General features: G+C 49.2%; 1 protein-coding gene across 3 annotated transcripts; it reads left to right on the top strand.

Annotated features, from left to right (window-relative positions):
- Positions 1 to 1,782: 1,782 nt before the first annotated feature.
- DAG1 (dystroglycan 1) lies at positions 1,783 to 117,507 on the top strand. 3 transcript variants are annotated; one of them, XM_084634284.1, is made up of 3 exons: positions 1,783 to 1,888; positions 85,077 to 85,468; positions 112,577 to 117,507. In XM_084634284.1, exons 2-3 carry the CDS (start codon positions 85,187 to 85,189, stop codon positions 114,983 to 114,985), a joined length of 2,691 nt encoding a protein of 896 aa, XP_084490410.1. In that variant the 5' UTR covers positions 1,783 to 1,888; positions 85,077 to 85,186; the 3' UTR covers positions 114,986 to 117,507. The 3 variants fall into 3 exon arrangements, with proteins under 3 accessions (XP_084490410.1, XP_084490409.1, XP_084490411.1); XM_084634283.1 differs by having other exon boundaries at positions 1,884 to 2,016; XM_084634285.1 differs by lacking the exon at positions 1,783 to 1,888 and adding an exon at positions 1,897 to 2,053.
- The last annotated feature ends 26,154 nt before the right edge of the window (positions 117,508 to 143,661 follow it).

Below are 143,661 nucleotides of genomic sequence, written 5' to 3' on the forward strand. Positions count from 1 at the left end.
GACACCTAGCCAGCCAGTTAGCTCTTTGATGGACACCCAGCCAGCCAGTTAGCTGTAAAATCCCTCTTGGTTAGCTTTTCTTTACTTGCTTTACCTGTAAAGGATTAAGAAGTCCCTCAGGTAAAGAAAAAGGAAAAAAGTGGACACCTGACCAAAAGAGCCAATGGGAAGTCTAGAACTTTTTAAAATGGGGAAAGAAACTTTGCCTTTGTCTGTTGTTCTCTGGGCTGGAGGGAGAGAGCAGTCATGCTATAAGCAGCTTTAAGCCAGATATGGTCATAAATAATCAGATCATACCTAGAACTACTTATCTGAACTCCAAATGTGTAAGTAGATCAGAATGTTTAGCTAGATGTGATCAGGTTTATTTCTGTTTATTTTTTAAGGCTTGTGGATCTTCTCTGTGCTAATTCCTGATGCTTTTGTTTGCTTGTAACCTTTAAGCTGAACCCCCCAAAAAAGCTGTTTTGGATGCTTAATTTTTGTAATTGTTTCTTTTAAGATCTAGGGGTGAAAGGGCTTGAAGGTACTCCATAAGGAGGAATTCCCAAGTGCTCCTTCCTGGGCTCAAAGGGTTTTTTTTTGCATTTGGGTGGTGGCAGGGTTTACAAAGCCAAGGTCAGAGAAAAGCTGTAATCTTGGGAGTTTAATACAAACCTGGAGTGGCACATATACATTTTTAAAATCTTCGTAGGCCCCTATCTTCTGCACTCGGAGTGACAGAGTGGAGATTCAGCCTTAACATCTGCAGTGAGCCCATCACCCCACACATTGTGGGGGGCGGTCTAGCCCTTTCCCCAAACTGACCCTATCACCCCACACAGTGTAGGGGGTCTGGCCTCCACTGCACTGACCTCATCACCCCACACATCAAAAGGTAGTCTGACCCCTCTACCACACTGTCCTCACACATCGCATGGGTATCTGGCCCCTCCTGTGTATGGTCCCCATCTCCCCAGACATCACAGCTGGGTCTTGCCCCTCCCCCGCAATGACCCAATCACCCCACACATTGCAGGGGAGTCTAGCCCTCCCCCATAATGATCCTGTCACCCTACACATTGTGGGGGTTCTGGCCCTTCCCCAACAATGACCCCTTCACCCCACACATTGCAAGGGGGTCTGGCCACTCCCCCAAACTGCCCCCATTACTGCAAACATCCCAGGGGGGTCTAGCCCTCCCCCTCAATGACCCCATCACCCCACGCATCGTGGGGGAGTCTGGGCACTCCCCCAAACTGACTCCCTCACCCTATAACTCTTGGGGACATCTGGCCCCTCCCCTACACTGACCCCATCACCCCGCACATGGCAGGGGGGTCTGGCCCCTCCCCCCGCACTGAACCTATCTCCCCACAAAGCGCAGGGGGGTCTGGCCCCTCCCTGGCGTTCTCATCTCCCCACACATCATAGTGGGGTCTTGTCCCTTCCCCACACTGACCTCATCACCCAACACTTTGCGGGGGGATCTGGCCCTGCCCCCATAACGACCCTTTCACGCCACACATCATAGGGGGGTCTCGCCTATCCACTGAACTGACCCGATCACCCCACATATCGCAGACGAAGGGGTTAGCGTGCTCAGTGGCTTTTCCGTCTGGGGGTAGTGCGGGTGGACGGGTTTGGTATGTTCCGAGGGACTGGCGGACCTCGGAACGGCGGAGTTAGGGAGGCGCTGGTGGGCGTCTCCCCCCGCTCGGGTAGAGCGATGGGTGGGGCCGGGGGCGGGTTCCCGCGCGTTGGGCGGGGCCGCGGGCGTACCCTCGTCTGTGGGGCTGGGCGGTTGGGCGCCGGGTTGGCAGACGCGACTGAGTTGCGCCGCGCTGTGATTGGATGTGGCGTGCTCGTGTCGCCGGTTGCTAGGTTCCGTGCGCCGCCCCTCCCCTAGGTACGTGCCCGCGCGGGGTCGCGCTCGCTCGGTGCTCAGCGCTCGGTTGGTGCCGGTGGTGGCCGGTCCCCGGTAGGGAGCGGCCTTTTCCGGGTCCGGCCGGGGCTGTCTCAGCGGCTGCCGCTCTGGTGAGGGCTCTGCGCGGGCCGGGCCTGGGGAGAGGAGGTAGCTCCGGAATTTGTGGCGGGGCCCGCAGCTGCTGTGCGGGGCCGGGCCCGATGGGTTCAGGGGGCGGCTGGGGCTGTGCTCGCCCTGTCCCGTGGGGTGTGGCCGGGGTCCGTGGGGAGCTGGCTGGGGCTGTGCTCGTCCCGGGGGTGGGGGTTGCTCTTCCCCATTTCGGCTCTGGGCTGGAGTTGGGCCCTGTGCGCGCCTAGGGGATAGTGCTCTCTGCCTCCTTCGGCAGTGGCGTGTTGTCGTTAGTGCTGTGCCTTGTAGCGGGGGGATTAGCAATGCTGCGAGGGCAGTCACCTGAACGGGAGGGCTCAGGATTGGGGAGGGGGGGTTCTATCCCTCTTCCCTGGCCACTAGCAGATATTCCTGCACATCCTGTCTAGCCTAAGGCAGGATTAGGGTCTTAAGTGTTTCCTACATTCCCATCCCCTCCCATTTTATGCCCTTGTGTCTTAGGGTGCAGCCCACCTTGAGTTACCCTGCACATGCCCTCTTTTAGAGTCCAGGCATAAAACTCACCCCTTTCTACTTAGCTTGAAGTGCCTCGGGCTGCATTTGGCTTGAGGGACTGGGCTCTGAGGTCACCTCTGTATTTGGATACCCTGGCGATGGGCGTGGTAGACATACTTGGTGGTCTTATTTGGTATTGAGCTGGAAATCCCATCTTCCAGCTCTTGTGACAAAAGTTATCATGCTCTTGTGTGCAGTGGTTACCCCCTTGTCCTTCTAGTTGTGTGTTATAGTTAGGATTGGAAGGATTCGTTTTTTATTGGTATATGTCCGCAAACATCAATTTCACCATGCATGCCAAAATATTTTCCTCAATAATAGGTGAAATTTGCCTATCGGCAAAACAAGAAAAATGCTGCCTGAGAACTTATTAGAGTTTGATTTATGGATATTTGCTTTGTGTTTTGACATGTGATGTTGACAATTTGTGTTTTAACTGTTATAAAACTTTTAACTTTTTGAATCTCAGCATCTCCTGTCATTAAACAATTATTGTCTATCCTGCCATAATTTCCTGAAACTGTTAAAATTTAAATGAATAAAAATTGAAGAAAATCTTAAAAATAAACCTATTAATTATCAAAATTATAAAAAATAAGAATTGAATTTTGCCAAGGCTGATTGTAGCGTGGCAGGACCCTACAGTCTGTGCACAGTCCGTCATGCTTGCTGTTCTCTGGTTCGGTTGTGAATGTGGCAAGGTTTCTCTATAAGGACAATAGCTATAACTCTTCCCATCATGTTTGTAGAATCATATTGTCCTGTTCACACTAACAAATGCTGTTAGAATCTGTTTGCTCCTGATTATGGTAGAGCTGTGCTAGTGCAACGAGGCGAGTAGGGGTGGTTGGCTCCTAACCTAACAGTTTTCTCAAGGGTTGACATCTTCATTTCTGTCTGGGGACACCTTGTCCAATGCCATGTTCTGGTTAGTGGTGTTACACTTGTGCACCAGTGCCCACTGGTGCCTAGCTGAGAGCTACTGAGAGGAGAATCTTCCCACCCCTACTCTGTCCCTTGTTACAAGGCTTCTCTTGATGTTTATAAACTGAGGGAGGGAGGGAGGAAGTCCTGGCCCCTCCAGTCCCAAAGTAGCTCTTGTCCTCTTCCTGGTTATTCTTCATGGAAGATTTTGTTGCATGAACCTGTCCAAAATTGGTTTGTAAGAAGTTTTTTACTTGTCAGTTGCTGAGCCACAGATTGTATTAATAATAAGTCAGTGTAGGGCAGGGGTCTCAAAGTCCTGGCCAGCAGGCCATCTGCAGCCCAAGAACCTCCCCAATGTGACCGGCCAGGCTCCAGCAATTTTGGGGCTAGGTCTCTCTCTTGGCCCCACCTGCTGCCCGAGGGCCCCCCAGCGTCCCCTGGGCAATTTAAAATGGCTCGGGGCCCTGCTCACCACCAGCAGTGCAGTGGAGCTGAGCAGCTTTCTGTGCGCTTGCTCCACGGGGCTGCCAGCCCCTCCCTGTGGCCCTGGGGCTGTGCCTCCATGCAGGGCTGTGCCTCCATGCGCTGCACCCACCCCAAGCATCCCTGCGGCCAATGGGAAGCTGTGCAGGCGGTGCCTGGGGGCAGCAGTGTGTGGAGACCCCCCGGCCTGCCCTGCCTTGGAGCCCCAGGTAAGCACTGCACCCCCACCCCTTCCTCACATACCCCCTCCCCACCCTCCAAACGCCCTCCCAGAGCCTGCATCCCCTCCCCACCCCCCAAACTCCCTCCCAGAGCCTGCAACCCCACCCCCTTCTCCTGCACCCACACCCCGTCCCCCAGCCCAGAGGTAGCACCCAAACTCCATCCCAGAGCCTGCACTCCAGACCCCCTCCTCCACCCAAACTCCCTCTCAGAGCCTTAGGCAGATGGGGGGCAGAGTTGGAGGGTTTGGGTTCTGGGCGGCATGAGTGACATTATTGGCCCACTGGGAGGATTTGAGGACTGGCCCTGGCCCCTAGTGTAAACTGAGTTTGAGACCCCTGCTGTAGGGTGTGCGGTGGCAGCAAGAGATGTTCTTGGGGACTTGAAAGCATTTGTCTTTCAGACCTATGTCTTACAGTACAACTGAGGCCAGCACCAATAGACATCCTTTCATGGCTTATTGCTCTTCTAGCCATTCTAATGGATGACCTGGCTTTCGCTGTGGAGATGTACAGATGAAGGTGCTAAAGTGTGTGTTCCTTTTGAATGCAGGGTTTGGTAGTGGCAGAGAGTTTCTTCCTTTTGATATAATTGGATACAGCTTCTTTAATTTTATTAAAGACCTAACTTACACACATACCTGTGCCTTCCATTGCATCTTTTACCTCTTGTGCCTAGTCTTTTCTTGGACTTCTGCATAGTGGCAGTACCCCTGGGGATCAGTTGGGAGAACTGAGTCTGCGTTCTTGACTCTCGTCTCCTGAGTTTGGTGCAGTACTGTAGGGACTTGGTGTGGGAGTGGAGTTGTTGCACTGAATGGTGCTATGGCATGTATGAGTCTCCCCTTCTGTCAAACTTCTAGGGTTCATTGACTTGAAAATATCACTGGAGGTGAACTTCTGCCTTCTTGGTTTCCTCAAGCTCCTTTGATCAACTTGCACTGCCCATGCTGCTCTAGTGGAGTCCCAGTTCCAAAATACTTGCTGGCCTTATACAAACTTCCCATTATAACTACTGAGCATGTTGAGCACATATCTAGTATATTTTTCAGTGTGTGGTTTCTTACTCCTAGCTACTTTGACAAGCATATTGATCTCAAGCCTTGATCCGGCCCTTAATATGGAAGGTAATTGGGAGTGTCTCTGTTCCCTTATAACACGGGCAGATTTTCCAAGATATGTGGTGGCAATGTGTATCTATGTATCTGAATTCTGAAGATATTTCCTGTTTAGATTCTTGGAGTGATAGGCACCGACTTTTGGTTATCCCTGGGGGTGCTCCATCCCTGCTCTGCCCCTTCCACAAAAGTCCCACGCTCACTCCGTCTCTCCCATCCCTGCTCCACCCCCTCCTTGAGGCCCCAGCCTGCCTACTGCTTTCCACCCTTCCCCAAACCCCTCCCCGAGCCACTGATCAGCTACTCCAAGAAAGAATCTGATCTGGATCGTTTTGGGGTGAATCCTAATACTAGTGATTTCTAGAAAGTAAATAAAGTGCAAGTTTCATGATGTTTTGTTCTTAAGTGGACCATGAGGTGGGGATTTAGTCACTGAATCTATAGAGTATTCCAGTTTGCATGTTCATTGCAGGTGATGGCATCACAGATCATGTTCGCCAAGAAAACCTTCAGCACTCCACAGGGGTCTCCTCGTAGATCAGTCCAGAGATATGTTTATGGCTTTGCAGCGAGCTGAATAGCTAGCTTTGTTAGCCTAGCACCTTCTGATGGTGCTTAGTGCCACCCTTCCTGAGTCACTTACTGCTTTTGCCAGGTCCAGACATCCTAGTACTACTTGCAGACTGTATGTGCTTCTGGATTCTTTGCCTCAAACTTTAAAATACACTTCCATTCTGAAAATGACTCAACAGAAGTTATTGTTCTGTGTTTGAGGTAAAAAGGATTCACTGAACAAGAAAAGGTTTTTGTTTTTTTTCCCCAACCGTGCCAAGTGCCAACCCTGCAAACTCTTTCCTGCCCCCCTCATCCCAAGGCTCTGAGAATTAAGCCAGGTTCTTTCCATGTTGTGCATGGCCAGTAGTCAAGGCTCTGCAGGCTGTATTAGACACTTTGTCTTCATTGGGTTGGCACAGATGTAACTGATTGGATCTTAGGCCTGGCCTGTGCGGGGGTTCGAACTAAGATACTTTGACTTCAGCTACGCTGTTCACGTAGCTGAAGTCAAAGTATCTTCGTTCGACTTACCTGGCCATCCTCAATGGCGGCGAGTCGACCATGGCTGCTCCCCCGTCGACTCTGCTTACTCCTCCTGCTGAGGTATCTAGACGAGACATGATAAATCAATCCCCAATAGATCAATCACTACCTGCCGATCCAGTGGGTAGTGAAGACGTACCCGTAGTAAACAATTCTGTTGCACAAGAAGGAGTAGATTCCAGTGCTCTCCTTAGGTGTGCTGGCTAATCAGGAGTAAAGGGCAATAAAGCTAATCCCTAGTCAGCAAAGTCTAAATCTGTAGCCCCTAAAGCTAAGCTCTAGTCCCTTCAAATCAGCAGACCTGACTCTGGTGGTGTACGTGCATGGGGCAGTTGTAGAGTAGGGAGGTGCTATTTCTTTGTAGGTTTCAGAGTAACAGCCGTGTTAGTCTGTATTCGCAAAAAGAAAAGGAGTACTTGTGGCACCTTAGAGACTAACCAATTTATTTGAGCATGAGCTTTCGTGAGCTACAGCTCACTTCATCGGATGCATGCCGTGGAAACTGTAGCAGACTTTATATATACACAGAGAACATGAAAAAATACCTCCTCCCACCCCACTGTCCAGCTGGTAATAGCTTATCTAAAGTGATCACCAGGTGGGTCATTTCCAGCACAAATCCAGGTTTTCTGACCCTCCACCCCCCCACACACAGATTCACTCTCCTGCTGGTGATAGCCCATCCAAAGTGACAACTCTTTACATAATGTGCATGATAATAAAGTTGGGCCATTTCCTGCTCAAATCCAGGTTCTCTCACCCCCCTCCCAAAAACCATTCTTTGTAGTTGCTTTTCAGAATAGCATTGCTCTTTAGGAATTGGCTGAAGGCAGATAGCAGAATTCTTTGCAAATGGTTAGGATTACCCTGAGCTTTGCTGCCAATGGCCTCTTGCTGGTGGTCCAGGGAGGAAGAATGTAGAGGAAGCCTGTGTTGCTACTGGGAAGAGGTGTGTCGTCTGGACAGTAGTGTGCTCCCTAGATGCTGGCTGAACAGCGTCCTTGGCTTGTAGCCCTGAGAACTGGTGTTCACAGACATTTCCTCTCCTTAAAGCATGACAAAACCCCCTTTTCTAAATACCAAGCACTTACCTAGTTCACCTCAACCCTTCCTGGCAGGAGGTCCTGCTTCTCAGGTGCCCCCTGTGTAATATGGCCTCCAGTGCCTTTTGCCTCAGGCATGCTGCTGCTGCTCTTGTTTATATTTTTAGTTTATATATTGTGCTGTTTTTAAAAAGCTTTAGTTTGATGAATTCCATCCCACCTCCAGGGTCCTCAGTTTAATAGTCTCTAATTGACTGTGAAAAGAAAAGGAGTACTTGTGGCACCTTAGAAACTAACAAATTTATTTGAGCATAAGCTTTCGTGAGCTATAGCTCGCTTCATCGGATGCATCTGATGAAGCGAGCTGTAGCTCACGAAAGCTTATGCTCAAATAAATTTGTTAGTCTCTAAGGTGCCACAAGTACTCCTTTTCTTTTTGCGAATACAGACTAACACGGCTGCTACTCTGAAACCTGTCATTATAATTGACTGTTGGTTTCTTTGCAAAGTGTCTTCTGCTGCTTCTACTCCAAGCATCCTAAACCACTTATTCATTCTTTCTGATACTTGTCATTGCACTCTCCTATCCTAAATATAGGGTAGTGTGCCAGTCCAAAAAAGAAAAAAAAGAATGATAGAAAGATGAAGTGTTTGGAACTCCACTACTTAGAGAGATAATCAGCAAAGCCTAACTTACTGGGTTTTGAATCTTACTTTCTCCTTGGTGCAGGTGCCCTTAGATTCCTGTGAGTGTCTGAACTACTCTTGCATTAGAGGAAAAATTTTTAGCGGGAGCATGTCAGTTTGAAAAATGCACATCTCTCCAATAATCAGTATATAAATGTAATAAATTCTTGGTAACAGCACTGGACTCACTCTTGAGCTGGAAAAACATGTGCCAGTGGGCTGATACATCAGCATTTCTGCTCTACATTTTGTGGTATAGATTTTGTATGGAATTTTTTAAATGTTAGCACTTATTTGGCGCAAGAAATGGCCTGTTTTCATTGCAGATAAAACCCATTACTAGTTGTCCTACCGTGGAGAACAAATGATCCCTGTCCTCTTTATAACAGCCTTAACATACACCTCTACCCCAATATAATGCGGTCCGATATAACACAAATTCAGCTATAACGCTGTAAATAATTTGTTCTAGTATCTTTCCAAATACCGAAGTTAGGCTGACTGGTTTATAGTTCCCCTTTTTAATGACAGGCACTATGTTTTCCCTTTTTCAGTACTCTGAGACATCACCTGTCGTCCATGAGTTCTTGAAGATAATTTGTAACAATTCCAATATTGCTTCAGCTAGTTCCTTAAGCACCCTAGAATGAATTCAATTAGGCCCTGTTGACTTGAATACAGTTAACTTATCTAAATGTTCTTTAACCTGTTGTTTCGGGTTGGCTTCATTCCCTCTTGTTGCTATTAGTTGTGTTAAGTATCAGGTCACCATTAACCTTTTTATTGAAGACTGAAGCAAGATAAGCATTGAACACCTCAGCCTTCTTGATGTCCTCAGTTATTCGCTCTCCTTCCCTGCTAAGCAGAGGACCTACACTTTCCTTCATCTTTCTCTTGCTCCTGATGTGTTTAAAGAACCTCTTATTGCCCTTTACGTTCCTTTCTAGGTGCATCCGTTGAAGTGAGCTGTAGCCCACGAAAGCTTATGCTCAAATAAATTTGTTAGTCTCTAAGGTGCCACAAGTACTCCTTTTCTTTTTGCGAATACAGACTAACACGGTTGCTACTCTGAAACTTATTTTGTGCCTTAGCTTTTCTGATTTTGTCCCTACATGCTAGTACTATTCTTTTGTACTCATCCGTAGATTTTATCCATGTTTTCACTTTTTCTAGGATTCCTTTTTCATTTTCAGGTCATTAAAGAGTTCCTGATGGAGCCCTATTGCCCTCTATCCTTCCTTTGCATTAGGATAGTTTGATGTTCTGCCTTTAACAATGTCTCTTTGAGAAACTGCCAGCTCCCCTGAACAACTTTATCCCTTAGATTTTCTTCCAATGGGACTTTACTTACCAGTTCTCTGGGTTTGTAAATCTGCTTTTTTTGAAGTACATTTTCCTTATTCTACAACTTTCACTTCTTTAGAATCATGAAAGATCTATCATTCATGATTACTTCATCCAAATTATCTTACACCTTCAGAGTCACAACCCATTCCTCCGGAATCACATCTAAAATGGCTGTACCCCTGGTTATTTCCCCCATTTTCTGATACAAAAAGTTGTTCCCCGTACATTAAGAACTTATTGGAAGCTTTGTGTTTTGCCATATTACTTTTTCAACAGATGTCTGGCTAGTGAGCCTCCATATACTACCAGGTCTTGTGTTTTGGTTATTTGTGTTGTTCTGGAAATGCCTCATCCACCTCCCCTTCCTGATTTGGTTGTTTATAGTAGACCTATCATGACATCATCTCTGTTCTCTCTCCTCCCACCCTCCCCCCCCAATATATCTTTACCCAGGGACTGTCAACTCTCTGCCTCTCATCTCCTTCTGGACCTCAGAACAAGTGTGTATATATACTTGAGATATAGTGTAATACCCCCTCCCTTTTTACCCTGCTTGTCCTTAATGAGCAAGTTACGCTTCTCTATACCAATATTCCAGTGATGAGATTTATCCCACCAAGTCTGTGTTGCCAGTTGAGTTGTAATTTAGCTTATGTATTTATATTTCCTGTTTTTATGTACAGACAGCTAATATTCTGAGCAGACAGCCCCACTGATTTCCTTCTTGTTGCTACCATGACCTGATTGTAATATTCCATGTGTCTCCCCCTCTTCCCAACATGTAAGCCCCCTGTTAAAGTTGTGGTTTTGTGCTTACCTGTGGGCTTCTGTCACATGCCCCCTTTGAACCTAGTTTAAAGCCCTCCTAACTAGGTTGGTGAGTTGGTGTGCAAAGATGCTCTTTTCTTTCTTAGTCAGGTGGACCCTGTGATGTTGCACTCTACATGCTTTATAAAAATATGCTTGGAATGTGAATATAATGTAACTGGGATACGATTTATGCAAAAGGTCTCTTGTAAGGGTCAGGTGGGGCATGGGGGGGGCGGAGGGCTCTCTGACCACTGCCAGTGCCTGCAAGCCCCGCCCCCACAGCTCTGATTGGGCAGGAGGGAGCCGGTGCAGCATGCGGAGACCCCCCTCTGCCCCTGTGTCTAGGGGCTGCCCACACTACTGGCTCCTGCCGGTGGGCGGGCGCGTGTGCGCCGCCATGCCAGCCCCAGGACTTCGGCGGTGATGGTGAGCAGTCCATCCTCCATATTGGGACAAAGGGTGTCCCGACCAATGTGCGGTCAGGACACAGGACAAATGGGTTAAAATTGGGACTGTCCTGATGATAATGGGAGATCTGGTCACCCTAGCCATTAATGGTGGCTTGGAATCTTGATGGCTCCCATTAACTAGGACAATTGGTTGTGAATGGCTGTTTACTCGCAAACCTTCCTGGGTATGTGCAGGCCAACCCTGAAAGAATGGAGAATGAGGTCTTACAGTGACATGTGATCATGTCCATCTTAAACCTGGAATCCATCTTAAACCTGGTGCTTTTCCAGTTAGAAGAAAGGGCGGGGACCCAGAGAGACACAAGATTCCTGCCTTATACCAAAGATATAAAAGGGGGTGGAACAGAACAAAGGGGGTCCCAGTCATATGAAATCCCCTGCTTTTCACCTAAGATGTTTGCTGGAATGAACAAGAACTGTACCAGGGGAAAGGATTGGGCCCAGACTAAGAAGGAGTCTAGTCTGTGAAAGAAGCTTATTGGAACATCTGCGGGTGAGATTTACCTATATTCAGTTTCTTCATGTATTAGGCTTAGACTTGTGTGTTTTGTTTTATTTTGCTTGGTAACTTACTTTGTTCTGTCTGTTGTTACTTGAAACCACTTAAATCCTACCTTTTATACTTACTAATAAACAAAAGTGATTTTATTAAACCCAGAGTAAGTGATAAATACCTGGGGGAGCAAACAGCTGTGCATATCTCTGCGTTATAGAGGGTGGTCAATTTATGAGTTTATTCTGCATAAGTCTTATACTGAGTAAAACGGATTTATTTGGGGTTCGTATCCCATTGGGAACTGGGTGTCTGGGTGCTGGAAATAGGTGACTTGCTGAGCAGTTTTTGGTTAAAGTCTGCGGCTCTGGGGGCATTGACCAGACTTAGGTCTGTGTTGAAGCAGACTAGCATGTCTGGCTCAACCAGGCAGGGTTCTGGAGTCCCAAGCTGGCAGTGAAAAATGGGCTCAGAGGTAATTCCAGCATGTCAGGTGGCAGTCCCAAGGGGGTCTCTGACCAAACCCGTCACAGACCCGATCTCATCCTAGCAGTTGTCCTTCCCAGAACAGCATCCCATGGTTGAGAAAGCCGAAACCCTCCCATTGTGCCACTATCTGCTCAGCCATGTATTTGTCTCCAGAATGCAGGTGTCTCTGCCTGGGCCCTTACTCTCAGCCAGAAAGATGGACAAAAACACAACCTGTGCCCCCCTTCACCCTGGCTTCCAGAGCCCTGTGGTCACTGCTGATCTGCTCAGGGTCGTACCTGGCAGTATCATTAGTGCCCTGGGGATAAGCAGCATGGGGTAGACTTTCCTGCTCTCCCTTTGGCCACAGGAGCAATAGTCTTATGAGGAGTTCCTAGATTAACAGAATGAACTCCTGTAAGGGTGAGTCTACACAGGAAAATGCAGGCCTGTCATTCTCCTGCGGTGGTGTTTCATCTGTGTATTAATGGTGGGGATGCTGGTGTAAACAGGGCTCAGGCATTTTTGACGCTAACAAAAGCTAGCATGAAGCAGTGTTAGGCAGCAGGATGGTAAAAATACTTGCACCCTGGTCTACACTACAACTTGTATTCTGTTACTAAACTGTGCTTCATTTTAGACAAGTGGTGAATCTGACATTTCAGAGTACACCTTTACCCCAATATAATGCTATCGCATATAACACGAATTCAGATATAATGCGGTAAAGCAAAAATGGTTTTCTGTCTCGTCTACAACATTGGTTCTCAAACTGGGGGTTGTGAGCCCTGACCCCAGCACATGTCTGCAAGTTGCGAGTCCCCACCCCTGCACCAGATGTGAGCCCCGATCGTGACGCGTGGCTGCGAGCCCCGACCCCTGTGTGGAGCTGCGGGGCTACGAGCCCTGACCCAGGCGCCCGGCTGTGAGTTCCAACCCTGACCTCCTGCGCCGGGCTGCGAGCCCCGGCCCTGGCAGGGACGTGTGGCTGCAAGCCCCGGCCCCAGGCTTGATGTGAATGACAACATCAGATGCACCCTTTCTAAAACAACACCAAGTATAAAACTTCTTATGTCAAATACCATATTAATAACGGAAATGCTTGAGGCCAAAGCAAGTTCGATATAACGCGGTTTCACCTATAACGCGGTAAGATTTTTTTTTTGGCTCCCGAGGACCGCGTTATATCGGGGTAGAGGTGTATGTTGTGGAATCTGTTCAGATGTCAGAGCTTTAAACTTTGTCTAATTCCTAAAGCTTTCCACACTATCTGATTTGTACTATACAGGCTGCTTTGGTCTTATACTTTGATGCCAAATAGTAGTCCCTTGTTGAGTTCTTGAAACTCTGAATGACAGTGTGGAAGAACACAAATATGTGGGTAATCAGATTGCCATAGCATATCCAAGGCCGTGGGATGCTGAGAAGGTAAGTTCTGCTTATGCTATTTGCTCAGTGTGGAGAGCTTTGTGTATTACACATGATTCATAAATTTGATAATCATCCCTTAGACTGGGGAAAATGACAATGATTCCTAAAAGCTTGGATTCTAGGATGTTTTGTTTCTGTGGAAAAGGATAAGTTTCCAGCAGGCTACTAGAGTGTTAGGAGCATTAACATACAACTGCTCCTCTGCCTAGGCTAGTCTTATGACAGTAACTCTATCCTAATGCTATTCTGTAGCTCTCAATCTTTTCCTTGTGGGTTTGTGCTTTGGCTCAGATGAACTCGAGTTATGCTTTTCTGGGACATAATTCTAAACTGCTGATAGAAAATTCAGTAATATTGATTTAAAGTATAAAGAATCCCAGAATAAACCCTGAATGTTTGACCTCTAAGCCTTCAAATTAGTGATGGAAGAAAAGCTTTTTTTGTGGGAATGTGTTGCTGTCTCTCTCATGTAGCTAATGTTGTTTTTCGCTGTAGTTAAACCTGTGAGTTTCTTGCATAATTATAACTGACTCCTGATTTGCTAGCACACAAACAGTTTCAATACTCTTCCTTTCTCAAGGAATTTGAAGACTCAGTCTCTGTTTCCTCTGTGTGTCTTACTCATGGTCGCTTCAGTCAATCGGAGGCACAGTCAAGAGTCCAAACCTAATACCTTGTGCACAGTAGGAAATTTTAGAGAAATTTCAAATGATGCTACACCAGTTCAACTGCTGCACTAGGAGTTGCAGTGTAGACAAGCTTCCTACAGCTGGAGATGTTTTTACCATCATATCAGTTAAACCTGGTGAGGAGCAGGTTTAATTAACACATCATGTGTTAAAAACACTAGAAGATGCTAGACACTTCGCTATGTTAGGTAACACAAGTGCAGCTGATCTGCTGGTAGTGCTGGTGGAAACTTTTCTAAAATTCTCTACGCTAGACCTGGTAGTCTGGGAAGAAGTCCCGGCCAACTTTGTAGGTATCATCACACAAGTGGGTCTTAAGAAGAGTTCACTTTCCTCTGAGGCATTCAAAGTTAGTCAGTAGCCATGTACTGTATTATACTAAGGTCTTGTGTATTCAGTGGCCATGTAATCAACCCCTTGCTACAGGATTGTGCTCCAGAATCTAAGCTTTCTGTCTTGAAAACAAATAATTTTATATAGCTCCTGTGGTTATGAATAAAGCCTTCAATACAAACTGAGTGTGACTGATACAGTGCTATCCACAGGAGTCAGCAAACAGCCAAAAAAGAGCTAATGCGATCCTGAGATGCATAAAAACAGTAGGAGTAGAGAGGTTATTTTACCTCTCTATTTTACCTCTGATGTGACCACTGCTGGAATAGTGTGTCCAGAATTCAAGAAAGATGTTGATAAATTGAAGAGGGTTCAGAAAAGAGTCATGAGTATGATTAAAGGATTAGAAAACATGCTTTATAATGATAGACTCAAGGAGCTCAATCTATATATTTTAACAAAGAGAAGGTTAAGGGGGGATTTGGTTACAGTCCAGAAGTATAAATGTGGTGAACAAATATTTAATAATGGGCTCTTCAGTCTAGCAGAGAAAGGTATACATGGAAGTTGAAACCAGACAAATTCAGACAGGACAATAAGGTGTAAATTTTTGAGAGAGTAATTAACTATTGGAACAATTTGCCTAGAGTCATGGTGGATTCGCCATCAGAGATAACTTTTAAATCAAGATTGGATGTTTTTTCTAAAAGATCTGCTCGTGGAATTATTTTGGGGAAGTGTCTCGGAGTCATAGGGTCCGGTCTAAGCTTCAGCCTGTAACCAGTAACCCGTCTCTTGGGAGTGACCGCTTAATGTGCGAGGCCCTCAAAACCCACACAGTTCTGAAGGGGCAGGCCCATGGCCTTCAAGATTGGGCCTTTGGCACCAGCGAATGCTGTCTCACTCCATGGTTCCCTGCTGCGAATCCAGCCAGGCCATAGTCCTGAAGGATGCTTTTACTGTAGCCCTTCAAGGCACAATGCTCTCAGTATTTGCAATGACACAGGCAGCCTTTTGAGAAAAAGTGAACCATTTATTAGTCACCTTGCTAAAGAATCTTATAGTCCCTGAATGTATCTGATGAAGTGAGCTGTAGCTCACGAAAGCTTATACTCAAATAAATTGGTTAGTCTCTAAGGTGCCACTAGTACTCCTTTTCTTTTTGCTTATAGTCCCTAGCTTAGCAAAGTGAGGCAGAAGTTAAGCCATAGTCCATGTTGGCCATGCCAGTGCCATGGTGATCCAGCCAAGCTGTAATGGACTCCATCTCTTGCTCTCTTCTCAGTTCCCCTTTGTCTTTCAGTTGTGGGCTCCTGAGTCCCTCCCCTCCAGTCACCTGACAACTTGTTCCCAAGCCTGCTTCACAAGGCCAGCCTGAGCGTTTCCTGCTGCCAGATGTCGATTGTTTAGTTGGTGAGGTGACTTTGTCTTGCGGGACCCTCTGTTGATTTGAACCAGTTCTTTAATTATTCTATTCATTCCACCCAGATGACACACACCCCTGTCCAGGGGTGACAAATGGGTGTCCATTCAGGCTTGACAAAGCCCTGGCTGGGATGATTTAATTGGGGATCGGTCCTGCTTTGAGCAGGGGGTTGGACTAGATGAGCTCCTGAGGTCCCTTCCAACCCTGATATTCTATGATTCTATGATTCAGGGGCAGTGTGCCCACTTTTGCACCCACTGGATAACAAAGCAGTGTACAGGAGGAAACTTCAGGTATGCCTAGAATTTGTACAAATATTACAGAAAATTTCCACTTTGTCACAGGAAGTTTTTTGGCTATACAGGAGGTCCGACTACATCAGGGGACAGGACAATAAGGTGTAAATTTTTAACTTTAAGAGTAATTAACTTTTGGAACAAAACTTTTGGTGGCCTCAGAGTGCAGCCACCAACTCTTGCTGGTGCCTGCTCTGACACATTTTGCTAAAATACTTAATTAACTTTAGGGAAAAACAAATAAATATGCACATGTGCAAATCATTTATTTATTTACACAGGTTGGGTTTTTTGCAGGCTCAATAATAAAAATAATGTACTGTTGTATTTTGGTATCCTGGCCCCCGCCACCTCCCCTGGCCCCGTACCCGTTGCCTCTCGGCCCTGCTGCTTCTCCTCATTGCCCTGAGGTCCCTTCCATGGCCACGCACCTCACTCCTTGCTTCTTGACCATGGCGCCCGATAAGGCCAGCCCTGCTGAAGCCAGGGGATGTGTGGGCAGGGGGAGCTGAAGCCTGGAGCCCTGAAGCTGGGGCGAAGGCTAAAGCCCTCCCTTGGAGAACCTGGGTGCCGCAGGAAGCTGCTACTGCTTTGCCCCCTCCCCATCTCTGCCTAGAAGGCTGTCGTGGCTGCAGGGAAACCCGCTGATGGCCGCATTTGAGAAACACTGGACTAGATGATCACAAGGCCTTGGAATCTATGAAGAACTGGCTGAAAACACACTGCTCTGAAAATCCCATTGTGAGTGGACATATGAACTTTGTGCATGAGAGAATCAGAATTTCCAGTCTGCCCCACCAGTTTTGCAGAATACCTTGCCACAATATATGCTTCATGGTACAATTTCTTTACAGCCAGTACCACTGCTGCAGTTAGGTGCACTTCAAAGCTAATCTAGGCTACCTAAATCTGCTGCTTTATATGCCAGCAAACTTGCACTATTGTTTGTTTAACTTAATCTGTAGTGTGATGCTTAGTGGATTATTTTGTAATGCTCGGATGAGTACTAAATACTGCGCACGATACATGCATGCCCCTGCCTGCCCTGGAGAGCTCTCACACAAAGGATGGATTTGACAGATAGCTGAGGAATAACATTAGGAATGGGGGTGGGGGAAAGGACCCAGGCTGTAGTAATATGAGGGGTTATTTCTTTTAGGGAAGTGTACTTCTAGGTTGGTGCAGGGTTTTGTCTGTGTGCACACTAATTTCTTGTAGGTGGGGCTGTAGGAGTTAAATTTTAAAAGTGATTTGGATGAAGAGAGGGTGGAAAGACTTTTCTCTTACTGTCTAAAACAGTGGTTCTTAACCAGCAGTCTAGGGGGCCTCCAAGCAGGGCCAGCATTAGACTCCCTGGGGCCCAGGGCAGAAAGCCGAAGCCCCACCTGTCAGGGCTGAAGCCCAGGTCCCTAAGCCCTGCCACCCAGGGCTGAGGCGAAGCCTGAGCAATGTAGCTTCTTGGGGTCCCCAGTGGCATGGGGCCTCAGGCAGTTGCCCTGCTTGCTACCTCCTACCGCTGGTCCTGGCTTTTATATGCAGAAAACCAGTTATTGTGGCTTAGGTGGACTGTGGAGTTTTTATAGCATGTTGGGGGGCTAGAGGGGGGAGAGTTTGGGGGCTCAGAAAGAAAAAGGTTGAGAACCTCTGGTGTAAAAGACATTTGTCTGGCAAACAGAGCAGTACACAAGGTTACACATCTGCTGAAGGTTCCAGGAAAATATGTATTGTGATAAGTAGTATATGCTGTGGTTAATATAGACTGTAGCATTGTGCTGCATAACATATGGGGGCAGAATTAAGGTTGCACAGGTGACACTAACTGGTAATTCCTAGTTCTCAGGTGCTGAATATGTAACTTTAGCATTATCTTAATGTAGTTTTTATGCAGTCTCTTGTGTTTTGTGGGAGGGCTCCAGGTGTATAGACCCTGCTATTGTCAACGACTTCTTTCAGAAGGTTCGTGCTTTGATAGTGTATCATTGGGTAAAAGTTGTCTTGAATAGCAGGGTCTAGACTAGAGGTAGTCAATTATTTTTTATCAGGTTCCAAATTTCTTGGTCAAGGTATAGTTAAGGTCCAGACTCCAAAGAAACATTTTCCATGCTGCAACATCAATAACAATAATGATTGTGATAATTAAATACAGTTCTTCTTTGAGTGATTGCTCATGTATATTCCACAGAACGTGTGCGTGCTCGCCATGTGCACCGGTGCCAGAAGTTTTTCCCTTAGCAGTATCCGTACAGGGGAGCACCGCTGCAACCCCTGGAGTGACGCCTCTATATCGCGCTATAAGGGGAGCTGCACACTCCCCCCACCCTCAGTTCCTTCTTGCTGCCAGTGAAGGTAGTCGGAACTTTTGCTCCAACTCTGCTGCAGCTTTTTCCAGTGTTCTTAGTAGTACCTCTAGTTAGTGTTAGCAGTTAGTAGTTTTTAGTTGTTAGTGGGCTCAGGGTATGCCCCTAGCTTCAAGTTGTGTGACTCCTGTCACTCTTCCATGCCAAGGAGTGATCCGCATGCTGAGTGTCTCCGCTGCGTGGGCGAAACTCACGGGAGTGAACGCTGCAAGATCTGCAGGTCATTCAAGCTGCAGACTAAGAAGGAGAGGGACATCAGGCTTCGCACTCTCCTTATGGAATCGGCGCTGGCCCCAATTCTGGCACACTGAGCAGATTCAACACCCAGCACCGCGTCTTCTGTGCGCAGTGAAGTCCCCTCCTCCAGCTGGCACTGCTCCCTCTCCAAGAAGCAGGGGAAGAGCTCCCCTGTCCTTCTCTTGGTGCCTCTGTGAGGCGGAGAGGCTGGTCCTGCGTTGGGCAGCCCTCGATCCCTCCTGCTCCCACCCCCCCCCCACCCTCCGGGCCCGAAGCCTCTGACTCGTGATGAGCGGAGCAGTCTGGCACTGTCCGTGCGTGCGTCTCTGGCAGTCAGGATGCCATCAACGCCAGAGGCTCTCCAGGCCGCGCGAGACATTTTGAGTTTGCTGGTACCCGGGGCGCCACCGATGACAGGCCCTCGGTCCCACGGCAAGCCGCCTCTGGGTGCTCACCAGACCTCCCCGGTGCGGCGCAGCTCCCACTCCGAGGACCGCTCCTTGCCTCATTCGACGCGCAGTGGCTGGTCATCTCACAGCCCTCACCCACCCTCCATGCCAGTCAGGCTAACAGGTTCACCACCCGGGCAGGAGTCTCGAGGTCCCTCCGTGCCACGCAGTAGCGGACGCAGTCACTGTGACAGGTGCCGTAGACGCTCCTCCTCGAGGCACAGATACTGCAGCTGGTCCCGACAGCATCGACGTAGATGCTCCCGTTCCAGTTCCCACTCTGCCAGACGTCGCACACGGGACTCGCCAGTGAATTACGAGGAACTGGAGTGAGTACTGGAGCAGCACTTCCGATGGGTACCATTCCTCGACATCAAGGTCCCGGTCCCGTGGAAGATGGCACCGCAGGCACCATCGCTCCTGCCGCTCCTATGAGGCCGTGCGTTCGACGGTGACCTCAGCCTCAGCACCCAGCTGCCCATCACTGGGTCGCGGGGCTCAGCCGGACCAGCCGGCACCGCCAGGGCCCCAACTTGGTCGGGGCAGTGGTGCCAATGGGCACCGTGGCCACAGATGCCCGCCCAGACGGGAACCCCTTCAGTAGCCGAGGCGTCCCAGGCCCCATTGGCCTCTCCATCTTGGCTGAGGGACAAGTCTACAAGTCATGAGTCAGCAGCCCCTCGCCCGGACTCCGACCTGGGGGGTCGATTCCTCGGTACCACCAGAGGCCCACGGCTCCGGGCCGGCCCTCTGTCTGGCACCAGATGATGCCATAGCGGCACTGCCGCCCGTTATCCCACAGGAGGATTTCATGGCACATCAAGACCTTTTAAAGCGGGTGGTGTCCAACCTCCAGCTGCAAGCCGAGGAGCTGGAGGGCCCGTCTGACACACTCTTTAATGTGCTGTCGTCCTCGGCACCGGGCCGTCTGGCCCTACCTGTCCACCAGGGAGTAGCCAACACTTCCAGCACCTTGTGGCAAACTCCCTCTTCCTTAGCCCCTATTTCCAAGAAGGCTGAGAGGAAGTACTTTGTGCCGGCTAAGGACCACAAGTACCTCTATTCTCATCCGACACCTAACTCTCTTGTGGTGGAATCGGTAAACCACGGGGAACGACAGGGCCAGCCCACGCCCACCCCCAAAAACAAAGACTCCAGGAGACTGGACTCCTTTGGTAGAAAGGTTTATTCCTCGGCAAGTTTCCAGCTCAGGCTGGCCAATCACCAGGCCCTACTGAGCCAATATAACTGTAACTTATGGGGGTCTCTTCCAAAGTTTGAACCACTCCCCCCGGAGCAGGAAAGGAAGGACTTCAAGGCTCTGGTGGAAGAAGGGGTAGCGGCGGCCAAAGCAACCCTCCAAGCAGCATCCAATACAGCCGGTACGGCAGCTCGTTTGATGGCTTCTGCCGTATCCATGCGCAGAGCATTGTGGCTCCTCCTGTCCGGGCTGTCGGCAGAGGCCCAGTCCGTCATGCAGGACCTGCCGTTTGACGGAAAAGCATTGTCTGCAGATCAGACGGATGTCCGCCTGCAGGGAATGAAGGATTCCTGTTCCACTCTGCAAACCTTGGGACTCTGTGTGCCTTCGGCTAAGGACGAGGTCAAGACGCAAACATTGGCTCAACCTGCGCGGAGCAGATATCAGCTGCCGTATAAGAGGCTGAGAGACCAGAAGCGTCTGTCTCAGTGTCAGTCCCGCTCTGCCCCACAGCCCGGGCCCTTCAAGGGCAAGAAGCAGGGAAAGAGGCAGTTTTGACTATCTGCAGGGGGGTACCAGGGCAGTTGCCGGGGAGATCCCCCTATTAATAAAGTTGGTGTTCTGCAACTCCTTGTCCGCTTTCCACATAGCGTGGTCCCATATAACATTGGACCAATGGGTCCTCAACACCATCTCCAGGGGCTACACGTTGCAGTTTGTCTGACCCCCGTCCCCCGCCAATGGGCTCGGGGGACCCGGAACATGCCCAGCTCCTAGGGCAGGAGGTGGAACAACTAATGCACCTCGGGACGGTGGAAAGAGTAACGGTAGAATTCCAGGGAAAGGGGTTTTACTCCCGGTATTTCCTGATCCCCAAGGCAAAAGGGGGTCTCAGGCCCATCCTGGATTTGCGGGATCTCAACCGCTTCCTGGTCCGTTCCAAGTTCTGCATAGTGTCCCGGGCCTCTATTATCCCCTCCCTGGACCTTCAGGATGCATATTTTCACATTTACATTTTCAAGGGGCACAGGTGCTTCCTCCGCTTCCTAGTGGGGTTAGATCACTACCAGTTTACGGTCCTTCCGTTTGGCCTATCCACAGCTCCCAGGGTTTTCACAAAGTGCATGTCCGTGGTGGCAGCCTACCTCAGATGGCAAGGGGTACAAATCTTCCCATACCTGGATGATTGGCTTCTCAAGGGCAACTCTCGGGCCCAGGTAAGGGACCGTGTGGAGCTGCTCAGGTCCACATGCGCGGATCTCGGCCTAGTGGTGAACGAGACCAAATCAACATTAGTTCTGGTACAGCACATAGAGTTCATCGGAGCGCCGCTGGACTCCTCCAGGGCTGCAGCATCTCTCTTGCTGGGCAGGTTCGAGGCCCTACGAGACCTCATCGCCTCGGTCACGTGGTTCCCGGTGACAATGGCGAGAGTGTGCCTTCGGATCCTGGGACATATGGCGGCATGCACGTATGTGGTCCACCATGCAGGCTACGTATGAGGCCCCTCCAGCTCTGGCTAGCCTCCCAGTTCTGCCAGGCTTGGGACGGGCTAGACAAGGTTCTGACAATCCGGTCCCCAATACTTACGTCCCTGCACTCGTGGTTTTACTCGAACAATATGCTGCAAGGGTTTCCTTTCGGGAGGTGACCCCGTCATTAGACCTGGTGTCCGATGCGTTGGACTTGGGCTGGGGAGCTCACACAGGGAGCATGCAAACCCAAAGGAGTTGGTTGGCCTTGGAATTGTCCCTCAACATAAATGTGAAGGAACTCAAGGCGATTTGTTTGGCGTGCATAGCTTTCAGCATGCACCTTTGCGGCAAGGTGGTCAGGGTCCTTACGGACAGCACCGCAGCGATGTACTACATCAACAGACAAGGCGGGACTCGTTCCTCAGCCCTCCGTCTGGAAGACGTGAGCTTATGGGAGTTCTGTATAGCCCACGATATCTCCCTGCGAGCTTTTCACCTGCCTGGCATCCGCAATTCGCGAGCCAATCACCTCAGCAGGATTTTCTCCCCCCAATACGAGTGGTCGCTCCACTCGGAGGTCGCTCACCTGCTCTTCTGAGAGTGGGGAGTTCCCCAGGTCTACTTCTTTGCAACCTGCCAGAACCGGTGTTGCCCCAAGTTCTGCTCCAGAGGAGGAGTGGGGAGTGGGGCGATCTCGGACGCCTTCCTCCTACAGTGGTCAGGCCAGCTGTTCTACGCCTTCCCACCATTTCTTCTCATTGGCAAAGTCCTGCAAAAGGTAAAAAAGGACAGGACGTGTGTCATCCTCATAGCCCCAGCGTGGGCCTGCCAGCACTGGTACGGGACCCTCCTACACCTCCTAGCAGCCCCACTCCGAGGAAGTTGCTGTTTCGCCCGGACCTCCTCTCATAAGACTGAGGCCGTCTCCTCCATCCCAATCTATCCGTGCTCCACCTGACAGCATGGCTGCTCAGTGGCTAGGCGAAGAGGAGAGAAGGTGCTCGGAGGAAGTCAGGCGGGTCCTCATAGAAAGCAGGAAGCTGTCCACATGCCAGGCATACCTGGCGAAGTGGTCCAGATTTTCCACATGGGCAGGAGAGCGGGGAGCCTCCACATTGTCCGCATCGCTCCAGCTTATCCTTGAGTACCTCCTGTCCCTTAGGACCCAAGGGCTGGCACCCACCTCTGTCAGGGTACACTTGGCGGCCATATCGGCTTTCCACCTGTCTGTGCAAGGCCACTCTCTCTTTTCCCACTCTTTTCTCATTTTCTGAGAGGCCTAGACCGTTCATTCCTGTATGCTAGTTTCCCCATACCGCAATGGGACCTAAACCTGGTGGTGTCCCGTCTCACAGGGTCCCCCTTTGAACCCCTGGCCACGTGTTCCTGGTCTTACCTCTCATGGAAAGTAGCATTCCTTGTAGCAATCACGTCGGCCCGACGTGTTTCAGAGCTCAGGGCCTTGACCTTGGAACCCCCATATACAGTCTTCCACAGGGATAAAGTCCAGCTTTGCTCACATTCTGCATTCCTCCCGAAGGTGGTCTCCACCTTCGATATGGAGCAGGACGTTTTTCTTCCAGTGCTGTCCTAAGCCCCATTCCTCCAACGAGGAACGCCGCCTTCATGTGCTCGACGTGCTTGGGCGCTGGCTTTTTATCTAGATTGGACCAAGCCCTTCCGGAAATCCTTGCAACTGTTCGTTGCCTCGGCCGAGCGTATGAAAGGGTAACCCATTTCCACCCAGCGCCTTTCTTGCTGGATCACCTCATGCATACGCACATGCTACGATCTGGCAGGGGTTCCCCCGCCACCAATTGTCCGGGCGCACTCTACGAGGGCTCGGGCCTTGTCAGCAGCTTATGTAGCCCATGTCCCTATCCAAGACATATGTAGGGCTGCCACTTGGTCCTCAGTCCACACATTTATGTCGCATTATGCGATCGTCACCCAAACTAGAGATGATGCCGGGTCGGCCAGGTACTGCGTCCTGGGAACTCATAAACTCCTACCCACCTCCAACAGTTACCTGTTCCGTAACTGGAGTTCTTTGAGATGTTGCTCAGGTGTAATCCACATTCCCTGCTCCTTCCCCTCTGTTGGAGTTGTCCGGCAAGAAGGAACCGAGGGTGGGGGGGAGTGCGCAGCTACCCTTATAGTTTGATATAGAGGCGCCACTCCAAGGGTCGCAGCGGTGCTCCCCTGTACGGGTACTGCTAAGGGAAAAACTTCCGGCACTGGTACAAGTGGCAAGCACATACACCTACTGTGGAATGCACCTGAGCAAAGCATCTTGAAGAACGCCAGTTATGGAACAGGTAACTGTCATTTTTTGTGGTCCATTCAAAAGTGTGTGGTGGTCCGGATTTGGCCATGGTCCACCTATTGACTACTTCTGCTCTTGACTTTAGAGATCAAATCTAATCTTTCCAAAGAAATAATTGCAACTAGAAATAAATATGAATCCTTTCCAGAAGTGCATGCTGCGAGGGGATGCAACCCCATCCTCTGGGTATTCTTAAATATCTGACTGCCAGAAGCTGGATCTGTACAACAGGAGATGGTTCACTTAATAATTGTCCTGTTCTGTTCATTCCCTCTTAAGCATCTGGCACTGGCCTCTGTCAGAACACACAATACTGGGCTAGATGGAGCATTGGTCTGATCCATTATGATCATTCTTATGTTCTTAAAAACCTTATACAGCACTCTCTTGAAGCTGTGCTTTCTTTCATGGAAAATACCCCTTACACCCATTGGATGTGGGAAGGAATCCATCACTCCAGTATAATGTAACTTTACCCATGTTTAGCTGTGGGTCCAAGCTGTCTATTGTGGTAGTAGATGGGGTTGGTACGACTCTTTACTTTGGTATATAGAAATGAGCTCCTTGTGGTTTTGTTGGTTAATTTAGCATTTGGGAGGGTTTGATAAAGAATAACCTAGGTCCTAGATGGGAAGGAGCTCCTCCATATTGAATGTGATCCAAAAGTAGAACTTCAAAGGAAGATTGCATTGGTACCTAAACTGACTTCTCAGTTTGCAGTTGCATTGGCCAAAATATTCAAAAACCATGGAAAGGAGGGCTCGTAAGACCAGATTTAGGTGTATAACCACGGTATTTTAAACAGTGCTTAAGTTAGGAGCACAATTCTCATTCAGGTCAATGGGATTTGTGCTACTAAATCACTTAAGCCATTTCCACATACACCCAACATCTTCAAGGCGGTTGCCAATTGGAATGGCTTCAAGAACTAAACTCGTGGACAGGGCAGCTGGGTTCATGCTGAAGAAAAGCAGAGTCTTCTTTTTGGTGCTGAAAAGATGGTTCTGCTCTGCAATCCTAACTGATGCGATATCGGAGGAAAGGGGAGATGTGTTATCTTCTCTGTCTCCAGGCAAGTCATTCCCAGGTTGAGAAAGTGGCTGCAAAGGTTCCATCCACAGTGTAGCTTGAAGGCTTGAACTTGATGCTAACAAGCTTGTTTGGCCCTCAGTAGGCACTTCATTTCTGCCTTTTGAGCTGACCCCAAACACACTGAGAGGCTTATGAGCATATCATTAGCAACTTTTAAATTAATGAAACAGGCACAAAAGATGGCTGAATCCCAACTTGGGGAGTGGGAGGAGGGGTCCCAGGGTCCCACGACAAAGGCATTGCTCTGAGGAGCCATGACTAAATGGAGGTGAAGAGAATTTGCTTTCTAAAGAGATGGGGGTGAGGGTCAGGGTCAGATCAAAGTATTTACACCCAGGCTAATGTCTATCTGGTTTGGCTTTGAAGCAATATGCAAATAGAGCTGGTTTGCAAAAACTTTCAAAGGCGAACAATTGTCCCATTTACAGTACTCCCCTCCCCCACCCCCTTACTGGAAAGGAATTAGCTTGTTCCCGTGGATAGGAATGTTGTTCTCTTTGGTAGACTGGAACTTTCTGGAGGACCTGCAGTGAGCTCACACACTTGAATTCTTTGGGAGTGGCTAGCTGAAGTTCCTGTGATTGCTGCTGTTTTAGAGCAGAAACATAACTGGAGCAAAACATATTTCCAGGTCAGCTTGTTGGTGCTATCTGCCACCTATATTCTGAAAGGAAATTTGAGTCTTGCTATGTAGTGGTCTTTGGACAGTGTGGTGTTTCCTGAGCAATTAGTGTTTAGCACGCTGTCCTCTGTTCACTCATTCCATGTGGCTGTACTATACAGCAGGGATTCTGAAACAATTCCATAATGTGGCCCACATCTTTGTAGAAAAAGGGTCTTAAAAGCTGCTTCCTACCCTCTATTCACATTCACACATCATTGTGGCAACTATATGCTTACATGGAAAAGCAACAAAGTATTTAATATATTTAGCTGTCCTTAAAGCTGTTTAGCATCTAGAAATAAAGAGAAGCCAACGCCAATTGACTAGCCGCTTCTACACAGTCTGCTCGCAGGTGATTGAGTGGACTGCTTGTGGTCACCAGATCTGGGAACTTCTGCTGTAAAGGAATCACTTTATACGCTGCCAGCATGCAGCCATTTCTGTGAGGCAAGTGCATTACCAGTGCATGCCACTTAGATGCTGGCTTAGGGTAGGAATGGAAGATGGGAATTACACCCCACTGAAACTGCAAGTGCTCCTTATATATGCAACATGTACCATCATTACTCAAGGCAGAATTTAGCTGGGTCACTGGGACTGTTACTCCTCATGTTCGTGGAATGTCATGGGGTTTTGGTCAAGTATTCAGAGACTTGGCTTGCTGTTTTGTGGGAAAGATGACAGCCCCGCCAGAAGTCTGTAGTAGCAGTGTTTCGTTAGCGACCCCTGCAGGGGTCGGTTGGATCAAAGGCATCTTGTTACTATTATTGCTTGTTTGGAATGCCTTAGTTTTCTTGGACAGACTCCCATCCAACTATTGTGTAGTCCTGATCCTGCTTAGCTTGAGATGTAACAAGATCACTGCCCCTGAGGTGCTACAGTTGCTTGCTTTTATACTGATGCGAGCTTCTTTTTGACATATAAAGAAAAGGAGTATCTGTGGCACCTTAGAGACTAACTAATTTATTTGACCATAAGCTTTCGAGAGCTACAGCTCACTTCATCGGATGCATTCAGTGGAAAATACAGTGAGGAGATTTATATACACACAGAACATGAAAAAATGGGTGTTTATCATGCACACTGTAAGGAGAGTGATCACTTAAGATGAGCTATTGCCAGTAGGAGAGTGGGGGGGGGGAGAAAACCTTTTGTAGTGATAATCAAGGTGGGCCATTTCCAGCAGTTAACAAGAACATCTGAGGAACGGGGAGGGAGGGAAGGAATAAACAAGGGGAAATAGTTTTACTTTGTGTAATGACTCAACCACTCCCAGTCTCTATTCAAGCCTAAGTTAATTGTATCCAGTTTGCAAATTAATTCCAATTCAGCAGTCTCTCGTTGGAGTCTGTTTTTGAAGTCTTTTTGTTGAAGAATTGCCACTTTTAGGTCAGAAATCGAGTGACAAGAGAGATTGAAGTGTTCTCCGACTGGTTTATGAATGTTATAATTCTTGACATCTGATTTGTGTCCATTTATTCTTTTACGTAGAGACTGTCCAGTTTGACCAATGTACATGGCAGAGGGGCATTGCTGGCACATGCTGGCATATATCACATTGGTAGATGTGCAGGTGAATGAGCCTCTGATAGTGTGGCTGATGTGATTAGGCCCTATGATGGTGTCTCCTGAATAGATATGTGGACACAGTTGTCAACGGGCTTCGTTGCAAGGATAGGTTCCTGGGTTAGTGGTTCTGTTGTGTGGTTGCTGGAGAGTATTTGCTTCAGGTTGGGGGGCTGTCTGTAGGCAAGGACTGGCCTGTCTCCCAAGGTTTGTGAGAGCGATGGGTCGTCCTTCAGGATAGGTTGTAGATCCTTGATGATGCGTTGGAGAGGTTTTAGTTGGGGGCTGAAGGTGACGGCTAGTGGCGTTCTGTTGTTTTCTTTGTTGGGCCTGTCCTGGAGTAGGCGACTTCTGGGTATTCTTCTGGCTCTGTCAGTCTGTTTCTTCACTTCAGCAGGTGGGTATTGTAGTTGTAAGAATGCTTGATAGAGATCTTGTAGGTGTTTGTCTCTGTCTCAGGGGTTAGAGCAAATGCGGTTGTATCGTGAAGCAGGTCCTCAAGGAATCCATTTTGAAGCACTTGGAGGAGATGAAGGTGATCAGGAACAGTCAACATGGATTCACCAAGGGCAAGTCATGCCTGACCAGCCTGATTGCCTTTTATGAGGAGATAACTGGCTTTGTGGCTATGGAGAAAGTGGTGGACGTGACATACCTTGACTTTAGCAAAGCTTTTGATATGGTCTTCCACAGTATTCTTGCCAGCAAGTTAAAGAAGTATGGATTGGATTAATGGACTGTAAGGTGGATGGAAAGCTGGCTAGATCATCGGGCTCAATGGGTAGTGATCAACGGCTTGATGTCTAGTTGGCAGCCGGTATCAAGTGAAGTTTTGTTTGGGACTGACTGGCTAAGCGGCAGTTCTTCAGAAAAGGACCTGGGGATTACAGTGGATGAGAATGTTGACTCATATTCAGTGGACTGAATATGAGGTCAACAGTGTGCCCTTGTCAAGAAGGCTAAGGGCATATTGGGCTGCATTAGTGGAAGCATTGCCAGAAGATCGAGGGAAGTGATTATTCCCCTCTATTCAGCACTGGTGAGGCCACATCTGGAGTATTGCATCCAGTTTTGGGGGCCCCACTACAGAAGGGATGTCGACAAATTGGAGAGAGTTCAGCGGAGGGCAACGAAAAGGATTAGGGGGGTGGTACACATGATTTATGAGGAGAGGCTGAGGGAACTGGGCTTATTTAGTCTGTAGAAGAGAAGAGTGAGGGGGGATTTGATAGCACCGTTCAACTACCTGAAGGGGGTTTCCAAAGAGGATGGAGCTAGGCTGTTCTCAGTGGTGGCAGATGACGGAGCAAGAAGCAATGGTCTCAAGTTGCAGAGCGGGAGGTCTCGGTTGGATATTAGGAAACACTATTCCACTAGGAGGGTGGTGAAGTACTGGAATGGGTTACCTAGGGATGTGGAGGAATCTCCATGCTTAGGTTTTTAAGGCCCAGCTCGACAAAGCCCTGGCTTGGATGATTTAGTTGGTGTTGGTCCTGGTTTGAGCCAAAGCTATAAAAGGGGGTGGGACAGAAAAAACGGGGCTGCCAGTCATGAGAAATCACCTAGTTACCACCTGAGCTAGAACTAACAAGGACTGTATGGGGAAAGGATTGGACCCAGACTAGAAAAGGAGTCTGGTCTGTGAAAGAAGCTTATTGGAACATCTCTGAGGGTGAGATTTACCTGTATTCAGTCTCTTAATGTATTAGGCTTAGACTTGCATGTTTTTGCTTTATTTATGCTTGGTGACTTACTTTGTTCTCTCTGTCACTTGAAACCACTTAAATCGGACTTTTTATACTTAATAGAATCACTTTTGTTTATTAACAAACCCAGAGTAAGTGATTAATACCTGGGGAAGCAGAAAGCTGTGCATATCTCTCTATCAGTGTTATAGAGGGCGGACAATGTATGAGTTTACCCTGTATAAGCTTTATACAGAGTAAAACAGATTTATTTGGGGTTTGGATCCCACTGGGAGCGGGGTGTCTGGGTGCTGGAGAAAGGAGTACTTGCTGAGCTGTTTTCAGTTAAGGCTGCAACTTGGAGGCACGGTTCAGATCCTGGGTCTATGTTGCAGCAGGCTAGCATATCTGGCTCAACAAGACAGGGCTCTGGAGTCCCAAGCTGGCAAAGAAAATGGGCTCAGAGGTAGTTTCAGCACATCGGGTGACAGTCCCAAGTGGGGGTCTCTGTGACCGAACCCGTCACAGTAGTGGATTCTCCATACTTAGAGGTTTTTAAGGCCCAGCTTGACAAAGCCCTGGCTGGGATGATTTAGTTGAGGTTGGTCCTGGTTTGAGCAGGGGGTTGGACTAGATGATCTCCTGAGGTATCTTCCAGCCCTAATCTTCTATGATGCAGCCCCATGCTCTAGGTGGCCCTAAGTCTGTTTGCCAGAAGCTGGGAATGGGCGACAGGGATTGGATCACTCGATGATCCCCAACCCTAATCTTCTATGATTCTATGCGGTCCCACTACAATGCTGTGGCAAAAAGGACTAATGGAATTGTAGGATGTATAAACAGGAGAAGGTAGTAGGAGCAAGGAGAGGTGATTTTACTCTGCATATGGCATTGTGTGCAACCAATGCTGGAATTCTGTGTACTGTTCTGGTGTTCACAAAGGATGTTGAAAACTATAAAGGTAGTGAGTAAGCCTGATATGTCTGGGCTATGAGCTGGGATCTAGCTTGGGCTTGGGAAGTTAACGGCTTTCCTGATATGCTGCTGCATTTCTCACCTAAATCAGAATCCCCCAAAGTTACTCTTCTTGCTTTAATTTTAGCCTAGATTTCTGAAGCTGAACTTTAGAGCTGGAATGTGGGAGTTAGAGGAAAGCCACCTTTGTAGCTGGACAGATGCACTGCGGAGACTACCATGGAGTCAGTGTACTCCATGAGAAACATGCCTCTGCATGGGTACGTTAAAATCTTGTTAAAGCATCGTTTGGTCCCTCAACTCTGATACTATAAGTGTTTAGGAGAATGTCAGATTGAAGAGAGTGTTTCTTGTCACTGTCAGGAGTTCCTTCTCGGCACGTAACAAATGGGCTAGGAATCTCTAATGGGAGGGATAACTTTGACCTGCGGGTTTTCGTTTGTGGTTCTGAGTGGCAAGGTCCATATTGAAAAGGAGTACTTGTGGCACCTTAGAGACTAACCAATTTATTTGAGCATGAGCTTTCGTGAGCTACAGCTCACTTCATCAGATGCATGCCGTGGAAACTGCAGCAGGCTTTATATATACACAGAGAATATGAAAAAATACCTCCTCCCACCCCATTGTCCAGCTGGTAATAGCTTATCTAAAGTGATCATCAGGTGGGCAATTTCCAGCACAAATCCAGGTTTTCTCACCCTCCACCCCCCCACACACAAATTCACTCTCCTGCTGGTGATAGCCCATCCAAAGTGACAACTCTTTACACAATGTGCATGATAATAAAGTTGGGCCATTTCCTGCACAAATCCAGGTTCTCTCACCCCCCTCCCAAAAACCACACACACAAACTCACTATCCTGCTGGTAATAGCTCATCCAAAGTGACCATTCTCCCTACAATGTGCATAATTAAGGTGGGCCATTTCCAGCACAAATCCAGGTTTTCTCCCATCCCCCCACCCCCATACACACACAAACTCACTCTCCTGCTGGTAATAGCTCATCCAAACTGACCACTCTCCAAGTTTAAATCCCAAGTTAAACCAGAACATCTGGGGGGGGGGGGGTAGGAAAAAACAAGAGGAAATAGGCTACCTTGCATAATGACTTAGCCACTCCCAGTCTCTATTTAAGCCTAAATTAATAGTATCCAATTTGCAAATGAATTCCAATTCAGCAGTTTCTCGCTGGAGTCTGAATTTGAAGTTTTTTTGTTTTAAGATAGCGACCTTCATGTCTGTGATTGCGTGACCAGAGAGATTGAAGTGTTCTCCGACTGGTTTATGAATGTTATAATTCTTGACATCTGATTTGTGTCCATTTATTCTTTTACGTAGAGACTGACCAGTTTGACCAATGTACATGGCAGAGGGGCATTGCTGGCACATGATGGCATATATCACATTGGTGGATGTGCAGGTATACGAGCCTCTGATAGTGTGGCTGATGTTATTAGGCCCTGTGATGGTGTCCCCTGAATAGATATGTGGGCACAATTGGCAACGGGCTTTGTTGCAAGGATAAGTTCCTGGGTTAGTGGTTCTGTTGTGTGGTATGTGGTTGTTGGTGAGTATTTGCTTCAGGTTGCGGGGCTGTCTGTAGGCAAGGACTGGCCTGTCTCCCAAGATTTGTGAGAGTGTTGGGTCATCCTTTAGGATAGGTTGTAGATCCTTAATAATGCGTTGGAGGGGTTTTAGTTGGGGGCTGAAGGTGACGGCTAGTGGCGTTCTGTTATTTTCTTTGTTAGGCCTGTCCTGGAGTAGGTAACTTCTGGGAACTCTTCTGGCTCTATCAATCTGTTTCTTTACTTCTGCAGGTGAGTATTGTAGTTGTAAGAAAGCTTGACAGAGATCTTGTAGGTGTTTGTCTCTGTCTGAGGGGTTGGAGCAAATGCGGTTGTATTGCAGAGCTTGGCTGTAGACGATGGATCGTGTGGTGTGGTCAGGGTGAAAGCTGGAGGCATGCAGGTAGGAATAGCGGTCAGTAGGTTTCCGGTATAGGGTGGTGTTTATGTGACCATCGTTTATTAGCACTGTAGTGTCCAGGAAGTGGATCTCTTGTGTGGACTGGACCAGGCTGAGGTTGGTGGTGGGATGGAAATTGTTGAAATCATGGTGGAATTCCTCAAGGGCTTCTTTTCCATGGGTCCAGATGATGAAGATGTCATCAATATAGCGCAAGTAGAGTAGCGGCTTTAGGGGACGAGAGCTGAGGAAGCGTTGTTCTAAATCAGCCATAAAAATGTTGGCATACTGTGGGGCCATGCGGGTACCCATAGCAGTGCCGCTGATCTGAAGGTATACATTGTCCCCAAATGTGAAGTAGTTATGGGTAAGGACAAAGTCACAAAGTTCAGCCACCAGGTTAGCCGTGACATTATCGGCGATAGTGTTCCTGACGGCTTGTAGTCCATCTTTGTGTGGAATGTTGGTGTAGAGGGCTTCTACATCCATAGTGGCCAGGATGGTGTTATCAGGAAGATCACCGATGGATTGAAGTTTCCTTAGGAAGTCAGTGGTGTCTCGAAGGTAGCTGGGAGTGCTGGTAGCGTAGGGCCTGAGGAGGGAGTCTACATAGCCAGACAATCCTGCTGTCAGGGTGCCAATGCCTGAGATGATGGGACGTTCAGGATTTCCAGGTTTATGGATCTTGGGTAGTAGATAGAATATCCCAGGTCAGGGTTCCAGGGGTGTGTCTGTGCGGATTTGATCTTGTGCTTTTTCAGGAAGTTTCTTGAGCAAATGCTGTAGTTGCTTTTGGTAACTCTCAGTGGGATCATAGGGTAATGGCTTGTAGAAACTTGTGTTGGAGAGCTGCCGAGCAGCCTCTTGTTCATATTCCGACCTATTCATGATGACAACAGCACCTCCGTTGTCAGCCTTTTTGATTATGATGTCAGAGTTGTTTCTGAGGCTGTGGATGGCATTGTGTTCTGCACGGCTGAGGTTATGGGGCAAGTGATGCTGCTTTTCCACAATTTCAGCCCGTGCACGTCGGCGGAAGCACTCTATGTAGAAGTCCAGTCTGCTGTTCCGACCTTCAGGAGGAGTCCACCTAGAATCCCTCTTTCTGTAGTGTTGGTAGGGAGGTCTCTGTGGATTAGTATGTTGTTCAGAGGTATTTTGGAAATATTCCTTGAGTCGGAGACGTCGAAAACCAGTCGGAGAACACTTCAATCTCTCTGGTCACGCAATCACAGACATGAAGGTCGCTATCTTAAAACAAAAAAACTTCAAATCCAGACTCCAGCGAGAAACTGCTGAATTGGAATTCATTTGCAAATTGGATACTATTAATTTAGGCTTAAATAGAGACTGGGAGTGGCTAAGTCATTATGCAAGGTAGCCTATTTCCTCTTGTTTTTTCCTACCCCCCCCCCCCCCCCAGATGTTCTGGTTTAATTTGGGATTTAAACTTGGAGAGTGGTCAGTTTGGATGAGCTATTACCAGCAGGAGAGTGAGTTTGTGTGTGTGGTTTTTGGGAGGGGGGTGAGGGGGTGAGAGAACCTGGATTTGTGCAGGAAATGGTCCAACTTTATTATCATGCACATTGTGTAAAGGGTTGTCACTTTGGATGGGCTATCACCAGCAGGAGAGTGAATTTGTGTGTGGGGGGGTGGAGGGTGAGAAAACCTGGATTTGTGCTGGAAATTGCCCACCTGATGATCACTTTAGATAAGCTATTACCAGCTGGACAATGGGGTGGGAGGAGGTATTTCTTCATATTCTCTGTGTATATATAAAGTCTGCTGCAGTTTCCATGGCATGCATCTGATGAAGTGAGCTGTAGCTCACGAAAGCTCATGCTCAAATAAATTGGTTAGTCTCTAAGGTGCCACAAGTACTCCTTTTCTTTTTGCGAATACAGACTAACACGGCTGTTACTCTGAAAGGTCCATATTGTATGCTGGGCTGTGCTGGGGTGGCTGTTCGTTGGCATTTTAGCCAAGGGATGTTTTTAATGCACCCTAAGTAAATGCCGGCAGTTTTCAGGCTTATTGGAGACTCTTCTCTTGTCCTTTTGCAGAGTGTGTACATAAATAGGTTAGCATTTGCTTAGGGTCAGGCTGATCTATGTTTGAAAGCTATGTTGTGATTAAATTTATGGCAAGATTCTTGTGTAGTGGTGTCTTGCTTTCTTTACTCCAGAAGCCTGTTTTGACTGATTCAGAATCCAGAGGCGGCAGATGCTACCTTTGGACCCCAAAAGATTTAATTAGATGGGACTTCAGAAGAAGGGATTCTTGTTTGGTGTGACTCTCTCAATCAAAAAACTTATTTCAAAACTAATTGCCATCTGTGTAGGAAGAAAACTGCCAAGTTTGCTTTGTTTTCCCATGAGTTTGTTGTGACTGCAACATTATTTAGCACTAGTTTTATCAGTAAACACCCTTTGAGATGAGTGTTTTACTTCTGAAAACTATCCAGCCAAGCAAGAACTTCAGACTTATTTCTAACTTTACTTAAACAGAAACTGCCTTGCTTCTAATATAAGGTAGGGTGGATAAAATCAATAAAATCTGACCTCTCATTTAAATTAGATTTTTTATTTAAATTAAATACAGGGTGTTTTTAAAATAAACTTGCTTAAAATTAAATTTGAAATTAAGCAACCTATGTTAAGGCCTCAACTTACTATAATCTATTGCAAACATTTAAATTAAATTAAAAAATAACATGCTTCCAAGTTTAAAAGAGTCAAGCCACTTAACTGGTGGAAGTCACTAGCTAATCCTGGAATCTGAGTTTTAAGTGCTAAACCAATTTTTAACCGTGCTCCTGCAGGTGCAAAGACACAATTTTCTTCATTTCAGTTCATTCAACTAGTTTAGTTCAGTGACTAGCTTGTTCACAGTCAAGAAAAAGCAATTTGGAGTTGAAAAAGGAGGAGTGCTTGTTTTTCCTCTTTCAATCCTTGAATAAAATCCTTCATGTGAGAGGATGAGATCTCATCTAAAATCTTGAAGGATGCACATGGTGACCAGAAAGAATCAAAAAAAGAAAAAGGAGTACTTGTGGCACCTTAGAGACTAACAAATTTGTTTGAGCTTGTTAGTCTATAAGGTGCCACAAGTACTCCGTTTCTTTTTGCGAATACAGACTAACACGGCTGCTACTCTGAAACCAGAAAGAATCAGTTCACTAACTACAATAATACTTCCTCTGTTTAATAAATCAGGTAGTTTTGAATGCAAAACATATTTTGATAGTTTTTTAAATGTATCCAACACACTTAAGGTAGTTTTATTTACTTAAAAAAAAAAAAAAAAAAGCTGATTTGTGCACTTACAATTGAATTTGAATTTCCATCCAAATAGTTTGACACAAATCAAGTAAAAAATTAATCTCAGTAAATAAGAAATGCATCATTCACCATTTTCTGACAATACAAAATGTAAAAAATAAGAATCTGCATAGATGTAAGTTAAGCTATATAAATGTGCATAGATGTAGTGTACTCTCCTGGTTAGCAAAAAGAAGCATCAAATTTAGTGTAAAATGCTATATTTAGTTGCAAATCAATATGTTTTAATGATTATCAACCAAGGAGAACCACCCTTTATTTAGGAAAAGAACTAAAGTACAAATGCAAAACATGATTAAAATTAGTGATTTAAATCAGAGTTTCCTGCTTGCTTATTTAAGTCATGATTAAAATTGATCTGAATTGCTTTGATGTAAATCAAAGCGCCCTGGTTTAATGGGGCAGTACAGTGCCTGTCCATTTGCCCAGAGGGGGAAAACTGAGCCTAAAAGCCCAGCATTCTGACTTTGTTTATGTCTATATAGCTCACAGAAGCAAGCTTCCCAGCCTGGGTCAACAGACTGGCTCTAAAGCCTGGGCGTGGGGTAGACTTCAGATCCCAAGCTCCAGCCCCAAATGCAACTTCAAAGTGATGTCTACACAACTAATTTTAAAGCACTAGCATGAGCCCTGCTAGCTCAGGTGTGCCAGCTCAGGCTGGGAGGCTCGCTTCTGTGTAGGCTGCGTAGACATACCCTTGAGGCAGGCTTGGGAGTTCCTAGAAATTCTCCAGCCAAAACGCACCATCTGTTTCTGCTGTGGTTTAAGGTTTAGGTATTTTTATAGCTAACCTATGAAGATTTTGTCTGCAAAGTGGAGGTCCTGGGAAGGGAGGAAAACCAAACTATTTTTACTGTCACAAATATGGCCTGCCATGTTTATTTTAGTCTCTGGAGTCACTCAGGCCAATGTGAGGTTTTTATATTCTCCTACTGTTACAACAATATGCTAAATATATATTATAAAAACACTGGGAATCAGAAGAAAATATTTGCCACTTATGGAAGCTGAGGTACTGTGTCCTGTTGTAGCGAAGAGCCCGGGAAGGAGACTGCAGGAGGGTTCAGTAATTAAATGATACTTTTGCATTCTTCTGTGTTGTGTGTAGCACTCTCATGTCCCTGGCTCATTAAGGGCCCCTCTGCTAGGCAGCTGGCCTTGATGTCAGTTATGCTCTGTATATGTGCATTTCCATGGCGCACTCCTCCCTGCAGAGAAGGGACTGCAGTGATAGACACTGCAGTAGGACTTAAAAATCCATTTGCTAGTGACAAGTAAGTAAACTTTCCCTAGTGCATAGAGAAAGGGTGGAGCTTGGCTATCACTTCTGCAGAATTTAAACTTTCACTTTTAAAGTTCCTAGTTCTGATTGCAAAGAAAAGTGTCCAAATGTGATCTGATGTAGTGCTGTCTCCGAGTCTCCACACATTTCAGTGTCTCTGCTGCAGCTCAGAGCTTTGCCAGACAGCAGGAGAGTTAATCTATTTAATTGCTGCTATTGAGAACCCTGCAGGCAACGTGAAACTGACTATCAGGTCAATTTTACCCTGCTGCTTGGCTAAGTTGGGAGGACTCAGAAACAGATCTCCTAGGTATTGCCTTTGGACATCACTGGTTAGGGATTTTCCTTCATGTGTTTTGGCCTGGCAAGTGGTATCTTGTAAATTTAAGGATTATACTGCCTCTCTCAAATGCTCTCCAAATTTCCTTTTAACACTTGGATCCTGGCAACTACAGGTCTGCTCTTAGTATTGCAGTAGTGCCAAGGGATCCATAAGATCAGGACTTCACTGTGCAGATATGGAACAAAGATGGTCCCTGCCCCATGGAGCTTACAATCGAAACTGCATTGTTGCAAGATGAACCATCAACCCAACTAACATGCAGAACACTTGTGCAGAACACACATGTGCAGAACACTTCTTCATGAAAGAACCGAGATGTGAGCAGACTGAGGCTATGTCTACACTACAGCCTATGTTGGCAAACTTTAGGGGTGTGAATAGTCTCCTGCCGACAGCTTCTGCCACTTGTGGAGGTGGGTTGTTTATGCTTATGGGGGAACTGTAATGATGCTGCCGTTGGTGGGACACAACTGAGGGTATCAATTCAGGACAAATTGCTCAGGGCAGTCACGGCCCAAGGCTGGGTGTCCATTATTATTAAGGCATGCCAAACCAGCCAAACAGAGGACTTTGGTTTTACCCCACTGGCTAACCACAAGTCACACAAGCAATTCCCTTAGATAGTCCAGTTTCCCAGTATCATCACCAGTGCCACTCATTATGGGGATGATCATTTATGAAAACGGATACCCCAGTAAAAGAAAAAAGAGTTCTCCTGATCCCAAAGGTCTGAGCCCCAGACCCAGCTCAAATGATAACTTAGATCTTACCCAAAATACACGCTTATAGACCATTCTTATTAACTAAACTAAAATTTATTAAAGTAAAGAGAGAGAGAGTTGGTTGAAAGATCAATATACATACAGATTTGAGTTCAATTTCTTGAGGTCCAGTTACATAGTAGAGATGGTGAGTTTGTAGTTGCCAAAAGTTTTTAGAAATAGTCCATAGGTTATAGTCCAATGTTCATATTCAGGGTGACTCCAGTCAGTGACTGGGGATCTCAATTCTTATGGCTTAGGGTTTCCCCTTCTTGAAACCCAAAGCAGATCTGAGATGAAGAAGGATGGTGTCCCAGGATCTTTATACATTTCCAGCAGCCTCTTGGCCTGAGAAAGCAATAGGTATAACTTTCCATCTCCCAAACATCATGGCAATTAGCACAGGGTAATTTATCCATTAAACAGGTCAGATACAGGTTACCGCAACCTTCAAAGAGAAACATAGACAATAATACTATTTCACTCAAGTGTCTTCCTAAATGTTAGTACTCATTTTTTGATCTTTGAATCAAAGTCATAGTAATAGACAAGACTTGTTTACTTACATCACAAGACCTGAACAAACAGCTACCCTTCTATCTCTAACAATGCAGGCTTGCATTTCAAAGCTCTATTCATTCACATAGCTTCTTAAAAGGTATTTAAAGTTCGGCCATGGGTCATGTCAGACTGTGAGTTAATTAACTCTTTCATCATCTGGACCCATAGAAAAGAAGCCCTTGAGGAATTCCACCATGATTTCAACAATTTCCAGCCCACCATCAACCTCAGCCTAGACCAATCCACACAAGCGGTCCATTTCCTGGACACTACTGTGCTAATAAGCGATGGTCACATAAACACCACCCTATACTGGAAACCTACTGACCACTATACTTACCTACATGCCTCCAGCTTCCATCCAGGACATGCCACACGATCCATTGTCTACAGCCAAGCTCTAAGATACAACTGCATTTGCTCCAACCCTTCAGAGAGAGACAAACACCTACAAGATCTCTATCCAGCATTCTTAAAACTACAATACCCACCTGCTGAAGTGAAAAAACAGATTGACAGAGCCAGAAGAGTATCCAGAATTCACTTATTACAGGACAGGCCCAACAAAGAAAATAATAGAACGCCACTAGCTGTCACCTTCAGCCCCCAACTAAAACCTCTCCAGCGCATCATCAAAGATCTACAACCTATCCTGAAAAATGATCCCTCACTCTCACAGATCTTGGGAGACAGACCAGTCCTCGCTTACAGACAGCCCCCCAACCTGAAGCAAATACTCTCCAGCAACCACACACCACACCACAAAAACAGTAACCCAGGAACCTATCCTTGCAGTAAAGCCCTCTGTCCACATATTTATTCATAGGACCTAATCACATTAGCCACGCCGTCGGGGGCTCATTCACCTGCACATCTACCAATGTGATATATGCCTTCATGTGCCAGCAATGCCCCTCTGCCATGTACATTGGCCAAACCAGACAGTCTCTACACAAAAGAATAAATGGACACAAATCTGACATCAGGAATCATAACATTCAAAAGCCGGTAGGAGAAGACTTCAGCCTCTCTGGCCACTCAGTAAAAGACTTAAGGGTGGCAATTCTGCAACAGAAAACCTTCAAAAACAGACTCCAAGGAGAAACTGCTGAGGTTGAATTAATATGCAAACTAGATACCTTTAACTTGGGGATGAATAGAGATGGGTCATTACACATATTGAATCTATTTCCCCATGTTAAGTATCCTCACACCTTCTTGTCAACTGTCTAAATGGGCCATCTTGATTATCACTACAAAAGTTTTTTTTTTCTCCTGCTGATAATAGCTCATCTTAATTAATTAGCATCTTACAGTTTGTATGGCAACTTCCACCTTCTCTGTGTGTGTGTGTATATATCTATATCTTCTTACTATATGTTCCATTCAGTGCATCCGATGAAGTGGGTTGTAGCCCACGAAAGTTTATGCTCTAATAAATTTGTTAGCCTCTAAGGTGCCACAAGTACTCTTGGGTTTTTTTGCAGATACAGACTAACGCAGCTGCTACTCTGAAACTTAACTCCTTCTGGCTCTGTGTCACCTTTTAATGAGATTATATTACACTCAGAACCTCACAGGAGAGCTCTCACCTGTCAGCATAGAGCATCTTCACCAGATGTGCTGCAGCAGCACTGCTGTGTTGGTACAGTTGCACTGCTCCAGCGCTGTATGTATAGACATAGTGTGCACCTAGATTTTTATTCTTGTGCCTTTAATACTAGCCTAGAGCTTGAAGAGTAGAGACTTTGTGGTAACGATTGCAGGACTGGAAGTCTTTCAGCTTGGTTAATCTGTATGCAGAAGTCTGGCCTCCAGAAATGTGTAAGGCTACCAGGCTCCAAGTGTTTGTTCCTTAACAGATTAGATTAATATTTATGGTTGGCTCCAAATTAATCTGCTGTGTGTTTTGGATTAAGAAGGTCTGGTCTTAATTGTAAATATTATTGCTTATGTAGTGTGAAGTGCCTATAGGAGCACACATTCCTAAAGTTAAACTGCATTCAGCTGTATGTCTACTTTGCAATAACATAGCAGCATGCATGTAGTGAAGAGCAGAACTTGTTCCGAGCACTGTATTCCCAATGTGATGGGAATGGGATGGGAAACTGACCACCAGTTTGGATATGTTGTCTGCTCGCAAGTTTACCCGTTCTCGTAACCTTGCATTGCACTGAGCGTTTAAGCCTGTCCACTGCTTTCAGGGATTCTTTGAAGCCTGTCCTTATTCAGCCTACTAGGCAAGTGTCATTTCTTGGGGGCAGGTGAGAGTTGTCATGGAACAGTGGAAGTTTGGTGTCAGCATGAATTGAAGCAGGGCTGGATTAAGATAATCTGCGATGCTAGACATGCTCCCATATAGTGGTGCTGTAGCTTTGACCCCTGCCACACCCTCTCTTTAGGGTGGTGGTAGCAAGGGTCACCAGCACAAACTTCTGCTCCCTCTTCCTCCTCCTCCTCCTCTCCCCCCCCCCCCGCCCTCATAGCTCCCTGTCTTCAGGCAGATGGGGGTCCAGGCCAGGATTTGGAAAGCTTCAACTTTCCCCCCACACATCCCAGCAGACAACCTTCACTGCCCCAAATAGAGGGGTGCTCTCTGCTGGGGTGGATGGTGGTTAGCCCCTCATGGCTGCAGCAGTGGTGAGTTGGGGACAGGACAAACTGGCCTGAATGGAGACAAACTGAGGCTTCATATTTTATTCTTGTCCACCCAAAGAGCTGCAGCAGGGCAACACCCTCTTCCAGGCCAGCACCCAATTGCAGATGTGGAGTGGCAGATCTCCAGGAGGTAGGGGAAGGATGTCCTGTTGCTTGGCTCTGGAACAGACTAATGCATCTCCCTATGGGCTCTAGGCTGTATGTGATGTGAGGCACTTGATTTACCCCTCCAGCGTCAGGTGCAGCTGCTGCTCTCGGTCTCCCCCTGCTGTAGAGTAATGTAAGCCTCTGTCCAAAGTCCTCCCTTTCTGGGTAAAACAAGTCTCAAAAGCAAACTGCTCCAGTAAAACGGTCCTTCCCCCAGCTCCTCACTCTCTGGGCTGCAGCCTTCAGGAGTTCACCTCCTGTGGTGTAGGGTGGTAAGCATAGTTCCTGTGGGAGAGCCCATGCCCTCCCTCTACCACAGCCTCCAGCCCGAAGGCCCGAACAGGGAAGTGGGCAGCCACTTCAGCCTCAGATGTTTGCCTGCTCTTCCCTCAGACCTACTTCTTGTGCTTGTCTCTTGGGCACAGGAGGTCTGCCAGTGGTGGCTAAACCCCGGACCCTCCCAGGTTCCTTCCCTGGCTCATTCCAATCCCTGGAGATTCTGGCCAGCAGGCTGTTGCTCCCTCCCAGTGTCTCATCCTGCGCAGCAAAAGGAAGCACTACTTGCTTCCCCACCAAGGATTGTTTGCAGCCCACAGCTGCCAGTCCCTGCATAACAGCAGTCCCCCAAATGCCTGTCCTGCAAGAGCCAAGACCCAGTAACAAGTGGTGGGCCTGGGCCTGCCCTTAGAGACAGCACGTCCTGCTTTAGGGACTCCAGAAACTGGGGCAGAAACCCAGTTTATGGTGGTCTGGAAGCAGCTGGAATTGATGCCTGTGCAGTCATGGCAGAATAAACAGGCTTCCAGGGGGCCTCAGTGAGTAGGTCTGTGGCTCTCCTGAAGCCATTGGATGCTCTGCTTTGTGAAGAGTGACTGTTCAGACATTTGGATTATATTGGGGCTATTGAGAGGCAAAATGTCAACTAGCTTGCTATGGACTGAGAATGACTTGGGTTGCCTGGTGAGGCTGGTAGCACTGAAGTATTTAATCCTAAAGGGCCTCACCTTTTCTTTCAGCAGCATAGTTCCCTAAATGCAAGTGCTGAGAGCTCTTGAGGCAGTTCCTAGTCCAATGGTCCCAGGGCACAGGGAGACCTTTCCTGACCTTCAGGAGCACTGAGACAACACTCCATTTTATGCATAGTTAATTTATAGAAAGTTCCTGATTAAATTTCCTCCAGTAGCCCCAAAACCACAGTCTCACATCAGCCAGCTAATCAAATTCTGCTAACTGACTAATGAGTCTGTCTCCTCCTCACCCCCCACCCCCCCCAGTAAAGTCATCTCCCTAATGAACTTATCGATTATGCAAGAGAAGTGTAGTCGAGGGCTGACTGGGAAAGCTGTCCTGTGAACAAGTTGTATCTCTAGTATTGAGATTAATATCTGATTCTAGGGTTTTGTGTGAATGAACTGGGAGCCTGCTTGTTAAGCCTGCTGCTGTGATTGGACTGCTTCTTCCAGACTTGAAAATGAATCCAAGGCTGGGAATTAGTAAGATGGGCTATGCACCCTTTGTGCCTGACTTCTGCAGCTTGTACAACTGGGTGTACAAGGTTGCACGTAGACCCATTCACTGGCATCATCTTCCTCTAGGATCTTCTGCTTGCTCATATTCCAGGTAGGGAGAAACATGTATCTGCATGGCCGAAACACAACAGCTAGCCCACTTCAGGTAATGCCTTTGTTAGGTCATGTCTACGTTGCTGCAGTCGATGCAGCTGGGGGTCGATTTAGCGGGTCTTCACTAGACCCGCTAAATCAACCACAGAGCGTTCTCCAGTACTCCACCAGAATGAGAGGCATAAGGTAAGTCAATGGGAGCATGTCTCTCGTTGACTCAGCGTAGTGTACTCTGCAGCAAGTTGACCTAAATGATGTCGACTCCAGCTACATTACGCACATAGTTCGAGTAGTACAACTTAGGTCAATTTACCCTGGTACTATTGACAAGGCCTTAATGTCACTTTACAAGAAAGCAAGTATCAAAAGTATCTGGGTGTAAGGGAGCAATTGTCTTTAAAGGGCACCAACTTGAAATCTAGTTAATCTTTTTTTAATGGTCAAAAATAGTTAAATGTTCTCCCCGTGTTTCTGAACACTCAATACCAGTTTGAGGTTTTATAGTTTTCCTTGCCCTGGCTGCTGTGTGAAAGACCTACACAAAGGGGAAAAGACTGCAGACTATCTCCAGAGTTAACAAACTGAAAAAAGAGAGCTGTTTCTCTGCTCTCTTTTAGTCACAGGAAACTTGGGTGCTATTTGTCAAAATGTTTTAGGCAGGAGTGTGCTGTTTAAGGTCTCCACCCTTCAGAGCTGGATGGAGAATAACAAAGCAGATACCAATATTGAGATGCTGTGAATTTCTGACTTTTCTTGTCAAGAATCTAAACTGCAGCTCCAAAGCTGCTACAGACTCAGGTTCATCTAGCTGCTAGGGTGCCTCTGGAAGGTGGGATGGGGAGAGAACTTGTAAGCTGGCCTGCTGGAGTGGGCTGCTCTGCAGCTGGCCTTCTTGCTTTCCCAGCTGTTGGGCAAATTGGCCCCTTCATGCTGAGATGCCTTCGCACCCTCCTTGGGAGGGGCGTGATTTTTCACGCTTATCTCCTTTTGTTCAAGGGTGTGGTTGAACAGTGCAGAAATTAACTTCAGACTAGCAGCTGGAGAGTGGAGAGACTGTCTGCAGGGATTTTTAAATAGGTATGTAGGGAAAAGAATGATCAAAAGGGGGGGAATGACATTTAAACTCTCATTGTAACTTCTTGGCAGGGACATGAGAGCCACACAAAAGGCAGCTGTTCAAGAGCCTACCAGGCCCCCTGGAATAAATCCACTTCAGCAGCTCTTCCAGCCTGATGGAAAGGAAGTTTGTTTGGCACACTTGTGACCTGGAATTGCTTAATTTTTTGTAAGCTGGGCCTGCTCCTTCCCCTTAAATCTCTTCTGCATCAGTTGATAAGCAGTTTCTCTTTTCTGTCAGGGAAAATGCTGCAGAAAGAAATGCCAGGAATGCAGACAGCAGGTGGGGACTGACAGATGTGCTTATCAATCATGACAGACTTGGTCACAGAGTGGTTTATTTATTTAAACAGCTACTGTTTGCCTCTGGCACAGTCTATACGGGGCCTCTCAGTCCTTTTTTAGCATATACTGGGGTTCAAGAATGAAAGGCCCTGTATTGCTGTGCCTCCCATCTGAGGGTGAGCTTCCAGGCTTCACCTACTAAAGGAGACTAAGTGAAATGGAGGATTTGGTGAGTGTACTTCTGCCTTGGCTCAGCCTGTGTCCAGCAAACCTCTCACACCATACCTGTCACATCTTAATAGCATGTTTATTTGAAAGCAAATAACGCGGTAGATGTTGGTGGAAGCAGGTTATGGGAAAGATTTGCCTTCCAGAGCAGCAGTGTAGGAGGAAAGAAAAATTTTGTTGTGAAGCAAATTACAGTTCAGTGAACTAAGCTCACTGGACTATCTTTGTCAGTTAAAACACTTTCACAGTGGTTAGCAATCCCAAGTACATTTTTTCTACAAGGTGCCCTGTTTTTCAGTGATAGAATCATAGAATATCAGGTAATTAAATTACATCCAAAGTTCCCATCCGGGGGCAGCCCAGCACAGTCGCTTGCACCCCAGTGATTATTTGCCAATTCTTGGGGCTTCCACCACAGGAGGAGTCAATCATTACACTAGGAGAGTCTCTAGGTGCTTCCACTTGCCTTTTCAGGGGGAGGAGGTGAGAGGGGGGGATTTCCAGACGATGTGGAAAAAGCTAATGTACTCAATGCTTTTTTTGCCTCTGTCTTCACTAACAAGGTCAGCTCCCAGACTGCTGCGCTGGGCATCACAAAATGGGGAAGAGATGGCCAGCCCTCTGTGGAGATAGAGGTGGTTAGGGACTATTTAGAAAAGCTGGACGTGCACAAGTCCATGGGGCCGGACGCGTTGCATCTGAGAGTGCTAAAGGAATTGGCGGCTGTGATTGCAGAGCCATTGGCCATTATCTTTGAAAACTCGTGGCGAACGGGGGAAGTCCCGGATGACTGGAAAAAGGCTAATGTAGTGCCAATCTTTAAAAAAGGGAAGGAGGAGGATCCTGGGAACTACAGGCCAGTCAGCCTCACCTCAGTCCCTGGAAAAATCATGGAGCAGGTCCTCAAAGAATCAATCCTGAAGCACTTGCATGAGAGGAAAGTGATCAGGAACAGCCAGCATGGATTCACCAAGGGAAGGTCATGCCTGACTAATCTAATCGCCTTTTATGATGAGATTACTGGTTCTGTGGATGAAGGGAAAGCAGTGGATGTATTGTTTCTTGACTTTAGCAAAGCTTTTGACACGGTCTCCCACAGTATTCTTGTCAGCAAGTTAAGGAAGTATGGGCTGGATGAATGCACTATAAGGTGGGTAGAAAGCTGGCTAGATTGTTGGACTCAACGGGTAGTGATCAATGGCTCCATGTCTAGTTGGCAGCCGGTGTCAAGTGGAGTGCCCCAGGGGTCGGTCCTGGGGCCGGTTTTGTTCAATATCTTCATAAATGATCTGGAGGATGGTGTGGATTGCACTCTCAGCAAATTTGCGGATGATACTAAACTGGGAGGAGTGGTAGATACGCTGGAGGGGAGGGATAGGATACAGAAGGACCTAGACAAATTGGAGGATTGGACCAAAAGAAATCTGATGAGGTTCAATAAGGATAAGTGCAGAGTCCTGCACTTAGGACGGAAGAACCCAATGCACCGCTACAGACTAGGGACCGAATGGCTAGGCAGCAGTTCTGCGGAAAAGGACCTAGGGGTGACAGTGGATGAGAAGCTGGATAGGAGTCAGCAGTGTGCCCTTGTTGCCAAGAAGGCCAATGGCATTTTGGGATGTATAAGTAGGGGCATAGCGAGCAGATCGAGGGACGTGATCGTTCCCCTCTATTCGACATTGGTGAGGCCTCATCTGGAGTACTGTGTCCAGTTTTGGGCCCCACACTACAAGAAGGATGTGGATAAATTGGAGAGAGTCCAACGAAGGGCAACAAAAATGATTAGGGGTCTAGAACACATGACTTATGAGGAGAGGCTGAGGGAGCTGGGATTGTTTAGTCTGCAGAAGAGAAGAATGAGGGGGGATTTGATAGCTGCTTTCAACTACCTGAAAGGGGGTTCCAAAGAGGATAGCTCTAGACTGTTCTCAATGGCAGCAGATGACAGAACGAGGAGTAATGGTCTCAAGTTGCAGTGGGGGAGGTTTAGATTGGATATTAGGAAAAACTTTTTCACTATGAGGGTGGTGAAACACTGGAATGCGTTACCTAGGGAGGTGGTAGAATCTCCTTCCTTCGAGGTTTTTAAGGTCAGGCTTGACAAAGCCCTGGCTGGGATGATTTAACTGGGAATTGGTCCTGCTTCGAGCAGGGGGTTGGACTAGATGACCTTCTGGGGTCCCTTCCAACCCTGATATTCTATGATTCTATGATCTCCTCCCCCACCCCGACAGCTCTGTCTTGTAAGGAGATGCCCACTATGCTACCTTTTAGGATCTGGAGCCTAAATCAGCAAGCTTCTGCACTGGGCGCTGCCAAAGGTGCGACAACTAAATAACTCGGGTCCAAATTGTGATCTCTGGGAGGGGGAGAATTCCAGCTATCCAGTTGCCCAATCCCTAGGTTTCACTGTAAGGAAGGCGAAAAAACCCAGCTAGCTGTAGCCAGTCTGGTGGTATGAGGAAAAATTCTTCCCAGCCTCAACACAGTGACTAGCATAGCCAACAACAACCTAGATGAGGGAGGGAGGGAGGATGGGTTTACTGCTGGAAACCAGCAAACAGGAAGTGGCCCTGAGCAGATGGCTCAATATCTTGTGCCTACCCTGGAAGTCTAGTGGGGGCTGGAAACTTTGTGGGACTGTCCTGTCCTGTCCTTTTTGTCTTCTCCCATCGTGGAAACCACCAAAACACACCCTTTTCTAGGTTCGGGGACCCTCTTACAAGTGGAACAAAGCTAAAGGGGAGGGATAGCTCAGTGGTTTGAGCATTGGCCTGCTAAACCCAGGGTTGTGAGTTCAATCCTTGAGGGGGCCATTTAGGGATCTGGGGCAAAAGTTGGGGATTGGTCCTGCTTTGAGCAGGGGGTTGGACTAGATGACCTCCTGAGGTCCCTTCCAACCCTGAGATTCTATGATAAAGGACAAGTGACTCTAGAAACTTTATTTGAGCATAAGCTTTTGCGAGCTAAAGCTCACTTCATCGGATGCATTCAGTGGAAAATACAGTGGGGAGATTTATATACATAGAGAACGTGAAACAATGGGTGTTACCATACACACTGTAAGGAGAGTGATCAGGTAAGGTGAGCTATTACAGGCAGGAGAGCGGGGCGGGGGGGGACACCTTTTGTAGGGATAATCAAGGTGGGCCATTTCCAGCAGTTGACAAGAACATCTGAGGAGCAGTGGGGGGGAGGGGAAACCTGTAAACATGGGGAAATAGTTTTACTTTGTGTGATGATCCATCCACTCCCAGTTTTTATTCAAGCCTAAGTTAATTGTACCCAGTTTGCAAATTAATTCCAATTCAGCAGGAATTCTTGAACGCGGGTCACTAGTGCAAAGCGAGTGCAAACCAGTGCAGTGGGGGTCTGACCCTGTGCCTGTCGGCATCCATGGTCATGCTCCCAATGACTTCAGTGGAGCAGAAGCAGGCCCTGAATGCACCAGGCACAGGGTGACGGAGAAGTGGGCACAAGGGGACTGCTCACATGCACAAGTGTCAGGATCCGAGCAAGGCAGGGTGCAAGGCTGCGGAGGATCAGGTCCAGGGAGAGTGCGTGAGTGTCTCTCCCATGTCCCCAAAGATTCATTCCTTCTGCCCTCTTGTGTCCGCTGGAGCCTGGGATCAGAAACCTGTAATTCGTTACTGTGCCATGGCCTCTCCCTTGGTACCGAGTTCTCCCACTCAGCCGGTGCGTGCATCTGGAACTCTCCACTCAGTGGATACTAGAACTGGCCGTTCATCTCTCCCATGGGCCTGTATGAATTCTGCCTATCAAATATTCCAGAAAGACCAGTAGGATGGAGGGTGGTAGCATATCCTGGAAGCTGATGAGAAGCTGCATATGTCCGACTGTTCCTCAGATGTTCTTGTCAACTGCTGGAAATGGCCCACCTTGATTATCAGTACAAAAGGTTCCCCCCCGCTTTCCTGCTGGTAATAGCTCACCTTACCTGATCGCTCTCGTTACAGTGTGTATGGTAACACCCATTGTTTCATGTTCTCTATGTGTATAAATCTCCCCACTGTATTTTCCACTGAATGCATCTGATGAAGTGAGCTGTAGCTCACAAAAGCTTATGCTCAAATAAATTTTAATTTCTAAGGTGCCGCAAATACTCCTTTTCTTTTTGTGAATACAGACTAACACCGTTGCTACTCTGAAATCAGGAAACTTTGTTTCCACTCAACGTCCACTCTGACTTACTTGCTGGTACTAGACCCTGAATGAGTCTCTGATCAAAGTGAAGCCCTGTAAAACTAAACTTCTAGACAAGCCAGAGTGCCCCACAGACTTGCAGATGAAGTGACTAGAAGAATTCTCCCTTTTAGATGATTTTCTACATGTAGGCCACTTCAGCCTGTCCAGACAGAAGTCCCTCCTGAGTACTTCCTGCAGTCTTGGAAGGAAACTTGACTATCTTTTGAAAGCCATCAATGTCTGTAGAACTGAAAGGGGCACTGATAACTTGAAATCTAGTCTTTGTTATTTAAAAACTGTTCAAGGTAGTTTTTCACCACACCTGTTCAGAGTCCCTCTACCAATTTTTGTGGCTTTGCAATTGCATTTTTTTTTTTTTTTTTTTTGTAAAAACATCTCATTTGCGGCTGTGTGGAAGACCTGTAAAACAGAGGAGACTAATTTTCCCATGCAGCAGGGGAAGCAATGAACATGAGTAAACAAAGTACTGTCAAATGCAGCATATTAAGACAAGGACAAAAGATAGCAAGTGTAGCAGCAGATCAAAAGCATTTTCAGGGCTCTGATTTGTTTGAGATGGTGACCCTGCAAACTTTCATTTGAAAAAGTTTCTATCCCTTAAGATTGCCAAGAGCTTTTCAAAAGTGCCCTTGTGCAGCTCTACCCTTGAGTCTGCAGGCTGGCTGCTCTAGGGTTTCTGTTCAGAGCCGCTGCCCAGTGTCTTATGGAGCACAGTTGGGCAGCAATTTAAAAAGTAAGGATAATCATACTGCCATTTGCCCTGATACCCACGTTACCCATTATATTCCATGCCCTGCTCAAAGTTGTCAATCAGCAGCAGAAGGAAATGAACAAAACTGCTCAGTTTCACAACTGCTGTGGCCAGTAGCAACACTGCAGAATCATCAGTTTCACTGTACTGCTGCTAGGGAAAGTGCTGAAGATGAGCAGAGGCACCCACACAGAGCTATTTTCAAGACAAGATCCATCAAATGGAAGTTGGGAAGTGGAGTAGCGGTTGCTGTTCCAGCAGCCAGAAAGGGCCACCTGTTCAGAGGTTTAGCTATAGCTGCCAGGCAGGGCCCAGAGATTATACTCGGCATCAGATTGGAATCTAGGCCTCTCACCAGGGTGTTGATTGCTCCCTAGTGGGAGCTGTTCCATTGGCTTCTGATTAATAAGTCATCGTCATAGAGTGTAAGGCCAGAAGGGACCACCAGATCATCTAGTCTGACCTCCTGTATATCACAGACCACCAACACTAGCCCTCACATGCTACACTCAATAACTGAAACGAGACCATGGTATAACAGACCACAGGAGATTGTGCCAGAGGCAGGGAATAGGAAGGACTGAAGTACACCAGTGTCAAAGGCCACTGCAGTGGCTGGGAAATAATTGAATTGTCTGGTAAACTTTTCAATCCTGTTCTTAAACTACTTTGCAAATGATCAGTGTTAGAGCTTATCACGGAGTGTGGGGGAGTCAGGGCCCTGCACTTCCCACTTCCTGCAATTCACTGTGACTCTCAGACAGCCAGTAAAACAGAGAGTTTATTAGGCGACAGGAACACAGTCTAAAACAGAGCTTGTGGGTACAGAAAACAGGACCCCTCAGTCAGATCCCTCTTGGGAGGTGGGAAGCCCAGACCCAGGTTCTGGGCCTCCCCCCATCTCCCCAGCCAGCTCCAAACTGAAACCCTTTCCGACTGCCTCACCCAGCCACATGCCTGACCCCTCCTCCAGCCTTTGTCCAGTTTCCCAGGCAGAAGGTGTCACCTGGCCCCAACCTCTGGCTCAGGTTACAAAGGACAGCTGCCATCATTTACGTGCTGGCAGTCAAGTATCATCCCTCAGTGAAGTCACACCCTTATTTCCCATCACCATCTAGTACTGGTGCAGTACCCCAAGGAAACAGAGGCACTCTGTGTGTTAGCAGAAAACCGTAAACTAGTAAAACTCTCATGAACATTACCAGGTGACTATGCCCTACTCTGTCACAAAGCTCCCTCGAAGGCCTCCTGTATATAACGCTGAGGTCAGGGGGCCTAGTTAAGTTAATGTAGACAGAACCTAATCCTGTTGCTCTAATGGGTTAAACTCTGAACAGTCCAAAGTTTGACCTTGGCTACACTACGGTGTCGTGGCTCAGTTATTGAAATAGATACAGAAGTTTTATCTTCTGATTGCAATTTGTATTAGAGGGGAAGCTGGTAGCACCACTTGTAATTAAGTTTGTCCAGCACTTCTCATTTAAGACCTTGCTTTCTGTTGCTTCTAACTTTGCAAACTGTAACTGTTAGGGCTGGAATTTCCTCTGCTGGGTGTCTGCCTCTTGCTTAGTTTGTTTCAGCAAATACTGTTCAGCCATTTCCAAGAATTAGGAAAAAATACATTATTTTGCCCATGCTTTAAAAAAATAAAGTCTTACAACAGTTTTGTGGAGAAGCTGTAGCACCTCCATGTTTGAAATTTGGCAGTTGGATTGCCCTGGTATCAGGGATCCGTCTTTTGCCAGCCTCACAAAAACTCACCCAAATTTGGCCAAGTTATAAGCATCTGAAAAATTTGAGTTTGTACATGCTCGTCATAGACTTGGTTAGTAAGGCAGCTAAATTCTCCAGCAATTCCATCTGCACTGGAAATTCTCCAGGCTGTGGGTGCAGAGGCTAAGCAGGACTTTCCCTCAGTTGCTACTCATGGCAGCTGGGGGCTGTTCTGGCACCATGCACTGAACTGAGAGCAGGGAGCTTCTCTCATGTGCTCTCAGTGCTCGTAGAGCTGGTGCCCAGGTAGCATGGAGGAGGAAACAGCCTCATCTGAATGTAGAGAGGGCAGGAGCAAGATTGACAGCAGTGAAGGGGAATGAATTGTGACAAAGGGGTGCAGGTTGTTAAAAGCAGGCAGCAGGTGGCTACTGCAGCAAGTTGCACGGGCAACCTTAATTCTGGCATTTCTGAACTTTTGAGTGCTTGACTTTGCAATCTTAAGGTCTGCTTTCAGTGGTTGTTGTATTAGATCTGAGTATGTCCTTGTGAGAATGCTTTAGAACAGGGGTGGGCAAACTTTTTGGCCTGAGGGCCACATCGAGGTTCTGAAATTGTATGGAGGGCTGGGTAGGGAAGGCTGTGCCTCCCCAAACAGCCTGGCCCCCACCCCTTATCCGCCCCCTCCCACTTCTTGCCCCCTGACTGCCCCCCTCAGAGCCCCTGACCCATCCAAGCCACCCTGCTCCTTGTCCCCTGACCGCCCCTTCCGGGGACACCATCCCCTATCCAACCCCCCCTGCTTCCTTTCCCTGACTGCCCCGACCCCTATCCATACCCCTGACAGGTCCCCCGGGACTCCCACACCTATCCAACTGCTCCCTGTCTCCTGCTGCCTCCTGAACCCTCTGCCCCTTATCTAACCCCCTCGTTCGCTGTCCCCTTACCATGCTGCTCAGAGCAGCATGTCTGGCAGCCACGCAGCCCGTTTGGAGCCAGCCGCGTCACCACACTGCCCGGCAGGAGCTCGCTGCCCCACCACTCAGAGCACTGGTGGCATGGTGAGCTGAGGCTGCAGGGGAGGGGGAATAGCAGGGGAGGGGCAAGGGGCTAGCATCCCTGGCCGGGAGCTCAAGGGCCTTGCAGGTTGGATGTGGCACGCGGGCCGTAGTTTGCCCACCTCTGTTTTAGAGGCTCTTGTGGGTTTAGGAGTGAATGGGAAGGAGGAATTAGATGTTTGAGACCTTCAATAAAGGCTCTGAGGAAATGAGTTCCATTCCCTCATCCCTGGGTGTTCTTGCTGGGAGAAGCACTGTGGTTGCTTTTGGATGTGTTTTCTGCGCTCTCTTTGGGGAAGGTCCATGGATATGTCCTGGCTGAAGTTGCTGTAGACTTGACTCTGCTACTCAATTTCCATTCCTTTGAGGACCAGGCTTCACTCTAACCTGTGATTAGATATGAGAAGTCCCAATAGTGCAACATCCTCTGCCTTTATTTGCTTCTTTCTCCTTATACTCAGTATTGCTGTTGTAGCCATTTTTATTTATTGCTTGTTGCAGTGCCATAGTTAGCCAAGGCACTTTCCAGACATCAGAGACAGGATCTTGTCTGAGGAATTCACAGTCCAAATCAGACATAACAAAAGGGGGAAGGCAAGGGTGCGCTTGCACAGTGACCTTGGTTAGATAAGGGAGAAGTGGATTTTTAAACAGGTTGCCAAACACAACTAAGTGCTGTTCAAAAATATTCCCACCCTGTGTAGGAGCCTGTTAAAAATGTTAGCTGCATGTGGTCATAGCCATCAATGCAGCAGGTAGCAATGGCGAAGCACTAGCATAGACAGGGCCAGGAACATTAACCACCTTTTTCTGACCAGCAAGGGGGCAGGTATTGAATGTTCAGTGAGTCTCAGTAACCTGTGAAGCTGAAATTATTTTTGGTGTAATCTGGCACATTCGGGGATTGGGAGTGGGGGTGGGAGGGAGATTTCCTGATTGCGCACAACTCAGACTCTTCCTTTATGGAACCAGTTTGGAACCAAAACTGGAAAGGGGTAAAGCAGCATCCCAGAGTTTTGATGGGAAATAGGTTCTTAGGTGAGACCCAGTTTTGTAGTCTGCTGAACTAGTTATACTGCATAGTTCTCCATCATGCAAGTCTGTGTTCATGGCTGGATCTACCATGCTTAGCAGTGCAGACGTCAACCCTGCCCTGCATACGGTGACCAGATAGCAAGTGTGAAAAATCGAGATGGATGGGGGGTAATAGGAGCTTATATTTAAAAAAAAAAAAAAAAAAAAGCCCAAAATATCAGGACTGTCCCTATAAAATTGGGACATCTGATCACCCTGGCCCTGCAGGACAGGAGCGATCTAGCTGGAAATACTTTAGCTCTTGCCAGTACCTGCAAATCTTGTAAAGCCAGCAAGCTGGGGAAACATTGCACAACCATTGGGGGAAAGCAGGGTAATCTGCGAATCTGTGCTCTTAATGAGTACCTAATTCCTGCTGCTGCCCCCCAGGGGATTGGAATCCCACTCCAGCACTGCAAAACCAGAATGGGCCAGCGTGCAGTAAGTAGGTTCCTTTGGTTTGAAGCATATGCAGAAGGGAGTTGTAAAAAGAAAGGAAGCTAAATAGACCTTCAGTGGTTGTTGGTTTCTTCTCTAATGTTTGTCCTTTTCCATCTGTAGCTGTATTCTTCCTGTGAGTTTTCCTGAGCACCTGGAGGGTCACTGCCTGTATAGCCAGGTCTGCATACTCTTTGAATGTCTAGTTTGCTTCTAATATTATTTTCAATGGTGCAATGTGGTGGTAGAAGTGCTTCAGACTCATTCAAATTGACTTACCTGTGAGCTCTGTCACATGGGCCAAAAACTTGTGGTAGGAATATAAACACAAGGCAAAGAGCAGTGGGGAGGGTGCTGGTAAAATAGGTTTCCTCTAAGTTAATGGTTGAGGAGAGGGAGAGAAGCAACACCGTAGATCTGTAATGTTGCGACCAACAAGGACAGAACACTATACCGGGGAGTTTAGAAATACAGATAGGAAGCAAAGCAAGATTAAATGTGGGATGGTGGGATGGGGGTGGGGGGGAGAGATGAACTAACAAATCTGTGAGGGCAATAAACAGTGAGTAAAAGGAAGAAACCTGGAGGGTAGCAGTGCTAAGAGAAACTTGTAGTGCTTGTGGACACCGCTCCGCATTGTGCTTGGAGTATATGCACCCAAGGATAATAATTAGGATTGCTGTGTTTTTTTGTTTTGGCTGCCTCAGTACCAGAAAGATGGCAGCTAAATGAAAAGAATTCAAAAGAGCAACAGTAATAAGGGGCTATGGGGGGAGGGGTGGCTTACGAGGAGAGATTTAAAGACCTAAATGTAGAACTTTGCTAAGACACTGGGTGGGGAGTGGAGGAGGGGGATGGATGGCCACAAGAGCCTGTAAGTATTTGAAGTATGTAAACAGTGAGCTTGGAAAAGGCTAGGGAATGGTCTGACTGGGAGTGACAGGATGAAATTGCATAAAGAAAAATCTAGGCTGGCTGGCAGTAGAAACTTCCTTACAGTGTAGCTTGGAAATTGTGCCCTCCCCCTTGATGTTGAATAGTGGGGAGTCTTGTGACTTCTCTTACAGTCCTCGCGATGGCACATCAGTTTAATTAGACACAAGGAGAGTTACCAGATGCTTAATTTCATTCTATCACAGTGTTGGGGGAGAAGTTAGCATGTACACCAGGACTGGGGTTGACAACTTTTCAGAAATGGTGTGCCGAGTCTTCATTTATTCACTCTAATTTAAGGTTTCGTGTGTTAGTAATACATTTTAATGCTTTTAGAAGGTGTCTCTCTATAAGTCTATATTATATAACTAAACTATTGTTTGTATGTAAAGTAAATAAGGTTTTTAAAATGTTTAAGAAGCTTCATTTAAAATTAAATTAAAATGCAGAGCCCCCAGATCGGTGGCCAGGACCCAGGCAGAGTGAGTTCCACTGAAAATCAGCTCAAGTGCTGCCTTTGGTATGCATGCCATAGGTTGCATACCCCTGGTGTACACTCAATGCATCCGTTGCCTCTCTGCCCATTACCTTCCTTCCCACCTTTAAAAGAAGTCCGTGCTTTAATTAGGTAGAGCCAGCTTGAGTTGGAGCACCTCTCTGACCAGGGAGAAGACACAGCTACAGAAGAGCTGAGTCCTGTTTCCTGCCTTCTGTCTTGTCACAGCTTTCTGCTTTGGAACCAACATGGAGGAGGAACTAAGAGGATAGTAGTTCATATGTGGATGGAGGGGAGTAAATGATCTGCTCTTTCATGAAACCCTGACTCTCCTCCCAGGGTTCTCTAGGAAGATCACAGTTTGATATCAAGGTGCAGAGGCACCGTGTTGTGCCCTCAGCATAGATTAAAACCTCCAGCACCAGTCTTTACTGGCTTGCAATGGAACTGTTGAAACACTTGGTCTTCTGACTCGTCAGCCTCATTGTCTGCTGCTGGAAATCTTTCTGGCCAGAGCTCCTCTCCATGGAGATGTTACTAACCCCTTCTTGCCCCTCCAGCAGAGATTGGGTGAGACTGGGAGCTAATATCCTGAAGGAGTTTTACAGTTGTCTCTGGCCCTGCAGGTGGACCTCGCCTTCCATCTTCATAGTCTCTTAGGTGTTGTACCACTGAGAATCACAGAATCATAGAATATCAGGGTTGGAAGGGACCCCAGAAGGTCATCTAGTCCAACCCCCTGCTCGAAGCAGGACCAATTCCCAGTTAAATCATCCCAGCCAGGGCTTTGTCAAGCCTGACCTTAAAAACCTCGAAGGAAGGAGATTCTACCACCTCCCTAGGTAACGCATTCCAGTGTTTCACCACCCTCTTAGTGAAAAAGTTTTTCCTAATATCCAATCTAAACCTCCCCCACTGCAACTTGAGACCATTACTCCTCGTTCTGTCATCTGCTACCATTGAGAACAGTCTAGAGCCATCCTCTTTGGAACCCCCTTTCAGGTAGTTGAAAGCAGCTATCAAATCCCCCCTCATTCTTCTCTTCTGCAGGCTAAACAATCCCAGCTCCCTCAGCCTTTCCTCATAACTCGTGTGTTCCAGTCCCCTAATCATTTTTGTTGCCCTTCGCTGGACTCTCTCCAATTTATCCACATCCTTCTTGAAGTGTGGGGCCCAAAACTGGACACAGTACTCCAGATGAGGCCTCACCAATGTCGAATAGAGGGGAACGATCACGTCCCTCGATCTGCTCGCTATGCCCCTACTTATACATCCCAAAATGCCATTGGCCTTCTTGGCAACAACAGCACACTGTTGACTCATATCCAGCTTCTCGTCCACTGTCACCCCTAGGTTCTTTTCCGCAGAACTGCTGCCTAGCCATTCGGTCCCTAGTCTGTAGCTGTGCATTGGGTTCTTCCGTCCTAAGTGCAGGACCCTGCACTTACCCTTATTGAACCTCATCAGATTTCTTTTGGCCCAATCCTCCAATTTGTCTAGGTCCTTCTGTATCCTATCCCTCCCCTCCAGCGTATCTACCACTCCTCCCAGTTTAGTATCATCCGCAAATTTGCTGAGAGTGCAATCCACACCATCCTCCAGATCATTTATGAAGATATTGAACAAAACCGGCCCCAGGACCGACCCTTGGGGTACTCCACTTGATACCGGCTGCCAACTAGACATGGAGCCATTGATCACTACCCGTTGAGCCCGACAATCTAGCCAGCTTTCTACCCACCTTATAGTGCATTCATCCAGCCCATACTTCCTTAACTTGCTGACAAGAATACTGTGGGAGACTGTGTCAAAAGCTTTGCTAAAGTCAAGAAACAATACATCACTGCTTTCCCTGAGCTAAGGTACTGGAGTAAAGCAGAGTAACAGAGAGACCTAGATTCAGTCTCCTACCACAGACATGCACCTTTTAAGTTTAAGAGGCTAATGGAACTGGTTGGGCTTCAGATTGCTCTGAGGAAGGCAACTTAGTGTCTGAGCATCTTCTTTGATCAGTCATCTATGTAGTCTTCCTGCTACACGAGGAGCCTGTAGTCTCTGAACAGGTAGAGGCGAGAGTGCCAGTGCACACGCCAGTCAGCCCAGCCCATCAATTACTGAAACCTCTTGCTGTGGCTGTGTGTGAGGAGGCTTTTTACCCCCACCAGCATCCACATGAATCCTCTCCATGGAACTGTTCTTGGTGGTGAACAACCTGTTTAATTCAAGCTGTCTCCTCTCAGCCAAGTATTGAATCTCTCAGCTCCACAGCTACCAGGTAATATTCATGTGGACAGGCTTTATGCTTGAGTGGCTCTGTTCTTGGAAAAGAATCAAAGGGAAGTGCTGTGTCCTGAGGGAGGTTCACTCTGTGTGTTTGAGGCTGTGGTGATGTCCATGAATAGCTCTACAGTGATATTTTATTGTATCCTGAGGTTGCAGTTTGTTAGCTTCCCCATTGTCTATCAGAGAACAGGGTTTGGAGTCCTAGATCATTTGAAGTCCAAGGACCATTGTGATCATTTAGTCTGACTGTATAACCCAGGCCAGAGAACGTCCCCAGCCCATTTCCTGGGGCAAATCTTTTAGAAAAACATCCAATCTTGAGTTAAAAATTGTCCGTGGTGGAGAACCCACAACAGCCTGTGGTAATTTTTTCCAGTGGTTAATTACTCAAGTTTTTGCAAGTTTGCAGATGACGCTAAACTGGGAGGAGTGGTAGATATGCTGGAGGGTAGGGATACGATACAGAGGGACCTAAACAAATTAGAGGATTGGGCCAAAATAAATCTTATGAGATTCAATAAGCACAAGTGCAGAGTCCTGCACTTAGGAAGGAAAAATCCCATGCACTGCTACAAACTAGGGACCGAGTGGCTAGGCAGCAGTTCTGCAGAAAAGGACCTAGGGGTGACAGTGGACGAGAAGCTGGATATGAGTCAACAGTGTGCCCTTGTTGCCAAGAAGGCTAACGGAATTTTGGGCTGTATAAGTAGGGGCATTGCCAGCAGATTGAGGGACGTGATCATTCCCTTCTATTTGGCATTGGTGAGGCCTCATCTGGAGTACTGTGTCCAATTTTGGGCCCCACCCTACAAGAAGGATGTGGAAAAATTGGAAAGAGTCCAGAGGAGGGCAACAAAATTGATTAGGGTGCTGAAGCACATGATTTATGAGGAGAGGCTGAGGGAACTGGGATTATTTAGTCTGCAGAAAAGAAGAATGAGGGGGGATTTGATAGCTGCTTTCAACTTCCTGAAAGGGGGTTTCAAAGAGGATGGGTCTAGACTGTTCTCGGTGGTACCAGATGATAGAACGAGGAGTAATGGTCTCAAGTTGCAGTGCGGGAAGTTTAGGTTGAATATTAGGAAAAACTTTTGCACTAGGAGGGTGGTGAAGCACTGGAATGGGTTACCTAGGGAGGTGGTGGAATCTCCTTCCTTTTCGGTAATAGTGTGCTGTGATACTTTTGTATTTTTATGTCCAATTTTGAAAGCAAGTAGTTTCTAAGTGAGGTGAAACTTGGGGTATGTAAGACAAATCAGACTCCTGAAAGGGGTACAGTAGTTGAGAGCCACTGTGCTAGGGTACTTGCACTAATGGCTCCTAGGCATGTATGGCTGAGGCAGGATGCTCTCAGTGGAGAGGAGGCCGAACCACCGCTGACATTCCCTAACAAATCTGAATGGTGCATCCTTGAGAAGGACAATAAGCTCTCAGATTTAAAAATACTTCTGAGTGAGGATGGAGATGGTCAGGCATTTCACTGAAACCATGCACCCATAGTGGCTGTCCCAGCCTTCCCAAAATGGGCATCATGTCTTGCTGACATGGCTGATGCCATCAACTGCCTGGACGAAGCGTTAGGCAGGAACAGAGAATTACTTTTAAATGATCTTACTCCCCTGCACTGCATAATTCAACTCCATTACGAGGTTAATGCTGCATGAATGAGCTGAAGATCCTGTTAATTACATTAGCGCCATGAATGCCAAACTACTCACAAGCTTTCCTGGTTTCAGGAAGCCAGTAATCCCAGATAGACACTTGTGGTAGCTGGGGCACCCTGAGGCTTTCCAGGATGCTACATGCATAGTCCTACAAGCAGAAGGTTTAGATTGCCCTGTGGGTCACTGGCTAATGCTTTAGAGAAGCAACAGCAGTGACTGACATTTATGGTTTCAGAAGAGTTGAGTACTGTGTCTAGGTTGCTCCTCAATGCTGTTAGCTGTGTGGTGACTTCCTGGCTCCTTACATGTGCTATTGTGGTATGAGTTTTGATGCCCCTTTGTCTAAGACTGGAGAGACTCACTTGTTAGCCTCTGGATCTTTCCCTCCAACTGCCCATTCAGCCAAGCGGGGAGCTATATACTCCTCCTATGTTCCAATTGCTGGTGTGCTCATGGCATTTCACTCTAGTCCGCTCACTGGTAGCCAAGGAGCATGCTTCACCTATGCTGAGATCTGCTGTCGAAGGCCATATTGTTAGTTACTCATGAGGATATTCTGCTCCTAAAAAAACAAAAATTCTGTGCACGGTATTTTAAAATTCTGCAAATTTTATTTGTCAAATAAATGTGGAGGCTCCAGCATGGCGTTGGGGAGCACAGGGTACTGGCTGCACAGAGGTGGGAGATCATTGTACAGCTTCCCCCTTCCCCTCCCCCCCCCCCCAACATGGATTCAGTGGTAGGGCTGCACGCAACCCTGACACAGCGCTGGGACCAGGCCTGTCCCAGAAATACCCAGAGCCCTGCTCCTCTGTGCCAGGTGCACCAGGTGTAGGCAGGCAGGATCAGCAAGACAGGATTCAACTGTAGAGGGGCTTAGTGTGGGGGGAATCCAGGTGTGGGTTGAGGAGGTTCTGTGTGGGGCAGTCTGGGTGCGGGCGGCTCAGTGGGGCATTGTGTGCAGGGGGGATCTGGGTGCACAGGGGCTTGTTGGGAGGTTCTGGGTGCAACGGTATTGGGACTCTGCAGGGGGGTCCAGGTGACAGTGGTTGGAGCTCAGTGTGTGGGGGATAACGCTCAGCAGAGAGGTCTGGGTTGGGGGGGCTCAGTGGGGGAAGTCAGATGCTGGGGGAGCAGGGCTCAGTGGGTTTGGGATCAGTGTTCTCTCTAACTTTTCCTACTCATATGCGGAATTAATTTTTTATGTGTACCAATATGGAGGTGATATTCATGTGAAATTCATGTGGTGGGGGTGGGGCCAAGGGGTCTGGAGTGTGGGAGGGGGCTTAAGGCTGGGCCAGAGGGTTGGGGTGCAGGTATGTGAGGGCTCTGGCTGGGGGTGCTGGCTCTGGGGTGGGTCTGGGGATGAGGGGCTCGGGTAGGGCAGAGGGTTGGGATGCTGTGGTGTGAGGGCTTTGGCTGGGGGTGTGGGCTCTGGGGTGGGGCCGGAGATGAGCAGTTTGGGGTGCAGGAGGGTGTTCCGGGGCTACAGCGGGGAGAGAGGACTCCCCGCAGCAGCAGCACCTCCTGGGCACGGCAGCTCTGGGGCTGGGGCTGCAGGATAGTCGCAGCTCAGTTCAGGCCAGGGGAGGGGTGCCCTGGCTGGGGTAGGTAGACGCTGGGGGAGGGGCACCCCTCCCCTGGCCATGGCAGGTCCCTGGGTGGGTTCCCTGAGCGGCGGTAAGAAGGCTGTTGCGTGGCCGCGCAGCTTACAGGAACTTAGTTTGGAATTCAGGTGCAGCTGGTTGGGGCTCAGTAGGGTGGGGATCCGGGTGTGGGTGGCTCGTTGGGGTGGTCCAGGTGCAGGGGGAGTGGGACTTGGGGGGAAGGGGAGGAGTTCTGGGTATGAGGGGGATGCATGGGGGTTGGACAGATGGGGGAGCAGCTCCCTCTACAATGATCCCTCCCCCTGTAGCTGAGGAGCGGTGGGTGCAGGAAGTGCTTGAGGGCAGAGTTTGCAGAGTTACTACAGCTGAGGGAGAAATTTGGTGGTAGGTCTGACCCGGCCCTGGATGCTGTGCAGGGGAAGAGGAAGTCCTGTCTTCCCCAGCCCAGCCAGGACTAACAGCTGAGCCCGGTGCAGGGTAGGAGCCACCAGCTGTCTTCCCCAGTCCCACCCCACATTGATTTACCTCTCTGCTGGCTGTCCTGGGCACCCAAAACATACATTAGTGCCTCTCCCTTCCAAGACAGTAGAAGTGGCATGCCCCATTACCCTCCTGATGGCTTGGGGTTTATTCTTTACCAGTTATGGTAATGTTAAGGCCCTGGTTGGATGCAAGGAAGTATTACATTAGCAAGTCTCTGAGGGGGACTATTTCCTTCCTCTCTTACGATTCATGGCCAGCCCCCTCACCTTGGAGGTTGGGCTGCAGTATTTTATCTAGGAGATCCTTGCTAAGTGGTCTGTAATTCTTTCTACACACCGTGGGCGGAGAGTGGGTTAAATAGGAGTGTGATGAGTTGGATCACAGAAAACCCCTTGGGAACTGCCAGCGGATGTGCTGAGACTACTTCTAACCCATTTTCCCTGCCAGCTTGGGACTCCAGAACCTTGCCAGTTTGAGCCAGACACACTAGCCTGTTACAAACCCAGACCCAGGTCTGAACCACATCGCCCAACAGCTGCAGGCCTAACTGAAAACAGCTTAAGGAGTGTTCCTGTATCTAACACTCAGATGCCCAACTCCCAATGGGGTCCAAACCCCAAATAAATGTGTTTTACCCTGTATAAAGCTTATACAGGGTAAACTCGTACATTGTTCACCCTCTATAACACTGATTGAGAGAGATGCACAGCTGTTTGCCCCCCCCCCCAGGTATTAATACATACTCTGGGTTAATAAGTAAAAAGTGATTTTATTAAATACAAAAAGTAGGAATAAAGTGGTTCCAGGTAATAACAGACAGAACAAAGTAAACTACCAAACAAAATAAAATAAAACACACAAGTCTAAACCTAATACAATAAGAAAGTGATTACAGATGAAATCTCACCCTCAGAGATGTTCCAGTAAACTTCTTTTACAGACTAGCCTCCTTCTACTCTGGGTCCAGCAATCACTCACCCCAGTGGTTACTGTCCTTTGTTCCAGTTTCTTTCAGGTATCCTTTGGGAGTGAAGAGGCTCTCTCTTAAACCAGCTTAAGACAAAATGGAAGGGTCTCCCAGGGGCTTAAATAGACTTTCTCTTGTGGGTGGAGACCCCCTCCTCTCCCCTATGGAAAATCCAGCTCCAAGATAAAGTTTTGGAGTCACATGGGCAAGTCACATGACCATGCATGACTCGGTTTTTACGGGCATCAGCCATTGCCCACATGCTATCTTCAGTATCTCCAGGAAGACTTCTTATGTGGATTGGAGTCTTCCAGAATGCATTGTCAGCTAAGTGTTTCTTGATTGGGCACTTAACTTGCACATTCCTTTCTCAAGAAGCTGACCAAATGCTTTACTAAGGCTACTTAAACTCAAACAAGTACACAGTCCATATTCATAACTTTGAATACAAAAATGTTGCAAGTTGCAGTGGGGGAGGTTTAGATTGGATATTAGGAAAAACTTTTTCACTAAGAGGGTGGTGAAACACTGGAATGCGTTACCTAGGGAGGTGGTAGAATCTCCTTCCTTAGAGGTTTTTAAGGTCAGGCTTGACAAAGCCCTGGCTGGGATGATTTAACTGGGAATTGGTCCTGCTTTGAGCAGGGGGTTGGACTAGATGACCTTCTGGGGTCCCTTCCAACCCTGATATTCTATGATTCTATGATACATGCATATGAATAGGATGAATATATTCAGTAGATCATAACAGAACAGTTTATTAGTTGACAGGAACACAGCGAAGAATAGAGCTTGTTAGCACAGAAATCAGTGACTTTCAGCCAAGTCCATCTTGGGGAGTCCTGTGCCAGACAGCCAGGACTCCCCCTCTTCCAGTCCCCCCAAGCACACTGCCCCACTTCCAGCGAACCAACCTGCGACACCCCCCTTGCTTCTCCTCCTCCTCTTTGTCCTGCTTCCCTGGCAAAAGGTGTCACCTGGTTGCACCCTCCGCCTGGGTCTCAGGTTACATAAGTGCAGACAACTGGGCAGCCTCACCTGCCTCAATGGCCTCAGCAAAAATTCCTACCACCAAAATATTGGTGCAATATACAGGGAAATGGAGGGGTACACAGTATTAGTACAGGACAGTAAGACTCACATGCAACATAAGATGAATAAAACCCCACTTCGTCGCATCTCTCTCCTCTCTTGAGACCGAAATGAGTAGGACCACTTTAGCCAGTGGCCTGGCGAAGTTCTGGCCCCCCTTTCCGGGACAAAGCATCTGCTATAACCTTGGCACTCCCCTTAACATGAACCACCTCCATGTCACAATCCTGAAGCTGGAGACTCCACCTCAGGAACTTGGTATTAGCCCCTTTCATCTGGTGTAGCCACGTCAGGGGTGAGTGGTCAGTGTACACAGTGAAGCGCCACCCGAATAGATATAGCTGCAGCTTTTAAGGGCCCACACCATGGCCAGGCATTCCTTTTCTATGGCTGCATAGTTTTTCTCCCGGGAAGGCACCTTCTTGCTCAGATAGACGATGGGGTGTCTCTCCCCCTTCTCATTAATCTGCATCAGCACCACACCTAGCCCTGTGTCTGAGGTATCGGTGAACACCATAAAGAGCTTGTCAAAGTCTGAGTTTACCAGCGCCAGGCCGTTAACCAGAGCCGCCTCCAGAGCACAGAGAGCCCTCGGGCACTGCTCGGTCCAGACCACCTTATGTGGCTTACCCTTCTTACATAGCTCAGTGATGGGGGCAGCTATGGAGCGAAAATGAGGCACAAACCTCCAGTAGTAGCCAGCCATCCCAATAAAGGCCTGGACCTGTTTCTTAGTCTGGGGAGCAGGCCGATCTCTGATCGCCTCCACCTTGGCCGGCTCTGGCTTTAGGCAGCCGCTCCCCACTTCGTGGCCCAGGTATGATACCTCTGCCAGCCCCGCCTTGCACTTCCTAGCTTTTATAGTCAATCCTGCATTCTGGAGCCGGTCCAGCACTTGTTTAACCTGGGACACATGGTCCTCCCAGGTCTGGCTAAAAACACAGATATCAATATATAGGCCAGGGCAAAATTCTCCATCCCCTTGAGTAACAGGTCCACCAGGCACTGGAAGGTGTTCCTTTAGGCAGAAAGGTAGGACCAGGAACTTGTATAGCCCCAGAGGGGGGATAAAAGCAGATTTCAGCCTGGCATCCAGATCCAAAGGTACTTGCCGGTAGCCCTTGGTGAGATCCATAGTAGTGAGATAACGAGCCCCCCCTAGCTTGTCTAGGAGCTCGTCAGGCCTAGGCATGTGGTAGGTATCGAACATGGTGATTGCATTAAGCTTCCAGTAGTCCACACAAAACCAGATTGACCTGTCCTTCTTGGGGACGGGCACCATGGAAGAGGCCCAAGGGCTGGAGGATGGCTGGATCACCCCTAAAGCCAGCATGTCCTTGACCCCTCTCTCCAGGTCCTGGGCTGTTTTCCCAGTGACCCAGAACGGGGAGCATCTTACGGGAGGGTGGGCTCCTGTCTCCACCTGGTGGACAGCCAGGTTAGTGAGCCCAGACCGGTTGGAGAACAGCTGCTGGTTGGAACCCAGCACCTCTCGGACCACTGCCTGCTGCGCAGGGGTTAGCTGTTAGAGGGGGAATTGATTCCAGCGAAGGGCTGGCACCTGTCTCAGGGAGTAGATCCACCAGGGGATCATCTTCCTGCTCCTCCCACTAGCCATGCATGGCCAGAACCAAATTCTCCCTGTCAAAGTACGGCTTCATCCTGTTGATATGGTACACCCGGTGGCTGAGAGCCCAGTTAGACAGTTCCACCACATAGTTCCTCATTCAGCTGCTTGATGACCTTAAAGGGCCCATCCCAGGCAGCTTGTAGTTTGTTTTTTCTCACAGGAATGAGAACCATCCCCTGGTCCCCGGTGGTATAGGAGTGGGCATGCGCTGAGCAGTCATACCAGACCTTCTGCTTCCCTTGGGCCCGGGCTAGATTCTCCCTAGCCAAGTCCATGAGCTCAGCAAGCTTTTCCCGGAAAGTCCACCACTGATTCTCCATCGGGAGAGGCATTCCCTTTCCATTCGTCCCTCACTCTCCTCCCGTACAGCAACTCGAAAGGAGAGAACCCTTTAGATTCTTGGGGCACTTCCCAGTATGCGAACAGCAGGTGGGGTTAAATATTTGTCCCAATCCTGCGGGTGCTGGTTCATAAAGGTTTTCAGCATCATCTTTAGGATCCCATTGAATCTCTCCACCAACCTTTTGGACTGAGGATGATACGCCAAGGCCCAGGTGTGTTTGACCCCACAGTTCTCCCACAAGTACCGGAGCAGGGCTGACATGTAATTGGAGCCCTGGTCTGTAAGGACCTCAATGGGGAACCCTCTGCTGAAAATGGTTAACAGCGCGTCTGCTACAGGTGTCTGCCTCGATAAAGGACAGAGCCACTGCCTTGGGATAATGAGCAGTGAAATTTACCACTACAGGAATGTATTTTTTCCCTGTCCTAGTTGCCTTGCTGAAGGACCCTGCTATGTCCATGGCCACCTTCTGAAAAGGCTCCTCTGTGATGGGCAGGGGCTTCAAAGCTGCTTTCCCCTTGTCCCGGGCCTTCCCCACTTTCTGGCAGGGGTCGCAGGACCTGCAGTACTGTTGAATGGCATCAAAGACCCCAGGCCAGTCAAAGTTCTGTGACAGCCTCTGCCTGGTGCTCTGAGTTCCCTGGTGTCCCCAAAGAGGGACATTGTGGGCTGGATACAATAGCCTGTGGCAGTTCTTCTGGGGGACCACCTTCTGATCCCCCACTGTTCCACTTCCCCTTGGGGAGTCCATTCCGGGTACAGGAATCCCTTCTCCTGCAGGAAACTTTCACAGCAGCCTTCCCCCAGGGGTTTTGCTGCGCTATGGCCAGCAAGTTCCCTCAGCTTCTCTGAGGAGGGATCCTTCACAGCTTGGCGTGGTATTTAGCGGCTGGTGAAGGGATGGGGACCTGCTCCCTCTCACTGGCTGGGTCTGAGGCCGCAGCCCCGCCACGTCCTGTCTGCAGGGGCTCTCTTCTTGCCAGGGTGGGGTCTCATGCCCCGTGCAGGGTACCCCCTCCCGGTGTCATGGCAGAGTGCCCTTTGCTGCCTCTGGCTCTTAATGGCTAGGATGCTCTGGGGACTGCCTGGACAATCCACCAGGTCACCCCCCCCCCCATCAGCATCTCGGTTGGCAAATGATGGTGCACTCCCATGTCTTTGAGGCCCTCCTTTGCCCACCCATTTCAGATGAACCCTTACCATGGATACCTTAAACAGGGGCCCGCACACGCCCTTCAGGGTCAGGTAAGTGTTGAGCACCACTCGGTCTGGGCCACCACCTCGGCCGGGCCAGCATCACCTCAGCGCCCGTGTCCCAGTACCCAGTAACCTGCTTCCCATCCACCTCCAGGGGAATGAGGCATTAAGTCCTCAGGGGTCATCCGGCACCCACCGTGTAGACTGAGAACTTTGAATTTGGAGCATCAAGCCTCCCTGAGGAGCTGGCCTAGGAGACTCCTCCCTCTTTGGCCATTGCTAAACTGCCAGACCCTTCTGCCTGGAGAGCCAGCCCCTCCTCCGGCTGGGCCCCCACCCAGTTAACCCTTTGGGGGCTCAGTTTGCTCATCCTGTTCCTGAGCATTTGGCACCGAGCCCATCTGTGGCCCCTTTGCCCATAGTATTTATACCTCAGGTCCTGTTTGTCCCCGGGGGCCGGCCAGTCAGCTCTGGTATTGGCTGTGCCTCTCGAGGGATTTATCTGAGTCCCCCTTCTGGGAAGTCCCTGGGTAACCCCCCTTCTGCACTGATGTGGGCCTGTCCCCCTGGAGTTCCATTCTATATCCTGACCTGCTGTCTACAAACTTGTCAGCCAGCAGCCCTGCACGGTGCAGGTCCTTCAGCCTCTTCTCCACCAGCCACGTCCTCTGGTCAGGGGGACAGAGTTCATATAGTCGTTCCAGCCCCATCAGTTCAATCACGTCCTCCTTGATCTGGGCCCCGGCCCCATTCACCTACTTGTGGTTGTATTCCCCTATCAGGTTGGCCAGTTCCAGATAGGTCATCCCCTGGGTCTTCTGTGTGCCCTGGAACCTTTTCCTGTACGCCTCAGGGGTCAGCTCAAATTTGTGCAGCAGGGCTTGTTTGAACAGTTCATAGTCCCCTGCTTCCACCCCATCCATCTGGCTGAACATCCCTATGGTCTTGGGACCCAGTAGGGGGGTGAGATGTCTAAGCTTATCTGCAAAGTCAACCTGGTGCACATTGCAGGCCTTCTCAAAGGCAGTGAGGAAGGCATCTATATCATCCCCTTCCTTAAACTCAGGCAGCACTTTTATATCGGAGTTTCCTGCAGGCTCAGTCACGGTGGCCCAACTTCACTCACCCCAGCAGGGGGTCTCTGTGCTTCTCAGCTCCATCACCAGTTCATGCTGCCTCTGTCTCTCACGGTCCTGTTGTTCCTTCTCATGGTCCTCCAGCTCTTTCAGTATCAGTTCCATTTCTAACTCCAACCATTTCAGCTCCACCGACTGGGAACTCAGCTGTGAAGATCCCCTGCTGGTTGGGTAGGTGGGTCCTAGGATCTCCTGATTGCTTTCAGCCCCTCCCGCTGCCCTGGTTGGGTCGGTGGCTAGGGTGACCCCTGGGGCTGCCTGGCTGCTCCCAGCCTCTCTCGCGGTTCCAGCTGGGTCACGAACCAGCTCCTTAGAGAGATCATTCTCCTACAACTGAGCAATCAGCTGTGAAGGTCCCCTGCTGGTTGGGTAAGTGGGTCCTAGGATCTCCTGACTGCTTTCAGCCCCTCCCACTGCCCTGGTTGGGTCGGTGGCTGGGGTGACCCCTGAGGCTGCTTGGCTGCTCCCAGCCTCTCTCGCAGCTCCAGCTGAGTCACGAACCAGCTTCTTAGATCATTCTCCTCCAACAGAGCAATCCGCTGTGCCTTGGTTAATCTTCCAATGCACAGCGCTCGCGCGCTCTCTCTCTGCACAGTTCTGCAATGCCCTTCTTAAGGAGATGGTTATAGGCCATCCACATGCTGTTCCCAAGTGGTCACGGACTCGCAGACCTGTGCTGTCTCAGCTCCCCCTGGTCCCTGGGAGGAACCCATTCAGTGCAACAGCCCTTCTTGGGGGTCCACTCTCTCTCAGGGTTAAGCCGTAGCTCCTCTGGCTCTTGGAACTGTGCCTCTCTGAGCCTTCAGCATGTCTGTCTCTCACTAATCCACCTTCGTTCTACTGCTCCCCAGTCACTTACTGCAGGATGCTCTGTCCATGTGGCACAGTTTATCCCCCCTCTGCCACCAGTTGTCAGAGTCACCAGGGCGATGCTCTGGAACTACTCCATACGAAGCCGGTCAGGACTCTGGGGGAGCATGCCTCCTCTCTTTGAGCATTCTGTCTCCAGGGAAAGCTTACCCAGCTTCCACTTTCCTGGATCTGACCTTGGAGCATTTAGCATCCCCTTCCACACCGAGGCTACCCGGGCAGGGCTCCTGGGGAAACCAGAGGGCCCTGCACCCCAACTCCACAGTTAGATGTGACTCTCAGCCAGCATATAGAACAGAAGGTTTATTAGTCAACAGGAACACAGCGTAGAACATAGCTTGCTAGTACAGAAATCAGTGACTTTCAGCCAAGTCCGTCTTGGGGAGTCCTGTGCCAGACGGCCTGGACTCCCCCTCTACCAGTCCGCCAAGCAGACTATCCAGCTTCCAGCAATCAGTCCCCTGACACACCCATTGCTCTTCCTCCTCCTCTTTGTTTTGCTTCTGGGGCAAAAGTTGTCACCTGGTTGCACCCCCTTCCTGGATCTCAGGTTAGGAAGGGCACCACCATAGCATATGTGCTGACCATTGGGCAGGCTCACCTGCCTCGAGGGCCTCAGTAAAAATCACACACCCAATTCCCACCACTGAAATATTGGTGCAGTACCCAGGGAAACAGAGGTACACACAATATTAGTATAGGACAGTAAGACTCATGCAGCATAACAAAATGAATAAGAGCCCACTTCATCACATCTTCACATAGTTGTTTCATAGATTTCATAGAATATCAGGGTTGGAAGGGACCTCAGGAGGTCATTTAGTCCAACCCCTGCTCAAAGCAGGACCGATCCCCAATTAAATCATCCCAGGCAGAGCTTTGTCAAGCCTGACCTTAAAAACTTCTAAGGAAGGAGATTCCACCACCTCCCTAGGTAACGCATTCCAGTGTTTCACCACCCTCATAGTGAAAAAGTTTTTCCTAATATCCAACCTAAATCTCCCCCTTGCAACTTGAGACCATTTCTCCTTGTCCTGTCATCTGCTACCACTGAGAAGAGTATAGATCCATCCTTTTTGGAACCCCCTTTCAGGTAGTTGAAAGCAGCTATCAAATCCCCCCTCATTCTTCTCTTCTGTAGACTAAACAATCCCAGTTCCCTCAGCCTGTCCTCATAAGTCATGTGTTCCAGTCCCCTGATCATTTTTGTTGCCCTCCGCTGGACTCTCTCCAATTTTTCCACTTCTTGTAGTGTGGGGCCCAAAACTGGACACAGTACTCCAGATGACGCCTCACCAATGTCAAATAGAGGGGAATGATCACATCCCTCGATCTGCTGGCAGTGCCCCTACTTATACAACCCAAAATGCCATTGGCCTTCTTGGCAACAAGAGCACACTGCTGACTCATATCCAGCTTCTCGTCCACTGTAACCCCTAGATCCTTTTCTGCAGAACTGCTGCTGAGCCATTCGGTCCCTAGTCTGTAGCGGTGCATTGGATTCTTCCGTCCTAAGTGCAGGACTCTGCACTTGTCCTTGTTGAACCTCATCAGATTTCTTTTGGCCCAATCCTCCAATTTGTCTAGGTCCCTCTGTATCCTATCCCTACCCTCCAGCATCTACCACTCCTCCCAGTTTAGTGTTGTTTGCAAACTTGCTGAGGGTGCAATCCACACCATCCTCCAGATCATTTATGAAGATATTGAACAAAACCGGCCCCAGGACTGACCCTTGGGGCACTCCGCTTGATACTGGCTGCCAACTAGACATGGAGCCATTGATCACTACCCGTTGAGCCCGACAATCTAGCCAACTTTCTACCCACCTTATAGTGCATTCATCCAGCCTTTACTACTTTAACTTGCTGACAAGAATACTGTGGGAGACAGTGTCAAAAGCTTTGCTAAAGTCAAGAAACAACACATCCACTACTTTCCCTTCATCCACAGAACCAATTATCTCGTCATAGAAGGCAATTAGATTAGTCAGGCATGACTTGCCCTTGGTGAATCCGTGCTGACTGTTCCTGATCACTTTCCTCTCATCGAAGTGCTTCAGAATTGATTCCTTGAGGACTCCATGATTTTTCCGGGGACTGAGGTGAGGCTGACTGGCCCGTAGTTCCCCAGATCCTCCTCCTTCCCTTTTTTAAAGATGGGCACTACATTAGCCTTTTTCCAGTCGTCCGGGACTTCCCCAGATCGCCATGAGTTTTCGAAGATAATGGACAATGGCTCCGCAATCACATCCGCCAACTCCTTTAGCAATGTGCCTGCTAACAGCTCACCTAATTTTTCTGGCAAAAAGTGTATAAATGATACCACGTCTGTACTTGCCAGTTTTCAGTGTTTCATTTGATCTTCCTGCCTCAAGTTGTATTAGGCTTCGTGTAGTCACTTAAGGTATGTCCATGCAGGAATGAATGCCCATGGGATGGTGCTCAGAACTCTTCCAGGACCATCTTTAACGCTTGTAGATTTGTCTCAGTAAACAGGCTGTCTTGCCAGCAAAACCTTAAACAACATCACGGCTTCCTTTTGTTGCTCACACTGTTACTCTTACCATAGATGTGAGGTGCCTGCCAGACCTGTATTGCATATTTCTCACCTTGAATGTGCAAGTACAATCTTTCACCCCCTCAAGTTCTCTTGTTTCCTTTGGTCTGGTTTACGCTTTACTTAGAACTAAGATTAGCAAGGCTTATGTTTGCACAGTGACCCCAGCTCTGAAACTGTATACAGTTCCCAGGATGCGTAGCTCTAGTCTGAGAATCTTAAGTACTTTGCCTTCCTCTGTTCCTCGAGGGCTGAACTCAGAGGAGGGGGTAAAGATCTTTGTTTTGAGCCATCTTGGTTGTCTTGGAGGCAGCACTGGAGCTGACATCTAAAGGATTGATTTCAGAGTAACAGCCGTGTTAGTCTTATGCTCAAATAAATTGGTTAGTCTCTAAGGTGCCACAAGTACTCCTTTTCTAAAGGATTGAGTTCTCTTTAGGACAAAAGTAGAAGTTTGCTTTGAGCAGCAAATATTCCCTTCAGGGGAAGGAGAGTCCCCAGCTGTTTTGGAAGGAGTGTGTTGATGTCACTAGCAGTAGTGGCTTTAGAGCGCTGTTCTGGGCTCTACCTATGACAGCTCTGCAGAGTGCAGTTTGATCCCCTGGGACAAAGCATGGGACAAACCTTCTTCCCAAGCCGCCTTCCTGATCTGTCATTCCTTATAGTATCTGCATCAGGCACCTTCTGGAGACTATATAGAGAGCCTAAACCTCTTTCACTCTCAGAGGAGTGTCTTCCTTCAGCTTTGCTGAGAGCTAAAACTACTCCATTCACTAGGTGAACTGTCCTGGCTGGGGACGTAGTAACATCCTAAACACAGATAGTGCTTTCAGATAGTCTATCTGCTTCTGACACCTGCAAGCCCTTGCTGCCAGTGCAAATAGCAGCTTCAGGCACCTAGCAATGGCTAGTCATTGCTACTGGCAGCCTCTTCTCCCACACTCCCCAATATTCTGGGGATGCTTGGAAGAGTGCTCCTTTCAGGAACTTTTCATTGTCTTTGCTGTGGTTCTGTAATACTACAGTAAAGGCAGTCCCTGGCTCTGCTGGTCAAGTAACCTGGCTCAGAAACCACCTGGCTTTGACCATAACACAGACACAGCCTGAGCAGCATGCATGAATGCATGTCTTGATGCCCCAGACACCTGAAGGGTAGGATTCAGGCTACGGAGTAGTGGCGAAAGGAGCTGCAGGTGTAATGATTTCCATGCCTTCTGATCTTGTGGTTCTGTCCAGGTGCTTTAGGAAAATACTTGCCTGGTGAGACACACCAGAGTACTAGAAGAGCCATGCCCTGATGTTGTGTAATCCCCAGTCAGTCCCCTTCAAGGAGCAATTATAAGTGACTTGCTATTATTGTACTTGTGTTTCTTCTCCTCCAGGTCTTCATCTCCTTTTGTTTTGCCTGGTTGCAGATCCCTTCTCTGCAGCATCCTCAAGCTCTAGCTCTCCTGATTGTAATGCTTGTCAAACAGATTTGAGACACTCAATATCTTTAACATCTGTTGGTGAGTTAGTCCAATACAAGTTATTCCCCCACCCACCCTGTGTCTCTAATATCCTGGAGCTGACACTGCTACACCACCACAGTGACATCTGAAGATTTCAAATCACTTAAACGTTAACCTTTGCAGCCATGCTCAGTAGGGACCTATTAATCTTTACCCAGATGGATAAAGTGAGCAAGACCCATCACCGCTGGGTCTGTCTATATACAAACATGCTCTAGTTTAGTTAAACCAGTGCAAACTCCTGTGTGGACATTCATACTGATTTAGAACTTGTTTACCACCTGTAAATTGATAGGGTCAAAGGAAATGGATACAAGTCACACTTAAATTGATTTAAGAATGTTCACACACACACAGCCACACCGATTTAACAACATCAGTTTAAAATAATATCTTTAGTTAAACAGGTGCAACAGTGTAGACCCACCCTAAATGACTTGGCCACTGTTGCCTATGTGGCAAGCCTATTGAGGAGTTGAGAATACAACTCAGGAGTCCTGTCTCCAGTCCCTTGCGCTAGATGCTAGAAATACTTCCTGTAGCTCACAGCGTATGTGCAGTATTCTGCATGCCTGCCTTCCCCTGGGCACTAGGAAATGAGACCATAACACTGCTGGCTCCCCAATTACTTCATGACCTAATTTGAAATTGCCCTCCCCCTCCTCCTCTTTTTAAAAAAAAAAAAAAAAAAAAACAGCAGACTTGCACTTGTCTACACTAGAAAGGATTTGCTGGGATATGCATACCTAGTGGAGATGCAGTTATAGTCTTTTGCCAGTATCAGCTACATCTACACTAGGCTTTTGCCAGCACAGCTATAGAAGTTGGGGGTGTGATTTGTTTTTTTCATACACCTAACTGACATAGCCATGCTGGTAAAACTGAGGTCTAGACCAGGCCTTCCTCTCCTCCTGGCCTCCACTCTGCCCACTCATAGTTTTACCACTGTGGGTGCAAAAGCCTTCTCCTGTGCCGCATGCTGCATCTAGTATAGCCTTCCCTTCTGTCTAGTTTATTGGCTCTCTACCTTCTTCTAAACATCACCTGAAAACATCTTCCCTTCCTTGCCTTTGCCTTTTGATTGTCTTTATTAGAAGGAAAGCTCCAGTGTTTCTATTTCAGAATTAACTTGTATCAAGCAGGATCAGTGACGTATGAGGCATCCTTACAACCGAGAAATTTACTGGCCAGAAGTATATTTCTTGCTATGTGGGCACTGTTGATTATTTTCACCAAGGCTTGCATGTGCCTCCAAGCCAGAAAGTCTGTATCCTTCAGTCCTAACTTAGAATTTGTGGGTGTTCTTAGAGCTGTTGTATGAATACTTCTCATACCCAAATTACGTTGTGTTTTCATATTTGAATCTCATAGTTGTTACTGTCACTGATGGGGGGAGGGATAGCTCAGTGGTTTGAGCATTGGCCTGCTAATCCCAGGGTTGTGAGTTCTAATCCTTGAGGGGGCCATTTAGGGATCTGGGGCAAAAATTGGGGATTGGTCCTGCTTTGAGCAGGGGGTTGGACTAGATGACCTCCTGAGGTCCCTTCCAACCCTGATATTCTATGATTCTGTGTACTTTAATACTTGCCTCTGCTTGCCATCCTTTAAAAAATTATTTTTAAAGTCAAGTTAAATATAATATTTCAGTTTAACTTTTCCGTTTTGTTACCAGACAGAACCCAGGCGTGAGAAATAGAAGTTCTTGTGCACTGTCTGGCAATAGAATAGACATTCACATTAACTCAAAACTAGATTTAACTGAGCACATTTAAAGAAATATGTGCCAAAAATGGCCTCACACAGTATTCTGAGCCCAGTGCTATTCCTGTTGAGTTCTGTGCAGAATGAGTTTTTCTCTGTCATTTCTCTACTTCCTGCAAGTTGGCAGGAAAATGATGGCCTCCATGGAATAAGCTTAGTGCCCACAGTTGAGAGGTATCTAAATATTTGTGTGTACTGCTTGGCTTATTTATCTACCTAGACTAAGTCTGGGAGGAGAATAGCAGTGTTTTCTCATTAACTCACAGCATTTGAGGATACAGTCGCTGTGAAAGATATTACACAGTTGCGGTGTGGGAATAGCAGTGAAAGCTGATAGACTATTGTGATCAGGATTTGGAAAATGTACCCAAAGCCTCACATGTACCCAAAATGTTTCACCAAGCCAAAATACAGCAGTGTTCCAACCAATACCCCTTTTCCTTGGTCTGTGTTGGGCAAGAAATTTCCTGCTGCTTTAGCCCAAAGACCCCAGCCTTCTCTTGGCTGACATTTATGCTCCCATCCCACCAGCAAAGAGCCGAGATGAACGACGCTGTCTCTCTGCAGACTCAGGAAGACTTGGCTTCAGTACACACTTGGTCCCGTTGGGAAGGTTTCTTCAGCTTTCAGAGCTAGACACGTAGGTGCCGACTTCCCCTCTGCCCGATGGGATGCTCACCTCTTCCTGCCCCGCCCTTGCCCCACCTGCATTCCACCCCTTCCCCGAAGTCCCCACCCTGCCTTTTCCCACCCCCTTCCTGCCCCCTTCCACCCTCTTCCCCCATGTCCCCGCCCCTGCCCTGCTTTTCTCCGCCTCCTCCCCTGAGCACACTGTATCCCTGCTCCTCTTGCTTCCTCCTGGAAAGTCCTAAGCGCTGCCAAACAGCTGTCAGGCAGCCGAGGGAAGGTTGGGGGATGGGAAGCGCTGGGAGGGACGGGGAGGAGCGGGGCTGCAGCGCGCTCAGAGGAGGTTGGAGAAGGAGGTGAGGAGATGGGAGCTTGGCTGCCAGTGGGTGCAGAGCACCCACTAATTTTTCCCCGTGGGTGTTCCAGCTCTGGAACACCCACGGAGTCAGTGCCTATGGCTAGACATGCAACCGTTCTCAGTGGAAAGGTGAGGTTCTGTAGAAATTGATGGCAGTGCAGGGGGAAGTTTCCTTCGTCCCCTGGGCAAATGGACTTCTCAATCCCTGGTTGTGGTGATTTACATCCTCACTGCTGCTTGGTTAAACCTGAGCAGAGCTTGTTCAGCCAGGCTGCTGCTGTCCTTCACAGGGATGTAGAACCCAGACAGTTTGTTAGGGACGGTTTCAGGGCCAACCTGTAAGTCAGCTCAGCCCTTGCAGAGTAAAACACCAGTTTTGAGCTGCTGATGCCTTTTATGTGTGACCACTTCCGCTGTCAGTCACATATTCGCGTGAAGCTGATGCTGCTGGCATGCCGTGTGCAGAATGTTAGACATAGAAGGTAGTGATTTAGAGTTTGCGACTGGGTTTCACGTAAGCAGCAAGGGGTTCCAGTAACTGCCTGTTTCCCTGTCTGGGACATGTCATTTAAGCAGGGATAGTAATTTCTCTTTCTAGATTGTTCCCACAGTCAGATTTTCCTGTTGCTGGCAATGGATATGCTAGAATCGAGCAGTGTGAAATGAGTAAAGTATGGTTTGACCAGGGAAGAGATTGTGAAAATGGCACTTTATTACTGCATATATCTGCTGAGCTTGATGCTAGGTGTGTACTCATCAGCACTGCAGAGCCAACACAGCTGTGGAAGAGTACATTGAAATCCAGTATGGGAGGCAAATGAAGCAGGCAGAGCACAGCTTGGCTGGCAGGATCCAGGCTGAGCTTGCAATGATTGGAGACAACAAATTATGGTTTAACTTGTAAACTCAGCCAGTTCACTGTGGTCAGTTTGGGGTGGCAGAATTCTTGAGCTCCCAGCTGCCGCTGTGCTTCAAGAGTGAGTATCCTAATTCTTGTGGTACTGGACTCCACTATGATTCCACTCTGATGATCTTTGAAGCCAGAGGAATGAAACAACCCAGAAGAATGCAGAGCATAGGCCAGTGGGTATTAGTGCACCTGACCCTGGGGGAGCTGCCATCCACATGGATTCCTGGTAGTCTGTGTGTGGGATAAGACCAAGATTGTCAAGCTAAGCTGTTCTGACTATTCTAGGAAAGGGATGTCTGCCAGGGTCCTCTAGAGGAGCCCCGGAGGTCTGCTCTTCACAGACACAAGAGCTTCTCCCTTGAGCCACTGCTCAGGCCATTTCACAGGAGTTCTGGTAGTAGGCTACATGTAATGCTTTTTAGCCAGCATGTGTGGGGTAACTAGGAATTCTGGCACCTCCAGGCTTCAGTATAGAACTGATCCCAACTGCAGTCACTGTTACTCAGAGCGGAGAATTCAGATCCAATCTCCTGGGGGGTGCTGCTTCTCGAGCTCAGTGACGTGAATCTGCTGACAGCTATCAGTTATTGTGACCCACTTATGTGAATTCTGCACCTGGGCAAATGGCTTGAGTGCAGTGCTGGAGCTGGCCTATCACCCTCTGGGTCTTGCAGGAACAGCCATGTAGTGAGTAGCAAGGGAAGGGGCTCTTGGGGCACCTCTGGCCTTAGCCCTGCTCTGCACCCGGGTGGGTAGGTCGATCTAGCTTACGGAGCTCAAGGCTGTGACAAACTTAAAGCTACCACACTAGCTTATTGCTAGGGCTGTGGGAACCACTCCCAATGCAATGTATTGATTGTACTGAGTACTGCAACAAGGCAAATTAGTGGGAACTAGTCTGGTTCAGACCCTGTGTGGACAGGGCCTCGGGCTGACTCAAGCCATTCTACAGCTGTGAGCGTGCATTTACGTGGTAGCCTGACAGCAGTTCTGCTCTCCAGCTTGTCATACTGCTGCAGAGCACAGGGCTCTTTGTATCTGTGTCAAATGAGATGTGGGTTGAGGCAGCGGGCTCGCGTGCACATGAGCTGTAATGGTTTTGCAGTAGTGTCTGTTGACCCGCTTATGCGTCATCTGCATGTCTGTGTCCGAGGCTATAGGAGGCCATGCAGTTCAACACCACTCTAGTTCCTCTTATCGTCGCATGGCCAGAGTCGGAACACCTGTTCCTTGGTGCTCTTAGCTCCGCTAATTCCCGGAAGGAGCATAAGGCTAAAGACTGCTTTGAGCTGCAGGTACCTCCTACCGCTATGGTTGTCGGTCCAAAACAGTCAACGCCGCTCGGCCCTTCCAGACTGTCATGCCCGGTTCCCTGCATGCCAGCTCACCTGATACAGCTGATGCCCATGGCAAAGCTGATGCTCCCATACGCCAGTTCACCGCCTCACTCCAGCCCTCTGGACACCTCGCTGCTTTCCACTATGGCAGATGAACCTCTCCTACTCCTCCCAGAGTGGCGCACTTCTTCCCCCCAGGCACTGCCGTTGATGACGGTTCTGCCTCTGCCAGACCTATCCTCTGAGTCTGAGTGGTTTTCCAAGCCACACCCCTCCTTGACATCTGCGCTCTCTCGCAGTTCGTTTCCCTGGCAAAACTCAACCTATCCACCTGCATATGAACCAGAGCCGTAGTTCATTCCCCCTGGGGCCCGTTGATGCCCAGTGACCCCTATGCTTGGCCCTACTGGTCTCCCTATGACTCTGCCAGGACCATGGGGTGCTGCTGCTGCTATCTTACCAGCTGTCCCCTGCCTGCACCGTGCCCCCTGCAGATATGAGGAGCCAGAAGAAGACATCTGTCCTGGGCAACGCAGTATGGGGAGGAGGTGAGCAGCCCTCAGTGGTGAAAGAACAGGTTAAGGACTATTTAGAAAAGCTGGACATGCACAAGTCCATGGAGCCAAATCTAATGCACCTGAGGGTACTGAGGGAGTTGGCTGATGTTATTGCAGAGCCATTGGCCATTATCTTTGAAAACTCGTGGCGATCGGGGGAGGTCCTGCACGATTGGAAAAAGGCAAATATAGTGTCCATCTTTAAAAAAGGAGAACCCGGGGAACTACAGACGGGTCAGCCGCACCTCAGTCCCTGGAAAAATCATGGAGCAGGTCTTCAAGGAAACTATTTTGAAGCACTTAGAGGAAGGTGGTCAGAAACAGTCAGCATGGATTCACCAAGGGCAAGTCATGCCTGACCAACCTGATTGCCTTCTATGATGAAATAACTGGCTCTGTGAATATGGGGAAAGCAGTGGACGTGATATATCTTGACTTTAGCAAAGCTTTTGATACGGTGTCCCACAGTATTCTTGCCAGCAAGTTAAAGTATGGATTGGATGGACTATAAGGTGGACAGATTGTCAGGCTCAGTGGGTAGTGATCAATGGCTCGATGTCTAGTTGTCAGCCGGTATCAAGCAGAATGCCCCAGGTGTCTGTCCTGGGGCTGGCTTTGTTCAACATCTTCATTAATGATCTAGATGATGGGATGGATTGCACCCTCAGCAAGTTTGTGGATGACACAAAGCTTGGGGGAGAGGTAGATATGCTGGAGAGTAGGGATAGGGTCCGGATTGGGCCAAAAGAAGTCCAATGTGGTCCAACAAGGACAAGTGCAGAGTCCTGCATTTAGGACGGAAGAATCCCATGCACCGTTACAGGCTGGGGACTGACTGGCTAAGCAGCAGTTCTGCAGAAAAGGACCTGGAGATTACAGTGGATGAGAAACTGGATATGAGTCAACTGTGTGCCCGTGTTGCCAAGAAGGCTAATGGCATATTGGACTGCATTAGTAGGAGCATTATCAGCATACCGAGGGAAGTGATTATTCCCCTCTATTCGGCACTGGTGAGGCCACACCTGGAGTACTGTGTCCAGATTTGGTCCCCCCACTACAGAAGAAATGTGGACAAATTGGAGAGAGTCCAGCAGAGGGCAACGAAAATGATTGGGGGGGTGGGGCACATGGTTTGAGGAGAGGCTGAGGGAACTGCGGTTATTTAGTCTGAGGAAGAGAAGAGTGAGGGGGGATTTGACAGCAGCTTTAAACTACCTAAAGAGGGGTTCCAAAGAGAATGGAGCTAGGCTGTTCTCAGTGGTGGCAGATGACTGAAGAAGAAGCAATGGTCTCAAGTTGCAGTAGGAGAGGTTTAGGTTGGATATTAGGAAACACTATTTCACTAGGAGGGTGGTGAAGCACTGGAATGGGTTACCCAGGGAGGTGGTGGAATCTCCATCCTTAGAGGTTTTTATGGCCTGGCTTGTCAAAGCCCAGGCTGGGATGACTTAGTTGGTGTTGGTCCTGCTTTGAGCAGGGGGTTGGACTAGATGACCTCCTGAGGTCTCTTCCAACCCTAATCGTCTATGATTCTATGGTCATCATGCAGCTAGCACTGCCAGAAACACCAGTCCTCACCAGAGCCTCATCATCTCAGATGAGGCATTAATTCCACCTTCCCTCTCCCCTTTGGACAACCATAACCAGTACCACAACCTACTTTGGCATGTAGCAAAGGCTCTCGAGCTCATGGTAGAAGAAGTCCAGGACCCACAAAACCAGTCCTGGATATTTTCCAACCACTGGGGCCCTCCCATACTGCCCTTCCTATCCACACGGCCATCCTACAACTGGCAGAGTTGGTCTGACACACTCTGGCCTCCTGTTCCCCTACTCTGAAGCACCTTGAGTAGCAGTATTTTGTCCCATTCTAGGGTATGGACTTCCTGCTCTCACACACCTGCCCCATAACTCCTTTGTGGTGCACGCAGCGACTGAACGGGCTCAACAGCAACACCTTAAGGCCACACCACACCCCTGCATAGGGTGGCAAAGAAACTGGACCGTTTAGGGCAAAAGGTTTATTTCTGTGGGACTTCAGTTCCGTATTGCCAGTTACGAGGCCCTCTTGACAGAGTACAGTTTGTTCATATACCTGAAGCTTATTGACTCTCAGACCTTTCTCTGGGCAGACAAACAGGATCTCCAGGCGATCCTGGATGAGGGCAAACTGGTCACCAAGATGACCCTCCAGATAGCGGTTGGTGCTACTGACGCTGTGTCCCGCTACCTAGCAAACAGTGTCCTACTCTGCCAAGACTCCTGACTTCAATCCTCCAGATTTCCTAAGGAGGTCCAGATCACTCTCAAGGACCTTCCCTTTGACAATCAGAAACACTTCAGTGACAAGATGCACGGATCCCCCCGCTCCCTCGAGGATTTCCACGTCATACTATGGTCGCTTGGTATCTCTGCCCTGATCTGCAGGCAGCAACAGTCATCCTTGGTCACTGTGCCCTATCAGCCCTATTTTCAATGACAGCAGGAGCAGTCTTGCCAGTGTCCATGCACTCAACGACCCCATTACCCCACCACTACTACTTCTGCTCCCTCAACTCTTCCACAGCGTCACTCCAAATGGCCATTTGACTCTTCCATTGAGACCCACCAACGTCCTCCCATGCCTACCCTGGTCATCCTTGGGGGCATCTCACCCTGTTCGCCCACACTTGGGGCAAGATCACCACCGATTGCTGGGCACTGGACGTCATGGAGTACTCAGTAGAGTTCCTCTCATTCCCCCCTCATCACCCACCCCATGGTGACGTGGAGATCCCTCTCATTGCGACTGGAAATTTCTCCATTTTACAGTGGGACACTCCCATTATTAGTTCTGGGTCCTCCCCTTCGGTATCACCACCCCTCCCTGCGTGTTCACAAAAGTTTTCACCGTTGTTGCAGCCCACATACAACACTTCAGCCACTCAGTGTTTCCCTACCTGGATGATTGGCTCCTCATTGCGACATCCATGCACCTGCCTCCTTTCCACTATCTAGACCCTTCGCGATCTCCTCACCAGCCTGGGTGTCTATATCAACAAGGAAAAGTCAGTCCTCATCCCTGTCCAAGAGATCACCTTTATTTGGGTGTGCCTGGTCTCTATCGTAGGCCTCACTTTCCTCCTGATGGACCTCTTTGCCACCCTCACCTCCCATGACGCCACTACACCACAATCCGCACACACCTATCCACCAGTGCCTTTCCCTCCATGGCCACATTGTGGCCTGCACCTCTGTAACGCCCCAGGCACACCTCTGTATGCAGTGCCCTCAACTTTTGCTCCAGTCAATCTACAGACCTCAGACAGATTGCTTGGACAAACCAGTCCCGCTTCCCCGATTTGTCCTGGCTTCCTTCAAGTGGTGGTCTGAGCCATCCAACATCTTGGTCGGCATCCATTCACCCTTCCTGCTCCACTCTCACCACAGACACCTCCCTCACAGGGTGAGATTTCCATCTGGATGGTCACACGACTGAGGGCCTCTGCACACCACAAGAGGTGAGGATGCACATCATCTTCCTGGAACTCCAAGCTGTCTGCTTTGTCTCCCCCTCATAAGATCACTGCACTTTCATTTGCTGTCAGACATGTCAGCAGTTGTGTATATCAACAAGCAAGGCAGCACCAGGTTACCCTCTCTGTGCAGAGGCTGTCCAGCTCTGGAACCGCTTCATCAAGAATGGGGTCCCGTGGCACACCATGCACCTTCCAGGCACCAGCAACTCCTTGGCAGACACACTCTTGTATGCCAGGGGTGGCCAACCTGAGCCTGAGAAGGAGCCAAAATTTACTAATGTACATTGCCAAAGAGCCACAGTAATATGTCAGCAGCCCCATATCAGCTCCCCCCCACCACCACTTCCAGTGCTTCCTGCCCACTGGTAGCCCTGCCAATCAGCACCTCCCTCTCCCTCCCCTCACCATCCAATCAGCGGTTTCGTGGCTTGCAGGAGGGGAGGGGGAGGAGCGAGGGCATGGCAGGCTCTGAGGAGGGGGCGGGAAGGGGTGGAGTGGGGGCAGAGCCTGTGGCAGAGCCAGGGGCTGAGCAGTGAGCACCCCCTGGCACATTGGAAAGTTGACACCTGTAGCTCCAGCCCCGGAGTCGGTGCCTAGACAAGGAGCCACCCCTGTTCTATGCAAATCACGAGTGGGAGCTCCATGATCCCACACTTTACTCCGTCTTCCACCGGTGGGGGACCCCGCGCTGGAACCTCTTCACAACCAACAAGAACCAAAAACTCCTCCTCTTCTGCTCCAGACGGGTCCTCTGGACTAGCTCACAAAGCGACGCTCTTCTCCTGCCACAGACTGTTGAAGTCTGCTATGCCTTCCCACCCATTCCTCTGCTCCCACAAATCCTCCACAAGGTGCAACAGGATCAAGCAACATTCATCACAATAACCCCCTTTTGGCCTCACCAGTGTTGGTTCACTGACCTCCTTCACCTCGCCACTCTCCCTCTGATCTGCCTTCCCACCCACCTGGATCTCTTCACCTAGGTGCAGCAACGCTTGCAGCACCCCAACCTGGGCCTGCTCCGCCTTACAGCTTGGTGTTTGGATAGGGCTCATATATAGACAGAACGTGCTCCACCCTGGTGCATGACGTCCTCATGCACAGCAGGCCAAGTGAAGCGGGCGCATTTCACCATCCAGGCACACCACCACCATTATCCACTGGAGACTCTCTCTGCTCCCATCCTCCTGGACTACACTCTCCATCTTAAGTGTCGGACCTCATTCACTCATCCATATGTGTCCACCTGGCGGTGCTCAGTGCCTTCCTCCCCGCCATGGATGGTTCCTCCACCTTCACTCACCTGATCACCATTCGCTTCCTTCAAGGCTTGCTCATTGCCTTTCCACCAGTATGGAAACCCTACCCCATCTTGGGACCTAAATATAATCCTCTCTGCCCTCACTAAACTGCCCTTTGAAGATCATCTTGATGGCCATCGCTTCAGTGCAGCCCATTAGCGACCTGGTGGCTCTGATAGCTGACCCACCCCTCCCCACAATATGCATCTTCCATAAAGTTTCCCTGCACCTGCACCACAAGTTTCTCCCCGTTCCACCTCAACCAAAGCATCCACCTTCCAATCTTCTACCCAAACCACACACCACCTCCAGAACAAAAACACTGCATTCTCTCAATCTCCAATGCAACCATGCCTTTCAGGCTTCGCCCAGGCTCTTCGTCACGATTGCCAGGGCCTCTCTTCTCAACACATCTCTAAATGGATCTCCCATTTCATTGCAGACTGCTATGCTCTCTCCTCCGCCTCCTGGAGTCCTGGCTCACTCCACGCAGGCACAGGCCATCTTGTTGGCCTACTTTGTGGACGTGCCTTAGCAGAATGTTTGCAAGGCAGCGACATGGACCTGGGTCCACACCTTTACCGCTCGCTGCGCCATTGCTGGGGATGCGTCTGTCGGCCGAGCTGTCCTGCCGACTGACTTCACGCGAGTCCACGTACCCACCTCCACGCTGAGCGCTGCTCCCTACTCACCCACATCTGGCCTCCATGTAGGGACCATCACTCAAAGAAGTTCTCTGAGATGTGTGGTCCCTATTTGGTTCCAATACCTGCCCTCCATCTTCTCTGCTGTGGATTCCATTGCTTGCGAGTGAGAGAGAACTGGAGCATCGTTAACCGCATGGCCTCTTATAGCCTCAGACACAAGCATGCAGGTGGCTCACATAGAGATCAAGAACACTACTAGAAAATCACTGTCACATGGCACGCATGCACACGCATGTCTGGAATCCAAATAGGAACTATACGTCTCAAAGAACCTCCAGTTACAGTAAGTAACTTCTTCTCGGGTCTGTCAGGAGGGCTGACGTCAAATGGCACAGCTGGAGTAGATTCACTGATAACTTACAGGCTGTGCTCAGATCTGGCAGTCACAAACACTTGCAGCTTGTCTCGGAATGGCTGTGAGGTGCTCCTCCCTGGATCGAGAAAGGGGTGCTGGAGCCCCTGTCAGCTGCTTAGCCCTGAAGAAAGCCTCATCCCTTAGCAGTGTCTCACAGGGCTAAGCAGCTTCCCCTTGAGCCATTGTATCCTGACTCTTGGCCTCCCAGCCTAGCATAGAGCACTGCCCAATCTGGCATCAGGGGATGGGGGGGGGGCTGCTTCTTCTTGTGACACCTTGCAGTAAAGACTCCCAAGGGCTTCCCGAGGGAAGAAGCTGTAGCACAACACGAGTGCAGTGGAGAAACTTATTGGATAGACACAATTTATGGCAGGAACAGCCATGGCATGGGGAGCTGCATTGGAGATCTCTGACTATAACTTTGGACCTACACAAGCTCTGAGCACTAAGGGGAAGGGGGGAGGGAATAGAAGGAAGAGGGGAGCAAAAGATGGGAGTTAGGGCACCAAAGAGGAGAGAAGGGAACACAAAGGTGGAGGGAGAAAGAACAAGCTGCTAAATAAGAGACATTGAAGGCAAGTCTGTGTGAACAAGGAATGGATAGAACCTGATCCTTGCACAGCGCTGGAAAGGAGCAGTGGTGCCCACCCTATGTTGAAGGGGGGCGCAGGACAGCATACAGGGAGGAGTGGAGTGGGGACTGGGGGGTACGATAGGGAGGGGAGCATCCTGCATGTGTAGGGAGGGTGTTGAGGGGCCCAGTGCATGCTTATTGCCCCACACCAGGTTTGGCAGTGCATTGCTAGCCAAGAGAGTCCATTCTGCACACATGCCCAACTCTGAAAGCTAGAGTTGGGGGCGGGTCTGGTTGTGGGGGCTCATGGGCCTTTGAAGCAGAATCATCTGTTCTGCCCCAGGCTGTCAAGGTGGCAGCTTCCTGCTCACACTAGTGTACATCTCTTCAGGGGCTTGTTCTGTGAAATTAGCATTTAAATTCATTGATATCCTAGCTTAACTGCAGCTCTCTTGGAAAGGTCACCTAGTTCCAAAGTTCTGAGACTGCATCGGTTCCTCCTGCTCACACTCCAGGGTGTTCCTCTTTGAATCACTGAGCGCTCAGGCACCAGCAGTTGGTGGCTGAGAGTGGAGAGGAGGAAGGATCCTTGTTTCCATTGAGTGGCTGTACTCCAGTGTGAGCATGGGCTGCTAAAGGCTTGCTCTCCGCTGGGAATAGGCCTCTTGCATTTGCACAGCAGAGCTAAAAGGGTGGGAGGGCAGAGGCATTAGGCAAGTGGGCTTCTTGGCTATTCTTCAGTGCTCTTAAACGGGCATCTTTCATGTGCTGACCTGGCCTCTTCTTTCTCTCTCAGGTTCGGGAGACTCCCAGGATGAAGCTGCTGTGAGGAGCTTGAGGAGCCAGCACACAGGCTTTCAGGGCTCCCTTTCTGAGTGGAATACAGTATTGGAGTCTGCAAGAAAAATGACTGTGGGATTTGTACTGCTTCCCGCTCTGCTGGGGAGGACTTTGCTTATGCTGCTGCTGGTGGCTGCCTCTGTTCAATGCCATTGGCCCAGTGAACGCTCTGAACTTGCACAGGACTGGGAAAACCAGTTAGAGGCCTCCATGCATTCTGTGCTGTCAAATCTCCGTGAGACGGTCCCAGCAGTGGTGGGGATTCCAGACAGCTCTGCTGTGGTGGGACGCTACTTCAGAGTCACCATCCCCACAGATTTAATTGCTTCTAATGGAGAAATGGTGCAGGTGAGAAATGCATCCGCCTGCCTCATACCTCACAATCCCCTTCCTTGCAGTCATGCCTGTGGGAGGGACTGGGTCTGTCTCCGTGCCAGTGTGACAAATGGGTTTGAACGGATGGGTCATAGATGGTGCTATGATTCAGACTCGGGGGAGGCTGTTGGATTTGGTGATAGATGAGTGGAAGAAACTTCCATTTCCCTCTTCCGGAATATCACTGTTTATTTCTTACTGGATTGAACGCCTTCATCCTAGAGTGAAGAATAGAGGCGGTCTGGTCCCCTCTGTAGGAGCTGGTTTGGTTCAATGTCTGGTTACATTTAACCTGCGTGCACCCAGATGCCCAAGCAAGGGGCACATGAATCACTGAAGGACAGTGACCCTCAGCCTCCCATAGCCCAAGTCCTGGAATGATCCTTTGACACCATGGGGTGACTTGTTTTACCATGGGGACAAAATATTGGGCCACTGATGTGATGCCATAGCACAGATCCTGTTGTATGGCTCTGGCTCTTGACTCCATTTGACACCGTGTCTCCTCCCCTTGCCCTGTGACCCGTGGGGAGAGCCCTGTGACCCGTGGGGACACTTCTCCTTGTCTGAGAGGAGCTATGATCAATCCTGTGGCTCCCAAGAGAGCCACATCTGCCTGTCCTCAAGCTTTGTGTCTATTGCCTTCAGGACTTCTAGGTGCTGTAGCTGCAAGATATGGAAGTGTGAAAGTGACACCAGCTAGGCAAGGAAAGAAAAGTGAGAGAGACTGTCAAGGTGTCACTATTCACTACTGGTGAGGAGTCCTCTCCAGGCTGGGTGCAGGGAAGACTGCTTCTGCTTCCCAGGCTTTTCTAGATTCATTGACAGATGGGGCTGGACCATTTCCCAGTCTAAACCTGAGAGAATTACGTGTTTGCTCTTTTTCAAGTGGTCAGAAGGGATCTGGAGGTGAGGGAGGAGGAAAATCTTGGACTTGCCAACTTCTCCTTATAGGCGGGTTTGCTGTAGAGCCAGAGGACACAGATCACAGCGCTAAAGAATCTAGATCAAGAAAGTGAAGTGTGAGTGGGTCCCATTTGCACTACTAAGAGTCCTGGCCCTGATGAGTGGCAGTGATAATCTGGGGATCTAAAAGGTGCATCTGGCACATCTGGAACACCTGCATTCTGAGTCGGGTGGGGAGGAGAACGGTGCTGGATGAGTTCCATGTTTCGAAGAGCTAGAGGACTGTCATCTGCTTTGAACTGAAGGCTGCAGCACTGTGGGGCTGATGAAACTTGCCCAGGTGGAAGCTAGGACATGCCATGGTGGCCTTAGTCATGCTGCCTGCTTTCTTCATATGACCACTGCCATGTGAAAGCCTGGTTCTTGGCTGCTTAGTACCCAAACTCCAGGGAGTCTGGGGAGCTGCGGGTGCTCGGCAAATTGACAACTAGCATCATCTGTTTTATCAACAAAAATACAAGTGCAGGCCAACTGTCAACTTTGGATTTTTGTCTCTAAATGCACAGACTCCTGCTGATCAAATTCCCAGGCTTCCCAGTGCAGCCCAAGGTGTGAGCTGTGCTCTAGGAACCCCTATCTGTCTGAGAAACCGCTTCCTGACCAGTGTCTCATACTGGCTGCTTTACCGAAGTGTACACCTCTTTAGCTAGGACTGCACAGCGGGGCTCTGACCCAGTGTTCTCGGAGGAACACGTGTAGGATTGGGGGTAACACTGACCATGTGAGGGTGGGGGTGTGGCAGGTTTGGGAGAGCACTGGGCACACGTGCTTGGGATTGAGGGGTACGTAGAGCATGCAGGGGTGACTGAATATGCACGGAAGCACTAAGGGGTTCCGTAGCTGGACGTTGTAATGCGTCCCTGCCTCCCAGGGAAAGTGCTTCCAGCTCCTCAGCTGGAAAGTGCTGGAGGAGGGTTACTATGCTGTGGTGCAGTGAAGCCTGAGTGGTTTTCAGGTGTCAGAGGACTAGTCTAAACACAGAAGTTGCACTTCAACTTAAATTGATTTTAAAATCGGACTTAGGCCTTGTCTCTGTGAGACTTTCATGGGTTTTTACCCTACATTGGTTTAATACAGATCTCTGCGTTGGTAAGGATGCATCCATACTTACTGAATGTGGAGGGCTTCCTTCCAAAGGACTCCACTTAGGAGAGGGGATTCCTTATGGAAGACATAGGTAGGCAACTTTAGGTGTGAGAGGGCATCAGCAGTTTCCACTTGTTTTGCCGGGGCACTTTTGGCCTGTACAGATTCCCTATCTGAATCCATCTCTCGTAGAAGTTAGGAAATCCTGTGGGCTAGGTGCACCTGAAAGAACTCTGGCATTTATTTGCTGTTGCATCTCATGCAACCCTAGACAATTTGTGCTGCTCAGCTGGAGCTTTCAGCAAACCAATGTTTGTCGCACTTATGGACTCAGACGAGCCAAGCCCTTCGTAGCCAGTACATAGGGAGCTCAAGCCCTAATTAAAATCAGGCAAAAATAGCCATTAAACGTCTCCCAGTTGTGGCAGTAAAGCAGATCAGAAAGACAATGACCTATACTCCTGTTCTTCCTGGTCTCCAGGAGGTCAGGAATGATATGCTGGACCGAACAAGCTCCTCAAAGCCACAAAAAGAAAAGGAGTACTTGTGGCATCTTAGAGGCTAACAAATTTATTTGAGCATAAGCTTTCGTGAGCTACAGCTCACTTCATCAGATGCATACAGTGGAAAACACAGTATGCATCCAATGAAGTGAGCTGTAGCTCACGGAAGCTTATGCTCAAATAAATTTGTTAGCCTCTAAGGTGCCACAAGTACTCCTTTTCTTTTTGCAGATACAAACTAACACGGCTGCTACTCTGAAACCTGTCAAAGCCACAGTTCAAGATGGAGACATTTAAAGCCTACCCTAGTAGCTAACTCCCAAGGGGTTTTCTATCTTATAGATCAAAATGAGGCATGTTGCCACATCCCTATGTAATAGTTCTTTGAATAGTCCATAGCTGTGTTTGTTGTGGTCAGTACTTCCACTATTCCTACACTTCCACTGTTCCAGCAGCACTCACAGGAAGAAGTTCACATTAACCTCTTCCTCCTGTCATCACACCAAGCTGCTCTCATGTGCTGTCTGTTGTTGAGGTCACTCTCTGCTGATGGGTGAAGGTCAATAGAACTGCAGGCTGCAGAATTTCTGAACTGGAAAGAATCTGTGACTTCCAGGCATGGGTCTAGAGGGCTGGGAGCACATTACCAGCAGAAGGGTGATCAAGGAAACATTGTCATGCAGAGGAGAGCACAGCATCAGCTGGCTGGAGCAGAATGACATGTGACGTGGTCTCAAAGCACAGCCTCCCCTGAATGCACCAAGAGTGTCCTAGTAATGATGAGCATCACATCCACCACGATGACTATTAAATGAGAGGACCTGATCCCCTTCCTTACAAGTCTCTTACTTTCCTAGGCAGGAGAGTGTCTCATGCCTGTGTGCACTTCATACTAAAGGAGAGCTAAGCACTAGAGCAGACTAACAGGACACTAATAGAGCTGGCTGAGCGGGAGTGTGTCTATTTTGAGAGTTCCCCCACCTAACTGTGCACCTCGGCAAACTGCCAATGGACTTTTACTCCCAGATTTAACAGTAAGACCCCACACTCTCCCTTTCTCCTGAGAGGGACCAAAAAAGTGCCAAAGGATCCTTCCTGAAAATGTACCAGAGTGCCTTCTGCATACCTTTCCTCTTGTCCCGTTTCTGTCCAGAAGATCAAGGAGAAGACAGCAGTCATATGGATGGCCTTCTCTGGCAATGTTTGGGGCTATGACTTTCAAACCTAGTCAGCATGACACTCTCCCTCTCTCAGGGACTGGTATTCCATCAAAAACCAGGAAAGCTGATCCTAGCTGCAAAAAGACAGGGTATTCACTCAAGGTCCTTACTCCCAGTCTGGCTTCAAGATGTCCCAATGCTTCATCTGACTTGGTTGGGATTTTTGCATTCGTGTAGAGACCACCCTCAAATGCTGTCTTCAGCCAGAATGGGACACCTCTTGAGCTCCTATAGGGAGGGTTATCCATGGCTCTAAAAGATCATTCTCATTAACATTGAGGTAGAAGTAAGTAGGAGAGAGCTGGACAACAGATGGCTCTTTAGGTCAGCCTCACACATCAGTTTACCCTGCAGTATGTGGAGCAGAGCCCTGGGATCACGGCCGAATGTTAAATGTTCTCACAAACATGCATCTGAGTCACTGAAGGAGGAAATTCTCTTCTTTCAATCTCTGGCATTCTTAATGAGCGGCCACCTCAGAAGAGCCTGTAGGTAGGAGCTCTATGCATTGAACCCCATCGTATGTTCTTCACAGAAAAGGCTGGATCTTCTAGTAAACCTGGTATTGTTCTCCAGGTACACGTTCTTCCTCAGACTGCAGGAAGATCATGTTTCCCCATTCTGTCCTAAACCTTTACACCTACTGGAAAGATGCTGATGCCACAGGATCTCCAAGAGGTATCCTGATCACCTGTCTCTGACAATGCAATACCCTAACTGCACTCTCCCCATGGGGAAATACATGACAGTTTCAAAGGCCTCATTCAAGATGGAACGGGAAGAGCACGCTGGATGGATAGTCCAAGTTTTAACTCAACCTACCAATGCCACCACGCATTTGCTGGGAGCAGTGTCCACAATGTGGGGTGAAAACATGTATGTTTTGTACAACGAGATGCGAGGCAGCTTCCTGGCTTTCTTTCTGTACCAGCATGAAGGTCTACAAGCTAGGCATGTGAGCATCAGAAAAAAGGCTGTTGTATGCAATGAGACTAAACTCTTAAATATTTATTTATCTCCGTGGCATCATACTTGCTGCTGATTCGCAGTCCCACTGAAGAGATTGGTGGCCCTTTGTCCTCAGCAGAAGAGGAGAATTTCTGTGCTTAACCAAAATGTTCTTCTGGTAGGAAGTTGCACAGATCCAGCCTAGCACAGGCTGGGTGAAATAGAATCAATAGCGAGTGTGGTGGTGAAATAATTTGTAGACCTGCAGCAGACAAGTTTGTGTACTATAGTTTGTTGCTATCAACAGAAATGTTGCATCTCTTTAGTACTATAATCTGAATATTGATCAAGATAGTCTTTGCTGGCAGGCTCTGGGAAGGGGGTGTGCCAAGTGTGGGACTGTCTCTGGCATGGCAGTGAGACTGCAGACCTAGCATAAGATTCTGGTTCTATGGACTGTCCTACCAGTAGAAAGGAAATGACCACTAGTACAGATCCCTTTTTCTATCTTCCGTTGCCCAGTCTGTAGCTCCCGGTAAAGGGTCCTTTCCAAAGTGCATAAGGTCAGCAGCACTCTGAGAAGGGTGTTGTTGGTGCACGGTGAGACAGCCACTCACAGCTCTGTGCCAGTGAGTCACTCTGGATGACATTGACTCCTTTAATTTTGTGGATTAATTTACTTGATTCTGTTAAATGGCGTTTCTGTGGCTGTTGGAGCATTTGGATATAAATCTGTGCAAAGCAGCTTTGCTCCTTAAAGAGGAGGCTGCTTTTGACAAGCCCAGTGAATACTCTGTTTGCCATCTGGTGAAAGGACTTTTGTTTAACAGGTTTATTATCAGATATTAGAGTTCATTCTCTTAGTAGGATCTGTAGGGACTGATTTGCAGAAACCATACTAGATTTATTATCTGCTGTAAGTGTGGTGTGTGCACCGGTCCCCTGCCTGTCCCTGGTAATATAACAGTCTCACTGAAAGAGGCAGACTTCTGAAGCATTTAGACTTGTTGGTGGGTGCGAGTTCTGCTGAATTCCTTGAAAGTAAGGTCTGAAATCATTCTATTCTCCCTCTAAGGAGCTTCGTGCAGGGATTGCTAATTGAATGTGACCCATTAGCCAGCATTTCTTGGAGGAGGTTTGCTACAGGACAAAAAGGATTACCAGTTGGAGCAGTGGGCAGGTGTTGTGCTAAGTAATGGTGGCTTTAGAGTTAGGGACACCTGGGACCAGGAGAATAATTCTCCCTGATTCAGATGTAAAGAGCAGTGCTGCAGTAGCTTCAAGAGCATCTGTGGCTGTTTACTCACGTATATTTTAGGCTCAACAGTGGTCTCTGGTTGGATCTGGTCACAGGAGCTCTTGGGAAGGGATCTGCCTAACTCTAATCCTGCGATCCATGAGATAAGATTTGTTGATAGTGGTTCATTGTCTGCTTTTCTGTAGTGAGCCAGGGTGAGGGAATTGAGCATTTTCAGTGAACTCTCAGTAACGAGCTCTGGATTTGGAGGGCTGGAAAGTATGACTCAGTCTAATTATAACCAGCTTCTCGTGCAGGCCTGGAAGTTCCTTGTTTTGTCTCAGCACTGCTGTTACGGATTGCTTCCTCCAGTATTTGGGAGGATGAGAGGGCGGCCAGTGGGGAGTAGAACGTCCTAGTACACAGGCTGGCTGAAGGTCACTGGTTTAGGCTTAGCTAACCCTACTGCCAGCTCACACATCAGCCTGCTGCATATCTGCTGAGCTTGTAGTGAGTGCGGGTTAGCTGTGAGATCACAGTACTTGGCACAGGCATTGTGGGGTAGTTCTGCTCTCCTTTGGCCTTTGGCTTATTAAAAGGCCGTGACTAGAAAAGAGACAAATTTCCCTTTCTGAAAGCTGTTCAGGGCTTTTCCTGTGCTGTTGTTCTGTGAGTGAGAAGAATCAGGGTGTGGGCAGGGATTTGAGCTCCATGCAGGCATGCAGCTTGTTCCAGTCAGAACAATGCAACTGAACAAACCCTTTTCAAGTTGGCAGTGTGAGCTGCTGAAGGGAGTTTTTCTGGGGACACTCAATGTTTTGTAGCAAGCTCCCTGTGAAATAGCTGCCCTGTCCTCCCGCCCTGGCAGAGGGAATCTTTGTACCCTGAATAGTTCCCTTACAGGAAACACGAACACATCTGGAAATGAAGGCGTCCTAGTGGGAGTGGGTGAGAAAGGCATTCGCTGGGGCACATCTATTCCAGAACTTTGCCTGTTCAGTTGTGAAGCAGAACAGTCTGGCAGGAAGTTGGTGTTCCAAAAAAAAGAAAAGAAAAAAAACAAAACCCAATGCTCCTTGCATACCAAAGAAGTGTGTGGACACAATGAAGTCTCTCACTGACATCTGTAAAAGGGTGCCTTCCATGGGAGGTGCGGTGTCGAATAGCAGGCATGTGGCTGCTATTTCATTTTGCCATGAACGTGTGAAGGTAAGGCAGTTTCTTTAGGCTGCCGTAATCGTTTGGTTCATGAGGGACTTGCTGCATTTCAAGTCCCTTCCCTCAGTTAAAAAGCCTCCAGCTCCAGGGTTAGTAATGTAGTCCTTAGAACTGATGGACGATCCTCTCTGAGCCCTTCGGCTCCTGAGAGCTCAGCTTTCTTACCAGCAGGTTTTCTTCATGGTGCCGTGACTTCAGTTTGTGGAGTGAGCAAGGAGGCCTTTTCAGGGTTGTCATGGCTAGCACAGATGTGAAGATGCTCCCAGCCCTTCCTACTCACAAGAGAAGTGACTCTTCTGAACTAGCTGGAGCTTCTACAAAGCCTTGGGTAGAGATAGTCAAGCCCTAAAGATTGACAAAAGCCTGTATGACTGAGGTGAGGTGTACTTCTGAAAACTGGTGAAATCTCTTGGCCATCTGTAGATATGAGGGGAGAGGATGAATTTCTATATGAAAGCTTGTTCATTTTCCAGGGGGTCTCTGGGCATGTTCCATTTGTGGGATATGGTGCCCCAGCCTGGAGCTGTAGAACTGCCAAGAAGAGTCATGTCCTTTTGGGGCAGAGTGCATAAGATTTCTTATGATGTGAGTAACATCGCCCTATTCTGTATCATAGAATCATAGAATATCAGGGTTGGAAGGGACCTCAGGAGGTCATCTAGTCCAACCCCCTGCTCAAAGCAGGACCAATCCCCAATTAAATCATCCCAGCCAGGGCTTTGTCAAGCCTGACCTTAAAAACTTCTAAGGAAAGAGATTCTACCACCTCCCTAGGTAACGCATTCCAGTGTTTCACCACCCTCCTAGTGAAAAAGTTTTTCCTAATATTCAACTTAAACCTCCCCCACTGCAACTTGAGACCATTACTCCTTGTCCTGTCCTCTTCTACCACTGAGAATAGTCTAGAACCATCCTCTTTGGAACCACCCCTCAGGTAGTTGAAAGCAGCTATCAAATCCCCCCTCATTCTTCTCTTCTGCAGACTAAACAATCCCACTTCCCTCAGCCTCTCCTCATAAGTCATGTGTTCCAGACCCCTAATCATTTTTGTTGCCCTTCGCTGGACTCTCTCCAATTTATCCACATCCTTCTTGTAGTGCGGAGCCCAAAACTGGACACAGTACTCCAGATGAGGCCTCACCAGTGTCGAATAGAGGGGAACGATCACGTCCCTCGATCTGCTGGCTATGCCCTTACTTATACATCCCAAAATGCCATTGGCCTTCTTGGCAACAACAGCACACTGTTGACTCATATCCAGCTTCTCGTCCACTGTCACCCCAGGTCCTTTTCCGCAGAACTGCTGCCTAGCCACTTGGTCCCTAGTCTGTAGCGGTGCATTGGGTTCTTCCGTCCTAAGTGCAGGACGCTGCACTTATCCTTGTTGAACCTCATCAGATTTCTTTTGGCCCAATCCTCCAATTTGTCTAGGTCCCTCTGTATCCTATCCCTGCCCTCCAGAGTATCTACCACTCCTCCTAGTTTAGTATCATCCGCAAATTTTCTGAGAATGCAATCCACACTATCCTCCAGATCATTATGAAGATATTGAACAAAACCGGCCCCAGGACCGACCCTTGGGGCACTCCACTTGATACCGGCTGTCAACTAGACATGGAGCCATTGATCACTACCCGTTGAGCCCGACAATCTAGCCAGCTTTCTACCCACCTTATAGTGCATTCATCCAGCCCATACTTCTTTAACTTGCTGACAAGAATACTGTGGGAGACCGTGTCAAAAGCTTTGCTAAAGTCAAGAAACAATACATCCACTGCTTTCCCTTCATCCACAGAACCAGTAATCTCATCATAGAAGGCAATTAGATTAGTCAGGCATGACCTTCCCTTGGTGAATCCATGCTGACTGTTCCTGATCACTTTTCTCTCGTGTAAGTGCTTCAGGATTGATTCCTTGAGGACCTGCCCCATGATTTTTCCAGGGACTGAGGTGAGGCTGACTGGCCTGTAGTTCCCAGGATCCTCCTTCTTCTCTTTTTTAAAGATTGGCACTACATTAGCCTTTTTCTAGTCATCCGGGACTTCCCCCGTTCGCCACGAGTTTTCAAAGATAATGGCCAATGGCTCTGCAATCACAGCCGCCAATTCCTTTAGCACTCTCGGATGCAACGCGTCCGGCCCCATGGACTTGTGCACGTCCAGCTTTTCTAAATAGTCCCTAACCACCTCTTTCTCCACAGAGGGCTGGCCACCTACTCCCCATGCTGTGATGCCCAGCGCAGCAGTCTGGGAGCTGACCTTGTTCGTGAAGACAGAGGCAAAAAAAGCATTGAGTACATTAGCTTTTTCCACATCCTCTGTCACTAGGTTGCCTCCCTCATTCAGTAAGGGGCCCACACTTTCCTTGGCTTTCTTCTTGTTGCCAACATACCTGAAGAAACCCTTCTTGTTACTCTTAACATCTCTTGCTAGCTGCAGCTCCAGGTGCGATTTGGCCCTCCTGATTTCATTCCTACATGCCCGAGCAATATTTTTATACTCTTCCCTGGTCATTTGTCCAATCTTCCACTTCTTGTAAGCTTCTTTTTTAGGAAGGGCATCCACACTTCTTTCTCCGCCCTCATAGATTGTGAACAGAACTCACCATCATGTCCTCAGACTAGACCTTTCCTACAGGATAGCTTAGTGTAGATAGCCCTTCTCTTGGGCCACTTAGTGAGACCATAGCTGGCCGGGAGCCTGTAAGGTTTCAGGAGCTGCACTTCCTGCTCATCAGTCATAAAGACATGCTTACATTCAGTGCCTTCTGTGCCTGGGCCAGACCCACTTGGTAACTCAGTGTAGAGCAGAGAGCCTTAAGACGCCAGGATCATCAGTCTGATACTGAGTCTGTCAATGGTACCAAGACCAGCCTCCATGTCATAAGTCCTGCGTCAGAGGACCAAGATGCACTATGCCACTCTGGCTTTAGTGCCATCTTCTGTCACAGCCTGGAGACCAGACTCTCCTCTGCCCTGTACTGGGAGTGAATTCTTCACCCAGCACTGACTACTGAGTTTTCAGTAACCTTGGTGGTGATCCAGGAAGCACCCACCTTAGCACCTCTTCCCTCAGCTGGCACCATCGTCCTTCACACAGACTTCAAACCTGTTCAGTGATGCCAGGTTTGTCTTGTCACTGCAAACCCACATAGAGGTCTGTCTGGGTAGAAGGAGGAAGCACGTATCCCCACAAGAAGGGCATTAACAGAAGAAAAGTTAAGAAAACCTCTCCACCCCCTTTCATACTCTCTGAACTGGGAAGGTTTTGAAGAGATCGGAATCTGTTCTTAGCTTTACGCTAATTAATAGTTTTATCAGTGACCTGGAAGAAAACATAAAATCATCACTGATTAAATTTGCAAATAACATGGATTTGGGGAGAGGTAAATAATGAAGAGGACAGGTCACTGATAGAGCAATCTGGATCACTTGGTAAACTGGGCACAAGCAATTAGTATGCAGTTTAATATGGTTAAATGTAAATGTATATATCTAGGAACAAAAAATGTAAGACACTTACAGGATGGAGGAGTCTATCCTGGGAAGATAGTCCTCTGAAAAAGACATGGAGTCATGGTGGATAATCAGCTGAACAGGAGCTCCCAGTACAATGCTGTGGCCAAAAAGGCTAATGCGGTCATTAGATCCATAAACAGGAAAATATCAAGTAAGAGTAGGGAGGTTATATTATATTTGTATTTGGCACTGTTGCTGGAATCTTGGGTCCAGTTCTGGTGTCTACAATTCAGGAAGGACGTTGATACATTGGAGAGGGTTCTTCAATCTAGCAGACAAATGTATAACAAAATTCAGTGGCTGGAGGTTGAAGCTGGACAAACTTAAACTGCAAAAGGAGCACTTTTTTTACGGTGAGGATAATTAAGCACTGGAACAATTTACCAACGGGTGGGGTGGATTCTCTATCACTGGCCGTTGTTACATCAAGAGTGGATGTTTTTCTGAAAGATCAGCTCTAGTTCAATTCAGGGCAGTTCTTTGGCCTGTTATACTAGACATCACACTAGATGATCACCATGTCCCTTCTGATCTACAAAGGCTCTCAGGCAGCACTGGTGACACTTTAATTGGGAGAGCGATTGACCATTGGAACAAACTACAAAGGGAAGTGGTGGATTCTGAATCTCTCTTGATTACTTCAGATCCAGACTGTATGCCTGTCTGGCAGAGACGCTCTAGCCCACAGTTACTGGCTCAATGCAGAGGTAGCTGGTGACATGCCACAGGAAGTCACTCGATGAGCCAGTGATCCCTTCTGGTCTTCAACTCTGTGACTCTACAAATTATTCTTGTAAAGTTCCTGTCTGCACTCCAACTCTTCACCCTTCTTTCCATCTGCCTCAGAACAACTGTGGTTAGGGAGACGGCCCAGAGGGGACTGTGGGGGTGCACTTCCTTATATCGGGTCAGCTGAATATCCCTTTGAAGCTATGTTTGCACTCAGGTGAACTTTCAGCCTCCGTTTTCTCTCCCCCTCTTCCTCCCCCCCACAATTCTACAAGTAATTGTTTGTAGAAGCCTATTTGGGGTGCTAAGTAACCTCATAGCAAATGTTGAACACCTTCAGCCAGGGTCTTAAACACAGTTCACTGTCTGCCATGCATCCAAGTTTAAAGAGAAGGCTCCAGTATTTTTATACTTGATGTTAATTCTACTCTACATCAGTAAGAGTTGTCAGACTTATTCCATCTATCACAGCCACCCATGGACAAGGGGACCACATCATAGAGTTACTCAGTGGACATGCTCACGTCTTGATGATCTGCCACTTCAAAAAAAAAAATCTTAATCAGAAGTTTTGGAAGGATTTTACTGGGCAATGAAGGTGGCTTGCAGCAGGTGTTCTTTGTATAAGAGACATAATACAAAGTTCAGTATTGGTCAAGAATACAGAACAAACTTTACCCTTAGGTGCTCAGTAGAGAACAAGTGAAAATAACTGGCGGCAGTATCTTGAAGTTCAGTCCCAAATACTTAGTTTTACCTCTTTCTCCAACAAAATCTTCCAGAATTGAAGCAGTACGACACAGGGTAGACTACAAGAAATTTTCTACCTGTATTCAAAAAAGGATCAAACTAGTGGCACTAAGGGTTGGTAAATTCCCTCGACAGGAACAGATGAAAGCTGCCTGCTGCTGGTGGAGCACTCTAGCGCTCTTGGAACGCAAGGTGAGAGTCCCCTCCAGTCCCACCCTGGGAACACACACCTAGGACTAGGGCAGGGGTTGGCAACCTATGGCACGTGTGCCAATTTTTAATGGCACGCTGCTGTCTGCTGGACCTCGGCTGACAGCAGCGTGCCACTAAAAATCCTGCCCAACTCACTCTTTTCCACCCACCACTCTCTCCTTGCAGGGCAGGCAAGCTTCCCCCTCCTCCCACCTCTTCCCCCAGTATGCAGGGTTCCTGCCCCTCCTTCTCTCCCTCCTTGCGGCCGATCAGCTGATGGCCCTTGCCATGGAGGGGGAGAAGGAAAAGTGGAGCCGCAGCACGCTCTCTGCTCCGGGGACCTTGGGGTCGGGGGTGGAATCAGGGCATATCCCCTCCAGCCCCCTGCCGTGAGCCGCAGGGGGCTGGGAGCACCTCCACGACCCCAGCCCACACCCCCAGCCCTCTGCCCTGACTCCTGCACCCCCCCCCACACCCCAGCCCTGACTCCGGCGCCCCCCCCACATACCCAGCGCCCTGCCCTGACTCCTGCACCCTCCTCACACATACCCAGCCCCACCACACCCCATGCCGTGACTCTTGCACCCCCCACATCCCCACTCCCACCCTTAGCACCAAACAGGAGCTCCTGCACACACACACACACACACACACATTCCCACCTGTACGCCTCGCACCAAATGGGAGCTGCCCAGGTAAGCGTTCCAAACCCAAACCTCCTGAGCCCCCTCCCTCATTCTAGCTCCTGGCCAGACCCTGCACCCCAACCTCCAGCCTGCTTCTTCACCCCCAGCCCTGTTCTCAGCACACTACCACCCTCATCTCAGTGCAGAGAGAGGAAGAAAATGGCTAGAACCAGGGAACTAGGTAGGTACTTACTCTGTGTGGACAGGGCCAGGACTCCAGACTGGCAGCGCTCAGCCCACTGCCGGTCTGGGGTTCTAGCTGCCTGCCCCAGCCCCCCAGTTCTGATCTGCAGAAATGAGGGGTACCACTCCCCCATAGTCACCTCGGGAGGACTCCTCGTCTGAGTCCAAGGTGGAGCCTTACACCCATCCCAAGAGCTGCCACTAGTACCTGTCCTACATCCCACTGAATCCCGGTGCGGGTTCCCCCCCACCGGTAACTGGCCAGGTGGACAGTGGTCTAGGCCCTATACAATGGCCATTCTGGAACCCATGAGGGTTTCCTCTGGTACCAAGTCCATCTTCTCACCGGTCATACTCAGTTGTTTCCGAGAGAAAGGCCCCTGCACCGTTTCACTCAGCACCGGACCCTGACTCAGGTACCGAATCCAGTACTGATATACAAGACATGGGCCACGTGGAGGTAATTGAGGCTGAAGAAGTTGGGCCGAAAACAAAGGAAGCAGGATCCGAAGTGGGACCCTCAGTCGCACCTTCAAAAGCACCCTCGGCCGCACCTTCAAAAGGCCTGCTTGGGCGCACCGGAGTACCTATGCAACCCTGGCACTGAGACTGAGGTGGTAGAAATGCAGTGTCCCCCCTGGACATTCCTCCTCCTCCTCCTCCTCCCCCTCCCCAGGCAAGGCTGTCTCAAGATGACTTTCAAGCCCATCAGGAGCTTCTAAAAAGGATAGCGGCTGCCCTGGGGCTAGAGGTTGAGGAGCTCAAGGAATCATCCCACAGCTTCATTGACATTATGGCTGCAGCTGCACTATCTATGGGGGCCCTGCCCATTAATAAGGTGGTAATGGGTGAGGTCAGAGACCTGTGGCAGACCCTGTCTTCTCTCCCTCCCACTTCAAAGAGGGAAGAGAAGAAATACTACATGCCAGCCAAAAGGTACGAGTACCTATACTCTCACCCCCCTTCTAGGTCCCTAGTTGTATCGGCAGCCAATAAGAGGAATAGACAGGGCCAAGCAAGTTGCTACCGCTAAGCAGAAGGACACAAAGAAACTTGATCTATTTGGGAGAAACATTTATTTGACAGGTGGGCTACAGCTACGTATCTCAAACCAGTAAGCCCTGCTGGGGAGATGCAAAATTACAACTTATGAGACTCCTCGTCCAAATGTAAAGACTCCGTGCCTCAGGACTCAAGACAGGCATTCTTTGCCCTCTTAGAGGAGGGAAAGACCATTGCCAGAGCCTCTTTCCCAGCAGCCCTGGATGCAGCCAATGTGGCAGCCAGGCCAATGGCTTCTGCAGTGGCCATAAGGCAGTGCTCTGGGCTGCAGTCCTTGGGGCTACCTCAGGAGGTCCAGCAGTCAATTCAGGAACTCCCTTTCAAAGGCTCCTCATTTTCGGAGCAAACAAATACAATTTCCATGTCCGGAAGGACTCAAGGACTACCCTCAGGTCCCTGGGCCTCTATGCTCCGGCCCCTTTGAGGAAGCACTTCAGGCCTCAACAGTTGGCCCGCTTTTTGGGGTTGCTAGACTAATCAGTAGCACCCCCACTACTGCTCCCACTCCATCCGGACCTGATCTCACAAGGCATTGGCCGTATATTCCACCCGAATGTCTGGTCCCTCGCATGACCGCAGGGAAGCTTCATGGCTGAACCTGGAGGACCAAGCTTGTTCAGAACAAGTTCAGCAGGTCTTCCTGGGTAATAGGAAGCTGTCCAGTAGGGCTATCTACTTTGCCAAGTGGAAGCATTTTTCAATAGGCCTCGAGGGGATGGCCATTTCTCAGACTGTCTTCTCTTCAGTTTATTTTGGAATACTTGCTCCACCTAAAACAACAAGGTCTGGCCCCCGAATGAATCAAGGTGCACCCAGAAGCAGTTTCAGCCTTCCTCCCGCCAGTGGGCAGTAGGTCAGTTTTATCTCACAAAATGACAGTCTGATTTCTTGAGGAGTTACCGACTTTACTGTCACGTTTGCTAACTGATTCCTCTGTGGGTTTGAACTTGGTTCTGTTGAAACTCACGGGCCCTCCCTTTTTGCTGCTAGCATTGTGCCCTCTGCTCTTTCTCTCCTGGAAGGTTGCCTTCCTGATAGATATTACCTCAGCCAGAAGGGTCTCTGAAATCAGGGCCCTTTTGTCAGAAGCACCATACATGGTGTTCTTGAAGGACAAGATTCAACTGCACCCCCATCCGGCCTTCCTACCAAAGGTAGTCTCACAGTTCCATAGCAACCAAGCCATTTTCCTGGCAGTTTTCTTCCTGGAGCCACACAAGAATTCAGAAGAGTGATGGCTTCACCCATTGGATGTTAGGCATGTCCTCACCTTCTGCATTAAGAGGACTAAACCCTTTTACAGATCCACACAAGTTTTTCTGGCAATAGCAGAGAAGATGAGAGGCCTACCTGTTTCAACCCAGAGCATCTCATTCTGAGTAACCTCCTGCATTTGGGCATGTTATGGGCATGTTATGGGCAGGTAAATGTTCTACTACCTGCCATCCTGACCACTCATTCCATGAGAGCTGAGGCCTCTTCAGCAGTGTTTCTGGCCCAGGTTCTGATTCAACACATCTGTAGGGCCGCAACCTGGTCATTAGTGCAAAACTTCTCATCCAGCTATGCCAGGGCGGCAAACTTTTTGACCCAAGGGCCACATCTGGGTATGGAAATTGCAGGGCGGGCCATGAATGCTCACAAAATTGGGGGTTGGGTGTAGGAGGGGGAAGGGCTTCGGCTGGGGGGTGTGGGTTCTGTGGTCGGTCCAGAAATGAGGAGTTCAGTGTGCGGGAGGGGGCTCCAGGCTGGGGCAGGCGGTTGGGCGGGGGGGTGTGAGGGCTCTGGCTCAGGTTGCAGGCTCTGAGGTGGGGCTGGGGATGAGGGTTTGGGGTGTAGGAGGGTGCTCCGGGCTGGGATCAAGGGGTTTGGAGGACAGGAGTGGGATATGGGCTGGGGCAGGGGATTGGAGTGCGAGGGGGGCAGAGATGCAGGCTCTGGGCGGCGCTTATCTCAAGCAGCTCCCAGAAGCAGTGGCACGACTGCCCTCTGGCTCCTGCATGGAGGTGCAGTTAGGCAGCTCTGCACACTTCCCCGTTGGCCGTGGTTCCCAACCAATGGGAGCTGCAGGGGCAGCACTTGGAGTGGGGGCAGTGTGCCAAGCCCCTACCTGTAGGAGCTGGAGGGGGGTTGTGCCACTGCTTCCAGGAGCTGCACGGAGCCACGGTATGCAAGGAGCAGAGCAAGCCCCGACCCCGCTCCCCAGCTGGAGTGTCGGAGCAGGGCAACCCCAGACCCTGCTCCTTGGGGGAGCTCAAGGGTTGGATTAAAATATCTGAAGTGCCAGATGCAGCCCCTGGGCCTTAGTTTGCCCACCCCTGTACTATGCCATCACCAACAGGCTCGAGATAACGCTGGGTTCGCGAGAGCAGTGTTGGAGTACACATGTCCATGAACTCCAACCCCACCGCCTTAGGTACTACGTAGGAGTCACATAGTATGGAATAGATATGAGCAAGCACTCAACCAAAAAACAGTTACTGATATTACATAACTGTTGTTCTTTGAGATGTGTGGCTCATGTCCATTCCATGACCAATGCTCCATCCCTGCTACTGGAGTTGATGGCAAGAAGGAACTGAGAGGGTGCGGGGCCGGTGGAACCCCTTATACCGGCACATATGTGCGCAGCTCCAGAGGTCGCTAGAGCCAGCCCGACGGATACCACTGGGGGAAAAATCTCCAGCAATGGTGCACGCAGCACGCACATACCTAATGTGGAATGGACATGAGCAACACATTTCGAACAACCGTTACCAAAGGTCTGTAACTGTCTTTTTCTGTGTTAGATGGGTCTTTGGTACACCCCCAGGCTTGTGTGATCTTTAGCTACTAAAGGCTCATTTATAAGTGTCTCCAAAATAACTGGAAAATGAAGGCAGCCTTTTTTCTCTCAAGTAACAGAGGAGGTATTTCAAAACTAGAACTCTTAAAGGAAATGGTAGAGTTTGAATACTTGGCACTAAGATTGTGTACAGAGCAAACTGGAAAGCTTCTCTTGATGAAGTGATCTCAAATCATTAACAGTGTGTAGCCTTAACAAATACATTTAAATGGTATTTAAAACCCATTCCTAGAGCAGAGTCCAGGGTTCTCTTTACTCTGCCAGTGTTCATACTGTCACAAACATGACAAGGGAGTGCAGAAAACACTGTGCTCTGTGCACTGGGGGCATGCTATCAGAGTGCCTCGAGGAGAACAGAACTCTGAACTGGACCAAGGTGGCTAAGTTAAGGACTCCCAGTTGAGTGTTACCATTTTATAAATTAGTATCAAAGTTTATATTTACATATATTCCTTCCTTTAGTTTAGCGACCGGAGTCTGTTCTGAAGTCCAGGCTCAGTGACTTCTCATCTAAGATTTAGCTCTGTGTTCCAGTAATTCTCCACGTCTAACCTTTCATAGAGAAAGGAGGATGGGGAGAATCCAAAGTGTGCTAACACTGAGGTCCAAAAGCACACAAAGTTTAGGCATGTGCAAAGTCTGAAAAGAAAGATGCCTGGAACTGGGTGTGCCGGGGTCTTGCCAGTCCATCAGGTTTTGGGCCACCAGCAGAGGCTTCTGTGAATCCAGGGAACTTTGCTTTGAGTTCCTCAGTTCCACTTTGGGGACCTCTTCTTTAACAGAACAGGAATTACCACAGGCCTCTGACTTCTTATGGCCCAAATACCTTGCAATACAGTTTTACTGACTCAGACTCCACGGGTAGGTCTCCAGATCCTTAAATGGCAGTTGTCTACAGCACCCTTTCGTGAAGAAATGTCCTTCAAGAACAGTGAGAGCTTTCAGGCTCTGTCTCTCATCGAGTTAATGCTCTGGCCACCATTTCTGCTGTCTCCTCCTGTCCTCCTAGTCACCACTTCCTGAAGTAGGAAACCATGAAGCTCACAACCCCAGGCCCTAGGATAGCATGCCCCCTAATGCCAGCTCTGTCACTGCGACATGTAGGGTTCCACTACGTCCCTCACAGTGCCTCTGGGCAGAATGGATCTTTTGAGATGAAATTATTCCAGGGTGTGGAAATGCTTTTTTCAAATCAATTCCCCCCCCCCCCCTCCACCCCAGGACATTACATTTGAAAAACAGTGTTAATGTTCAGCTCAGGAAGGTTGAACAAGAAATGATCTCAAGTTGCGGTGGGGGAGGTCTAGGTTGGATATTAGGAAACACTATTTCACTAGGAGGGTGGTGAAGCACTGGAATGGGTTACCTAGGGAGCTGGTGGAATCTCCATCCTGAGAGGTTTTTAAGGCCCAACTTGACAAAGCCCTGGCTGGGATGATTTATTTGGAGTTGGTCCTGCTTTGAGCAGGCGATTGAACTAGATGACCTCCTGAGGTCCCTTCCAACCCTGATAGTCTATGATTCTAAGGCTAGAACTCTGGTAACTCCCACATTTAAACTCTGCCCCAGACATGTATGCATTACTGGTACACCTGAGTACTGACCATTTATCAAACACAGTACAACATCCAGCCATGTAAGGTTCATCTCGTGAACTGTGCAGTGCAAGAGGCAACATTTGCTTTGCAGCTTGTATAGAAATAACTTTCCTGGACATTCTGGCATGGCCAGAGTGGTCCACAGTCACAAAAAAAGTAGGGTTACGGGAAAGATTGTATGTTGGAGTAATAGCATGTGATCATGTAATTAGAATGTATTGTCCTGTGCACACAAGGGCCGTAGTTAAAGTTGCATGTGCAGCCTTAATTTATATTTCCCAACATGTGTTAACCATGAACTGTAAAATCTCTTATCCTCAAGTTTGTATATTGGAATTTAAATAGTTTGAAGCAATGCTGCCAGAAGAACCAGATTCTTTAGGCTGCCATTTACATGCTTAAATTTACTAACAACTTTGCCCTAACTTAATCAGAGTTTCTGCCCTCCCCCACTCCATATGTAGCCCCTTGGAAGTCAGTGGTGAATTTTGTCATGAATAAGGGTGGTACAGTCTGACTCAGGCTTTTGCATTCAGTGTAAACTAAATCTCATTATATTTTCTCTTCCTGGCTTCTGAACCTTGTGGAGACGATGCAAAATTCCCCTTACTTTTGTGAAAGGCACACATGGGTAAGGTGGCTTCCCTCACATCCTAGATGTGAGGTAGGGGACAGTAACCTCAGCCACTCCTCCCCCCTTAACCTGTGGCCTCACTCCCTTTTCGTGACTCTGCTTTCTGGCAGGCTGATAACGTGGCTTAGGGTGGGGGACAGGAGACATTCCGCTACAGCTGACCCATCACTAGCTTCATGGACCATGCTGCCTGTACCTGGTATCTTATGGTAACCTGGCAATGTGCTGCACAGATGCTTTACCTGGGGACTAGAGCAATATCTTGGGCCTGTGCTTTTGCAGGCTGCAGTTGCCATGCTGAGCTCAGGTAAAGAGCAGCGCTCCCCTTCAGGCTGGGTGTTTCTCTGCCTTGCTGCAATGCACATGAACGGTGGGAAAATTGCCATAAAAATGCCTCTTTCCCCAAGGCAGATGGGCAGCTATACAGAGGCTGGATTAGGGCATGATCTCCTATGTCTACACATCTCAGAGCTGAATTCCAGGCAGCTAGCACAGACTGCTCACTCCCCACCATGACTTAGAATCATTGAATATCGTAGAATATCAGGGTTGGAAGGGACATCAGGAGGTCATCTAGTCCAACTGCCTGCTCAAAGCAGGACGAATCCCCAACTAAATCATCCCAGCCAGGGCTTTGTCAAGCCTGACCTTAAAAACCTCTAAAGAAGAAGATTCCACCACCTCCCTAGGTAACGCATTCCAGTGCTTCACCACCCTCCTAGTGAAAAAGTTTTTCCTAATATCCAACCTAAACCTCCCCCACTGCAACTTGAGACCATTACTCCTTGTTCTGTCATCTGCTACCACTGTGAACAGTCTAGATCCATCTTCTTTGGAACCCCCTTTAGGTAGTTGAAAGCAGCTATCAAATCCCCCCTCATTCTTCTCTTCTGCACACTAAACAATCCCAGTTCCCTCAGCCTCCCCTCATAAGTCATGTGTTCCAGTCCCCTAATCATTTTTGTTGCCCTCCGCTGGATGTTTTCCAATTTTTCCACATCCTTTTTGTAGTGTGGGGCCCAAAACTGGACACTCCAGATGAGGCCTCGCCAATGTCGAATAGAGGGGAACGATCACGTTCCTCGATCTGCTGGCAGTGCCCCTACTTATACATCCCAAAATGCCATTGGCCTTCTTGGCAACAAGGGCACACTGTTGACTCCTATCCAGCTTCTCGTCCACTGTCATCCCTAGGTCCTTTTCTGCAGAACTGCTGCCTAGCCATTCGGTCCCTAGTCTGTAGCGGTGCATGGGATTCTTCCGTCCTAAGTGCAAGACTCTGCACTTATCCTTGTTGAAGCTCATCAGATTTCTTTTGGCCCAATCCTCTAATTTGTCTAGGTCCCTCTGTATCCTATCCCTACCCTCCAGCGTATCTACCTCTCCTCCCAGTTTAGTGTCATCTGCAAACTTGCTGAGGGTGCAATCCACGCCATCTTCCAGATCATTAATGAAGATATTGAACAATACCGGCCTGAGGACCGACCCTGGGGGCACTCCACTTGGTACCGGCTGCCAACTAGACATGGAGCCATTGATTGCTACCCGTTGAGCCCGACAATCTAGCCAACTTTCTATCCACCTTATCGTCCATTCATCCAGCCCATACTTCTTTAACTTGCTGACAAGAATACTGTGGGAGACCGTGTCAAAAGCTTTGCCAAAGTCAAGGAACAACACGTCCACTGCTTTCCCCTCATCCACAGAGCCAGTTATCTCATCATAGAAGGCAATTAGATTAGTCAGGCATGACTTGCCCTTGGTGAATCCATGCTGACTGTTCCTGATCACTTTCCTCTCCTCTAAGTGACTTGGGAGGATCCACCAGCAGCCTGGTGCAGGCCACTGCTTTGGCTTGGTTCCTTGTCTCAGAATCTGTATCTGCAGGACTTTGGATTTCCTGCTCCAATTCATTGACACCTGAGTTATGTGCCACACAGCATTCTAACGATTTTAATATCTGCCCAGTGCAGCTGCTGCCTTCGTGAGCAAATGTCTCATGCTGTTCTTTCCTGCCATGTCTGCTCTCACAAAAATGGAGGCCCACTGTTCCCCACAAGTGGTAGCAGTGGTGCAAGCTGTGGAGTGGAGAGGGAACAGGCTCAGTGGCTGTGGTTTAAATCCTGTGCTCATCTACACTACAGTTTCCATCATTGCTATTCCCGGGGGAAATTGCAGATCCTAATTTTACTCCAGTAGACTCAGCCATGTAAGCCTGTGTTGCCCCCAGTAGCTTCTATGGTGACATCGCAGGACAGAATCAGGCTGTGACAAACCAAAGGGAGCCACATAGCTGCATGTAAGGGGTGCGGCAGGAGCAGCAGTCCCTTGAGAAAAAAGGGGAATGTCTCAAATACCTGTGAGGGAAGGAGAGAGAACTGATCAGGGGAAAGACAACTAAGGTGAGCAGCACCTCTCTGCAGACTCTGAGACAGTAGGTCACTGGGAAGGAGGTGAACATCCATACGACTTGGATCTCTGATGCTGCTCACTGCTGCCATTGGGTGAAGAGTTGGGTTGTGTATTGTGGGAGGCCTTCATGAAAACTCAAACCCCATAGTAGCAGCTGCTATTTTCTTGGAGCGGAGATCCACTCAAAATGTGGGTAAAATTAAGATCTGCATCCAAAAAGAAATGGTATTAAAAGAACATTAAGGCTGCACAGTCGAGCTCTTAAAAGTTAGGAAATGCCAGTATTTGGGTTGCTCTTGCAACCTGAAATGGCCCCCTATGCTCCAGTCTTTAATTATAGGATTGCATCCTGTTTTTTATACATTCAGTGCACAGCATTGATGGTGAACGAGGCAGAGCTGGGTAGTGATTCCAGAAGCCAATATAAGGTGTAGGTGCTCAGCCCATCGGAAGAATCAGGCCCTGGGGGTCTCAAGTTACACTCCCAAAATCAGTGAATACTTTTGCAAATTTTGACCTTAATCTTGCTGTAAAATGGAAATAACAGAATTGTGACAAGAGATTTATTGTTTGTGAGATATTTGTACCACAGTGATGAGTGCCACAGAGAAATCAGTTCTACATTCAGTGCAGGTTTCGGGTGGTGTGCAGTGTATAAGATATTGGAGCACACAATGAGGATAAAATGAAATATTAAGCAGTTGCCTCATTCTCTGAACACCATCCATATTGTGCACTGCTTGAGGCATGGGTCCTGTGGAAAAAAGTGATTGTGTAAGTAAAGGCTGTATCCAAATTGAATAAACACGAGGGCAGAATTAAGGTTGTACAGGCATCCCTAACTCTGGCACTTCCTAACTTTGGAGCACTTGACTTTTCAGCTCTAATATTTTTAACATTGTTATAAGCACAGCCATACTGGGTCAAACCAATGGTCCATGTAGCCCAGTATCCTGTCTTCCGACAGTGGCCGGTGCCAGGTTCTTCAGAGGGAGTGACCAGAACAGGCAGTCATCAAGTGATCCAGGCCCTGACGCCCATTCCTAGCTTCTGGCAAAGAGAGACTTAGGACCACCCAGAGCATGGTGTCGCATCGTAGAAGATGAGGGTTGGAAGGGACCTCAGGACATCATCTAGTCCAACCCCCTGCTCAAAGCAGGACCAACCCCAACTAAATCATCCCAGCCAGGGCTTTGTCAAGCCGGGCCTTAAAACCCTCTAAGGATGTAAATTCCACTACCGCCCTGGGTAACCCATTCCAGTGCTTCACCACCTCCTAGTGAAAGTTTTTTTTCTGATATCCAACCTAGACCTCCCCCACTGCAACTTGAAAATATTGCTCCTTGTTCTGTCATATGGTACCACTGAGAACAGTCTAGATCCATCCTCTTTGGAACCCCCCTTCAGGTAGTTGAAGGGTGCTATCAAATCCCCCCTCACTCTTCCATGCTGCAGGCTAAAAAAGCCCAGTTCCCTCAGCCTCTCCTCATAAGTCATGTGCCCCCGTCCCCTAATAATTTTTGTTGCCCTACGCTGGACTCTCTTGGATATCCCTGCCCATCTTGGGCTAGGTAAAATCTATGGAAAACATAATACATACAAATAAAATGTTATGTTGAGACTTAGCTTTGTATTTAAAGACTTGACTTCATGTGTCAGATCTGCTCTCAGGGGACAGCACTTTGCAGCTAGCTGCCAGAACGTGTATCCAAATTCTAAAACTAGGTAGAAAGCTTAGGTCAGCAGGAGACGAGGCCTGTTAGCACAGGCCCATCACTGCCACTGGGTTGCTGCGCTTTCTCTGCTTACAATAGGTACAAAGCAATGTGCATAATTTCACTGTTAGTTGAGCAGCGGAGTAAAGAGCTGTGAAAACTCAGAGGTAGCAAGAGTCAGACCCATTGGTTTGAATTGCAAATGGAAAAGGATTTCTGTTAGTCCAGCTGCTAATCATTGATACTCTTTGCTCTGCTTGCTGCAGTCTCTAGGGCTTTTCAGTGTTGCATGTCATGTCTGCTCTTGTCACACATGAAGGGAATTGTCACCCTGTAGCTCACGAAAGCTTATGCTCAAATACATGTTAGTCTCTAAGGTGCCACAAGTACTCCTTTTCTTTTTGCTAATATAGTCAGTGAATAATGACTGATCTTGGTGCTTTTTCATTCAGCTATCTAAAGCAAGAGACCTCGTGCTTGGTAGCCAGCTCCAGCATTCCAACCCTCTCTTCTTCAACTGCTCTCAAACCTCGTGTGCATTCCTACAGTCTGCAAGGCTACCTTGTCCGGCTATATGTTCGGACAGATTATGAAATATGTGTAAGCTTTACAGAATTGCAGAGATATGAAAATGGCCTTCTTGGAGAGAGCTTAATCACATCACTGCATTAGGCTGCAGCAAACCCAGCAGGCTCGAGGGAACCTGAGTATCTCCCTGTGCACGGGGACACCTCGCAGTGGCGAAAGGAAGCTGCTTGTAGCATTAGAAACTGCAGGCTGGAGTAGTGGGAGCTGCAACTTAATTCTTGCATCACTCTGCTGCCTCCTAGTTCTCATTGAGCTCTGTGTAGGCTTTCCTAGTTGTTAAAAGAACAGGAGTACTTGTGGCACCTTAGAGACTAACACATTTATTAGAGCATAAGCTTTCGTGGTCTTATGCTCTAATACATTTGTTAGTCTCTAAGGTGCCACAAGTACTCCTGTTCTTTTTGCAGATACAGACTAACACAGCTGCTACTCTGAAACTAGGTGTTAAAGTGCTGCTTGGGGAGCGGATCTGCTGTGAATTGTAGCTGGGGCACCATGTGGTTCTCAGTTCTTCAACAACAGACTCCACCACTTGCTGCAGAGTCATGTTTCAGCATCTGCATTGGTGTCTTCAAAGCTACAATTCTTGTCCTTCCAGAGGTGAAAGACTCCTCCACACAGCCAGTGTAAAGCCAGCATGCATGCGATGCCCTGTACCAGTATAGGAAGGGATGGTGTGCTCAGCTACACAGAGAGCTTGCAGTGTAACTATGGGATTTAATCCACTTAATATCGAAATAAATAATGAGAGGGAAATGGCGCCAAAGTAGCCACTTCCTTGTTTGAGTCACTGCAAACTGCCAGTTCGCTGCAGAACCCCAGGGCTTGCTGCATAGTCAGAGGGAAATGGGAGTGGCAGTAGCCTTGCAAACAGCGCGTCACAGTATGTCAGGCCTGCTCTTCATTGTGAATGGAGGGAAGTGGCCATAACACAAACAGAACATGAGCTGCCACAACTTGAGTGGGTGCTGGAAGCACACAACTGCCACCTGGCAGGTGCAGTTGGTGTCCCGTAAGTGGGAGCCGAGTACCTGGGCTTCGGAGCAGGCAGGAATGGGTACAGAAGTAGATACTGTGGCTTTGCACATGTGGTTTTTCCTTATATGTGGGGGGAGGTGGAAGCACTTTGGCATCTCTCCAGACTGTCAGCTGTGCTGATGACAAACAGCTTGCAGTGAAAGCAAAGTCCTTGTAACATAGAATGATTGGCAAAGTAAGGCATGCTGTCTGCTGGCTGACATTTCAGAACAAACTCAGAACTTCTCACTAAATGAACTAAATGGCTAGGAGAACTTGGGGGAAATAGCTTTATTTATGTCTCTCCCCTCCTGTACCCCACATGAAGACGTGTATGGTCAGGGTTATCGGAGAGGTGCAGGGCAGGTGTGTGCTGGGAAGATGGGGGTGGAAGACTAGTAGGAATCACATCAAAAATACATTGGAAAGAGCTGGCGTGATTAGGTGCACTTAACTTTAACTTGATCTTCCTTCTCAGCACATAGCAGTTCCATCTTCACTTACATTAACTTTCCACTCCTAAATTACATAACAGGATTTCAAGGAAAGACTCAGGTTAGTGATCCACTAACCATGGCCCCAAGTCAGTCAACAAATAACAAAATAGCGTCCAGTATTAACTTACAGGAAAGCAGCAAATGAAATGTTCTGAATTCTCGGGTGCAGGGGGCCAGGCCGGAGCACACCTTTGTTTCTGTTCTAGGAAAGTCAAACTCCTGAATAGTAGGCTCGTTTTGAATAGGAGGACTGACTCCTATCAAATGGCTTGAACCTTTTGTACAAACAAAAATGATTGTCAAGTACAGGTTAACAGCGATCAGTCATGCCACCCGGTTTCATTCTCCACTGCTGTGTGCCTCTGCACTTCAGAGGTAAGTGCTGCCATGCTGATCTGGTGGCCCTCATTTTGTCCTAGTGTAAATGGCCACACAAGGAGTATGGGGAGGCAGTGGAGAGTCAGGCCTCTGGTCCTCTCAGGAGGATGGAAAGCCAAGGGCAGAACCTTTTCATTGGAAATAGCAGCATGGTGTTAATGATTCATTTCTGCTGTTATCAAGAGCTAAACGTGAAAAGGGCAACTGGCATGTTAGTCGCCCCAGTGACAGGAGATCCTTGTGAGCCTCAGATGAGGGCATGAGCTAAGTGGATATGCAATATTTTCCTTCTGGACATCTTAGGTTTTAGAAGACTTCAGAAAGAAGATGAACTGTGACAAAGTCAGAAAACTTACTAGCTTAATCAGTACTATTGTGAGAAAGATCTTTCTTTAATGGCTTAATTCAGAGCCACTTGGACTCTGGCATCTGAATTTGTGGTTCTACTAGGTATTTATAGCTCAGATAGTGCTGGAATAATAAAACATTTCAGCTTCATAGTTCTACATATCAACTAAACACTTTTGGCTGGCCCATGCCAGCCAACTCAGGCTCGTTGGTCTTGGGCTGCAGGGCTGTGTCGTTGCTGTGTAGACTTCCAGTCTCCGGGGCTCTGCAAGGTGGAAGGGTCCCAGAGATCAGACTCCAGCCTGAGCCCAAAAGTCTACACAGCAATGGAACAGCCCAAGCCCTGCGAGCCCGAGTTGACTGTCAGAGGCCAGCTCTGGGTGTCTTGCTGTGTAACCACACCCTGGAATTGCACTTGTGCCTTAGCAGAAAATAACATACTTATCCCATATAGTGGTGCCTACTGGTGCTTGGGAGCTTACATCATGGAGACGAGCCCTTTGACAAAGTATTTTAAAATACCTACTGGGTTTGCTCCTCTGTTCAGGCCACTTCAATGTTTTGGGGGCAGATGCATGCAATAAAAATCAATCATGGTATTCTGGCTAGAAATTTACCTTTTACACCTGTTGTGCTTACAAGATCAGTTGTTGATAGCCTGTAACGTAAACATTAATTGTGATCAAACTAGTCTCTTTACTAATTTCTAAAAGGCAACAGTACCTTACCATACCTCTCCTTCTCTTCCATAGATATCTGAAGCGGGGAAAGACTCCTTGCCTTCTTGGCTGCATTGGGAACCGAAGAGTAGCACCTTGGAAGGTCTGCCCCTGGATACTGACAAGGGTGTGCATTACATCTCAGTGAATGCAGGGCAGCTGGAGCCCAATGGAAGTTATGTGCCCCAAACCATCAATGTCTTTTCCATTGAGGTTCACCCTGAAGACCACAATGAACCTCAGTCAGTACGAGTGACTTCCCAAGACCAGAATGAGGCAGCACCATTCATGTGTGGCACAGAGGAACCAGTCACAATCCTAACTGTAATTTTGGATGCTGACTTAACAAAAATGACACCAAAGCAAAGAGTTGAACTTTTAAACCGAATGAAACGTTTTTCAGAGGTGGAACTTCATAACATGAAGTTGGTTCCTGTTGTAAATAATAGACTCTTTGACATGTCAGCCTTCATGGCTGGGCCAGGAAATGCAAAGAAGGTGGTGGAAAATGGGGCCTTACTCTCATGGAAATTGGGATGTTCTTTGAGCCAAAATAGTGTTCCCAACATCAGCAATGTTGAAGCTCCTGCTAAAGAAGGTGCCATGTCTGCCCATCTTGGCTACCCTGTTGTTGGCTGGCACATTGCTAACAAGAAACCTCATCTTCCTAAGAGGATAAGGCGGCAGATCAATGCCACCCCTACACCTGTCACTGCCATCGGGCCACCTACAACTGCTATCCAAGAACCACCAACCAGAATTGTTCCCACTCCCACATCCCCAGCCATTGCTCCACCCACAGAAACAACGGCTCCTCCAGTAAGAGAGCCTATACCGTTACCTAGGAAACCTACAGTTACTATTAGAACAAGAGGAGCCATTGTTCAGACACCAACTCTAGGACCAGTTCAGCCAACCAGAGTAATAGAAGCCACCAGTACTATCCCTGGGCAGATTCGCCCAACGATGACTGGATATGTAGAGCCTACTGCTGTGGTTACACCACCCACAACCACTACTAAGAAACCAAGAGTTACCACTCTGAAACTAGGCACACCATCAACAACAGATTCCTCTACAGCTACAACTCGAAGGCCTACCAGAAGACCCAAAACTCCTCGACCTACCAAGCCCCCTGGCACGACCAGATCACCAATCACTAAGTTGGAAACCCCCTCTCCTCCAACCCGCATACGCACTACCATTAGTGGTCCTTCCCGTGTGTGGGAGCCAAATGAGCCGCCAAGGCTGACAAACCACATTGACAGGGTGGATGCATGGGAAGGCACTTACTTTGAAGTTAAAATACCTTCCGATACATTCTATGATAAAGAAGACACCACTACAGATAAACTACAATTGACTCTAAAGCTGAAAGAGCAGAAAATGGTGGAAGAAAACTCCTGGGTCCAGTTCAATAGCACTAGTCAACTAATGTATGGAATGCCTGATCACAGCCACATAGGTAAGCATGAGTATTTCATGTACGCCACGGACAAAGGTGGCCTCTCTGCAGTGGATGCTTTTGAAATACATGTTCACAAACGGCCACATGGGGACAAGTCTCCAGTTAAATTCAAAGCCAAATTCCATGGAGACCACAATGCAGTGGCCACTGACATCAATAAAAAGATTCAGTTGGTAAAGAAGCTGGCTTTTGCATTTGGTGACCGGAACAGCAGCACCATTACCTTACAAAACATCACCAAGGGCTCCATTGTAGTGGAGTGGACAAACAACACTCTGCCTCTGGACCCGTGCCCGAAAGAACAGATCAGAGCCTTAAGCAAAAGAATCTCTGATGACTCTGGTGGTCCTAGCCCAGCCTTTTCCAATGCCTTAGAGCCAGAGTTCAGGCCCATAAACATATCTGTGGTTGGCTCCGGCAGCTGCAGGCACATTCAATTTATTCCAGTGGCTAGAGATAGCAGGATTATCTCTGAAGCCACCCCGACGTTGCTGGCAGGTAAAGACCCCGAGAAGAGCAGTGAGGATGACGTGTACCTGCACACTGTGATCCCTGCTGTGGTGGTTGCTGCTATCCTGCTGATCGCTGGCATCATTGCCATGATCTGTTATCGCAAGAAGAGAAAAGGCAAACTCACCATTGAAGATCAGGCCACCTTCATCAAGAAGGGAGTGCCAATCATATTCGCAGATGAGCTGGATGACTCCAAACCTCCCCCTTCCTCCAGCATGCCCCTGATCCTTCAGGAGGAGAAAGCCCCTCTCCCCCCTCCAGAGTACCCAAACCAGAACATGCCAGAGACCACCCCCTTGAACCAGGACACCATCGGGGAATATACTCCATTGCGGGATGAAGACCCCAATGCACCTCCATACCAGCCTCCCCCACCTTTCACAGCACCCATGGAGGGTAAAGGCTCCCGCCCGAAGAACATGACCCCCTACAGGTCTCCACCTCCATACGTCCCCCCTTAATGAATAAAAGATTCTTTGCGGAGTAGGGGCCTCTAGTCCCGTGCCAGGGTTGTCTGTAGGGACTGATGGCCTGCAAATCCATTGCCAACCAGAAACACCACTCAGAATCCCAAACCGCAGCCAGCCCCTCTCCGGAAATGTTCGCTCACCAGAGTGCTGGGGAGACTTTGGGACACTGATTTTATTTTTGCCTAACAGCTTTTATTTTATTTTATTCATAGAAATTTCTTCTTGGCTCAAATGTATTTCTGATGGCAGGCTTCTCGACGCGTCCGCGGACTGGTGAAAAGGGAGAGAGATGGCTGGATGTGCAGGCAGCATAGGGGGTGGCACTCTGAGGCTCTGCTGTTTGCCTTTAACACTAACTGTACTGTTTTTTTTTCTATTCACGTGTGTCTAGCAACAGGACATAACATGAAAGATAGCCTACAAATAATGACATTTAAGGGACTTTCTGAAGTCAAGGCTGAGTTTTTACATTTATTCTGCTGTTTACCTAAAGTTGTCTGTGTAGTTTTTGGGACGGGGGAGGGGAAGTACTTTGCTAAAAATCAGCTCCAGAGGTGTTTCAAACCCAGTTAGAGGATGGACCTAGCCAGTGTTTTTATCAGAGGAATCCTATTTTTTCACATATTGTAAAATTGTCATTAGCCTGGGTGTGGGCACCCTTTGCCAAGCGGCCAGGAAACTCCCTGCCTCCACATAGGCTGTTGCTGGCCTGCCGAGATCACCCTGCCCGTCCCCATGCTGCTGGAGAACAGAACTTGGTGCCTCAGAACAGCCTGGAAAACATCCATTGGGTAACAGAGTGGGGCTCAGTCAGGTTCAAAGGGGCAGCATCTCCACGGTGGGCTGCATGGCTGTGGTGTGAGCAGGCCAGCAGTGGGGGGCTCTGCCAGGAATGGGGGAAGGTTTTATACTGCCCCACTTCTCCATGTAAGTAGCAAGTGCTGGGGTTTGACACACTTTGAGGTGTTTTGGCAAAGATGCAATATTTTTATGTAATGTGTTGCTATCTCCTCACTTCTCCTTGAGCATAGTATTGGCACAGCTTCTCATCCATCCCCTCTTACTGTCCCAACCCACTTGTTCTGCACCACCCTCACACTCGCGCGCACATTACGCTGGCGGTTGGGATCTCCGAAGTGCCAGAAATGGCTCAGAGTAAAACTCTCAAATCTAATTTTTTACTAAATTTTTGATAAAGCCTCAAATTGTTTTATTAAAAAATAATTAAAAATGGTAACGCTGACAGCAGTTTGTATGAGCTTAGCTTCATAGTATCAACTCCATGGGACTGGCTGCTTTGCTCACTTTGAGTTCTGTCTCTTAGTCATTGTTAAATAATAGAGCCATGTCTAGGTTTCTTGCCTTTTTAAAATGAACTTCCATCATCTCTCCTGCAAGGTTGGGGTTGCCCTGTAGGCTGCTCCTGTGCTTTTTTCCTTTGAACTAAATCATTTTAAGCATGGATTTTTCTTGACCGTTTGAGAACTATTTTTGGTACATTTAGAGGGAGGAAAAACCCTTTGCAATAATGTGGCCCTGCCCTGGCCAGGGCTGGCTGGGCAGGTTCTGGCTGACTTTGCACACCAAACAGACACTTTAAGCCATATTGACTGTTTTGCAAAGTATGTTTGTGTGCTGACGTGGCCAAGTTACACACCAGTAGGTGACTGGAGAAAATGACCTTCACCTCTTAATTGCTAGGCTGGCATTTCCCATCATCCCTTTTCTCGACTTCAAGGGAGTTTGCCTGTCAAAAGCAAACACTAGTCTAATCTTGTTAGGGCCTTAGCTCAGCACTCTCTGCTTCTGCACCTACAGGGGCATGGGAGGAGTGAGGTCAGGGTGGCTGCAAAGTGCACCTCAGGCAGGGTTTTAGTGGTGCTGGCTTTACCCCACACCAACTGTGACTCCTCCCCCACTCCCCCCTTGCAGGAGTGCTGAAGCTGAGCAGGCTTCCTAAGAGAGCACTGGCCCATCTTTTCCTCTCTGGCAGTAGGGGGAGTGGGAGTGTCGTCACCCAGATGCTCTGCTGGCTTTGTGCTGCGCCTAGAGCTGTGTCTGGAAGCCCTTTGCAGCTGGGAGTAGATTGGGAGGGCTGAGCTGGCAGCGGTACATTTTGGGTGCCTCTTCAGCAGTCCTGAAGTTATCCCCACATGCGCAAGTTGGAACAGACTCCCAAACAGTGCCGTTGTCCCTAGCAACCGCAGCCTTTCCATACTGGCCATGCGCAGGCGCACATATGTCAGGCCTGGGCCTACCTGTCACCATAGAAACTGGAGGCGAAGGGGCAGTGAACAGAATAATAATAATGGCATTCTCAGCGGCCGCCTTCCCCCTAGCACCAGTGCTGTTTGTTTATGCCACTAGACACTGTAATGGTGAGAGAGACTTGTATTAAAAAAGTGTTCACCAACTACTGCTGTGTTTTTATTCCTTGTATGATTATTTTAAAGATGTTTTCTGTATTCTGTAAAGAATCCTATCAACTAAATAAACCCGTGTACTTTACTACACCGCAGTGGGCTCACGCACTCTTCCTCCGCTGCTGGCCGCAATCGTGAGGCGTCACCCACCCAGCAGGCTCCTGGGGTAGAGCAACTGCTGTGGTGTAATTCCAGGCCCAGCAGAGCTTGGGGGCAGCTCTCAGAGGGTATTCTGCCGCTAGCTGTGGGACGTGGGGGCTTTTACTAAGAGCTGCTGGCTTGCCCTCAGTTGTGCCTGGTGCTGCAAGGCGGGGTGTGTAAGTCTGTCTGTCTAGATGAGAGCCTCTCCCATTTGTGTGCTCTCTAGGAAAGAGTGAAGCAGACCGAGAATACAAGCTCTTGAGTTACTGCAGGGAATCCCAGTCTGCCACCAGCATGCAACCGAGAGGTGCTGGGTACACATCAGACCCGCCACTGCCCTTAGGGCCACGGGTGTGACTCCCACTCATCCATCTGTGCAAGTCCATGGAGACTTGAGCCCTTAACCCTTTATCTCCAGAGCAGAGCATGGGCAGCAGTGATGCCAATTCACCCCCATGCCATGCTGGGCCTTAGTCCTGGCCTGAGGGGCCCACTAGATGGAGACAGGAATCCCAGACAGGGTTTGAATGAGATTTTAACCAGTTCAGTGAAGCACTGATTTGAACACAGCCCAGTGGGGCTCTGTTCATGCAGCGGCTATTTGGCTGTTGTCACTAACTCAGCTGTCCACAGAAAGTCGGTGGTTCGCTCTCCACAGGGAATTGTACATTTGCTTTCTCTGTGTGCTCACAGCACAAACCTTGCTCGTCCTATCAAAAACAAGACTGTGACCAATCACATTAAAGTAGCTGAGATTTCAAATGCTTGGTTACATTTTGAGAAAATGGGGATGAGTTTGTGCATCAATCACCTGTTCGCAGGGACCCACTCGGCTCTAATTCAAGCTGCTGAGCACCTGGCATCTCGGGCCCACAGTGCTTGCCGGTCCATGCCCGACCCCCAGCTAATCAGAGCAGCTGGGCTGTGCCCTGGCAAGGCAGTGAAGGTCTAGCACAGGATCAGTTCTGCCCCTGCCCTAGACTCAGACAAGTGAGGTGAAGCAAAAGGCTCCATACATCCCATTACTTTTCTCCACAACCTTGTGTACTCTGAACATGGCTTCCATCCACTGTGTGTGTCATGATACCAGCTCTCCTGAACTACAGAGAAGCGTAGACCCAAAACTTCACTGGCACCAGAGCACTAGTAAAAGGCAAGTTTGAGTGGTAGGGAGAAGCCGGATGTGAGGAAAGGAGAGCTGCTGCCATTAGAGCAGGCAGAGAGAATCACTTCCTACTAGAAAAAAGAAAAGGAGTACTTGTGGCACCTTAGAGACCAACAAATTTATTTGAGCGTAAGCTTTCGTGAGCTACAGCTCACTTCATCGGATGCATGCCAGCTTATGCTCAAATAAATTTGTTAGTCTCTTAAGTCTTAGTTGCCACAAGTACTCCTTTTCTTTTTGCAGATACAGACTAACACGGCTGCTACTCTGACTTCTGACTAGATAACTTGTCGGTTTCCCAGGCTGAGGTTAACTAAAAAGCTGGAGAGACTGCGGCAGGGCCTAACTTCCCAGCCTTGCAAAGACATTGCACAGATGTTTCTCTGGCTGCTGGGCAGCAGGCTAAGGACGTGTTTTAGCCTGTGGTGTTCATTCCATGTCAGGACAATATGGACTCTGGAAAGGTGGGTAGTTGACAACCCAGCACAGCTGCTGCCTACTGCATTGAGCCAAAGCAAGCTTGAAACTTTCTGCTCTTCTCCTTGGTGTATGGATCCTGTTCTCACGAAAGCTTATGCTCAAATAAATGGGTTAGTCTCTAAGGTGCCACAAGTACTCCTTTTCTTTTTGCGAATACAGACTAACACTGCTGTTACTCTGAAACCTGTCATTTTCTCACTGTGACAGTCTGAGGCCCTGTTCTTAGGCTGAGGCCTTTGGCTAAGCAGCAGAGGCAGCCGTAAACTGGGAAGCATATGGTCCTATCCTCACATTCCAAACTTTGAGTCCCATTGAAATAAGGTGCTATTGGGCTGTTAGGCATTCTCAGGACAGGATTGTATTTCTATCACCACCAGATAAAGATGGTTAAAGAAAACTTAGTTTGATAGCATCCTATCTGGCAAGAAATCACTTCTCAATAGTTGTGGTTGTGAAACCCTAATTTCTGTATGTTTTATCTTTATGACCCCGATTTTTCTATTGTTAATCTGTCCTCTAATTGTTTCTATCTGCTGTATTACTAATTTTGCTAGGTGTAAGTTAATTAGGGTAGAGGGATATAATTAATTAGAGAATTATGTTACGGTATGTTAGGATTGGTTAGATAGATTTCAGTAAAATGACTGGGTAAGGTATAGCTGAGAATATTATATAAACTGGGGTCAAACAGGAAGTGAGTGGAAGGGGAAATTGGAATCATGCTTGCTAAGCGGGGAGGGAGGTAATGGGAATAGGGAACAGGGACACAGGCAAGGCTCTGCGATGTCAGAGCTGGGAAGGGGGACACTGGGGAACAGACTATTGGCGTATAGAGATAAGCCCGACTGGTGTGAAGGGCTTCAGAATATGTTTGCTTGGAAATTAATCCCAATAAACATTGCATTGTCTGCACTTTGGACTTCTGGTCTTTTGCTGCTTGCTGTCTGCATGACAAGAACCGGGGAAGCAGGAGGGTTGAGGGAAGGCCCTCTAACATCTTGATGCCATGACTCGGATGCATCACGTTGGACAGGTAAGTAGCAGCCACGTAAGTCCCCCACCCCAACTGTCCGCACAGCTGCTTGGAGGGGGTTATGGCAGGCTCTCATGATGGTAGTTGCAGGTCCTTGCGAGCTGGGGTAATGGTCTTTTTGGATAAGTGGTTACGAAAGAATCTGGGCCCATTCCAGGTGTGGGGGTCAACCTGGGATGAGATTAAGAAGGAAATGGGAGCAGTGTTGGAGACCCAGAAGGATGGGGGCTGGCTGAGGAGCCCACCTCCATGATAAATGGGTAGTGGAAGGAGGTCCGTACCCATGGGGCAGGATGCCTTCCAGGGAAAGGAGTCACTTAAGTCCACTTGTAAGAGGTTTGAAGTAAAGGCAGCATTATGGGAAGCTGCCAGTAATCTTTCATGTTTGGTGCTACTCCAGCAAAGGCTACTGGAGGATTGTGAAATAAAGTTAGGAGCAGTTAAAGATGATTTGGCAAACAGGGTTTGGAGTTAAAAGCAGAGTTAACAGACCACCTTAAGAGACAGGAGCTGGGACTTGCTCCTAGGGGAGTGGAGAGGGAAAAAAAGTTTCAAAGTGAAAAATGGCAGGGTTTGCAGGAGCAGGTAACAACCTCCACTCTTCTCCAAGAGCCAGGATAAAAACCTGGGGGTAAGGGTTCCCAACTGTTTAAACTTAGGGAGCCCTACCCTTTGCTCAGAGCTAACTATATCCTTTTCTTCTTTTTCTTCTCCTCCTCAGTTTGCTTAATTTGGTTGGAAGTTGTGAAAATGTTAAAAGGTAATGGTTGTGAAGCAAATTACACAAGGGGGTCAGGTGGCTACTACCACCACTATGTTTTTGTCCCCAGGAGCCTTTATAGCTATTCTGAGGGGAAATAGGCCCTTTTCCCACAGAAATGGTCTGTAAAGGACTGCTTCAGGCACCAAGCCAGCCAGATACTCTGATCTATATTATTTGACTATTGGACGAGTTAATCAAAATCACTAAAGGAATGTAGGGGGTTTCCATTAAAACTTGACTGTCTCCAGTTGTACAAGATGGAGATGTAATCTGGGTACAGTTGTGTAAAAATAATAAAAGCAGTGTGTGAGGTGTTGGGCAAAAGAATTTTTGTGTGCGAATCTTTTTGTGTAATGTGAGGTTTTAAGGACCAAAACCAACACTCATGGTTTGTAAAATCCTGTCTGTAGATTTAAGATGAATTGTTTTAGAATCATAGAATCATAGAATATCAGGGTTGGAAGGGACCCCAGAAGGTCATCTAGTCCAACCCCCTGCTCGAAGCAGGACCAATTCCCAGTTAAATCATCCCAGCCAGGGCTTTGTCAAGCCTGACCTTAAAAACCTCTAAGGAAGGAGATTCTACCACCTCCCTAGGTAACGCATTCCAGTGTTTCACCACCCTCTTAGTGAAAAAGTTTTTCCTAATATCCAATCTAAACCTCCCCCACTGCAACTTGAGACCATTACTCCTCGTTCTGTCATCTGCTACCATTGAGAACAGTCTAGAGCCATCCTCTTTGGAACTCCCTTTCAGGTAGTTGAAAGCAGCTATCAAATCCCCCCTCATTCTTCTCTTCTGCAGGCTAAACAATCCCAGCTCCCTCAGCCTCTCCTCATAAGTCATGTGTTCTAGACCCCTAATCATTTTTGTTGCCCTTCGCTGGACTCTCTCCAATTTATCCACATCCTTCTTGTAGTGTGGGGCCCAAAACTGAACACAATACTCCAGATGAGGCCTCACCAATGTCGAATAGAGGGGAACGATCACGTCCCTCGATCTGCTCGCTATGCCCCTACTTATACATCCCAAAATGCCATTGGCCTTCTTGGCAACAAGGGCACACTGCTGACTCCTATCCAGCTTCTCATCCACTGTCACCCCTAGGTCCTTTTCCACAGAACTGCTGCCTAGCCATTCGGTCCCTAGTCTGTAGCGGTGAATTGGATTCTTCCGTCCTAAGTGCAGGACCCTGCACTTATCCTTATTGAACCTCATCAGATTTCTTTTGGCCCAATCCTCCAATTTGTCTAGGTCCTTCTGTATCCTATCCCTCCCCTCCAGCGTATCTACTACTCCTCCCAGTTTAGTATCATCCGCAAATTTGCTGAGAGTGCAATCCAGACCATCCTCCAGATCATTTATGAAGATATTGAACAAAACCGGCCCCAGAACCGACCCTTGGGGCACTCCACTTGATACCGGCTGCAAACTAGACATGGAGCCATTGATCACTACCCGTTGAGCCCGACAATCTAGCCAGCTTTCTACCCACCTTATAGTGCATTCATCCAGCCCATACTTCCTTAACTTGCTGACAAGAATACTATGGGAGACCGTGTCAAAAGCTTTGCTAGTTTTGGTTTGGTTTTTAAACAATGGCACTAAATCCATTTGAATCTTTCATTCAAAGTTGCAAAACTGACAGACACTTTTTGCCAGACACAGGTAACTAGTGTTGTTTGACTTTGGTATTTAGCAGTTAACCCTTAAGGAACCTCAATGCTTTATAAAGTTTAATATGTTTTTAAATAAAGACCAAAGTTGTGGCTGTGGTGGGAGGCGACCAGGGCCAGGGGATGGAGGAGACAGCCTGGATCTTTTTTTGCGTGTGCACAGGAAAAAAAGAAGGAAAAGGGGAGCAATGATGGGAACACTGACCCTTGGGGTGGCTCTGGGGGATCGGACTGTTGCTTTGGTGGGGGTGCATGAGAACGCTGTGGGCACAGGGGAGGCAGTTACACCTTCTGTGAAAGTTGATGTGGCTAATATAATGTAAGGTAGAGGAAGGAGAGAACTGTCCATAAATGGCAGCACAAAGGAGCTGCAAAAAATAAATATACCTGGTCAGCAAACAAGATTGAAGACTTAGATTATGGCCCTCCAGGATAGGGAGGTGGGAAAACAAGTCAAGCCTGAAAATAAGAGGGGAAACAGAGGTATACTACCTCATGAATGAACAGTGGGATAATTCACAAGCCCGCCTATAGAACAAAACAAGAAAAATGTGGAAGTAATTCTTCTGTTTTTCTTGCAGTTAGCAAGATTTGTAAAAGGAAGGAGTATTTTTAGGCACTAATCTATCCCTACCCAGGGGCCTGGGAAATGTTTTTTGTTTTTCAGACACTCTACAAGCAAGCTGCTGCCAGCAGACAAATAACCCAGAGCACTGTGAGGCTACTGTCGCGACGAAGATTGTGTTGTATGTGTGTGTGTGTGTCTTTGTCTTGTTATTACCGTTATTTTGGTTTTTGGTGGATATTCTACGATGGAGAATCAGTGGTGGAGTATGTACTGACTTTCCTGGAAAACATTGCTGAGCTCATGGGTCTGGCCAAGGAGAACCGGGCTAGGGCCCAAGGGAGGCAGAAGGTCTCGTATGACCGCTTAGTCTATGGTACCAGGGACCAGGTGAGGGTTCTCATCCCGGTGAGGGAGAATAAGTTGCAAGGTGCCTGGGATGGGCTCTTCAAGGTCAAATAGCTGACTGAAGAGAATGATGTGGTGGAACTGCCCAGCTGGGCTCACGGCCACCGAGGAGATCAGGTCAACATGATGGAGCTGTACTGTGACAGGGAGAGGCTGATACTGGCCGTGTGTGGCCAGTGGGAGAAAGGGGAAGATCCCCTGTTGGGTCTCTTCTCTGAGACCAGAGCTGGCCCCTTGCTGTACTCAGTTCCCCTCTCTAACCAGCTAACCCCCAGCAGGCAGAGATCAGAGAGATGCTGCATTCCAACCAACAGCTGTTTTCTAACCTGCCCGGGGCTCGCTAACCGAGTTGTCCACTGGGTGGAGACAGGACCCAGCCCTCCCATCAGGTGATCCCCATTCAGAGAAATGGGGAACACAGAGCAGGCCCTGGAGGGAGAGGTCAGAGACATGCTGGCTTTAGGGGTGATCCAGCTATCCACCAGTCCTGGGGGCCCCTCTTGTGGTGCTGGTCCCCAGGAAAAATGTGTCGATCCGATTCTGTGTGGCCTACCAGAAGCTCAATGCCATCACCATGGCTGGTGCCTGCTCATACCTAGGCCTGATGAGATCCTAGACAAGTTGAGAGGGGACTCGATACCCCATGACCGGGGATTTCACCAAAAGCTACTGGCAGGTGCCTTTGGATCCAGATGCCAGGTTGAAACCTGCTTTTGTAACCCCTTTGGGACTGTACAAGTCCCTGGTCCTCCCTTTGGGCCTGAAGGAGGCACCGGTCATCTACCAGTACCAGGTGGATCAGTTACTGAGGGGGATGGAGACTTTTAACCTAGCATACATTGATGATATTTGTGCCATTAGCCAGACCTGGGAGGACCAGGTGTCCCAGGTGAAGAGGGGGCTGAGTCACCTCCAGGACGCAGGGCTGACTGTAAAAACTGGGATGTGCAAGGTGGGGATGGCAGAGGTGTCGTACCTGGGCCACAAGGTGGGGAGCAGCTGCCTAAAGCCAGAGCCACCCAAAGTGGAGGCGATCAAAGACTGGCCTGCTCCCCAGACTAAGAAACAGGCCCAGGCCTTTACTGGGATGGCGGAGCACTACCAGAGGCTTGTGCCCCACTTTAGCTCTGTGTCAGCTCCCATCACTGAGCTATGCAAGAAGGGTAAGCCAGACAAACTGGTCTGGACCGGGCAGTGCCAGAGGGCTCTCTGCACACTGAAGGAGGATCTGGTCAAGGGCCCGGTGCTGGGAAACCCAGACTTTGACAAGTCCTTTATGGTGTTCACCGCTGCCCCAGACACAGGACTGGGCACGGTGCCGAGGCAGGCCCATGCAAAGGGGGAGAAACACCACATCATGTACCTGAGCAGGAAGGTGCTGCCCCGGGAGCAGGGCTCTACAGCCATAGAGAAGGAATGCCTGGCCATGGAGTGGGCTCTTAAAAGACTGCAGCCGGATCTTTTTGGGTGGTGCTTCACTGTGTACCCAGACCATTTACCCTGCTGTGGCTGCACCAGATGAGAGGGGCCAATACCAAGCTGCTGAGGTGGAGACTGTCCTCCCAGGATTATGAGAAGGAGGTGGTTCACATTAAGGGGAGCTCAAATGTTATAGCTGATGTTTTGTTCCGGAGAGGGAGACCTGAACTTCCCCAGGTCACTCGCTAAAGTGACCCCACTCAGTTTGGTCTTGATGGAGAGAGAGAGGTGACAAAGTGGGGATTTTCCCTTGTTTTGTTCTATGTGATTCTTTCTGTTTTGCAAGAATGCTGTGTGTGTGTCAGTTTCTCTGTGTATTGCACCAATGTCTTGGTGGTAGGAATAACCACTGCTATAGCTTCCCCTTCATAACCTGAGACTCAGGAGGGGGATGCGACCAGGTGACTCTTGACCTGCAAAGCAAGGCAAGGGCTGGAGGAGGAGCAATGGGTAGGGCAGTCTCAGGTGTTTTCGGGTACAGGGGGAGGGCCAGAGTCCTGGCTCTGGGCTCCCCTCCCTCTAAGAGGGGCTTGGCTATTTCATAGTAGGCCAAGATTTTTAAAATGCATTATTTGCCAAGGTCGTTATCTCACAACATTGCTATCTCAAGAGGCCATTATCTTGGGGAGTTTCTGTACTAAACTTCTTTATTATAATTTTTCTTATGTAAGAATGGCCATACTGAGTCAGACCAATGGTCCATCTATCCCAGTATCCTGTCTTCCGATAGTGACTATTCCAGGTGCTTCAGAGGGAATGAACAGAACAGGGAATCATGGAGTGATCCATCTCCTGTCATCCACTCCCAGATGCTGGAGAACAGAGGCTAGGAACACGCAGAGCATGGTGTTGTATCCCTGCCCATCCTGGCATTTTTCAGTTTTTACTATGGTGCCATACAGCCCACCTTTGCCCTAGCAGTCTGAACCCTCGTTGGCCCTCATCCCCTCCCTGCCCCCGAATATTCCAGCAACCCCCCAATTTCAATTCCTGGGGAAAACACTGTCCATGGCCACCTTCTGAAAAGGCTCCTCTATGGGCAGGTGGCTCAAGGCTGCTTTACCCTTGTCCCAGAACAGTTGCAGCTCTGGACAAGGCAGCCCTGGTTGGCAGCTGTCCCACCCTGGCTGTGGTTCCCCACACTCAGCTGAGGTCTCTGATTCCCCTGGTCTCAGCTTTGCCCCTGCTGTTCCAGTGAGGGCAGGCAGCGACCCCCCCTGCTTTGCTCACAGCATCAGAGCCAGTGAGCCACCTCCCCTATGTGCAGGGAGTATCTCTCTGTCCCACTCAGCTCCAGAGCTCTGGTTACAGACAGGCAAGTATCTTGAGCTTAGCAGCTCCTCCCCACTGCCAGCCAGGTCATTTGCATTTTCACTGACTGCTTCAGTCTCAGTCGATTGGTTCCCTGGATTCAAATTCAAATCCTCAGCCATTACAAGAACAGAGCCTGGATCCTGTCCCAAATAGACGCAGTCATTCCCCAAGAGGAAGTCACAGCTGATATGTTGGAGAACCCCAACTACCAGCTGGCACGACCCCTCCTGTGTCTGCACAGGGATCTGACCTATAGGCAGGTCACGTGGCTTGTCTCTGGGACCTTCACCCAGGTCACACAGCCCCTCAGCATCTGGTGAGGCGGCACCACCTGGGGACTGACAACAGTTCTCTCTGTCCCAGGATCTCACCACCCCAGGAATGTCTCCCCATTGACCATCACCTTCCGCTCCCTCTGGGGGTCTGAGGGCCCTGAGCCCAGAGAGTCCATGCAGACATATATGCTGGGGCCAGGAGTGAGAGCCAGTCTGCCACCCTGCCCATCTGGCTAAACAGCTCTATGGCCTTGGGACCCGGGAATGGGGCTAGACAGAGGAGCCTTTCCACAGGGCCAGCCTGGTTCCAATTGCCAGCCTTCCCAAAGGCCGCGAGACAGGCATCTATATCTCTGCCCTCCTTAACATGGGGAAGCAATTTAGTGTCAAGGTTCCCTGTGGAATTGGCACCCCGGGGTCCATCCCCACTCACCCCTGGACTGGTTCTTCTGCCTCTCAGCTCAGCCATTGCCAGTTAGTGCTGCCTTTGTCTCTCCTGCTGTTCTGCTTCATGCCTTCCCTGTCTCTAATGGTCCTCTGACTCCTTCAATCTCAACTCCAATTCCATCTGTCTCAGATCCACCGACAGGGAGCTGGAGAGGTGGAGCTGGGAGGTGGAGACCCCCTGCTTGTTGGGGACAGTGGCAGAGGTCTCAGCCTGCCTGCTCCCAGCCTCTCTCACGGCCCCAGCTGGGTCAGGAACTGGCTCCTTAGAGCAATGCTCCTCTTTCAACTCAGCAAACAGCTGTGCCTGGTCTACACTGGGGGGGATCAATCTAAATTACGCAACTTCAGCTATGTGAATGATGTAGCTGAAGTCAACATACTTAGATCTAAATTACCGCAGTGTCTTTACTGACGCTCTCCCATCAACTCTGCCTGCACCTGCACCTCTCGCCCTGGTGGAGTACTGGAGTTGGCGGGAGAGTGCTCGGCAGTCGATTTATCATGTCTAGACTAGACGCGATAAATCGACCTCTGCTGGATCGATCGCTGCCCCTCGATCCAGCGGGTAATGTAGACAAGCCCTTAGTGAGCTTTCCAATGCACAGCTCTCTCTCTCTCTGCACAGCTCTACAATTTCCTTCTTAAGGAGGTGGTTATAGGCCATCTCCACGCTGTTCCCAAATTGTCACAGACTCACAGGCCTATGCTCTCTCAGCTTCCCACGGTCCCTGGGAGGAACCCCTTCAGTACAAGAGCCCTTCTCGGGGGTCCACTCTCTCTCGGGATTAAGCCATAAGATCCTCTGCCTCCTGGAACCGCACCTCTCTGAGCCTTCAGCACGCCTGTCTCCCACTCATCCCCCTTCTTTCTACTGTTCCCCAGTCACTTATTGCAGGATGCTCTGTCCACAGGGTACAGTTTATCCCACAGCTACCACCAGTTGTCATGGAGTCACAGTGCTCTGGAACTACTCCATATGAAGCCAGCCAGGACTCTGGGGGAGCATGCCTCATCTCTCTGAGCATACTGTCTCCAGGGCAAGAAGCTTACACAGCTTCGACCTTCTTGAGTCTGACCTTGGAGCATTCAGCATCCCCTTCCACACTGTGCGCTTCCCACAACGAGTCCACCAGGGTGGAGCTCCTGGGGAAGCCAGAGGGCCCTGCACCCCAACTCTGCAGTCAGATGTGACTCTCATCCAGCCAGTAAAACAGAAGTTTTTTTAGTCAACAGGAACACAGCGTAGGACAGAATTTGTTAGCACAGAAATAAGTGACTTTCAGCCAAGTCCACCTTGGGGAGTCTTGGGCCAGAAGCCCTGGATTCCCCCTCTTCCAGTCATTCCCACTCCCCACCCCCCCGAAGATTGACAGCTTCCAGCAACCTGATCTCAGACACCCCTGTTGCTCCTCTTCCTTGTCTTTATCTCGCTTCCTGGGCAAAGAGTCACCTGGTTGCATTCCCACCCTGGGTCTCAGGTTATGAAGGGCACCTGTCATAGCATATATGCAGGCAGCTGGAGTAGCCTCACCTTCCCGAGAGGTCTCAGCCAAAGTCTCACACCCCTATTCCCTCCAATGCGGTATTGGTGCAGCACACAGGGAAACTGAGGCACACACAGTATTCATGAAAAACTATAAAACTCACATAGGCTCAACAGTAGGGTCATGGCTACACTTGTGAGTTAGAGCTCATTAAAGCAGCCCAGTGTGCTCTAACTCACGATGCGTCCATACGGGCAAGGCATGTAGAGTGCTCTGACTCCACGGCGAGAGTGCTCCTGGTACTCCATCTTGGCGAGTGGAATAACATTTGATGCACCCGCGCTGGAGCGCCATGGTGCCAGTGTGGATGCCCTGGTCTGTTAGTGCACTCTGATCGGCCTCCAGAAGTGTCCCACAATGCCTGTTCTAGCCACTCTGGTCATCATTTTGAACTCTACTGCCCTGCCCTCAAGTGACCAACCGTCAGACCCGCCCTTTAAATTCTCTGGAAATTTTGAAAATCCCCTTCCTGTTTTCTCAGCCAGGCATGGAGTGCTCTCAGCAAATCTTTCCAGGTGACCATGCCTCCACACGCCAGGCGATCCCCACTGAGTATGGAGCAAGGGCCAGGTGCTGACTTCATCAGTGTTTGGGGGCAGGAATCTGTCCAGTCCCAGCTGCGCTCCAGCCGTAGGAATTACGAGACGTTCGGGCAGATATCAGGGGACATGATGGAAAGGGTCATGACTGGGACGCTCTGCAGTGTAGGGTTAAAGTGAAGGAGCTGCAGAATGCCTACCACAAAGCCCGCAAGGCAAACCACCGCTCCAGTGCTGCCCCCACAACCTGTTGTTTCTACAAAGAACTGGACGTGATACTTGGGGGTGACCCCACCTCCATGCTGAGTACCACCATGGACACTTCAGTGCAACAAGGCAGGAGGAGGAGCAAAGCGGGACTGAGGGTGCTAAGGCAGAGGAAGACACCCCGGAATCCCTAGATGCATGCAGCCAGGAGCTGTTCTCAAGCCAGGAGGAAGGTAGCCAGTTGCGGCAGCTGGTGCTTGGGGAAGGACAAACACCAGAGGAGGTTACCGGTAAGTGGCTTTTATTTTGGGAAGGAAGTTATTTGGTGTTGGTTCTTGGGGCGAGGAGGGTTAGGGCTGCATGTGTGCCTAGATGCGGAATAGGGCGTTGATGTGCTCTCTCACATCACAGTAATCGGCCTCAGTGATCTCTTCAAAGGTCTCATCCAGAACTTGGGCAATGCGCTTGCGCAGGTTTATCAGGAGAGCCACTGTGCTCCTTGTCCCAGTAAGAGTAACTTGTCCGCGCCACTATGCCATGAGGGGCGGGGTAAACCATTGCTGCACACAGGCAAGCTGCATATGGGCCAGGGCAGAAGCCTCATTGTAGTAGAAGACTCTTCCTTGCTTCCCAGGTCACCCTCAGCAGTGAGATATCTTCCAGGACTAATTCCTGTGGAAAATGTGGGGACAGTGTTCAGTATAGGAGCCCCCTGCCGCTGTTGGCTCTCCCCAAGGCACAGAAACCCAGAGGACAGTACAGCCATGAAAGAATCAGTCCCCCTGGACCCTGTGCTTACTCACCATTTTGGGGCTCCCGTGGGTTATGTGTGCTCACTTTGGGATGGGCAAATTATGCTATTGTGTAGACTGTGCTTGCCCTTAAGTGCGGGGGAATCATTGCTCTGTCTGGTGTGAACAATGCTGCCTCTGTTAAGTGTTACATTTTGCCTTTATAGATACAGCCTTGAGATCTCAGCTGTCCATGTCATCACCGGCTGAGAGGCTGCAAAGAATCAGGAAGAGGCCACGTAGAAGCAAAGAGGACATGCTGCATGAAGTCATGCAGCACTCCCTTAATGAAAATAAAAAAGTGCAGGAGTGGCAGGAGAGCGAAAGGAGGGTCTGCCAGCAGAATGTGGATCACCGGCACCAAAACCCAGAGAGGCTGATAAGCATCATGGAGCGCCAAGCCGACTCGATCCAGGTGCTTGTAGCCATGCAGGCGGAGCACTACTATGCCCGCCTCCCCCCTGCAGCCCTGGTCCCAAAACTCATCCCCTTGTCCCCCATGTCACCTCCAACCCACTTTCCCCATCCTCCAGGTTCTTATTGCCACCAGCTGCCTCCAATACCTGTAGCTTCCCCACCCAGCGCGGAAAACTATGACCCTTCACCACTGCACTCAACCCCCATCACCATGCAGTATAGCCATCCTGAAGTGGAGCACTCATTACACGGCACTCCAAACAGGAAGGCTGAGTATGATAACAGGACATACGCAAACCTGTGATTGTACCATTCCCCACCCCAACCCCTTCCTTTTGTGTTTCCCAGGCAGTTGTGTTTCTTTTCAACGAATGAATTTTCTTTTCATTAAATGGATTTTTTTGCTTTGAAAACATTCTTTATTATTGCATAATGTAAAAGCTACCTTAGCCCAGGAAAGCAACAGGCACTGCAAGTCCGTGTATCATACATAGCAAACACAGATTCCTACGAACATTGGAACCACTGCACTTCACTCCCATGCAGGGCACCAGACATTACTGATGGCTTTCAGCCTCAAATTGCTCCCTCAAACGATCCCTAATCCTTGCAGCCCCACGCTGGGCCCTTCTAATAGCCCTGCTCTCTGGCTGTTCAAATTCAGCCTCCAGATGTTGAACCTCCGAGTTCCATGCCTAAGTGAATCGTTCATCCTTCCCTTCAGAAATGTTATGGAGGGTAAAGCATGAGGGTATAACCACGGGGATGCTGTTATCGGCCAGGTGCAGCTTCCTATACAGAGAGAGCCAGCAGCCCTTTAAACAGCCAAAAGCTCACTCCACAGTCATTCTGCACCGGCTCAGCCTTTTGTTGAACTGCTCCTTGCTGCCGTCAAGGCTCCCTGTGTAGGGTTTCATGAGCCACGGCATTAAAGGGTAAGCAGGGTCTCCAAGGATCACAATGGGCATTTTGGGTGATCTTCTGGTCTGGGAAAAAAGTCCCGGCTTGCAGCCTCCTGAACAGGCCAGTGTTCCGAAAGATGAATGGCACAGTCAAGGAATTATGATGTGATTGGAATAACAGAGACTTGGTGGGATAACTCACATGACTGGAGTACTGTCATGGATGGATATAAACTGTTTAGGAAGGATAGGCAGGGCAGAAAATGTGGGGGAGTTGCATTGTACGTAAGAGAGTAGTATGACTGCTCAGAGCTCAAGTATGAAACTGCAGAAAAACCTGAGAGTCTCTGGATTAAGTTTAGAAGCGTGAGCAACAAGGGTGCTGTCGTGGTGGGAGTCTGCTATAGACCACCGGACCAGGGGGATGAGGTGGATGAGGCTTTCTTCTGGCAACTCACGGAATTTTCTAGATCGCAGGCCCTGGTTCTCAAGGGAGACTTCAATCACCCTGATACTTGCTGGGAGAGCAATACAGTGGTGCACAGACAATCCAGGAAGATTTTGGAAAGTGTAGGGGACAATTTCCTGGTGCAAGTGCTGGAGGAACCAACTAGGGGCAGAGCTCTTCTTGACCTGCTACTCACAAACCAGGAAGAATTAGTAGGGGAAGCTAGAGTGGATGGGAACCTGGGAGACAGGGACCATGAGATGGTAGAGTTCAGGATCGTGACACAGGGAAGAAAGGAGAGCAGTAGAATACGGACCCTGGACTTCAGAAAAGCAGACTTTGACTCCCTCAGGGAACTGATGGGCAGGATCCCCTGGGAGAATAATATGAGGGGGAAAGGAGTCCAGAAGAGCTGGCTGTATTTTAAAGAATCCTTATTGAGGTTACAGGGACAAACCATCCCCATGTGTAGAAAGAAGAGTAAATATGGCAGGCGACCAGCTTGGCTTTAACAGTGAAATCCTTGCGGATCTTAAACACAAAAAAGAAGCTTACAAGAAGTGGAAGATTGGACAAATGACCAGTACAAAAATATTGCTCGGGCATGCAGGAGTGAAATCAGGAAGGCCAAATCACACCTGGAGTTGCAGCTAGCAAGAGATGTTAAGAGTAACAAGAAGGGTTTCTTCAGGTATGTTAGCAATAAGAAGAAAGTCAAGGAAAGTGTGGGCCCCTTACTGAATGAGGGAGGCAACCTAGTGACAGAGGATGTGGCAAAAGCTAATGTACTCAATGCTTTTTTTGCCTCTGTCTTCATGAACAAGGTCAGCTCCCAGACTACTGCACTGGGCAGCACAGCATGGGGAGGAGGTGACCAGCCCTCTGTGGAGAAAGAAGTGGTTCGGGACTATTCAGAAAATCTGGACGAGCACAAGTCCATGGGGCCGGATGCACTGCATCCGAGAGTGCTAAAGGAGTTGGCGGATGTGACTGCAGAGCCATTGGCCATTATCTTTGAAAACTCATGGTGATCGGAGGAAAGTCCCGGACAACTGGAAAAAGGCTAATGTAGTGCCCATCTTTTAAAAAAGGGAAGAAGGAGGATCCTGGGAACTACAGGCCAGTCAGCCTCACCTCAGTCCCTGGAAAAATCATGGAGCAGGTCCTCAAGGAATCAATTCTGAAGCACTTAGAGGAGAGGAAAGTGATCAGGAACAGTTGGCATGGATTCACCAAGGGCAAATCATGCCTGACTAATCTAATTGCCTTCTATGAGGAGATAACTGGCTCTGTGGATGAGGGGAAAGCAGTGGACATGTTGTTCCTTGACGTTAGCAAAGCTTTTGACACGGTCTCCCACAGTATTCTTGCCAGCAAGTTAAAGTAGTATGGGCTGGATGAATGGACGATAAGGTGGATAGAAAGTTGGCTAGATTGTCGGGCTCAACGGGTAGCGATCAATGGCTCCATGTCTAGTTGGCAGCCGGTACCAAGTGGAGTGTCCCAAGGGTCGGTCTTCAGGCTGGTTTTGTTCAATATCTTCATTAATGATCTGGAGGATGGCGTGGATTGCACCCTCAGCAAGTTTGCAGATGACACTAAACTGGGAGGAGAGGTAGATACACTTGGAGAGTAGGGATAGGATACAGAGGGACCAAGACAAATTAGAAGGTTGCTCCAAAAGAAATCTGATGAGGTTCAACAAGGACAAGTGCAGAGTCCTGCACTTAGGACGGAAGAATCCCATGCACTGCTACAGACTAGGGACCGAATGGTTCGGCAGCAGTTCTGCAGAAGAGGACCAAGGGGTTACAGTGGACGAGAAGCTGGATATGAATCAACAGTGTGCCCTTGTTGCCAAGAAGGCCAATGGCATTTTGGGATGTATAAGTAGGGGCATTGCCAGCAGATCAAGGGACGTGAGCGTTCCCCTCTATTCGACATTGGTGAGGCCTCATCTGGAGTACTGGGTCCAATTTTGGGCCCCACACTACAAGAAGGATGTGGAAAAATTGGAAAGAGTCTAGCGGAGGGCAACAAAAATGATTAGGGGACTGGAACACATGACTTATGAGGAGAGGCTGAGGGAACTGGGGGTGTTTAGTCTGCGGAAGAGAAGAATGAGGGGGGATTTGATAGCTGCTTTCAACTACCTGAAAGGGGGTTCCAAAGAGGATGGATCTAGACTGTTCTCAGTGGTAGCTGATGACAGAACAAGGAGTAATGGTCTCAAGTTGCAGTGGGGTAGGTTTAGGTTGAATATTGGGAAAAACTTTTTGACTAGGAGGCTGGCGAAACACTGGAATGAGTTACCTAGGGAGGTGGTGGAATCTCCTTCCTTAGAGGTTTTTACGGTCAGGCTTGACAAAGCCCTGGCTAGGATGATTTAGTTGGGGATTGGTTCTGCTTTGAGCAGGGGGTTGGACTAGATGACCTCCTGAGGTCCCTTCCAACCCTGATATTCTATGATTCTATGAGTGCGTTATGCACCTTTCCGGGCCAGTCTGTGTTAATGTCAATGAAACGCCCACGGTGATCCAGAAGCGCCTGGAGAACCATAGAGAAATAGCCCTTCCGATTAACGTACTTGGAGGCTAGGTGGGCTGGTGCATTTTGGAATATGCATGCCATCTATCATCCCTCCACAGTTAGGGAAACCCATTTCTGCAAAGCCAGCAACAATGTCATGCACGTTACCCAGAGTCACGGTTCTTTTGAGCAGTGATTAATGGTCCTGCAAACTTGCATCAACATGATTCCAACGGTCGACTTCCCCAGTCCAAACTGGTTAGGGACCTATCGATAGCTGTCAGGAGTTGCCAGCTTCCAGATTGCAATAGCCACCCGCTTCTCCACCGTCAGGGCAGCTCTCAATCTTGTGTCCTTGCGCCTCAGGGTGTGGGGCCAGCTCCTCACACAGTCCCATGAATTGGCTTTTCTCATCCGAAAATTCTGCAGCCACTGTTCGTCATCCCAGATTTGCATGACGATGTGGTCCCACCACTCAGTGCTTGTTTCCCAAGCCCACGGTGGTGAGCATGTCCGTGAATGAATGCCACAAACAAACTCGTGTCATATGCATTACTCAAGTCAATATCATTGTCGGAGCCCTCACTGTCACTTTGGATCATAAGGAGTAACTCGACTGCCAAACATGATGTGCTGGCGAAACTCATCAGCATACTCCTCAGCAATTCGGGCTCCATTCCCAGAGACCAAAAGGGAAGACAGAGCACGCAGTACAAAAAATGTTGAAAGATGGCGCCAATTGTGGACGGAAGCAGAGGGATTGCTGGGAGGCGAACCAATGCATCATGGGCGTTGGGACAGGACCCAGAATGTCCCGCACCCCCCTGCACTGTTCCCACAAGCCTGAGCGCCAGAATGGGAAGAGGTGCTCTGTGGGATAGCTGCCCACAATGCACTGCTCCCAATGCCGCTGCAAGTGCCACAACTGTGGACAAGCCAGTGCGTTTGCAGCCGTCAGTGTGGACAGACTGCAGCGCTTTCCCTACTGCGCTCTACGAAGGCTGGTTTAACTCAAAGCACTCTACATTTGCAAGTGTAGCCATGCCCTAAGACTCACATACAACATAACAAGGGAAAATCCCCACTTTCTCACAGGGGTACTTGGGGTCTAGAGATGGAAAGTGGGCAAAGGGTCTCTGTACAGCAGGGGGTACCTTAGGTCTAGAGGTTCATAAAATATCAGGGTTGGAAGGGACCTCAGGGTTGGAAGGGACCTCAGGAAGTCATTTAGTCCAACCCCCTGCTCAAAGCAGGGCCAATCCCCAACTAAATCATCCCAGCCAGGACTTTGTCAAGCCTGACCGTAAAAACCTCTAAGGAAGGAGATTCCACTACCTCCCTAGGTAACCCATTCCACTGCTTCTACTTAAGTGAAAAAGTTTTTCCTAATATCCAACCTACACATCCCCCACTTCAACTTCAGACCATTACTCCTTGTTCTGTCATCTGGTACCACTGTGAACAGTCTAGATCCATCCTCTTTGGAACCCCCTTTCAGGTAGTTGAAAGCAGCTATCAAATCCCCCCTCATTCTTCTCTTCTGCAGACTAAACAATCCCAGCTCCCTCAGCCTCTCCTCATAAGTCCTGGGTTCCAGTCCCCTAATCATTTTTGTTGCCCTCCTCTGGACTCTTTCCAATTTTTCCACATCCTCCTTGTAGTGTGGGGCCCAAAACTGGACCCAGTACTCCAGATGAGGCCTCACCAATGTCGAATAGAGGGGAACGCTCACATCCCTCGATCTGCTGGCAATGCCCCTACTTGTACATCCCAAAATGCCATTGGCCTTCTTGGCAACAAGGGCACGCTGTTGACTCATATCCAGCTTCTTGTCCACTGTAACCCCTTAGTCCTTTTCTGCAGAGCTGCTGCCTAGCCACTCGGTCCCTAGTCTGTAGCAGTGCATGGGATTCTTCTGTCATAGATTCATAGATATTAAGGTCAGAAGGGACCATTATGATCATCTAGTCTGACCTCCTACACAACACAGGCCACAGACTCTACCCTTGTCCTTGTTGAACCTCATCAGATTTCTTTTGGCCCAATCCTCTAATTTGTCTAGGTCCCTCTGTATCCTATCCCTACCCTCCAGCGTATCTACCTCTCCTCCCACTTTAGTGTCATCTGCAAACTTGCTGAGGGTGCAGTCCACGCCATCCTCCAGATAATTAATGAAGATATTGAACATTATCGGGGGTCTCTGTACAGCACGGGTTACCTAGGGTCTATGGGCAGGAGGACGGGGGGGTGTCTCTGTACAGGGAGGGGGATTTAATCCTGTTTCCCAGAGGATCACGTCTGTGCCCGGCCCCGGCCCCGGCCCCGGCCCCGTGGAGCCCGGGCTAAGGGCGGTTCTGGCCTGTGGATCAGGCCCGCAGGTGCTGGGGAAGGCGGCTCTCAGCTGGGAGCCCTCTGGTTTTGGCCATGTGCATGCTTCTGTTCCGTGGGCAAGGAGCACAAAGAGCCCTTCACTGCTGGCATGGCATGTGCCCCACGGTTCAGCCCTGCCCAGGCCCCTGAAGCTCAGGGGAGTTGGCGGGCAGTGCGGCAGCTCTGGCATAGACAGTTCTCCCTGACCAGCTATGTCCCACTGGCAGGGCACAGGGCCAGCCCCCGCCAAGGGTGCAGGTACTGAGAGCAGCCTCGCCCCCACACACTCCCAGCCCCAGCCACTTTACCTTCTGCTCCTCTGTGATGCAGGTCCGTGTACCCACACCTCAGAAGTCCTGGCCCTACTGGGGTTTACTGCAGCTGTGAGCTGGGCAGGCTGGGCTCGGGCACATGCTGGGAGCTCTGGCCAGACTGGCTGGTGCCACAACACCTGCTTCCTCTGGGCATCTCTCAGGAGGTGCTGTCACCCATAAACCTCGCTGTGCTCCTGGCAGCATGTCCAGCATTGCTCCCTGGCCCTTGGAGGGCATAGCTGGGCACTGTCCCAGGTCGTGCCTGTCCCGCCACAGCAGGACCAGAGACACCCCATGGCTCCCAACCGGGAGGCAGTGGGATTGCTCTTGGATTTCGCCCTTGTGCTCGCAGGGGCAGGGCTGTCTGGGGAGGGGTGATTATGCCAGAGCTGCCCATGCCCTGCACTCCCTACTCACTGCTGCCAGCTAAGGGTGAGCATGGGCATGCCCAGCTCTGCCCATCTTCTCCACCGCTCCCTGCCTCTACCTGGGGGGCTGTGGAGCTGCCTGTCCTAGCTGGGGGCACAGAGACATGCGCCCCAATGCATATTCAGTAGCCGGCATGGCCTCCCCCAGCACAGCCTGGCGGAGCCTTTTGTACCCCACAACTGGCAAGGAGCCCTGAGGAGGGGAGCAGCTGAGACGCTTGTGCTAAGGAGCCTGCACACAGACAGGGAAGGGGAAAGATGGGAGCAGGGTTAAGACCCTACCCCTGCCATGCTAGGCAGGCAAGTCTGGGCAGACACTGCACAGATTGTAATACAACCTGGGGGACACACCAAGCCTCTGCCTCCCATAGAGGCCCAGCATGCACCAGCACGGAGTGGGGCAAACTGGTGTGGGGGGAGGAGAGTGGCCCACCAGGGCTGGGGAGGCAGCCAGCTGTGTAGAGGGGGCTCAGGGTGCCAGCAGAGGGTGGGGCTGGAGAGGTGCAGGCTCTGGGCTTTGCAGGGAAATCAGGGCTCCAGGCCCATCCCTTTGGTCCCTGGGCCCATGGCATGCTCCCAGCTTCGCTCTGGGCAGCTGGGGCAGCACAGTGAGGCTGTGTTCAGGCTCCAGCCGGCAGGGAGTGGCTGACACAGGCAGCAGCTGCCCTGGCCCTGGGAAAGGAGTGGGGTTTGGCACCAAGGGCCTGACAGGTGTGAAGCTGCCCAGGATCTGGTGCTGACATGGCTCCAGGGAACAGCACAGCTGGTGGAGGCTTGTACAGGCCGAAGCAGGGAGCCACTCTGGGCCAGGGAACAGGCCAATGCTTCTTAACCAGCGTGGCCTGCATTCCCAGGGAGGGTTTGGCAAGAACTCGGCAGTGGGGAGCACACGCCAGCTGTACCAGTTCAGACCAGACCCAACAGCTCTGCCAGTGTTCCTCATTCCCGACCCACAGCCCGCTGCTAGCCCAGCCCTGGGCACCCCCCATCGCTGCCGGTGCCCCTCACTCCTGACCCGCTGGAGGGGGGACTCTGCCCGACCTGCAGCCCCCTTCTGGCCCAGCCATGGGCTCCCCCTAGCTCTGCCAGTGCCCCTCACTCCCACCCCACAGACCCACAGGGCTCAGAGTCACAGCTTGAACACCCAGCCAATGAAGGTATCAGTTCCCACAGGAGGCCCCAGATCCACCCTCCAGACAGTCCCCCACTCCTCAAACCCAGTGCAGCTTGCAGGGGGCCTGTCCTTCCCAGTGTGCAGACCCCAGACACTGGCACCTCGTCCCCCAATGCCATCTGTCCAATGCCATCCCGCCTCCTCCCCAGATCATGGAGAAGCGTTAGCATATTGCTCAGGGCAGATCTTGAGGGAGAGAATGGGGATTCGTGGGGGGGGGGGGATTCGTGGGGGGTTCAGGGCTGCTGAATCAGAAACCACTGGTTAGCAGTGACAGGTTTACAATGGCTCCAGTGGCTCCATGGAGCCAGGTGCATGCTCAGAAGGGGCCCCAGACTGCTCCGCTTGCACTGCACCCTGAGACCCCACTGGTTCCCCCTGCCCATCACTTGCTCCTCTCGGTCTGCTTGCTGGCTGGCTGAGGGTTCCTCTCTGCCCCCTGACTCCACCCCTTGCTCTTCTCAGCCTCCTGGTCGGACCCCAGTGCACCTCCGGCTCTGGGCAGTCTCTGCTTCCCACCGCCTGTGGGGCCCCACCTGTCTCCCCGGAGCTGAGCCGCCTGGGGCTGGTGCAGAAATCAGCCAGGTGTGGGGGGAGACAGTGCAGAGGGCTTGGCTGGGCCCCTCCAGGCAAGTGCATCTTGAGGGAGCCTGGCCGGGGCAGGCCCTGGCCTGGCTGATCGTGCCACTCCCGGAGGACCAGAGCAATTCCTGGCCCTGGGATCAGCCCTGGCTGCGCTGCTGCTCAGCCCAGCAGACACAGTCAATTCCCAGCAGGGCTGGTGAGTGCGGCCAGGAGGCAGGGCTTGGGGGAAGAGGGTCTGTGGAGGTACTGGGCTGTGAAGGGGCAGGGAAGATCTGTGTGTGTTGGGGCATTAAGGAGTGGGGGTTCTGTGGGGGGGTGCTTGGTAATTGTGGTGGGGCTGTGGGCAGGGGTGGTGTTGTGCAGGGCGCTGTGCATTTATGGGTGGGTCAGGGGTGGGGTGGGGGGGGCGCTGGGCATAGTCGGTCCAGGAGGGCTCTAGCCACAGGGAGTTGGGGGTTTTTTGCGGAAGGGGGCTGTGTGATGTGGCATAGGCCCACCCCCGAGGGGACGGGGCATGCTGGCAGCACAGGGCCTGGGAGGCCACTATGCATCTGGCAACTGCTGATTTGTAAATAGTGCCCTTGCATTGGGAAGAGCAGGGTCACCCCTTCCTGTCATGCCCCATTGCCTCTGGCTGGCCCCTCACTCCGGGGACTGACCTCCTCACTCCATGCTCCATTGCCTCCATGGGGCCCACAAATATGTATGATACTGGGCCCACAAAAGGTTAATCCAGCCCTATTGGGCAGTTTGGAACAGCAACTGGGCTGAGCCAGCGCCCTGGGCCAGTGCTACATGTTCTATTTGCCAGGAGGGGGCACTCTTCATAACTGTCCTCATGCACAGCATCTATCCATCGCACTCTAGAGGCACCAGCTATCTTAAGTCCATAGCTCTCTCTGTATCTAACCCCATCCATCCCCCCTCCCCCATCTCACTCTCAGCACACTCATACCCCAGTCAGCAGGGCTAGCCCAGCCCAGCTGACAAAAAGGCATGGCTGACAGGGTGAAATGTGCGAATGCTGGAGCCCTAGATGGAAAGGTCAAAGAGCTCATCATGAGCATCCAGCTCAGGCCAGCCCTGCCCCCGCTCCTGGCATCCTGCATTGGCCCCTGACTCCTGTGGACTCTTGTCAAGGTTTCCAGGGCTGGGGCCTGCAGGTAATGAACCGACTGACAATTAAAGAATCTGCCTTTAATCTCACAGGGCAGTTTCTGAAAGGCACCCTGCTCAGTGCTGGGGAGGTGCCCCAGGGAATGGAGCCCTTAGTCTATCACAGGGGGAGGTGGGTAGGGGAACACATGAAGCGTTCCCTACTCTGCCCCTGCCTCCCAGGACCACACAGCCCTGCTTTGGGGCTGCTTCTCCAGGGGCCACAGGGCAACTCAAGTCCAGACAGTTCTTGGCCTCTCTGCTGAGTCTGCCCTTAGTGGCAAGCAGGCAGAGTGGAGAGCTGGAGCTGAACCCCAAGACACCTGCACTGCTGTTGGGTAGGTGGACTGCACCACTGGACTGATGTGAATGCTGTGAGATTCCTGTGGCAGCCAGTTCCCGGGAAAAGGCAGCGGGGGCGGGGTGGGTCAGGGTCGTGCCACATATGCACATTTACAAAATATAAAGAAACCTCACACCCATGCAGGGCCCAGAGCCAAGCACTCCAAAGTTAGCCATGCCTGTGTGACCTTAGCTCTTTCCCTGGGGCATCTGTGCTTAGGGACAGGTTTTCACAACAGGGTCGCAGAGTATTTTTTCTCCCAGTAGTTATGATCAGGGTTTGAGCCCAGCACTTTCAGACCCATAGCACAGTCCCCTTGTTGCAGTAGTGAATATAGGTCCCAGCTGACCCAGCACCTCCTCAGTTCCTTCTTACCGCCAGTGATGGTCACTGGAACTGCAGTCACTTGCTTCACAAGTGCTTGCCTTAGCTTATTCTGCTTGTTACCTGTTATAGTTTAATAGTTCTTAGTTTTATAGTGTTAAGTAGTTAAGTTAGTTAGTGACAAGAGTAATTGGAGTGGGATACTTTCCCCCACCCCATATCCTTCCCCTGGGTGCCGGATATGTCTCGGTTCCATGGGTTTAAACCCTGCGAAACCTGCCATTAGCCCATGCCAATGGGCTACTCCCACAACTCTTGCCTTAAGTGCGTCTTTTCCAGACACCACACAGAGAGATGCAAGATTTGCAAGGCATTCTGCCCGAGGACGAAGAAAGAGCGGGACTTCAGGCTCAAGCAGCTCCTGATGGAGGCAGCTCTTTGTCCTCAACCGGCCCTGGACCAGCAGGATCTGACACCAAGTGCATCTGTGCAAAGTGCCCCAGCCTCTGTACGTTACACGGTGCCGAGGAAGGACTCTGGCCAAAGAGACCCTCAGCACCGGTGCTCCCCGGCACCACAGACAGTGGAGGCAACCCAGCACTGCTCCCATTCCCCAGTGCCACACAAGCGGCACAGGAAGATGGGACAGGGGCTACTCCCCTGGGCCGAAGTCAGCCGTGTCGGCTGCCATGACCGGGGTGTGTTCGTTGCGGGAATACCCGGTGCAGAAGTCATAGGAGACAGCACTGTCAACTTCAGTCCCTCAAAGGGGGCTGTCGAGTCTGGTGCTTGCAGACTCTCCTGACTGAGATTGCTAGGCAGAGGAGTGAGAGCTTCCCTCCACCCTGGAGGCTTTCGAGGCTACGAGGGATCTGATTGCCATGACAGCACCTCAGTCCCTGGCTGGCAGAGACAGACCTCCAGTGCCGCACGGCACCGTCCAGAGGCAAACCTGCCATGATTAGGTGGTAGCTATTGCCAACACGGCACCACCCCCCATAGCACCGCTCCACGACTCCTCCTTCATGGCACCATTCGCCAACAACGGCCTCCAGATGGGGTTCCCCGGTACCATCTAGACAATGCTCCCCATCTCTGGCACCAAGACGACTATCTCTGGTGCGGATGGCGCAGCACTGGTCTCTGGCTGAGTGGCACCGGTACCCAACACTGATTGAGCAGCACTGATCCCTGGCGCCAGTTGAAAGGCACCGGCCACTCGGCACTGCTCCTCAGCGCAATACCACTCAGCACCACCATGGTCCTCATGATCCCGGTCCAGATGATCGGACTCTGATGCCAAGTCATGTTACTCACAGAGCAGCCGGTACCAGTCTGACAGGTGCCGGCGCAGGCAGGATGTGGGCATGGTGCCCTGGCAGCCACAGTGGCAACTGCCCTCACAATGGCTCTTTTGGACCCCCTGGGCCTACCACCAGGTACAGAGCTCCTTTTCCACGGGCTCACAATTGGTGGTCTCCGAGGGACATGCACTCCCGCTGACCAGGGATCATCCTACGCCTTGGGGTTCCGGGACATCGTCGGCCCATGGCACCTGGCCTGAACCACTGCCTGAACCCACCCCCGACATGGGGATGGGCGTCAGCACCGAGGGCCACAGTGCCAAACATTACGATGCCAGAGAGCTGGAAGGACAGGAGGGCCCAGCACCACCTCTGGCTTCATCATCTTCATTGCCGGACAAAGCAGTGGCAGGGGCCTTCGCCTTGGGACCACCACCTATTGATAGCAAGGCCCATCAGGCAGGGGCAGCAGGGACTGACCGACTCCAAAATCCAAGAAGTCAAAAAAGATGGACCTTTTTGGCTGAAAGGTCTATTCGACTGGGAGGCTGCAGCTGAGGATAGCTAACCAGCAAGCTATCCTCAGTAGGTACAACTTCAATTCATGGACCTCCATGTTCAAGTTTAAGGAATTGGTGCAGCCAGACTCAAGAGCAGAGTTCATGGCAATAGTGGAGGAGGGCAAGGCAATGGTACAGAACTCTTTACAGGCCTCACTGGATGATGCAGACACTGCTGCGTGAACCATGTCCTCAGGCATTGCCATGAGGAGAAGCTCATGGCTTCAGGCATCTGGGCTTCCCCTGGAAGTGAAACAAACACTGCAGGACCTGCTGTTAGACAGTGCAGGCCTTTTTGTGGAGCAAATAGACTCCAGGCTGCATAACCTTAAAGACTCCCAGGCTACTATAAAGTTATTGGACATGCACGCACCGGCAATCCAACGCAAACGCTTCAAGCCCCAGCCGCAACAACACCCCATCCTCCTCGGCCAAGGCAGCAGTTCTATAGAAAGAGGGGCAGGAATGGCAGGCACAAGCCGTACTATCCTCCGCCTGGACAAAGCCAGGGCCCAAAAGCCATTGTCAGGCTGAAAGCAGTCCTTTTGAAGATGCATCTGAGG

This window comes from Lepidochelys olivacea (genome assembly GCF_965140295.1).
Source record: "Lepidochelys olivacea isolate rLepOli2 genome assembly, chromosome: 7".
NCBI lineage: Eukaryota > Metazoa > Chordata > Testudines > Cheloniidae > Lepidochelys > Lepidochelys olivacea.

Coding starts and splice junctions, on each gene's coding strand:
- DAG1 (XM_084634284.1), top strand. CDS start 85,187: ATGACTGTGGGATTTGTACTGCTTCCCGCTCTGCTGGGGAGGACTTTG. Junction 85,469..112,576: donor CTAATGGAGAAATGGTGCAG/GTGAGAAATGCA, acceptor TCTCTTCCATAG/ATATCTGAAGCGGGGAAAGA.